Here is a 144,179-nt window from a genome sequence, read left to right as displayed (position 1 = left end):
TCATGGTTTGTGCAAGTCAAAATGATAAAAAAAAAAAGGACTAAGAGGGAGCAGGAGTTGTGGGGAGTAGACTCATTGGACTGTGGGGTCAGAGAACAGCTTTTTGAAAGGGAGACAGAGCCTGTCTTGACGGGGCTTGGAAAGGAACGGTTTGCTAAGGGGACACTTGCGGGCATGTCTGGAAATAGGAACAGAAGCCATGGGGGGGAAGGAGCAGGGAGAAGGGAGCGGATAAGATGGAGAGGGCCAGATCGGAGACTGGACTCCATTCCCAGTGTGTGGAGAAGCCATTCCAGTTCTCTTTAAGGAAATGAGAAATCAAGTCACTTGTGCCTCCTAAAGTTGCCTGGGAAGGCTTTCAGGAGAACAGTTTTAGAGTTGAAAAGTTGTGCGGGGAGACCTAAGATGACTGCTGCGGTAGTTCAGGAGAGAGGCCATTCTGGCTTGCTCCACGATAGCCACAGGGTAGGTGGAGAAATGGAGCAGCTCCCCCGTCTCAGGGGCCGTGGATGTGTGGATGCACTGGGCTTCTCAAACTGCCCACTACGCTTTGAGGCTAGTGGAAAAAAAGATGGGCTAAGGGCAACTCTGGAGCCACAGGTAGGGGGAAAGAGTACAGCTTGCATCTCTGGCTTACGTGGTTATACTTTTCTTCATCAAATATGTATTGAACGCTTATTTTTAGGATCAATCTGAGCAAACACATAGGGAGTTGTAACATAGTGTGATGGTGGCAAGGGAGCTTTAGGGGTCACAAAGGCAGTGACTTGAGGCAGGGTCAAGAATCAGCTTCTGACCTATCAAGGGTATTTAGAGGTAAAGAGGCTGCCGCAGGGGAGCAGGGATGGCTAATGCCAAGTGATGGAAAGAGCTTCTGTCTAAAGGAAGGGGGAGAGGTCAGAGGGGAAGAGCCTTCTAAGACTTCCCACGGGGACAGCGAGTTAGCAGCGGCCCCTTGCACTAGCAAAGAAGACCAAAATGGCAAAGCCAGCTGCCTTCTAGAATGGCTGGGCCTTCTCCGACTCAGAGAAGGGCTCCCCTTGGTGAGCTGGTCAGGGACAGAGCAGCTTAAAGGGAAGAAACCTAGGAGATTTCCATCAAGTGTGAGTATGGGCATGAATGATACCAGTGTTAGCCCTACTTCAGCAGGGGCTATGGATGGCAATGGAAAGAAAAGAAAGACCCTTTATGGGATCCATAGTTCTTTTATTTTTTTAAAAGATTTATATATTATTTGAAAGGCAGAGTTTCAGAGCAGCAGAAGGAGAGAGACAGAGGGGTATAGAGAGATAAGTCTTCCAACCGCTGGTTGGCTCCCAAATGGCTGCAATGGCCATAGCCCTGCTGATCTGAAGCCAAGAACCAGGAGTTTCTTCTGGGTCTCCCACGCTGGTGCAGGGGCCCAAGCACTTGAGCCATCTTCTACTGCTTTTCCAGGCTATAGTAGAGAGCTGGAACAGAAGTGGAGCAGCCAGGACTTGAACCGGCGCCCATATGGGATGCCGACACTGCAGGCAGTGGCTTTACCCAGTACGCCATAGCACCAGCCCCAGCCCCAGTCCCAGTCCTTTCATTCAACATTAATCAGTCATGCTCCAGTGTTCTGAATTTATCTCTCAGTTCTGGTGCCAGGGCCTTCCTTGCTTTGTTCAATGACCAAGAACACTCTGCCTTGTATTCTGGATCTAAGGAATGACATGTATATATACACACACACACATATATATATATATATACACATATATACATATATACACTTATACATATATATGAACACTTAATCTGAGATCTATTCTAGCAGCCAAACTAGGTGCATGAGCCAGGGTTGTCAACTCTAACCCTGTTATACCGCAGATCTCTAGGGCTTTGCTCATCTGGCATAGCAACTCAGAGAGTGAGCTCTTTGTCCCCCTCCTTGTTTCCTCACCTTGGTAATCTGCCCTGGGTCTGAAGAGGCTGAGTTCTGTTCTTGCTAATCCTCCCAGAAGCTGCCACCTCCATGCCGTCCAGGCTCCATGGGCTTCCAGGCCCCTTGAAGCCAGATCCTGTTTATCTTAATGTTGACACATTTGTACCTTTTTTGTTTTACCCCTTTTTAAATATTTATTTATTTGAAAGAGTTACACAGAGAGAGGAGAGACAGAGAGAGAGAGAGAAAGAGAGAGAGAGAGAGAGAGAGAGAGAGAGAGAGAGATGGTTCACTCCCTAATTGGCTGAGCCGATTGCAAGCCAGGAGCCTCCTCCAGGTCTCTCATGTGTGTGCTGGGGCCCAAGGACTTTGGTCGTCTTCTGCTTTCCCAAGCCATAGCAGAGAGCCAGATCGGAAGTGGAGCAGCCGGGTCTCGAACTGTCACCCATATGGGGTGCCAGCACTGCAGGCCAAGGTGTTTATCTGCTGTGCCACAGCCCCGGCCCCTTGTTTTACCTCTTTTAGGAAACTTGACTATCCTCCTCCAAGCCGTCCCCAATGCTGACCAACTGTTTCACATTTAAAATTTATTTTCATTGTACTTGAAAAGGAGAGAGTCAGAGAGCTCTTTCATCTGCTGCTGGCTCACTCCCCAAATGCCCACACAGCTGGGCTGGGCCATGTCTAAGCCAGGATCAGGAACTCCATGAGAGTCTCCCAGGTGGGTGGCAGGGACCCAGGTACTTGATTGATCACCTGTGGCCTCCTAGTAAGCACATTAGCAGGAAGCTGGGACGTGGCCAGGCCCTCTGCTGTGGGATATGGGCACTTCGGTGCAGCATCTCGAGTGCTATATCAAATGGCCCCCTGACCAACTGCTGTCTCGTCTGCCTGGTCGTCCTTGGTCTCCTGACCTCAGCTAACCTTCCCCCCACAGTCATAGTAGCTGCATTTCCTCTGCTATCCGGGACTGCACACATCCAAGCCCCTACTCCGTTCACGGGTGTGGATAGTCTCTCGGTCTTGGCACCATTCAGTCTGGCCTTTCCTGCAACCCGCTGAAGATACCAACAACATAAATTCAGTATTTGTTTTAGGTAAAAATTGTCACTCATTCCCACAGGTACAATTAAACTTGATGAGTGATTTAGGAGGACTACCATGCAGAGACAGAAGTAAAACCCTAATAATTACACTCAACTTTTGCCAAGGGACCGAATACTCTCAAATGTGTTCTTCCCCCAGTCACTACTACCATTAATTGATTGTCCTGAATCATTGTTCTGTTTGGCTCTTCATTTACCTGGGTAAATATTTGAAAGGCTAATTCATAAACTAAAATCTGACTTTTTGCTTTTCGCATGAAGTTTTACATAGTTATTTAATTTTGCTTGCCAAATTTATTTTTTTTCCCCACTGGATCAAGCCATGGATGGCTCAAACTATTAGAAGTTTCATTATCATGAGAAATTCACATTACTCTTATGGAGAAGGATCTTCTAAGCAAACCACTAAGCTGGGGTTCAAGGCACAGGATCACTTTCCTATCTGACTTCTATTCACTTTGCACTTACAATGTATTTTAAGCTTTCTTTTCCATAGATACAGCAGAGAAAATACTGGTCAGCCTAGATGCTGTGAAGATAATTTGCTCGTGTCTAAAAAATTATATTATTTGCCACATAAAGTTAATATCAGTACTATAAGCACTTTTTATGAAAATAAATGGATATTTTTGAATGTGTATTTTTCACTTGAGCTGTCAAAAACTGCCAGATGTAGTGCCCACAAATAACTTTATTTTAAAAAGTACCATTTGAATTGCAGTGAATTTGCTGAGAAGTTGTGTGACAAAATTGTGTGCAAGGTATGAACATGTTTTCAATTTGAAGCTGGCCTGGAAAATGACATCAGTGACATTTCCAGTGCCCTAAAATATTTTGTCAGTGTTAGTTAGAACTAAATTTTGCAAAGTATTCTGTGCCTGCCAACAAATACAAGGGAAGAACAATTAACAGAACTGCAAATCCAAGTTAATTTATTGATTCCAGTGTCTAAGTAAATTTCTCAACTTCCTTCATGTGAAAAATTATTTTTAAAAAATCAAAATAAGTCTACATGGCTCTTAAGAAGTATATAGAAGAGTAGCTTATAAGACAGGATTACCCAGGAAGCTATGTGCTTTGGGGTGTTATGGAGGAAGTTTGTTAGTATGAAGTCTAAACCATATAAGAAATTGAAAAAACTTTTTAAAAACTGTATTCCTTATTTTAATACAAATCTCAGTAAAGGAAGCCATATCCAAGCTTACTAACAATGGTTCCATGTATCATATGTCTGATGAGTTAGGGAGCGCTGACATGTTAAGATTTTATCGGGAGTGAGCTTCCTGGTCTACTGTTCCCAGAATGATATCATATGAAGAAGCTGCTTTGTCACCATATAGGACCAAGGCCTCAGAAACCGCATTTTACTCGTTATCTAATTTATTAGTCTCTGAGGGAATGATTCACTCTACACCAATAGAAAAAAAATGATAGCTAGACATTTTACTCTTCTCTCATCCTGTTTTTCTTACAAAGAATTACACAGTAATACTAAGGGAAAACCTTTTAGATTTTATACTCAGCAGAGGTTCAGTGCCATGGTTTCATGCCTGTGATGTCTCCTTCCCCACTCCTAAGTTCGAGCAGTGGGTCATCCACTGTCAATAACATTTCATTAAAGTGAAATTAATAATTTGCTCTTTTTATCAATTCATAGTGAAAAAAATTTCAATTGCTTTTTCTAAATGTTACTTTCTTGTAGAAATATGAAATTCATTGTTCCTGTTCATTGAATTTGTTATTTTTTCAAGAGCTATATGAATTTATATCATGCCATTTTTATCCTGTATTTTATGCATCTTATGACTTAATGTATAATCACATTACAGACTCTCCATATGGCTCGGGTGTGCGCTCTCTCTCTCTCTCTCTCTCTATATATATATATATATTCATTCTGTTCTTCCAACACAGGTCACAACTCCTAATTTAGCTATTAGGAGGTTTCATGACTTGTATATCCATTTAAAAGAAGTGTGGGACAAATGTTTTATGTAAAATAGTAGATTTACTATACTTCTTGAAAGGGATACATAGAATTTAAATAATTTTATATTCACAAAAAATTTGCAGAGCAAGTTCCTAGAGTTTCTGTATCCCTATCACCTAGTTTTCCTTGTTAACATTTGGAAAACAGGAAAATAGCAACTATACATTCTATTAACTAAACTCCTGGCTTTGTTCAAATTTCTCCAGTTTTCCCACAAATGTCCATTTCCTACATTGCATTTAGACAAAGTTTTTATTGAGATAAAATCTCAATCTCAGGAAAAAATGTCACCCTCCCATGAAGAATACTGTTTTGTATGCGATGCCAGGACAATTGCACAAATCTAACAATTCAAGCAGGGAAAGAATATTTGCTCTGGCGAGAGGATGCCTTGGAAGAAACCATTTCTGTTCCTGTCGGTTAGATAATTTTAAACCCTTTCTCTGGCTTTCCTCATTTCATTCAGTTAAGTGAGAGTGAAGAAGAAACTGCACACTTGACTGATTCTGTCCCAAATCCTATCCCACGTCTCCCATTTCTGATCACCCAGCAAATGTTCTAACGTTTTAAATTCTTTTTCAATCACCCATCCTCTAATCTGTATTCTTCAAGAAAGTTCTTGCTGGGGTAGCGAAGGACTACTCCAACAGAGCACTGAACCTTCCTCTGTGAAACAGAGTACAAAATACACATGCCAGGTCTCTTGATTGGAGTACTTTTACTGGGGGAAGCCAAGTTTGGTAAGGGCTCCTGGAAATTTCTATTTAGAGACCCATTCTGGAAAAGGTCTACATCATTTGCTGTTATTGCTACCATATATAGTGTAGTTATTTTTCTCTAAAATATGTTTGGGAAAACATACAAGTCCCTGGTGTTCTGGAAAGGCTGACGGCTGTCTAAGAGACCTCTTTGCATGGGCTTTGAGAGAGGACTTACTGGCAAAGCTTTATACTGAAGTGACAGTAGAAGACAGATTTTCAAAAAGAATTACTTTGTATTGTGCAAGCTACTAGATAGCATCTTTAAAAGCTGTTATTTCACTTTCAAGCTTGATTTTATGATAAATAAGCCTGCAGATTTACATCTAAACATTTATCCCACATCTTTTAGCATATCAAAATAAAGACACACTCAAAAGTTTATATTTTATCTGAGTCAGCAGTTTTGCAATGGGAAAGCATTAAAATTGTAATTGTTAGGATCACATCAGAAGCCCTATTTAAATGTGAGTAGCTGCTACTTCTGAAATGTTTAACATCTTTCTTCTGTATCTTGATTTATTTGTCTTTCTAATTGACAAAAATTACATATATTGTGCACAACATGTTTGAAATACGTACACATTGTGGAATGGCTAAATTGAATGAATTAACAAATATATTATCGCACTGTATTAGTCTTCATTACTTTAACTAAAACACCCGAGAGGCGCTTCTTGGGATGACAGGGTTTATTTCAGCTTACAGTCTGGAGGTTACAGTTCAGGATCCAGTAGTCCCATAATCTGGTGTCTGGTAAAAGCTCACCACAGCAGGTGTGGAGGAATGATCACACGGTTAGCCAGGAAGGGAACAGCTAGACAGAACTTGAACTCAAATAACTGACCTTCTCATGAGAACCATCCTCTGATAGCACACCCCCAGTAACCCAAAACCTCCCATTAAAAAATCAAGTCTTTCCCCTTAATGTCAACCTTGAAGTCATCAGAGTTAACCATCTGCTTGAGTTTTGGAAGACAAGTCCTACTATACCTATAACACTCATTTTTATGGAGAGAGCAGTTAAAGCCATCTGTAGATCTTGAATGCAGTTGTTTTGGAATGATACTATTATTTGGACATATATGAATATGCACTGACAAAATTGGGGAGATTTTATAAAAACATACCCATGTTGTATTTATATAAAAGCTTCAATCTCGGGCATTTTGGGTAGATATATTAGTGTGTAATCTTGTTTTTATTGAATTCCTGTTGAGCTACACAGAAGTTGTTTGAAAACTGTTTTGTTCTTTTTCCCTCTGCTAACCATACTGGCAACTTATTTTGATTTGTTGCCAACTTGGATCTTGGGTCAACCGATATTACTCTGAGACTAGCCTCCATGGTTGGTCTGAAGTCTATTAGGGAGCCCTGGTTAAGAGTTATTGCATTGTATCCAGCTCTGATTTCCTGGTATTCTGTCCCTGTACAATATTTTTTTTATCCAGTATCCTGTCTGGGTCTTGGTCACTTGGTTTCCTTTGTTCATTACCTGAGTAATAACAGCTTCCTCTTGCTTAAAATCTATATTTATGAGCCATTTGCTGGGTTCTGACCCAAGAGATCAGTTTATTCCTCTATACCACACTGACCTAATTAAGTTATATCCTTTATCTTTCTGCATGTTTGCTAAGCCCCCTGTCCTTGGGACTATAACCTCTAGATTAATATATCTGAGAAAACTAGTTGTGTCTCTTATCTCACTTTTCTGAGCTCTCTTGCATCTCTTTTGTTCACCTATTGAGCCCTTACTGTGAATCAGGAGTCAGGTCCATGCTGTGGGGAATATAGAAAAAGCCCCATTATTGCATTCTTTCAGCTCTTACTAGTGGAAAATGGATAATGAGAGCATAGGGAATTTTCCTAGGAAAATAATAATTGAGCTGAGTCTTAAAGAATGAATAAAGATTGACCAGGTATTTGAGCAGACAACAGATAAAACTCTACTTGGGACATCTGCATTCCTCCTTGATGGAGTTCCTGGTTTCAGTCCTGGCTCCTCTACTTCCAATCTCTATTCCTGTTAATATTCACCCTAAGAGGAAGCAGGTTATGGTTTCCTGCCACCCATATTGAAGACCCAGATTGAGGTCTAAGCTCCTGACTTTGGCCTGCCCAATCCTAGCTTTTATAGGCATTTGGGAGATGAATCAGTAGATGGAAGTTCTTTATTCCTTTGAGTTCCTCTTTCTGTGTCCTTATGCCTTTCAAATAAAGTGAAAATAAGTAAATACAAATTTTTAAAACATTGACCAGTCCTTGGGACTCTCCTGGCTGTTGGATGACACAGCAAAGGCACAGAAGTGTGGTTCACCATAAGGTGTATGTGTATAAAAAGTGTTATTACTAAGCTTTGTTTGCAATTTTATATGCCATGATGTGACATAATGGTTGTACGGAAATCAATAGTACAGGGCTCCAATGAAGTTAATTCAATATTAGATCAGAGGAATTAGCAATTAGAAGTTACTAAACTCTATTTCAAGTCACAGTTTAATTAATTTGCTGTATTTTAGGTGAGAATTGTGGTGAAACAAGAATCGCCTCAGAGAGATAATTTGGTACTTCATTATAGTCCCAACTCACTGGCTTAATTAAGGTTCAGCTAATATTTATAGAGAACTGCTCTGAATCCAGATCTTACCATGACCAGTGAAATACATTTGCAGGAGGAAATATTTGGTCTTTCTAGTTATTGACCTTATAGCCTTACTTATAGCATAGTAGGCTAATCAATATTTCAGAATGAATTATCTTCATCTCATTGATAGAAATTTTTGATGACTGAGAAATAATGAGAGAAGTAAACAAGACATTGCCAATAAATTTAAAAATATCACATTGGAGCAGACATCTGGCCTAGTGTTTAAGAAGTGTGCATCTGGAGCCACGGTTGTAGCACCGTGGGTTAAGCTACTGCAATGCTGGCAGCCCATATTGACATGCCAGTTGGAGTCCCAGCTGTCCCACTTTGGATCTAACTTCCTGCTAGTATGCCTGGGAAGGCAGGTAATGATGGCTCAAGTTCTTGGACCACTGCCACCCACTTTGGAGAGCTGGATAGAGTTCCTAGGACCCGGCTTCAGACTGGCCCAGGACTGGCTGTTGCAGCTATTTGGGGAGTGAACAAAAGAGGGAAGATGTCTTTTTCCCTCTCTCCCTCCTCTTCTCCCTCTTCCTCAGCCCCTCTCTCTCCCTGTCCCCCTCCCCCTTCCTCCCTCTCTCTGTCACTGTGCCTTTCAAGCAAACAAATCTTTTAATAAAAGAATACCTGGGGTCAAGCCCCACTCCACTCCCAGTTCCAGCTTTCTGTTAATGTGGACTCTGGGAGACAGCAGTCGTGGCTCAAGTAATTGAATTCCTCCCATCTGCATGAGAGACTTGGACTACATTCCAGTTCCTGACTTCAGCCTGGCCCAGGCACCACTGTGGGCATTTAGTGAGTGAACCAATGGATGGGAGCGCTCTTGTTCTGTCTGTCTGTCTCTAAATAAAAAAGAAAAAAAAACCTAGATGAAATAACAAGGTATATAAGACAAAGTGATTTAATGCTAAACTGTATGGTTCAAGCATATAGTGGTAAATCTCCTAGCTGGAGTTAAGTGTCATCTGTCATTTTGGTGGGTTCCAGCTGCTGAAATGTGAGGGTTTGGTTGATGTCAGGTCTTTTCCAGCTTTGAAATGTGATCATGTTTGAAAGTCTACTGAATTCTGGACTTGGATCCAGCTAACCCAGTGTGTAAGGAGCCTTGTGTTTCTGCGAGGGGAACCACTAGGACAAGAGCATTGGTCCCAGCACCTCCATTTTAATTCTGTAATGTGTATAAGACTTTATGGCGTATCTGTTGATATGGAGGGGAATAGGAGAGAATGTGAAAACCTCAACATGAGTCAAACCATACAGACAGAATGTTGTCCACAGCCAGATATAAATGGCTGCATTAAAGATAGTTTCGGCTTCAGGGGAACTTATGATTCTCTGCAAGGATCCTCCCATCTCCTTTGTTTTCCTCATTTCCTACTTTCATGCTCTCCCCTCTTCCTGTAGGCAGGTTTCTAGACTATTTAAAGTGGATCTTTTTGTTCATGTCATTTGTTTCTAAATGTGTATTTTGGTTTTATGTATTTATGTTTTTAGGATGTACATATGCTGTTGCATTGTTGATTTTGTTCTGTTTTTATTTTTCCCTAAATTATTAGATATATGAAATCATTTATGTTGTGATGTGTGCTTCTGATCTGTTACTTAAACCAAGGAGTGCATCTACCATGTTCTCCCTATTCACTCTCCCAGTGATGGATACTCAAACTGCCATCAGTTTCTGCCTTCTCAATTTAGATGGAGAGTAACATCCTTCTGTGGGTCCTTTTAAGTACCAATGTGAGAGCTCCTCCGGGATATATGTGTGTGTGTGTGTGTGTGTGTGTGTGTGTAAGTGTGTGTTTAACCAAGAAGGATGCCTGCCTCTGGCCCTAATTTCCATGTGGTCCTCATTTTCACTGTTTTGTGGCCATTAGCGAGGGCTGTGGTGGGAGGCAGATCTCCTCCCCTGTTTCCTATTCTTCCAAAAGCTTACTTCATGTTATGATTTGGCGACACAGCCAGACTGCCCAAGACCCTGTGTGCCCAAGTAATCTTAGGCCACTCTTGGCAACCTGTGTCACCACAGTAAGTCAACCTCCATGGCTGGTCAGCTCTTTTCTGGGGACGTCAGTGGTAGTCAGAGTCAGGGATTTGAGGAAGCTTGGTCCTTTGGCTCACATCTCTCTTGGGCAGGTGCACTGCCTCCAGCACAGAACATTCTCAGGGGGAGAGCACTCACTGTGTGACGCATGAGTACCACTTACTGCATTCTGGATGTCTTCCGTCTGTATTTTTTAAAGATTTATTTATTTATTTGAAAGGCAGAGTCACAGAGAGGTAGAGATAGAGAGAGAGAGAGAGAGAGACATTTCCATCTACTGTTTCATTCCCCAAATGTCCTCAATGGCCAGAGCTGTGCCGATCTGAAATCAGGAGCTAGGAGTTTCTTCCAGGTCTCCCGTGCGTGTGCATGGACCCACATACTTGGGCCATCTTCTGCTCCTTTCCCAGGCCACAGCAGAGAGCTGGATCAGAAGTTGAGCAGCCGGGACTTGAACCAGCACCCTAATGGGATGCCAGCACTGCAGGCGGTGGCTTTACTCACTATGCCTTAGTGCTGGTCCCTGTCTTCCCTTTGATATAGGGGCTTATAACAGGTTTCCTTCTACTTTATTATGAAAAAACATTTAGAGGAAGGGCAAATAGAGTCACGGAAGGAGCAGTAGTTTGGGAAACAGGAGTGCTAGTCTGCAGTAATGTGATTTCATTGGAACTATGTTGGGGAACCACGTGTCACGAGCATAAATTTGGATCACCAGAAAATTGTGGAAGATACTTCTTCAGATTTTTATAGACAAATTAGAATTTTTCTCTTTTCCATTTGATGTTGGGTCTACTGTATGTTTATTATGCTTTTATGATCCACAGGGGCTTTCAAGGCTGACCTTTGCAAATATTTGAGAGTAAGGAATTGGTTCTCAACTACTGCCCAAATCAAAATATAGTGCTTTGTAGTCCTTCTCTATTATTGATGATGATAATTTCCACGTGGCTCGGATAAGCACAAGGAAATTTACATACAACTCATCCCCCAAAGTGGGATGCTCAAAGGGGAGTTGAGAATGATGGCCCTTCTCCGTTGGGTGCGTAAGTGGCTCTGGGTACTTGGGTTAATTCTAGCTGATATTTGGAACTCACTCTGAGTCACTTTTTCCTACCTGAAACAGAATAGAGTGTTTCCCTCACATCTTCTGGGCATGCTGAGGGTTAACTGCTTTGTAACCTCTTTTCCTGTTCTTTTGTGTTACTGCCCTGCTGTGTCCAGACAGGGAAAGGTTTTCTCTGAAAGATCTACCTTTTTCTGTTCATAAGTGAGCGACTGATGTTATGATTAAGAAAGGGCAAAATTGCTTTTTTAGACTAACTTAGCTTATGCTGCCAGATACAATTTTATGTATTTACATAGCTACTTCCCTTACCCTTTATCCTCCAAAGCTCTTTGCCCTTGCTTTCTCTATCAAATAAAAACAATAACATCTGTTTCATACTTTAGAGTTGATACAAATCATTTCATGTGCAATATCTCACTTAATTTCAACCAGTCTTGACATGTCCATGAACATATCTAAACAATTAAAATGTTTCAGGATTAACTATGAAGAGTTCGGTCACCCCAAGCTTTATTAACTAGATGACAAACATCTGGCACCAGGACTAACCTTAGACAAATGATAAAGCGGATGAGTTTGTCGGCGTCTTCTCCACTTTGCTCTGTGTTTCTTTTCCCAACAGAGCTAAATCTCCCTTCTGGAATATTTGGTGCTTTTATTTGGCCTCTGAGAACCAGGAGTCCCTCTGCGGAAAGTCTCTCCAAGGCAGCCTGCTTTGTATTTAATTTCCTTCCTTGCTAGTCATCACGTTTTTCACGTCCTACACTTTCTCTACATAATATCTTCTCTTCTTACGACTTATTGCAGTGAAGTCTCTAAGAGACACTTATATACGTTAGGTGAGAAATTCCAGAGAATATGTCTTAAGTTGAAGAAATAAACCTGTAATGTTAGAACTTTGGATACAGTGACACATAGAAACAGAGAGTCATCAGATTGTGGCAAGCAGGTGACTGTCAACGCCACCCAACAGGAGACAAGCCACTTCTGGAAGGCAAGGGATTGATAAAATACCACAATAGTCAATTGCATCTTTTCCCCCCAAATTTTCCTATTTATTTAATTTGTTTTAAAGGGAGACATATATAGAGTAATCTCTCTCATTCCCTTGTTCATTTCCGAAATGCCCTCAATAGTAGGGACTGGGCCAGGCTAAAGACAGGAAATGGGACCATAATCTGGATCTCCCAAATGGGTGGCAGGGATCCAAGCACTTGAGCCGTCACCTGTTACCTCCCAGGGTGTGCATTAGCAGGGAGCTGGAGTCTGGAGCAAAGACAGCAAGCAAGCCCAGGAACTCTGATATGGGATGTGGGCGTCTCAGGTGGTGGTTTAGCCACTGGGCCAGCTGCTCACCTCTGCAGCTTATTTTTCCCAGTCATCTTTCACTATGAGACAGACTGAGATTATACGTCCATTATTTACCATTTTTATCTTAAGAATAAGCTTGTAATATATACTCTGTCCATATGTGACTCATTCGGCATTGACAAAAAGGTGTTTTAAGTTGCTTTAGAGACGATGGCTATACTTACAAATTACTAAATCTTTTTGTTAAGAGAAGTTAAATTGCTGGCATTGGAGGTAAAACATGTATTTACATTTAGAACTCTTGCTTAGAATATAAGGGGTGGGTGTTTGGTGCAGTGGTTAAGACACGACTTGGGATGCCTGCATCCCATGTCAGGGTGCCTGGTTCAAGTGTGGCTCCTCTGCTTCTGATCCAGCTTCTTGCTAATGTAGAAGGCTAAAGTGGTTGGGTCCCTGCCATCCACATGGAAGACTTGGAGTGGTTCCAAGCTCCAGGCTTTGACCTGGCCAGCCCTTGCTATAGTGGGCATTTAGAAACTGAACCGGCAGATGGAAGCTTTGTCTGTCTCTCTTTAAAATAAAATGAAAATAAATAGAATAAAATAAATCAAACAGAAAAACTTCCTGTTTCTTAATTAAAGGAAACTTATAGACCACATAATCCAAATTCTTGCACTTTACAGCTGAGAAGACAGAGACACAAAGGGGAGAGGTTACTCATACCAGCTGCCACAGAGCTTTAGCGGAAGCACTGAACTGAAGCTGGTTTTGTTACTCCACCTTGAGACATTTTCTATAATGCAACTGTGCTGCTTGCTCATCATCCACCACGCTGGAAGTTGGGGTGAAGAGTGGAGTGACTCCCACTGGCCTGCCCGCCTGTACTTGCTGTGGATGGTCTACACTGTGCTCGACTCTGAAGTCGGTACCACCGCCATCCTCTCTCCTGCCTTCCTCCCATCTGCGTTAGTACATAGACTCTGAAGCAGGCACTGTGTGTCCAACCCCTTCTATACCCACAGGTAAAACTTTACACATAGGACAAACTTGATGCACCCTTTTTATACACATCTAAATAATGAAAATTAGATGCCTCTAGGTCATTTTGCTTCATAGACTTCATGCCTATTTGTTTACTGCTTTTCCTTAGAGGCTAGTGTAATGAGAACATTCAATAACTACTGGTAGGATGAATTAAGAAATAAATAGATGAATAAAGTGAGGTTTTTAAACCATCTCTTGTTTTCCTAACAATTTGGAAGGTTTAAGTGAGGTTTAAAAATATATTTTCATCATTCATCTAGTGGTGCTTAGTATTCGTGGGTTTTGCATTGGTTAAAATTGCATAGTTTTAGGCTGGCGCTGCGGCTCACTAGGCTAACCCTCCACCTGCGGCGCTGGTACTCCCTGGTTCTAGTGCTGGTTGGGGCGCTGGTTCTGTCCCAGTTGCCCCTCTTCCAGTCCAGCTCTCTGCTGTGGCCCTGGAAGGCAGTGGAGGATGGCCCAAGTGCTTGGGCCCTGCACCCGCATGGGAGACCAGGGGGAAGCACCTGGCCCCTGGCTTCAGATCAGTGTAGCTCCAGCCATAGCAGCCATTTGGGGGGTGAACCAACGGAAGGAAGACCTTTCTCTCTGTCTCTCTCTCTCTCACTGTGTAACTCTGCCTGTCCAAAAAAAAAAAATGCATAGTTTTATATGGAAAACAAAGATTTCACTGCCTGCAGTAAAGATCATGTCATGTTTTACTTTCTTTCCAGTGCTATGTATCTTTATTGAGCTCTCGATTCTGTTCTCACTATTGAACAGCGAAGGTCACTCACGTTCACTAAGGTTAGATGTAATTTACTGCAATAGGGTTAAAGGTTAGTCTTCACAATGCATTTAGATGTTCTTTTTCGGTTTTCATGTCAACATACCATTTTGCACTTTTGGTATTTTTCTTTCTCAAGTTTTTGTTGAAAGCCAGGTAACTTCTTGGGAGGCATGTTAACAGGGTTAAAAGATTGATGACAATATCAATCACTCATTCTCAGTGGAAAGAGTGTTCCATCATACTTTATTTTGTTCGGGTCTCAGCTGACTGCTGCTGCCAACTTTAGGGGCCTGTCAGGTGGCTGATTGTTGGATGAGTTAGAATTTTAGCTCTGCCAGTTATGTGCTGAGCTGGGGAGATCCTGCATGCAACAAGACTGGACAAGACACTTCACATCTATCAGTTGCTTATTTCACCTGCACAGCTGAGAGAATAATGCCATTCCTGCAGTTCTGCTACAAGTAAGATGTGAAATGTATTCGATGCCTAAACAGCACTTACGGTAAGAGGTGCACATTAGGTGTTCACTATATAGTCATTCTTATCATCACCACTTTTTCTAGTCAAAGGAAAAAAAGGCTCAAAATTCATTTACTAGTAATTTCTGGGATCTGATGATGTGGTTTGTTTTCCTAACTCAAACTGCCACTGTGGCATGTGCCGTAGTGTAGTGGCCTGTCTCGGAGACAATTCTCTGTGACAGCATTTCATTTCCACAGTGTTTACAGGCGGGCAGGCAGCCAGAAAGCCAGATCAGGGCAGATCCCAGGCGCAGGCCATATAGGAAACGTGCAGAAAATTATTACCACAAACTGCCTTCAAAGAATTGTTCTGATTGACTAAAAATATACAAGTAGAACTTGCTCTAATGATTTCATTCTGAGGATTTCCTCCCTATTTCTGTCAATAGTTTAAAAACCTCTGACAAGTGCAAACTGTTGCCAAAACCCTTTAAATGTATGTGTTTAGCTGGTGGAAGATTACATGTAGGATTTTGAGAATCAGCCCATCAATTACATGGATACTGTTAGACTTGCCACAGTTTACATATAATAAAACCCTCTGTTTTTCAATCTTTGATCAAGATACAGAGATTTTCAAATATAGTAGACTTCACGAATGTTTTAGAAAACGGCATCCTTTTCCAGGTGTAGGCTCCCATGAAACTCATTTTCCTTCCCAGGGTCTACCGGCGAGCCCTTTAGTGATTTCCGTTGTGTTTCCTTGGATGTTATTACCTTGGAGTTATCTATTACCTGTGAGATCAATTGTTTCTCACATGCTATCGAAATAGATCATCTCATGACGGAGGTGGACCTGACACAATGTTATACTGGAGGTGGTCGGTCCATGGCTCATATCCTGTGGCTTGTCCTCTCTGACTACCAACTTCATTAAATATCTTTGTGGTAGGTAGTTCAGTGAAATCAATAGGGTCTCCGTCTAGACTTCTCACTGAGTGGGTGAGGTAAATTATGTGCAATGCTCATTTTCCACTCTCCTCAAAGAGTTGTGTAGCAATAGTAGATGAGACAGGTGGCCCCAAGAACTATCTTATCTTAAAATTCATCTCACTGCCCTAAAAAAAGAGCTGTTTTCTGAAATACTCACAGATTGTCCTCCATTCAGCTTCAGCTTTAAAGAAAATAACTAGGGGTGAAAGTTAAGAAGGTAGAAGGACTTCTCGCTCCTTTTCATGTTGAACGTTGCCTAATGTTCAACAATCAGATAAAGAGATGAAAAATGCAGAGCAAAGAACAAGCTAACGTTTCCCAGCTTTTGTCATCAAGCCAAAAACTGCAAAGAGCTTTATTGTTTTTTCCTAGTCTGTTTGTAGAAGTTTATCTATCTTGTGTGGCATAAGGAAAAGAATTCTTAGAATCAGGAGAGTAACTCTGATTGGTAGTACGGAATTGAAGTGGTACTTTAAATCACTCTGCTCTGAATATCAGTTTTCACAAAATATAAATTGGTTTGTATACCATATTTTAAAGAATCAACTTTAAGAGTGCAGGCTGACATGATTGGGATTAAAGAGCATAGGATAGGGGCCGGAGCTGTGGTGTAGTAGGTAAGACTGCCTCCTGTGTTGCAGGCATCTTATATGGATGCTGGCCAGGCTGCTCTGTTTCCTAACCAACTCCCTGCTAGTGCCCCTGGGAAGGCAGTGGAGCATGGTACTTGAGCCCCTGCACCCACTTGGGAGACCCAGAGAGAACTCCTGGCTTCAGACCACCCCACTCTGGCCATTGCAGCCATTTGGGTAGTAGAGCAGAGTATGGACGCTTTCTATCTTTGTCTTTCCCTCTCTCTGTAACTTTGTCTTTCAAATAAGCAAATAAATCTTTTTATAAAGTACAGTATTATTACGTGGCAAACTGATTTGCATACTGATTTTCCTATTTGGAGTACAGTTTATAATTTCCATGAAAATATTTCTATTACAGTTTTACTCTTCTTACTACCATTGATTACCTAATGGTTACCATCATTGGGTTTTTGGAATTTACAATAATGAATTTGTTGCTTTCTGAATTTGTAGGATATTTTCACTTTGAGGTCCCAAAATGAAAATATAAATTGAACAGTATAGGAAACGTAATTCTGAATATGTTATCTAAAGAATAATACATAGGGACTGGTGCTGTGGCACAGAGGGTTAAAGCCCAGCCTGCAGTACCAGCATTCCATTTGGGTGCTGGTTCGAGTCTCAGCTGCTCCACTTCTGATCCAGCTCCCTGCTAATGTGCCTGGGAAAGCAGTGGAGGATGACACAAATCCTTGGGCTCCTGCACCCATGTGGGAGACCTAGAAGAAGCTCCTGGCTCTTGGCTTTAGATTGGCACATTGCAGAAACCTCTCTCTGTGTCTCTCTATCTCTGTCCCTCTCTGTTCCCCCCTCCCCCTTTCCTTCTCCCCCTCCCTCCCTCCCTCTCTGAAACTCTTTCAAATAAATAAAATAAATCTTGAAAAATGAATAATATATAGGGGCCAGCACCATGGCTCACTTGGTTAATCCTCTGCCTGTGGTGCCGACATCCCATATGGGCACCAGGTTCTAGTTCTGCTTGCACCTCTTCCAGTCCAGCTCTGTGCTGTGGCCCTGGAAGGCAGTGGAGGATGGCCCAAGTGCTTGGGCCCCTGCAGCTGCATGGGAGACCAGGAGAAAACACCTGGCTCCTGGCTTCAGATCTGCGTAGCTCTGGCCATAGCAGCCATTGGGGGGTGAACCAATGGAAGGAGGACCTTTCTCTCTTTCTTTCTCTATCACTGTGTAACTCTATCTGTCAAATAAAATAAAAAAGAATAATATATAGATAGCTTAGAAACTCAAAAATTTAGAATGAAATTATTTGATTGATTCACTCAATCTGGAGGGTTACATTTGTAATTTAATTGTATAATTTGTGAATGTAATTTTCTGATTTATTCCATTGATATTAATTAGAAACACTATTTGAAAGTTTTTAAGGAACATATATATTTAATTCTGTTTATTTTCATATTTTTCTATGTAAAAACAATCATAGAATGACATCTGTGCATATGTATGACCACTTTGGATCCATAAAATCACAGTTTTACCTGGTTAAAATCTATCTATACATCTGTGTAGCTATCTATCTGTATTGTATACATGAGGGATCTTTAAAAAGTTCATGGAAAATGTGCATTATGAAAAAACTATGCATGTATTTCAATTTTTATGTCCCCGAAATAAGCTCAATTCCATTTCCATAACTTTTTGAAGTACTCTCATTTCTTTCTTTATTTTTGCCTGCATCTATCATCTATTTACTTATCAACCTATCCATCAATCATTTACCTCTATCTGCAATTCACATCTATTACATAGTGGATTATCAGAGAACACAGAAAGAGGGCAAATAAAGATCTTTCTCAATCATAGACATCCTCAGCAATAGTTAAGGATTTAAATATTACGACTAGTTAACATACACACATGAATGTTGAATATATCTGAAGTGATAGGAGACACACTGAATCTCCTGTAAATACATCACTCTTATTTCTTCTGATACATTCAGTTTTCCCGTCTCCAAAGGTGTTTTTTTTTTTTTTTTAATAAGCAGTGATCAAGTAGCAAAATAGCCTACCTTTCCTCTTTCCCTTTTCAGGGTAATATCTCCTGACATATTAAAACAGCAAGGGAAGAGGAAGAGGAAGGGGCAGGAATCAACCACCATCTGAAACTTAGCCTGCGAATAATTCAGTATAAATACAGCAATTTCTTCTGAAAGGGGAGTGTATTCCTATTTATCTTTCCCTGTCCTCTTGTAATTACAAAGTGCTCCAGGGAAAGCTAATGCTGTTTATTTCTTTTCAATGTGAAAAGTAATGCTATTAAGTAAATCCAGAAGTTCTACACCTAACATTACCTTAACAAAGGGTGATATATTTTCCACGTACAATGTTAGTCACAGAAATTGCTTCATTGCCCTGTTATTACATTAACAGCATGTAGAATTAAATATTGAGCTCTTTGATTATTAGCAGCCTGCTTAACAAAAGATTACTCCTGAAGCAGAAAAGGGAGGTTATTTCAAGAGTTATGAAAGGCTTCTGTTACTTAGGAATGAAAATTTACCTTTTAGAATAGCATGTGAATATTAAGTGATTTAACACATTTTGAATATATGCTTTTCTGCAAAATACAAGCTAATTTGCTTGCTACTATTGCGTATAGTAGGCAGCAATATTCAGAAAAAAATAACGTTGTAGGAAGATCTTTAATTTTTTTATTTAGAAAACGATCGACTGCTGACTTCTTGAAGGAACTATGCCAATATACACAATATGCTCCTGAATTCTTCACAGTGTACATTGCTACTCCCCTGTAGAAAGCCCTCTCCTACTATCCACAGAGGATAGTCTCACCCTGAAATCTATCCCACCCCACCATCAGGCAATCTGCAGACACAGTGAGCTCCTCTAGTGTGTTTCTCAAAGTCTAGTTTAAAGAGATCTGAGCAATGCCAGTGGGAGGGTGGCATCTCTTTTGTTCTCTGCTCTCTCTCCAGGTCTTAGAATGGTTCCCGACACATACAGCTGTTGTGTGAATGAATGATTTGTGTGTAGGGAGAATTTTGGTAGAATAGTATGGGTGGACTTATTATTATTATTTAAAGATTTATTTATTTATTTGAAAATCAGAGAGGAGAGGCAGAGAGAGAGAGAGAGAGGTCTTCCATCCAATGGTTCACTCCCCAGTTGGCCTCAATGGGCCGGAGCTGTGCCAATCTGAAGCCAGGAGCCAGGAGCTTCTTCTGGGTCTCCTGCACAGGTACAGGGGCCCAAGGACTTGGGCCATGTTCTACTGCTTTCCCAGGCTATAGCAGGGAGCTGGATTGGAAGTGGAGCAGCTGGGTCTCGAACCCGTGCCCATATGGGATGCCAGTGCTTCAGGCCAGGGCTTTAACCCACTGTGCCGGCCTGTATTATTTTCTTGCCTAGTCTCTGTCATGCTTGTCAGAGAGAGATATAAAAATATACCTACTCATTTTTCCAATGATCATGCATGCATATGTACTCGTGCATTCCCCTCTCAAAGACAACATGGAGCCGTCCAAGCTAAGATGGTATGGATGTAAAAGCTGGAACCCTGCTGGATGCACTTCCCAGTGTTTGCTGAGCTGAGTTATCTGTGTTTCTTGCATATCCAGTTGGAACACTGAGAGTGTTGCTTTCATATATGAATTATATGTGCTCAATGTCAAAGTTCTTCAAGGGTGCTCAATATCAATAACACAGTAAGAAAGAAACCCTAATTAGAGCACAAAGAATATATGTTTGCAGAATATTAGAGCACAAAGAATGTATGTCTGTTTCAGTTTGTTCTTAGCATTTACACAGGAGGAATGTATTTCCCAGTATCCTTTGCAGTTAGGCTTGAGACATGTAATGTGCTCTGCCAATGGGCCAGAGGTAGCAGCCATCTGTGTGACTTTTGGGTTACAGCATGGTGAAAGGTATGCCACCTGTTCTACTCTCCAGTTCACCATGGCAACTGAGAAGGCCACCTGTTCCACGGGCAGCAGCTGAGTCCTTGAGCACTGGATTTACCTGGGTCATGCAGTGTGGGCAAAAAATTAGCACTGGTTGTTAAATTGCTGAGATTGTGGGGTTAGTTGTTACTTCAGCACAATCTAGCCTATTTTGATCAATGTGTTTTGTAATCTACAAATAATTCCCCTGAACCTTTTGACCCCAAATTTCTAAGTATACCAATAGCAAAAGAGTTGTGTTATTATCCCATCTTTTTAATTAACCATGAAGTGATTGTTTTTTCTGACATATTTCTTTTTGGAAGACTGGATCTAAAGGACTCTGAGTAAGTCTACCTGACATCACTGACTGGTCGTTAGTGTCAGAGTCTCAGAGCCTAAGCAGGACATCTACAGACTGTGCAATGCATCACTCAGAGGAAGGACATTTGAAAGGTCTTTTCTTGTCCCCTCCCTCATCATTTCTTTCTGAAAATAGTCTTTTCATAAAGGAGATAAACAATGATTTTTAGAATATTTTAAAACTCTTCAGTATTTTTGAACTTGTACAAAAATAAGTACAACAGTGAGACAGACAGTCCCTGTTACCTATCATTACATTTCAATAATTATCACCATCTTTCCAGGATGGCTTCATTCATCCTGATTCCCTGCTCTCTTGGATTTTTTCAAATATTTTTGTTAAAGCAAGCTGAGAATCACATTATTTCATGCATCTCTAACCATGAGGACACTGTATTTTATGTATGTACCATTCCGTTGCTTCACTTAACATTACTAACAATTCCTAAATTTTATCAAGTAGTCTTCAATGAACGACTGAAAATTTGGAGTAATATTGTTTATATTACAGTTACAATAAGGATGGCACATTGGATTTGGCTATTCTGTCTTAAAATTATTTTATTCTAAGATAGTCCCTACTACTATCCCCTTTGTTTATGACTATGATTTTTCAGGAGAAAAACGGTACTTTTCTCTTTTATGAAATCTCTGGTTCTGAATTATGCAGATTTGTTTCCTTGTTCTATCTTTTATCTTCGTCTTCCATTCCCTTTGTTTCCTGTCAACTGAAATGCAGTAGTTAAATTTGGAGTCTTAACATGTTCATTTCATTTTGTATTTCTTGATTGGGGGTGGGGAGCAAAATACAGCTAATGCATTTTGAACATAACATGGCTATTCACTTTTAATGCAGCTAAGATTGATCATTGGTTTCAAGTGCTGTCAACCTGATCCTTGCATTTTAGAATTCCCAATAATTTAATTCTACTAGCAATTGTTGCCTCAATCCATTTGCTTAATTTGGATTGAAAAATAGTTATCTTCTAATTCCACAGGCATACACCCATAAACATGCTCCATCTTTTTCATGAAAGGTTACTTGTTAGGTAAGAGGAAAGCCAGCTGCCATGCTGTGAGCAGCCCCATGGCAAGAGGTCCATGTATCACGGAAGTGATGTTCACAGCCAACAAGACTTAAATAAATTTACCCTTGAATCCCAGCTAATGTGTTATTTGTTTTCATCGTCAATTCATAAATGAGCTTCATTTGATAAATTTGGGAAGGGTGAAAACAAGGGGAAGAGTGTATCCTTTTTCAGATTTTGGGTCAGTAATTTTTTGGATTGAAGATATTGGAACTTCCCTTCTTTAATGTTCTAAATGTATTTATAAACACTAAGATCTTGTCTTTAAAGGTTTGATAGAGTTCATCTGAGAAGCCATTTGATCTGGTGCCTTTTGGAAAGGAAGCAAATCAAAAACTTTCTGTACTTATTTTATAGAAATTGATCTATCTTTTCTGGGATAATTTTTGATATAATTTGTAAGAAATTAACCAATCTATATTTTCAACCTTGAATGCATAGACGTTGTACAATGCTCTATTTTTCTTTTTTTTTTAAGATTTGTTTTATTTATTTGAAAGATAGAGTACAGAGAGAGGTAGAGACAGAGCGAGAAGTCTTCCATCCGCTGGTTCACTCCCCAGATGGCTGCAATGGACGGAGCTGCGTGGATCCAAAGCCAGGAGCCAGGAGCTTCTTCCTGGTCTCCCACGTGGGTGCAGGGGCCCAAGGACTTGGGCCATCTACTGCTTTCCCAGGCCATAGCAGAGAGCTGGATCGAAAGAGGAGCAGCTGGGACTAGAACCGGTGCCCAAATGGGATGCTGGCGCATCAGGCCAGGGCTTTACCCACTGCACCACAGTGCCAGCCCCTAGTTTTCTTTTTTAATTTCCTGTCTTGATTATGTCACTTCTCATTTTGTGTATACATTCTATATTCTCTTTAATGAATAATTTATTTGGTGGTTTATGGCTTCTTTTACTTTTATGTTTTCTGTTTTACTAATCTGTATTTTTAATTGTGCCTTTCACTTGCTTATAGTTTATTTTTACTGTTTTGTCAGTCCCTTTGCAATTTTTTGAAATGCATTTTTTATAAGTGATTTTGATCACTATTGAAAGAAATGTTTCATTCTTTTCTCTGAATACTACTTTATAGTACTCTACAGGTGCAGAAGTGTTTCTGTCATTAATTTGAAGAAATTAACTAATTTCATTTTGTATCTTCACCATTTATCCAATGATATTTTAATATTTTAAAACATTGTAGGTAGAAGAGTTTTAAATTTTTTTGTTATTAGTTTTTAGTTTTTATTATACTATGTTCAAAGTATACTGGATATACTTTAATATTTGAATTATTTCTATATTTTTAGATTATTGATTTTTTGAGTGAGATTATATGTAGTCAGTTTTTATAAATATTCCATATTCATTTAAAAAGAACATATATTTCTACTGTCAATGTACTACATTGATTACAATATTTACCTTTAGTATCTACTTCATTGATTATTATTTTTACATCTACTCTGCCTGTAAAAATTTTGGTCCACTTAATCTACATTCTGGATTGAGAGAGAGATTTAAAATCTCTTATAATTAGTGTTTTATTCTATTTCTTTTATCTCTTATATTTGCTTCTTTATGTCACAGTTGTTGCTGTGTTTGGGATGTTATAGATACTGACTGTTACTTATTCTTTGTGTATCACAGCCTTCAATGTTAGAATGTGTCCTTCATCATTCAGCACCTTGGTCAGTATACTTTCTGTCTGAAAGCAATGTGACATTCCCTGCTTTTTCTTTTTTAAAGGCACATCTGCTTGTTATATCTTTGCCCTACTGAGATGGCTGATTCCTTAGACCTAAGGGAACTCAGCCAGTTTTGGAACAAGGGATCCTCTGGTTCAGGAGCCAGACGTGAGCCATCTGGGATGTAGGTGTCGGGGGCTCCATCTGAGGTGGCATTCTTTCCAGTTTGGCCAGTAGAGTCATAGGTTGTACTGTTTTTTCTCTCCTAATTGTTCCAGCCAGACTATACACTTTCTCTTAGCAGAACACGGTAAAAGTGAAAGAGAGAGGAAAATAGTGACTGAAAGTGGTAACTAAGAGTTTCTAGTTAGCACTGTCTTTTGATGATTTTATTTGTTTGCTCTGTATTTGAAAGGGATAAAGCCAGCATTTTATCACCAACCAGCAAGAGCAGCTGCATTGTTGCCTTTGGAGTTTGACATAAGATTGTGTCAAGCGAGCATTTTCATTGAATTTTTTCTTCACCAATTATATATGGTTGTTGAGATTAAACAGATCAAAAGTAGATAGAATAGTATGGTGGCTGATATGCTAATATTCAAAAGGAATTTTTCCTTTTAAAAGTAGAAATGAAATCAAATACAGTAGCAAAAGTATCACAAATTAAGGCAGTGATAGAGCATATGAAAGGGATTTTTTTTCTTTTTTCACTTATGGAAAGTTTTTTGAGGACCAGCTTAGGTCAAAAGAACAAAAAGACTATACTTTATTGACTTGCTCTTCTGTAGAAGGTATCTATACTTTCTTGTGTTCCGTAGGAAATACAGTGCAATTAACAATTCTAAGCTGTCTATTAGGGCAAACTTAAGTGTTTCCAAGAGCAACACATTAGTTTATTGGAGAAGAGGAGAGTTATTAAAAGCCTCTAAGGCTCCATGAATAGTTCATTTACCTACTTTGCCTAAATGCTAGCTTAGAATTAGTTCTTGACTAGAGAGTGCTTATTTGGCAATTAACAAAGAAGTGGGATTTCTCTGATAATTTTGCTTGTATGTTCAAGCATTTCTCAATGTGGCTAGACTGCTTCAATGTGGCACCTTTCTTTTACCCACAGTCATGACTGACAAGCAGTCCAAGACCCAGAAGCTTCACGTAACTGGTGTGACCCTCCTGAGTAGTTCCCGTCTGTGCTGCAATATAGACATGATGCTATGATCATTAAGTTCGACAGACAACTCTACAGGGGTTAAGTCACATGCTTGCGGTAACAGCACCAATTATGGAAGGATGTATGAATTTAGCATTATGCTGTGTGCTTCACATATGTTAACAAAAGTGCATCAGTTCTTGCCATAACACTGCTAATTGGATATTCTTGTAGCTTTTAATTACATTAGATCAGTAAGGCTCGGACAGGTCAATTATCTGATTCAAGGTAGCTCAGTAAGTAGCTCAGTAACAAGGTGATGGGATTCAGATTCATTATATATTTTGTACTCTGTGAAAAAATCAGATATGAAGTCAGTAGAGTTAATATATAAATACTCATATACTCACAAACTAAGGTAAGAAACACAAAACATTATAAACATAGTTGAAGCCCTCTGTGTCTTGCTGCAGCGCAGTCACATTGTTCTCTTTCTGCAGAAATAACCAGTCTCTGAATTGTCTTCTTCATATTTATTGAGTGAATGCTAATTTGTTCCTAAGCAATATATACTGTTGCTTTTAATTAAATATTTAAAATAGACAAATTATACATTTATATCAATACTTTTATATTATTCTGGAGTTTTTTTCCCATAATTTATGTGATTAATCTGTTTACACAAAAATTACTTTCTGGTTTATGTTAAATATTGAATTCCATTGGGAGAATATGGCATGGGTTATTTAATCATCCTCTCTAAGGATAATATTTTTTTGTTAACTCCATTTCTTGGATGCTGCTGGTAACATTTGTGTGCCATTTTTCTTCACCTGCATTATCGTTTCCTCAGAGTGAAATGGCCAGTTTAGTGGAGCTGCATCTTCAAGTTAGGAGATGGCTCCATTTAAATTTCAAAAGCACATCAACATTGTTCTTGTTCTCTAACATCCCCTGATGTTGTCAAACCTCCTTTGAAATTTGCTCTTACAAACCTTGCTGTGTGAAGGGATTCCTCAGTGAGGGTTTTATTCAACTTTCCCTGGTCATGGATTGAGCATCTTTCTAAACTGATGGCCCCTTTGCTGTCTTCTGTGAGCTGCCTCCTGATACAGTGTTCATTTTATCATTGAGAGAACATACGCAGTTATTTGTCTTATTACTGTATAGGAGTTCTTTTTCTAGCTTATATTCTAGTTATTCTCCTGTTATGTGTATTCAAAATACAGTGCTCAAGACTGTGGCTCATTTGTTCAATTTGCATTGAAAGTTTTTTGATGAAAAGACATTTAAAAATTTGAATATTCAAATCTTTTTTTAAGGGTCATAATTTTTGTGTTTAATTCTGTTTACTTTAGGATTATAAAGACATTTTCCTAACTTTTTGCATTAAAATTATTTAAACATTTTTATATAAAACATTCTAATAGATGTAAAATTGCATATATTTATGAGGTACTATTGATGTTTTGGTATTTACATACATTATGTAATGTTTAATTAGAGTGAATTAATCTCCTCAAACATTTAATATTTGTTTATAGTGAAATGAACACTATGAGAAACGGTGACTTGATCAGCCCTCGCCCTGACTGTTGATGTGCAACTTAATATGTTATCCCTCTTAGTATTTTTTTTGTTTGTTCTACTTAATACTTTTGGTTGAATACTGTAATCAATTCACAATTATTCTTAAGTGCTGAAACTTAACTGAAAAGTGATCGCTGTTAAATATAAGAGTGGGAATAAGAGAGGGAAGAGATGTGCAATTCAGGACATGCTCAAGCTGACTTACCTCAAACGGTAGAGTTAGAAACATACCAGGGGATTCGAATTCAATCCCATCAAGGTGGCATGTACCAATGCCATCTCACTAGTCCCAGTGATCAATTTCTGTTCACAATTGATCGTAATGATAGGACTAAGAACCAAAGGGATCACATAAACAAGAATAGTGTCTGCAAATACAAGCTGATAGAATAAAAAAAGGGAGAGAACGATCCAACATGGGAAGTGAGATCCACAGCAGACCCATAGAATGGCAGATGTCCTAAACAGCACTCTGGCCTCAGAATCAGCCCTTAAGGTATGCGGATCCAGCTGAAAAGCCCATGAGAGTATTTCAGGCATGGAAAGCCAAGACACTCTGGGGGGAAAAAAATGACCTAAATGAAAGATCTCTGCGAGTGAGATCCCAGTGGAAAGAATGGGTCATCAAAGAAGGAGGTACCTTTCTCTGAAGGGAGGAGAGAACTTCCACTTTGACTATGGCCTTATCTAAATATGATCAGAGTTGGTGAGCTCAGGGGCTTCCATAGCCTTGGCAGCTCATGACAAGAGCCTAGGGTGATTACTGAGGCCATAAACAAGAGTGTCAATTTGTTAAGTCAACAACAGGAGTCACTGTGCACTTACTCCTCATGTAGGATCTCTGTCCTTAGTGTGCTGTACATGGAGATTTAATGCTATAATTAGTACTCAAACAGTATTTTTCACTTTATGTTTCTGTGTGGGAGCAAACTGTTGAAATCTTTACTTAATGTATGCTAAACTGATCTTCTGTATATAAAGAGAATTGAAAATGAATCTTGATGTGAATGGAAGGGGAGAGGGAGTGGGAAAGGGGAGGGTTGCGGGTGGGAGGGATGTTATGGGGGGGAAGCTATTGTAATCCATAAGCTGTACTTTGGAAATTTATATTCATTAAATAAAAGTTAAAAAAAATTCAAAATACTATTTTCTAGATTTTTAGGATGAAGAACTGTAGAGTACATAACAACATCTACAGTCACCCTCCTCTGCAGTAGAACTTCAGAACTTCTCACTCCTATCTCGCTATAGCGTGCACCCATTCATCAGCCTTGCTCCCCCCAGCCTCTGGTAGCCACTATTATCTGCTACAGGATCAACATTTCTTTAGTCTCCACATGTGAATGATCATGGGATATTTGTCTTTCTGTGCTTGTTTGTTCCACTTCACATGATGATTTCCAGTTCCACCCGTGATGCTGTGAATGACAAGATCTCATCCTTTTTATGGCCGAGTAGTAGTCCATCGTGGACGTATACTATACATTTTTTAATCATTCAGCAGTGGATGGGCACTTAGCTTGTTTCCAATTCTTGGGTGCAGTAAATACTGCTGCAATAAATGTGGGAGTGTAGATATCTCTTTGACAGAGTGGTTTCATTCCCCTTGGAAGTATATACCCACGATTGGCATTGCTAGATTTTATGGTGGATTTTTTAGTATTTTGGGGGACCTCCATACATGTTTCATAATGGCTGTACTAATTCACATTACTACCAACATTGTCCAAGTTCCTTCTTCTCCACATCCTCAATAACACTGTTGTCTCTTTGTTTTCTGACAATAGATGAGATGATAGCTCAGTGTGATTGCAGTTCCCTGTTGGTTCATGGTGTGGAACATTTTTTCATATTCTTATTGGCTGTATGTCTTCCTATAGGAAATGTCTTGAGATCTAAGAACCATTACCCTATGTTTTTAAGTAAAATATTTGCTTTTCACATTTAGTTCTTAAACAACTGTATAAGGAGGGCATTGAGAGCTAATTTTTAAAGAAGAATAAATGTACTGGTACCGTTTATTAACTATCTAGTTTTTTTCCACAAAAATAAATGGCATAGAATGTAGAATCCTAGTGTGATTTTCTCTACTGATTTAGAGTGCCAGAGCTACTGTATTTCTGGGCTACCCCACCCCCACCCACCCAATTCTATTGGTTTATTTCATTATCTACATACCATCACTACTGTGTCTTAATTAATATAGTTTTATAATAAACTTTCATATCTGGAAAGGGTACTGCCCTAATATTTTCTTCTTCAGAAATGTCACAACTATAGACACTGGCTCTTATATTTATTTATATTGTAAAACTAACTTGCAGAATCTCACAAAATCTTATATAATTATAGACTTATATAATTATAGACATATAATTATAAACTGATTTTGAGAGAGGTGGTGTTTAAATATATTTCAGTTCATATCTGTGAACCTGATATACCATTAATTCCATTCACATGTAGTTTTATATTTATTCTTTAAGTTATTATATTTTTCTTACATTTCATGTATTTTTACATTGCATTAATATTGCTTTTATTTGAATTATAAATAGTGTGTGGATAGCTTAAAATATTGAATATTCCAATCCATGAATATGATAAATCTCTCCATTTAGGCCTATTAGAAAGATAGTTTGGTCCTCGTATAGGAGTAAAACTAGTTTTTGTATACTTATTTTTCAAAAAATATTTATTTACTTATTTATCTATTTACACGCAGAGAGACAGACATGGGCATACAGAGAGATCTCCCATTGGCTAGTTCATTCCCCTAAATGCCTACAGTGGTGTGGACTGGGCCAGGCTGAAACCAGGTATTAGAATTTAATCCAAGTCTCCGATGTGGGTGGCAAAGAACCAAGTATTTGAACTGTCTGTTGCCTCCTGGAGTGTGCTTTAGCAAGGAAACTAAAACTGGATGCAGAGCTGGGGCTCAAATTTAGTCACTCTAATAAGGGATGTGGGCATCTCAGGAAGCATATAAACCACTATGCCCAACACCTGCCCTTGTATTCGAATTTTTAAAATTTTAATTTTATTTCAGTGTAACTTACATATGGTTAAAGATTCTGTAACTATTTGCATGCAGACTTTTGTGTGAACCAAAGCTTTTAAGTCAGTTGGATAAATACCTTGGAATTTGATTTCTGTGTAAGACCATAATTAGCTTTGTAGTTAAAGGTACAGGTTTCACTCATCTGACAAATTTAGGAAGTAGTATTTTCATCTACCTCAAAATGTTTTCCATTGAAAAAATTTTAAAAAGCAAAAAAAGTGTTTTTCATTGACATGATGTTTCAAAGTATCTTGCTTAATTTTCAAGTATGTGGGTATTTTCTAGTATCTTTCTGTTATTGATTTGTAGGTTAATTCCACTGTGCTCTGAGAACTTATTTTGTATTGTTTTCTTTTAAATTTTGTGTGCCTTATGGCCAAGAATGTGGTCAGTCTTGGCATTGTTCCATGTAAGCTTGAAGACAGTGTGTGTTTGTGTATTCCATTGCTCTTGAATGAAGTATTCTATGATTGGCATTTTCTTTACATTGATTGATAGAGGTATTCAGGTGTCTCTATCCCTACTGATTTTCCCTTTGCTTTATCTGTTAAAAATAACAGAGGGGTGAAGTTTCCAACTGTATCAGTGAATTTGTCTATCCTTTCTGTTGGTTAAATATATATTTAGGATGCTGTGTCTTCTTGGAGAATTGACTGCTTTAACATTATATAGTATCTCTCTTTGTTCATAATTTTACCAGTCCAGAGTTTGATTTGTCTTAAATTGGTATAGGTATTCTAGACTTCTTTGATTATTATTCACATGGTATATCTTCCTGTATTTCGGTATTAACAAATTTGGTTTATATTTTCTGTGGTTTTGATAATAGTTTGGTTATGTTCCAGAGATACATGTGTTAAGGACTTGGCTACCCAGGGTACTAGTGTTGGAATATTGTGAAGATTTACTACAATTATGTTTGGGAGGTAGGCCTGGTGGGTGGTCCTTAGGGCATTGGGGGTGTGCTTGTAGAAGGTCATTCCCAAGAAAAACTGGTTGTAGAAGTCTGAGTCAGGGCCTGATGCCTCCTCTTTGCTTCCTGACTTGCACTCTGATTGTTGTATTGCACATGCTTTACTGTCGCCACCCCCTGGCCTCAGTAGAGGTCATCTTGGATTGTGAGCCTCCAAAACCAGAAGTTGAAATAGACCTCCTTGCTTCATAAATAGCTTCTCTCAGGTATTTGTTTTGGTGATGCAAAGCTTACTAATACAATATTGAAATGGGATTTCTTTTATTTATTTTTATTTAAGTTATACAAGTTTAATGTATTACATATATACAGATTTAGTGTCTTAGTGACATTCCTCCCCTTCTTTCCCTCCCATTCATCTCCAGACTTTCCTCTTCCTCCCTCTTACATTCCCACTCTTAATTTTTACAAGGGTCTGTTTTCTGCTTACTTAATGATCATATAGTTAACCCCACACTAAGTAAAAGATTTCAACAAATAGTATAAAGAAAAACAAAAAAGAAAAAACAAAAACAAAACCACTGTTCCTCAACAGAAGAGACAAGGGCTGTGAACAATCATCAAATCTCAAAGTTTATTTCACTTGAATACACTATAGTCCAGGTTCTCTATTGGATCAGGGAAAGCATATGATATTTTTGGAGACTGACTTATTAAATATAATCATTTCCACTTGCATCCATTTTGTTGCATAAGATAGGATTCAATTTTTTATATAGTTGAGTATATACCATATTTTCTTTATCCAGTAAACACTTGATGGACATTTGGGTTGATTACATATCTTTGCTACTATGAACTGTGCTGCAATGAACATGGGGGTACAAATAACTCTATAATTCTTTCATATGCTGGTTTCCTTTGCTTTGGGTAAACTCCCAGGACTGGGATGGTTAGATTATATGTTGGTCTATATTCAGATTTCTGAGTATCTCCATACTGTCTTCTTCCACAGAGGTTGCACTAGTTTACATTCCTACCAACAGGACCAGGGTAACATTTCCACACTTTCTCACTAGCATTTGTCGTTGGTTGATTTCTGTATGAGAGCCATTCTAACTGGAGTAGGGTGAAACCTCATTGTAGTTTTGATTTGCATTTCCCTCATGGCTAGGGATCCTGACCATTTTCTCAATTGTCTGTTGCCCATTTGAATTTCATCTCTTGAAAATTGTCTGAGTCCTTTTCCCATTTCTTAACTGGATTGTTTGTGTTGTTGTTGAATTTCCTGAACTCTTTATAGATTCTGGATGTTGACCATAAGTTGTGTAGTTTGCAAAATTTTTCTCCCATTCTGTTGGTTGTCTCTTCACTTTGCTGAGTGTATCTTAGTGTATCTTTTGCAATGCAAATGTTTCTCAGCTTCATGTAATCTCATTCGTCAGTTTTGGATTTGGTTTTCTGTGTTTCTTTGGTCTTTTCCAAGAAGTCTTTGCCTGTGCCAATGTCTTGCAGAGTTTCCCCTATGTTCTCAAATAATTTGATGGAATCAGGTTGTAGATTAAGGTCTTTGATCCATTTTGAGTAGATTTTGGTGTAAGGGGTTTAGGTATGGGCTTAGTTTCAAGCTTTTGGACATGGAGATCCAGTTTCCCTAGCACCATTTGTTAATGAGACTGTTCTTGCTCCAGGGATTGATTTTAGCTCCTTTGTGAGAGATAAGTGTATTGTAAATGCATGGATTGATTATTGGAGTTTCTGTTTTGTTCCATTGGTCTAAAAGCCTCTGCTTTTGGTCTAGTACCAGGCTATTTCTTATTATAACTGCCCTGTAGTATGTCTTGAAATCTGGTATTCTGATATCTATGGCTTTGTTTTTGTTATATAAGATTGCTTTAGCTATTCAGGGTCTCTTGTGTTTCCATATGAATTTTAGCATCTTTTTTTTAGATCTGCAGAGGAGGTCATTTGTTTTTTGATTGGGATTGCATTGAATCTCTAAATTGCCTTTGGTAGTATAAACATTTTGATGATGTTGATTCTTCCAATCCATGAACATGGAAGATTTCTTCATTTTTTAATATCCTCTTCTATTTTTTCTTTCGTGTTTCATAATTTCATTGTAGAGATTTTTGACATCCTTGGTTAAATTTATTCCAAGGTATTTAATTCTTTTTGGAGCTATTGTGAATGGGACTGATCTTAAATGTTTTTTTCTCAGCCATGACATTGTCTGTATACAAAGGCTATTGATTTTCTCTGTTGATTTTATATCCTGCCATTTTCCTAAACTCTTTTATGAGTTCAAGTAGTCTCTCAGTGGGATCTTTTGGATCCCTTATATATTGCATCATGTCATCTGCAAATAGGGATAGTTTGATTTCCTCTTTTCCATTAGTATCCCTTTGATTTATTTTTCTTGCTTAATTGCTCTAGCTAAGACATCCAGGACTATAATGAATAGCAATGATGAGAGTGGGCATCATTGTCTGGTTCTGAATCTTAGGGGGAATGCTTTCAGCTTTTCCCCATTCAATAGGATGCTGGCTGTGGGTTTGTCATAAATTGCCATGATTGTCTTGAGGATTGTTCCTTCTTTTTTTTTTTAAGATTTATTTTATTTATTTGAAAGAGTTACAGAGAGAGGTAGAGACAGAGAAAGAGGTCTTCCATCTGTTGGTTCACTCCCCAATTTGCGGCAATGGCCGGAGCTGTGCTGATCTGAAGCCAGGTGCCAGGTGTCCCACATGGGTAGAGGGGCCCAAGGACTTGGGCCATCTACTGCTTTCCCAGGCCATAGCAGAGAGCTGGATGGGAAGAGGAGCAGCCGGGACTAGAACCGGGGCCCATGTGGGATGCTGGCGCTTTAGGCCAGGGCTTTAACCTGCTGCGCCACAGCGCCGGCCCTGCAGATTGTTCCTTCTATACCCAATTTACTTAAGGTTTTCATTGTGAAAGGCTGTTATATTTTATCAAACACTTTCTCTGAATCTATTGATATAACCACATAGTTTTTGTTCTTCAGTTTATTAATGTGATGCATCACATTTATTGATTTGCAAATGTTGAAACATCCCTGCATCCCAGGGATAAATCCCACTTGATCCGGGTGAATGATCTTTCTGATGTGTTGTTGGATTCTATTAGCTAATATTTTGTTGAGGATTTTTGCATCTATGTTCATCAGGGATATTAGTCTATAGTTCTTTCTCTGTTGTATCTTTTTCTGGCTTAGGAATTAAGGTGATACAACTTCCTAGAATGAGTATGGGAGGATTCCCTCCCTTTAAATTGTTTTGAATAGCTTGAGAAGAATTGGAATTAGTTCTTTTTAAATATCTTATAGAAAATGACAGTGAGAGGCCTCCGCTGTGGCACAGCAGGTAAAGCCACAACCTACGGTGCTGGTATCTCATATGGGTGCTGTTTTGAGTCCCAGCTGCTCCACTTCTGATCCAGCTCCCTGCCAATGTGCCTGGGAAATCAATGGCCCAAGTTCTTGGGCTGCTGCATCCATGTGGGAGACTCAGAAGTTCCAAGCTCTGGCTATTTTGGCCATTTGGGGAGTGAACCAGTTGATGGATGACTTCTCTCTCTCTCCTCTCTCTCCCTCTCCCTCTGCCTCTGCCTCTGCCTTTGTCTCTTTTTAACTCTGTCTTTCAAACAAATAAATAAATCTTCAAAAAAGAAAAGCAGAACCCAGCAGTGAAGGCTTCTGGTCCTGAGATTTCTTTTGTTGAGAGCGTCTTCATTACCAATTCATTTTCCATCTTGGTTATTATTCTATTTAAATCTTCTATGTATTCATGACCCAATTTTGGTAGATTTTGTGTGTCTAGGAATCTATTAATTTCTTCTGAGTTTACCAATTTGTTGCCATACAGCTCTTTGTAGTAATTTCTGATAATCCTTTTTATTTCTGTGGTGTCTGTTACATTTCCTTTTTCATCTCTGATTTAATTGATTTGGGTCTCCCCCCCCCCCTTTTTTTTGGTTAGTTGGGCCAATGGTGTGTCAATTTTGTTTATTTTTTTAATAAAGCAGTTCATCATTTTACTGATCTTTTGTGAAGTTTTTTTGGTTTCAATTTTCTTTATTTTCTAATTTTAATTATTTCTTTCCTCTTACTAATTTTGGTTTGGTTTGTTGTTGTTTTTCTAGGTCCATGAGATACATTGATAGCTCATTTATTTGGTACCTTTTCAATTGCTTGATGTAGGCACCAATTGCTATAAACTTCCCTTTTAACACTGATTTTGCTGTATCCCATAAATTTTGATATGATATACTGTGGTCTTCATGTGTTTCCAGAAATTTTTTTTTCTCTTTTGATTTCTTCTATGACCCACTGTTCATTCAGGGACTTGTTATTCAGTCTCTAGGTATTTGCATGTAATCCTGAGATTCTTGAGTTGTTAATTTCCAGCTTTATTACATGGTGTTCAGAGAAGGTGCATGGTAAGTGTGGGGAGCAACTCGGACTAGACTAAGTTACTGGAATTAAGACTTGTTTTATGCATCTGCTCTCCCACAATATGGCGCTGGGAGAGGAGGAAATAGCTTCTACACAGCTGCCTCCAGTTCAACCAATAAACAGCAGGACCTGCTCCTGATTGGAGGAGAGCAGCGTACTCTGCGTGTGGGTAGCAGAGTTGGGATTGGTGGAAGAGGACTATAAAGGAGGAGAGAGACAACATGCACCAGGAACATCTATCTGAAGGAACACCTGTGCAGCCCCCGAGAGAGCCGGCCGGCGGTGTGCCGCTCCCCCGTGGAAGTGGGGAAAGTGGCCAGGGGGAACCGCCCTTCCACGGAGGTGGAAGGGACGGTAGCCAACCCAGGAAGAACCAGCAGCAAACCCGGGGAGGGCCGAGCAGACAAAAGAACAGCGCAGGGTCCTGTGTCGTTCCTCCACGAAGATGGGGAGCGACATAATGGTGCCGTGACTCGGATAGGAAACCTAGGCAGGGTTTAGTGTCGTTCCTCCACGAAGAGGGGGAGCGACAGTAAGATTTTGAATTTTTCTGAGACTTGCTTTCTAGAGAAAGTTTCATGCACTGATGAGAAAAATGTGTATTCTGCAACTGGGAGGTGAAAAGTTCTGTATATTTCAGTTAGGTCCATTTGATGCATAGTGTCAATTAGTTTTATTGTTTCTTTGTTGATTTTCTGTCTAGAACGGTCTGTCTGAAGCAAATAATTTTCCCTATGATTCTCATGAACAGTATTTTATTTAAACTCTTGAACTTTGATGAACTCTCATTGTTTTGCATGAATTTTGGTTCCAAAGCTTAATTCTACCTTCTTTTATTTGCTATCATTATTGTTGTTTTATAGAGTCAGCATTTTTGTCTTTTCTACTTTTATTCATTTCTTTTTTTTCATTTCTTCTTCCTTATACATTCCCACTTTAATAATTCTTAATTTTCTTGAAGTATTTCTTTGCAACTTAGTTTAGGGGGTCCAGGAATCCTTAGTGATGCTCATTAAGGGTAAACCATGTTTTTCTTTTGTCCTTGTACTGAAGTTATAATTTAGCTTGCTATGCAGTTCCAGTATACTGCATTTCTTTTTTTTTTTTTTAACTTTTTTAAATTTTTTTTTATTTTTTGACAGGCAGAGTGGACAGTGAGAGAGAGAGACAGAGAGAAAGGTCTTCCTTTGCCGTTGGTTCACCCTACAATGGCCACCGCGTCCGGCGCACCGCGCTGATCCGATGGCAGGAGCCAGGTGCCTTTCCTGGTCTCCCATGGGGTGCAGGGCCCAAGCACTTGGGCCATCCTCCACTGCACTCCCTGGCCACAGCAGAGAGCTGGCCTGGAAGAGGGGCAACCGGGACAGAATCCGGCGCCCCGACCGGGACTAGAACCCGGTGTGCCGGCGCCGCAAGGTGGAGGATTAGCCTAGTGAGCCGCGGCGCCGGCCTAGTATACTGCATTTCTATCATTTTCTGGCTTCTAGTGTTCCTGTAAAAATTACTCCATTGGGGTGTGTGCTTAGCATAGCAGTGAATATGTCACTTGGGTTGCTGTACCCCATAGTGCTTAGGTTTGGGGTCTGAGCTCTGCTCCTGATTCCAGCTTCCTGCTAATGCACATCCTGGGAAGCGTTAGGTGATGGCTCAAGTACTTGGGTCTCTGCCACCATGTGGATTGAGTTCCTGGTTCCTGGCTTTTGGCTAACTCAGCCCTAGCTGTTACAAGCAGTTAGGGGAATGAAGCTGAGGATGGAAGATCTTTATGTCTCTCTCTTTCCCTCTTTATTTCTTCTCTGTCAAATAAATAAATCATTTATACAAAAATTGTCAATATTTATGCTTTTGTATGTAGTAATATGTCTTCTCTCTTTCTGGTTGCTTTAAACAGCTCTCTTTTAGCTTTTCCTTGCAATGTTGGGGTTTCATTCTTTGTTTAGGGGTAGGTTTTTCTTTATCCTGCTTGAGGCTTACCTGTGGGCTTTTAATCTAGTTACAATTGCTGTGAAATATCTGAGATTTCATGGTGCTTAATCCATGATAAACTCTATGAATGTGAAATATTTCATATTTAGAATTAAGCATAGGATTAAGGAATACACTCTATTGGATAGTTTCCACCATGGAAAACACTACAGATTAAACTTTTGAGCTAACTGTGTAATGAGAGACAGACTCTGGAATTGAGGAGTGAAATGTATTGATGAAAAAAATATCTACTCTAAGGAACTGGTAGAAGGGAAGACAAAAAAGAGAAATATAACAAGTTGTGAGCTTTTGGTACAGATCAACATTTTTAGTATGCAATAAGCCATCTTGGTGGTTTTCCTTAGGCTATTCCTTGGGCCACATTATATTTAGATCATTTGTCTACAGTAGGTTTTCAGGAAAATTGATGTTGATTACTGGATTTCTTCTTCTTTGCTAAACAAACAATAATAAATCATGAAAGATGGAAATCTAAAAATAAGAAGTAAACACAATTTTTCTCATTCTTGTCCCTATGCATATACAATTTCACATAATTGTACTTAAAGTGCTTTCTGATTTTTCTGTCTTTATTTCTGTATATCTGCATTTCTCTTGTTATTCAATGTTGCCATCATTTTTGCATGGCTTCAACATATTTTGCCTTTGTGATATGGAATCTTTTACTTAACTTTGTCTCTGTTAGTGGTAGGCAATTATGATTTTAAGTTTTTGGTTTGTAAGAAAACTTACTAGCTGTCCATACACCATCCATGTTCTTCTTTTTCCCTTCTAACAAATGCCCAGGTTGTCCAGGCATCCCCCATTCTGTGTATCTTGGGGAAAGATGTGTCAATTCCAGTCTCAGTGGAGGCTGTTTGGATACAGCCATTCAGAACCCGCCATTCCTCTGGTGATTGATAGTCATAGAGGATGGCCTAGGGTGATGCAATCATACAGAAGAGGTTTGATCCCAGTGTATCGATTACTAACTATACAGATTTGGGAATGATATTTAATTATTCTGTATCATTTTCCTTATCTATAAATTAAGAATAAAATAGCACTTGTATCAAGTGTCATTTGAAATGGAGGTGAGTGAATAGATCTAAAGCTCTAAATACATTTGTAAATGCTTAGCCCAATGATGGCACATAACAAATACTCAGTATTATCACATATACTTAGAATTTTGTCAATTGTATGGTGTAATGTCATCAGGAAACAGCTTAAGAAAAGATTCCACCTATAGTAAGCTCACTATGCTAGGTGAGTATGCGTCTTTAGGTAGAAGAAGTTAGCACACGGAGCCACTAAACTTAAGACCTAGGACCATTATTTAGGCCATGTGGCAAACAGGACCCCAAGAGGTAATGTGAATTCATTTATCAGCAACCAGTTTTCACTAGTATTCACAATTCAGTACTCTCTTTTGAAAAATATAAGATGATGCCTTAGTATTCTTTGTCTATTCTTTATTCATTATTTATTAAGAAATTCCTTATTAAGTCTATTATGTGCCAGGGATTATATAGACTTCCAGGAAATTAGAGAACAAAAGAGAACAACCTTTTTTTCTAAATATTATGGGTGCTGGATGTGATTGGGGGGACAGGCATAATGTGAGGGATAGTTAAGATGAATTACTCTGGGGCTGGCACTGTGGCGCAGCAGGTTAATGCCCTGGCCTGCAGTGCCAGCATCCAATATGGGCACCGGTTCGAGACCTGGCTGCTTCACTTCTGATTCAGCCCTCTGCTATGGCCTGGGAAAGCTGTAGAAGATGGCCCAAGTCCTTGGGCCCCTGTACCTGTGTGGGAGACCCAGAAGAAGCTCCTGGCTCATGGCTTTAGATCGGCGCAGCTCCGGCCCATTGAGGCCAACTGGGGAGTGAATCATAGGATGGAAGACCTCTCTCTCTCTCTCTCTTTGCCTCTCCTCTCTCTGTGTAACAATGACTTTCAAATAAATAAATACATCTTTAAAAAAATTAATCACTCTGATTTTTTATTCTAGAGAGACTGCTCTGCAGGGAGACTAGAGGACAGCAGGGAAAGCAGGTAGGAGTGTGGTGAGGAGTTAAGAGCGGCTTGTAAAGGAATGGTAGAATTGTAGAACTCAGAATGCAGTATCTTTGTTGAAATCTTAAATAAGGCACATGTGTGTAGTGAGTAAGGAATGGAAACATGCTCCCCTACTCCTGGTTCTTGTGCCTCCGTGCCAATCTTCTTTTATACATTAATGTGTGTGTACCATCAACCCCTTTCCCATGGCATATTTTTTTACTTTAACCTTTTATTTAAGGTATACAAACTTCATGCATTTCATAAAGACAAATTTAGGAACATAGTGATTCTTCCCACCTGCACTCCCACCCTTCTTCCTCCTCCCTCTCCTATTCCCATTCTTATTTTTTACTAAGATCTATTTTCAATTAACTTTATACACATAAGATCAACCCTATACTAAGTCAAGAGTTCAGCAACCAATATTAAAAAAATTTTTCCTTAACAGTCAAGACAAGTGCTGTTCAAAGTCATTGTATCTCAAAGTACCAATTATATTTTTATATATTACCTTTATAGTTGACTGCATTTATATAAAATAAATGAATATTTTTTGCAATTTATTTGCAAATTTTTATCCTTATTGTATGTTGTTACCTCCTTTCCTGGTGCCAAATAAGACAGTGATTTGGAGCTCTTCAGAAACAAGCCATCTCATCAATACTTTCTGGAGTAAATAGTTTAGTCAATCAACAAGGAAGCAAGCAAGTATATGATATCAACATAGACAAACTTCCTAACTAATTAACTTCCTTTCTCTCTCTCTCTCTCTCTCTCTCTCTCTACCTACCTACCTACCTACCTAATCAAGAGGGTACAATTTCCCAGAATTGGATAAGATGACTCTCATCCTCTTTTCCTCTTTTTTGACTTAAGGCAGCAAACCAGTAGAGGGCACTGATAACCCTGTTCATACAAGAAGTCTGAAGGAAGGAAACTGACAAAGCAGAAGTTGGAGAGGGTTTACGCCAGGGATCACAGCACAGTATAACTACAGAAATGCAGGGCTTGCTGATTTTGTGTTCTTTTTGAAAGCTAAAGCTATTTATATTACTCATGTGTGGAACCAGTTCTATCTCTCCATTAGTGCATTTGGGTATAGACTTCCAAATACCATCCTAATATACACAAAAAATACTTTTGGTAGAATGAAAATAGTTATTTAATGTTTTCCTAACTAACTGTCCATTATTTTATTTGATTCAAAATGTGTCACTGAAATCTTGAGGGTGGATGGAAGTTGGATAGAAAATTGAAGTAGAGTTAGTCAACAAAGAGATTGTATTTTCACTTGATTTATCTTTCAGTGTGTGTGTATGTCTGTGTATGTATATATATATGCAAAATTTTCAAAAGTATTCAAAATAGTTACACTTATACCTGTCATGAATATGTACAATGTCTGAATAACAAATGAACTTAGACATTATTATTTGTTCTTGTTGAAAACTTAAATTGATGAAGGTTAGGAATTTAGATTCTAAAAATATAATTAAGAAATTAAGGAAAAACTGCAGAACTAATGTATTTATTTGTTGCTGGGGGAGATTTGGCCTTTGGGACAGCCTAGAGACACCAGTACTTATGCAGTCCAACAGTGGCATCACATGAGGGACTCCCAAAACAACACTTTATATTGCATCCTGTATGACGGTATCTTCAAAAAGTTCACAGAAAGTAGAATTATGGAAAACTATGCACAGATATTATTTTTTTGCACCAAAGTAAGTATATTTTAGTTCCATTTTCCATGGACTTTTTAAAGTTCTCTCATATAGTAAGGAATGCACTTGGTAGAATCTTAGTGTACTTTTCAGGTGTGCAAACTATCACGATTTTAAGTATTTTTGCTACTGTATGCTTGTTGGAAGCCTACTTTCAAATGCTGAGCACTGTCTGACATGTTGGATATCCTTCCACAGCCAGGAAATACTATATTTTACCTATGAAGGGCTACCTTCATCAGCCAATAGAGACCATTAACTTCAGCGTCTCCATCAAGGTGTCACAACCGTTCAAAACAAAACAAAGTTATTTTCAAAGAAATACAGAAGAGTTCATTTGCAAGCTGTTTTACACTTTTGGACGTGGAGGAGTCTATGGAAACAGTTAGCTTCAGATCACAGAAAGCTGCAAGCTCCTTCAGTACCACTAGCTTTGAAGAATGCGATGTAGATGCCGTCATTCATGACGGCAGAACAACCACAGGCCCAGTGACGCTCAAGCGGTGGTATTAGTTTTCCATTCTTTGATGATTTAATGAGCAAAACTGCAACAACCTACACATTTTTCTTGGCTTACTTCCTTTATAGTAAAACTGTAATGGGATATGGCAGTTCATGGCTTTCTGCCTCTGGATGGCAGTAACTCCTGCTTAAATGTTCCTAACCCTTAACTGTAATATCCTAAAGTAAGGATTTCCCGTCCTTTGTTAGTTTTCTGTCCAAAGAAAACACTAATTTTACTTAGTCTGAAATATATACATATGTAAATATAAATTTAAACATATCCATGGATGTGTGTATGTATATATTTGAAAACTAACTACAAGCAAGGAGTCTGTTTAATGTTAAAAGTTGATAGCATAAATCCGAGACCAAAAGGAAAATGAGGACGCAAAGAGGTAACCTAAAAAAAAATTGGCATTTGGGTATTTCCATATGTTTATATGTGATTCATTTTCCTTCTTACATAAATTAACAAATGCCGCTGAGCCAACCATATTTCTTACCTCGAGACAAGGCATTGCAAAGGATCTAGGAAAATATCCAGGCTTTGGGAATAGGCATGTCTACCACTAAAATTATGTGCTCTGATTAATACAGTCCATCTGGATTTTCTGACTGTGACATTTCATAGACACAAAGAATTAAAGAGCTTAAACATTAAATAAAATACAATGCACACATGTTAAATGTAGTTCACTAACCTCTCTCTGCAGTGGCTACTGCAATACCATAAACTGACATCTGGATCTGGCTGAGGGCTGTAACTTACTGACTCTAATATTTTCTGATCCTCCTCTTACTTGTCCTTTTAAACCTGTTATTCCTCTCCTTTAAGTCCCTGGTTCCCTACCTCCAACCCAGACATGATTGTAATGCCTACTCTTGAAGACCGGGGGCTTGGAAGCTCTACTGAGACATCCTTTCCCAGACCTTGGCCTTCACCGTGAGGAAGCACAGCTGTCTCAGGTTCTTCTGCCACCTATTTGGTTTCATGGGTTGTATAGCCTCCTAACAAACATACCCAGCTTCCTTGTTGGGGAAGGAGCATGGATCCATAAGTAAGAATTTATTAGAAAAGCATTCTACATTGTGAAATTCTTTAAAAAAAACCTAACCTACCTCTGAGAATTTAAGGATTTTTGAAACTGATACATAAAGACCAAACTCTACTGCATAAGCTGCATTCCTGGGCATGTCAACTTCTGGTGTCTAATTGAAGTGACACCAGCTTCTGATGGTTTCATAATAACTACCTTCAAATTACTGTTGATTTTGCAGACTTTTCCAAGTACTCATGCATGTCTTTTTATTACTCTGAAAAATGGATGCAATTCTCATGGCTTCTGGATGATAAATTTTTCAAATAAATGTTATTACAATGATGATATTTTTAGCACCAAATAATGTGGCTTCTATAATTATGAGGATGAAAGTTGGGTTTCCTGTGGGCAAGAGTAGACTGTCTTCACTCAAGGTGAAGATGGACAGAGAAATCATTGGAACACAAAAGGGTTACAACCATAGTGATATCATACCTTGAGAGAAAAGTCAAGTAGAGAAGTCATGAGTCAGTAACTCCACCAGCGTTAGATACAAATATGGAATCTGGAATATAAAACTTGGACTCTTGGGCCACAATGATAGGAAAGAGTGTGAGTCCAGAACATTTGAAGGCCAAACCAGAGGTCTTGAGGGTGACTCCCTAGAGTACCTTCCTTTTACGCTCTTTTCAGCTGGCAGATGTAAGATCTCTGTGCATCTGAGCTAATGCCACCCCCTGTTCCTACACAGAATGATTCCTCGCAGTGACCAAAATAAAGGAGTAGTTATTGTGTTTGGTATCATCTGGCTCGGGTGACTTCTCCATGTGTGGTGGTAGCCTTATCCCCAACTCATCAATAAGTGACAAAGTTGACAGTGAAGGGAATGCCATGGCCAGACTCTAACGATCTGAAGATCTGTGTCTGAGTTAGGTCAATGTTCTTAGTGATCTTCCCCCTGCTCATTTCTGAGACTACAGGGTGCCTTATAAAAGTGCTTGAAAAGTGTTTTTTTCAGTTAGTAGGATTCATCTAAATTCCACTTCCGTCCTTGCTCTCTGGGTTCCCTCTTGATCGGTTTCTATGGTTTTCATTCTTTTGCTTCATATCTTGTTCTTCATTCAACAAGTATTTATGGAGTCTTCAAAAAATACCAAGTATTGTGAAGCACTGGTATAAAGAAGAAGTACATATCCTTCCATCCTGGCATTTATGGTTTAGAGGAGATTGGACAAAAAGAAATTACACAGCAGAGGGATGAGGGCAAGATGGGAGTGCAAAAGGTGGCAAGGAAATTGCTCCTTGAACATTCAACATAGATTTTAGGGTATATCAGGGAGGCTTTATTGAAGAAGGTGATGTCTAAGCTGGTGTCTGTTGTCTGTGAGCAAAGTGTCAACGTGGAAACCAGCCAAGGGAAGGGAGAATAGATAACATTGGTGGAGAAAACAGCATATCCAAAACCCAGAATTGAGAGACAGGTATAGTCGATTATACTTTTTGAAACAGATGCCAAGATAGAATTAGAAGTACAAGGGATCTATGGGGGTGGTGCTTGTGGAGGGTACAGGGGAGAGGAGAGAGTCTCAGGGTTTCACACAAGCTGAGTCTTGTTATGGGAGATGGAAACAAAGAAACATGGAGTATGAAGAGCCTCAAACAGTGTAGTTCTGGGAAGCTCCAGAGTGAAATTACATGTTGGAAGAGTCCCACAGGAGGGACAAAATGATCGGGCTTCAGTAATCCCACCACATCCCATTGGATCATTCATTGTCTGGCAGCAGTACACGAAGATGGTGCCCTAGAGTGGAGCCTAGGTTACAGTGGTAGGTTTGTGAACTGCAGACTTGAGTAATAAACCTATGGCTGCCTCAATACCCCTCTCCACTAGATAGTTCCGTGACTATCTCTATGTTCAGGGAGAAGCTCCTCTTGTTAGAGGCCTCTTCTCTTGAGGGGAAACCTAGGCAAAGGAGGGTAGCATGAAAAAGGAAACACAGGCCCTATTGCTGTAGTTGGTATTCGGCTAAGACTAAGGTTCATCATCTTCCTTGTTTACCATCCATTCAAACTTCTCCCCACCTTCAGCCATCAGATCATGGTGGTTTAACTGATAGTGAATCCAAGCCCTCATTACTAAGTGGTCTGACCTCCAGGGAGTAGTATCTTTCTGACACCAGGGCTGTTACACATTCACAGTTCTAACTGGTTAAAGCAGTGGATCATCCTAAGTGAATTGTCCAGGTTCCAACTGTGTTCCTCACCTTAACTAGTGAGTGATTATATGATTAGCTGGTGATAATCAAAATCAAATGCCCTGCCGTCTTGGTAATTCCTCTTCTTGCCCATTGGTCCTGGCTACAATAAGTCCAAAGCACCCAGGGGGCAGCCACCTTTTGTAGTTCTGTGGAATCTATAATGGATTCAATGGCAAGAGTATGCTCCTTTGAATACTGGGACCTCTAGCCTGCAGTTATGAGTATGAGAATCCCAAAATTCATCAGTGGGTCCTTAAGAGTGAAGTTAAATTCACTCCTTGATTTCCTGACTCATGTATTCTTGCAGTTGGAAACACCACCATATTGATGCTCTTTAATCAAGTGCATATACTGTATCCTGGTTATGTAATTTCTACAAAGCATTGCTTCTAAGCTGGTACTTTGGTCACTCTTCAACAAAACATTCCAGTGCTATATAAGGCAGACAACTTTCAGTTGGTGGAGCACATAGTTAGACCAGTGGACCCTATGTTCCTGAGTCTACTTATATATTTCCTTCACAGTGCAGTGAGTTCTTCACCAGAGACTGTGATTTGTGGGATTCCATGGCAGAGAGTCAGAGACTCTGTAAACACCCGCACCATGGTGCTACTGAAACTTTGTGAGCAGTAAAGGACGTACTGGGCTTTGGTCAGAGTTGTCCTCTGTGTCTGCGTGTCTTCCACCTTCTGGGAATGCTTCCTCTGCCTCTCTGCGTGCCCCATGCCCTGGGCTCTGCTGTCGCAGGCCTCAGCATCTCGGCTCCAGCTCCGGAAGCTGCTGCAGTTCATGCTCCAGCCTTTTGCCTGGCCCTTTAGGCTGCTCAGCACGTGTGTGGGGTCGGTGTGGTGGCCGGACTCCTGTGGCCTCACGGGCAGGGGATCACGGCTGCAGGTACAGCGTGCTCCATGCCTAAGGAGACAAAGCCTTTGTGGACCTCTTACCAATGAGATCAAGAACAAAATCCAGAAGCGCAAATGCCACCCCAAGATGTCTAGAGGCCGGGAGCTGGAAGCGAGCTCATCTCGTGAAGAAAGCGTCTGGGAGAAAGATGACTCTCACTCTCAGCATTAATGTTCTGCTAACTTTGATGGTGAGGAGGCGCCCTCACAAGGACAGAAGGCTGAGGAACAGAAGCCTGAATTAACATCAACTCCAAAGTTCCAAAGAATGATGGCAAGAAGGCCTCTGTGCTGGACTGCCACAACCTGGAGGATGAGATTGGACAAGAGGAGGTTGAGAGGGACATTTCCTGTCAGGGAAGTTAGCTTTCAGGTTGCTGGCGGGTCCGAGTGGAAGGACACCCATTGTACACTCAACACAGATTCCTTGGACTGGGCCTTAGGTCATTTTTTTTTAGCTTTGTCCACAATGTCGTAACTGTAACACTATTCCTATTCCATGCCTGCTGCACACACCAAAGGTTATTCTCCAGTGATGCTTCTTTTCCCTAATGATTCTGACCTGTGAACCAGATGTGTGTGTGTGTGTGTGTGTGTGCATTTAATTAGGTAGTTGAAATGTCTAGCTTACATATATCCAGAAAAGTGAAGCTATTTTGTGTGTGTGTGTGTGTGTGTGTATCTCACTTCACGTACAGGGAAATAGTACAAGGTAAATACAATATTCCGTCTCTATTCTAATTTTAAATGAGCACTATCTACCATCCCACTTTGCTATTGTATATGCACACCATATACACATACACACAATATATAAAATTTATGTGGTGCTATTTGGATGATATATGAACATACTCCATTTTCCTCATTTCCCTAACATCCTATAATTCTCTGATTTGATTAGTCCTATGTGCTATTATAGATGTTTTTATCAGGTTGGAAAAACTTCCTTCTGGTCCTACTTTGCTGAAAGTTTTTTTTTTTTTTTATTTGAAAGGCAGATTTACAGAGAGAGAGAGATCTTCCCATCCATCCACTGGCTCACTCTCCAAATGGCTGCAATGGCTGGAGCCAAGCCAATTTGAAGCCAGGAGCCAGGAACTCCATCCTAGTCTCCCATGTGGGTGGCTGGGTCCCATGTACTTGGGCCATCTTCTGTTGCTTTTCCTAGGTCATTAACAGGGAGCTGGATTACAAGTGGAGCAGCCAGGACTCAAATTGGTGCCCATATAGGATGACAGCATTGCAGGTAGTGGCTTTATCTGTTAATCTACAGCATTGGCCCCAAGTTTTTCATTTTCTAAATCAAGAATTCTATGTTGGGTCTTGCCAAATACTGCTGTTATGCTATGTCATTTGTTGATTTTCATACATTAAACTAACCTTGAATTCCTTGAGTAAATCTTACTTGATCATTACTGATTTTACTTTTTACATGTTAGTGGATTCAATTTCCTAAATTTAGTCAAGGATTTTTTCATGCATTTTCATTAGGGAAATTGGTTTTATGTCTCATTTTTAATAATCATTTTGCTGGCTTTGAAACTAGCATAAGGCTGTGTTCTTGGAATGAATTCAGAAATATTCCTTACTTTCAGTTTTTTGGAAGAGTTTAGTAGAATTGGTATTGTTTCTTTTTTGAAGTTGTCATAGATTTCATTAATGAGGCTATTCAGGTCTGGGGTTTTCCTTATCAGAAAGTTTTTAAACTTCAAATTGAATTACTTTACCAGATGTGGTGCTTTTCAGGCTAACTAGTTCTCCCTGAACTTTGGTAGTTTGTGTCTTTCAAGGCCTTTGTCCATTTTATGTTGGTTGCCAAATTTATTGTCATAAAGTTGTTCCTAATTTCCGTTAACATTTTAATGTCTGTAGAATATGTGTTTCTTTTCATTCTGGTGCTGGGCACCAGATGCAGGTTTCTCCAGGAGACTGGGAGCTCAGACAAGGTCACTCTGTGATGGCTCTCTCAAGAAGCAGCAGCATTCACAGTCCAGACTTCAGAACAGGCACAGCCGGGCTGGGGACTACAAATGTTTCTATGTTGCACGGCAGGCAGAGGCTGGCGATAAGGCAGCAGAGTTAGGGCATGCAGAGCTCCATGTCAAGGAGGGCCCATGCGTGCAAAGCTAAAGAGTTTAAAATAATTATGATCAGTTTTTCATTGAATGATTTCACCTTTTTTTTTTTGTTTTACTTCCATATTCTCATTTATCTTTGAGATTGTCAAGAATTAGTACTGAAAGTTTATACATTAGGAACTGGGCTCAAAGAGTGTAAGTAAAACTCCCAAGATCACCTATTGAATACATGAAAGATCCAGGACTTGAACTTGTTTTTGCTTTTAAATACCATTTTACATCTATAAGACATTAGCTGGCTAAGAGCATGAAGGTTCCATGGTCAGATTTTCATTTTAAACAGGTCATTCTATGGGGGGAAATATGGGAATAAATCCATATTAGAGATAGGAAGACTGGACAAGAGACTGTTAAAAAGTTTAGGCAAGAGATGATAAACATCCCGCCAATGGCATGGAAAATGGGAACAGAGTTGAGCAAATTTATGAAGAAAAATATTGAGACACTGGGAGTGAGTCAAAGCAGAAGTTTCATAAAACAGAAAACCATGAATAACTCAGATTTCTGTTTTTGGGAGCATTGTGAATGGTATTACCACCAACGGCAGCTATATTTTTGGGTCTAATAATTTGTGTGTTTATATGTATTACCTCCATTAGAATGTAGTCAGAGACTTTATTATTGCTGTATTCCAGCAGTTAACCCAGGGCCTGGTTTGATTTGTATGTGAATCAGGATGGATTTTTACCAGTCATCTAATCAGCACTATTGTGCCGTGAGATTATTAGTTGAGTCACTGTAAGAATATTCCAGCATGTTCACCACGAGAATGAGAGTAGCATGAGAAGTATCACTGTGTTTCTAAATCTGTATACATGAAATGCATGAAATTTGTATACCTTACATAGAATTAACAAAAATCCAAAATTAATAGATAATTTTGGTGCAAAAAATTTTTGAGATACATGCATAGATTTTTCATAGTATGTCTTTTCCATGAACTTTCTAAAGATTCTTCATCTTTTCAAGGATAATGAGCTTATCAAAGAATATAAAAACTTATTTTCATTTTGCAGAAGAATAATTTATCTTTATTGTAGATTTATATATTTATCTTTTTTCCTTATATGACCACTTTAAACTCATTGAAATAGTCCATTTCTAGAAAGAAATTTGACTTACAAAATAAAAAAAAATGAATGAAATTTGTCTGATGAGAGACTTTTCACTTAGAAACTATCCAGGCAGTGGGTAAAATTTATTTAGGAGCAAAATTATCACACGTTTTTACATGCCAGGGTCTTGAATAGTGGACCTTTCAGGATCTCTTCCTGTCAGTTGCCTTCTAAATAAACAACCTTTAAAATAAGTTCTTTAAAATTTCAGTAACTAAGCCCTCAAGCTCCATCTCTCGTATCATAAATTCTGTTGTTTACAGAGGTGTCAGTATATTTTTATTAGTCAGACACCTAACATTATAAAGTAACTTAACTAGTAGAGATAGTTCCTGACATGATTTTTTTTTTTTTTTTGAAGAGTGTGAAAGTGATATGCACTCAGAGGGAGTCGTATTTTTAAGTCCAGATCTCTTCCTGGGCTTGTGATAAGCATGACGATGATCTCTCAGCATGCTCTCAGCACAGCTCGCTGTGAGCCACGTGATCACCAGGTCGAACAACGGATGCTCTGTAGTGCGCTGTGTTGCTAAGCTGTGATATTCAGGATGGTAGCTGATTAGATGCATTTTACATCGGATGCGTATAATTCAATTATAAGCTGAAGTACATCTATACAGGCAACAGATACCTGCCATTGTAAACAGAAGAATTAAAAGACGATCAGGAAACACTGTCCACTCTTTTTATCCAAATAGCCTCATGAAAAGAGCCTGAGTTTGAGTCAGATCCAGTTTCAATGCAACTTTAGTGGTATGGCCTAAACGTTTGTGTCCCTATGAATTCCTATGTTGAAATCTAATCACCAATGTGAAGGTATTAGGAGGAGTGATTTGGGGGAGGTGATTACATCATGTGGGCAAATCCCTCATGAACGAGAGTAGGACCTTAACATAGACTGAATTTACCAAAACTTCATTTTCAACATTCTAGCCTCCAGAACTGTGAGAAATGAGTTTCTGTTGCTTAGAATCCACCCAGTCTTTTTGTGTTTTATTATAGCAGCCTGAAAAAGTAAGATATTTGGCCATTTGCTATTTGGGTAACATAGTCAGTCTCCTAACTTCTCTGAGTCTCAGTTCCTTGTTTATAAAATACAGATACTAACACCTTGCAAAATTTTTCACCAGGATTATGGACAATGTGATAATGTACCTGGCCTCTAACAGTTACTCAGTAATGGGGATTGTTACTTTCATTGTTGTCATTATTAATTACTACTCAAAATGCAAGTTCAGGTTATAGGCTTTACGACCTGATGACATCAGCTCCTTCCATTTATTTCTTAGCCAGGGCCTGCTGAGGGATATGAATTACAGTTGAACTCCAGTGTAGGGAAAGTTGCAAGGGTAGGTCCAGAGGGTAGTGGGAACATACCTATGCCACCCTTCAGACCATCTAAAGGGCAACCTTTGACTGAATCAGGAGTTTTCTTGAAGAACTGTGAGATAAACCCACAAGTAAAAATGCCTTTTGTGTCTTCTCTTGCTGCACTTTGATGGGAGATTTGCCGTTGGGAGATTGCCTGCATTGATGCTTTCTTCCATTAGCACCGATAGGTGAGAGTTGATGGCAATTAGCTGTAATTAGTCACTGATCTTTTTGGACAAGCAGAAAATCTGGTTTTTCCTCCAGACATTAAAAGAACAATCAGAAAGGGTAGACCTTTTGCAGTGAGTAATCTTGGAGCCCAGTATGGTGAATCCTTCAAAAGCAGTACTTTCACCATGGCTAGTTCTGTATATATTTTTTTAGAATACTTATTAAGATGTGTCATTGCCTGTTGGGGGAAACAGAAAGAACACAGCACGAAGGAGTTTTTTACCAATGCTGTATAGCACAGTATGCAAAACACTGAGGCTAATTGAATTGAATGGCTTTGAACCCTTAGAAGTCACAAAGTGACAAGGTTTGCTTGACAGCTAGTGAGCGATTATTTCCCGTCCCGCTGATTAATTTGGTCAATTAGTGGCAAATAGGAATGTCAGAAGTGGAAAGGGTAATGAGAGTCATTATAAATATAAGAGTAAAATTGAGGGCAGCCTTGTCACAATAGGGTCTGCCCTGCCTGGTTCAAGCACTGATGGGACCAGGAGTTTATTCCCCTTTCTGTTCCCCCTCCTCGGAGACTTAATCTCTCAGTTCATCCAGAACATCTCCGTAATCAAAAATGGGCCTCTGGTGGCATTTTCTAATAGACTTATAGAAAACAAGTGTTTTGAGTGGCACTTGAAATATTCACTTGCTCTTTGGCTCTTTAAGTGTGTTCTCAAATTAAAGTCTGCAGGTGCACTGTAGAGCGGGTGAGTAGCCCCAGGTCTGAGTACCCCACATGCACAGCACCGCTGTGCCTCCTCAGTTGGGTGAGTGATAGCTTCAAGCATCCACGCTAGCTGATGTGTTAGTTTCCCTAGGCTGCTGTAGAAAATGACCCTACAGTTGGTGGCTTCAGACCGCCCAGGCTTAGTCTCTGACAGTTCTGGAGGACAGAACTCTAAATCAAAGTGCTAGTACAGAGGGTTCTTCCGGAGGTCCTGGGAAATCACTGGTTCCAGGCTCCGAGTGTCTGGTGGTTGCCTGCAGTCCTCAGCTCACAGATGCATCACCTCACTCTCTGGCTCCATGTCCACACGGTGTTCTCCCTCTGTGTTGTCTCCCTTTCTCTTCTTCTATAAAGACGACTGTCATTGGATTTAATGCACATCTTAATCCAATATGATCTTGATATCCTTAACTTAATTACAGCTGTAAAAAGAATGAAATTCTACTATTTGCATCAAAATGAAGGACATCAGGTTGAGTGAAATAAGCCATAGGAGATAAATACTGCATGATCTCCCTTAATGTGGGAGCTAAAACTAAAAATATATATATATATATATAAACAAACATAAAAAAGAAATGCCTATGTGTATCAGTATTGTTGCAAATATAGTTTGTCAAATGTTTTATACCTTGTGAAACCATTATCCAAGAATGTTATACTACTATAGTTTTAATTGTCTGTGATTACTTTAAAATTTACTGTGTTTGGGTAAAATCTCATCTTTCCTTTTGAGTATTGTTTATAGTCTTTGACTATGTTCTCACTAAACTAGGATTTTTAAAATAATATTTGAAAGAGTTAGAGGGAGAGAAGGAGAGAGGGAGAGAGATCTTCCAATCAGCTGTTTCACTCTCCAAATGGCTGAAATGGCCAAAGCTCGGCTGATCTGAAGCCAGGAGCCAGGAGCTTTTCTGGGTCTCCCACTTGGGGGCAGGGTCCCAATGATTTGGGCCATCTTCCTCTGTTTTCCCAGGCTTTTAGCAGGGAGCTGGGTCAGAAGAGGAGTAGCAGGGACACAAACCGGTGCCCATATGGGATGCTGGTGCTGCAGGTGGCGATTTTACCTGCAATGTCATAGTGCCAGCCCCCAAGGATCTTTTTGTTTTTTATCTGTTGGGTTCTTTATTTGGTGGAGAATTAAGCCATTGATTATAATGTAAGTTAAAAATGTGTTGTCTCAAATACTAAAAGGAAGGAAGGAAGAAGAAAGGAATATTCTTAGAATTGTATCCATGAACTATATTGAATCTGTCAAAAACTGAAAAGCAAAAATATGTTGGGGCTGGAATTGTGGTGTAGCGAGTAAAGCCACCATCTGTTATGTCAGAATCCCTTATGGATTCTGGTTCAAGTCCTAGATGCTCCACTTCAGATCCGGTCCCCTACTAATATGTCTGGGAAAGCAGTGGAGGATGTCTCAAATGCTTGGGCCCCTGCATTCATGTGGGATACCTGGATGAAGCTCCTAGTTCCTGGCTTTGGTTTGCTCAGCCCTGGCCATTGTGACCATTTAGGGAGTGAACCAGTGGATGGACACACACTTTCTCTCTTGTCTCTCTCTCTTCTCTCTTACTGTGCCTTTCAAATACATAAAATAAATCTCAAAAAGAAAAACTATTTTAATAATTTATTGGTGTCCAGATATTCCAAGAGATGTTTCAAAGTTAGTATATTCCAGGAGTTCCTGTACTCTTCTGAATACATTTACTGCTGTCACTGGTAATGGAGCCCCGTGGTGAGCCATGATGGAGTCTGTATCCGTAATGCCTCACACAGTGACTCAGAAATCTAAACGGCTAGATGAATAGATAAATGAGAAATGAAGAAAAAGACTGAAGGTTGCTAAAGAAAAGTTTTATCAAGTCCAATACATTCTTTGGCTATAGATTTCCAGGTCAACTTTCTTATGATTCTTTTTACTCATATAAATTACTGAAACACTGAAAGATAGAATTAAGCTGATATGCTGTAACAAACTACATATTAGAAACATAACTAAAGGAGAATCAAAGAACCAAGGATTGGCTTCTCTTCAGAAGTGATGCCAACTATTTTACCTTCAGACCATCAAAGAATCAATCTCTGTCTGAACAGACGTTCCTTCCAAAAAAGCATTGCTGTAATAAAAAGTATCGGCTGGGTCCTTCAGTGATTCCTGGGGTGACTTGTCAATGTGACACACGACATACATTACATCAGGGCACCGTATTGTCAGCCTCTGATGTGTCTGCCCTGTCCTTGTGTGATGTGCCAGGCAAGAATGTTTCCCAGCCCCTAGAAGGGTGTACTGAGGTGGTGTGTGCTGGACTTGGTGATAAATGCAAGGGCACTGAAGACACATACCTCAGGTTGACACATAATACCTAATTCAGAGCTGCATTATCATTAAAATAAAAGGGAAAGAGACGCTGAATAGCAAAGGGAGAGATAATTCACAGCATAGGTGGTGTATTGGGCTTTCATATGTCCTTCTGTGTGTGGCAAGGCCAGCTTTGAATGCAACATCCTTCACTGTAAAATCCATCGACTTTGACATTGCACCTTGATGAATGCATGGCCAGTGCTCGTCACTGCACTGTTTCTCCCCCATTTATTTGGTTGAAACAAATAGCAAGTTTTCAATTTTTATGTTCTACATTTTATTAAGTGTACCTCTGCTGATGCCCATTTGCAGGGCAAATTAACCAAAATGAACAGGAAAGGAATAACTCTGCCTGTCTCTCATTGCCCTCATCATGTTGGCTAATAGGGTATCCAAGTATGATTTGGCTCATGCATCACTCTGAGTCCTTCTGCTACCTAAAGTATGGGACATGATCAAAGGAGCCAAAGTTGGTTCTCATGTTAGGTACGGTGTGCTTATTAAAAACACACATTCTTAGTGAATAAAAATTATTTTGCATGCTTGTCACTCCCCCTCTTCGTGGAGGAACGACACAGGACCCTGCCTAGGCTTCATATCCGAGTCACGGCACCATTATGTCGCTCCCCGTCTTCGTGGAGGAGCGACACTGGACCCTGCGCTGTTCTTTTGTCTGCTCGGCCCTCCCCGGGTTTGCTGCTGGTTCTTCCCGGGTTGGCTACTGTCCCTTCCACCTCCGTGGAAGGGCGGTTCCCCCTGGCCACTTTCCCCACTTCCGCAGGGGAGCGGCACATCGCCAGCCGGCTCTCTCGGGGGCTGCACAGGTGTTCCTTCAGATGTTCCCCTTAGATGTTCCTCGTGCGTGTTGTCTCTCTCCTCCTTTATAGTTCTCTTCCGCCAATCCCAACTCTGCTACCCACACGCCAAGTACGCTGCTCTCCTCCAATCAGGAGCAGGTCCTGCTGTTTATTGGTTGAACTGGAGGCAGCTGTGTAGAAGCTGTTTCCCTTCTCAGCGCCATATTGTGGGAAAGCAGAGGCATAGAATAAGTCTTAATTCGAGTAACTTAGTCTAGTCCGAGTTGCTCCCAGTTGCTCCCCACACATGCTAAAATATAGTGTCTAAAAGCAAGATGAATTATGTAAAAGCATGTATACTATCAAGAGATTAATGCCCTTCGGCAGATTACTTATCCCGACGTTACCTCCATTTCCTCATCTATAAAATGACAAATTGGATAACATCATAAGAGCAAATCCCTATAAACCATTTTGTTCTTCTCCTGCCTCCATTATAAGTGATTGTCATGTAATTCATTAAGTACAGCAATCTATACTTAACAGAGTAGAATCTGTTATCAATTCTCTTTTAATGATTAAGAAAGGCAGTTGGAAGAGACAAGGAACTTACCCAGTGGATGACAGAACTGACGTTCGTACTGGGGCAATTTGGCCTTAGGATCCACATTCTTAATAACTATCCTCCACTTCTTTCAGCACGTTAGTGTTAGTGACTAGGCACTGGAAGTGTTATCTAGAAACTAGCATATAATTTTGTATAAAATTTGCTTTCTTGCCCAGAATCAGTGGGAGGTGTTCATTCATGCAACAAGCCACTATAAAAACCTTTCATGAAACACTTTCTTGAAGCTATGATGAATCATTGAAGCTGAGAGGACAAAAATAGGACAGTGGGACTGAACATTCCCATCTTTAGTTCACCTTTGAAAGAATTCCCACGTCTTAATGATTTCACACTGATTCAATCACAGCAGGTTAAATAGTTTCCAGAGATACTGATCTTAGAGATTGGGAGGAAAGCATAGAAAACCCATACGTGTCCAGCACAGTGCTACCTCCCATAGAGTGAATGTAGAAGGAGCTGAAAGCATCCATTTGACCAGGTCATAAAGAACTTGCCCAGTTCTGGCATACCGAAGGCTCTATCCTCACCTACTCAAGATACAAACTGGGTGATGGATGAGAATGTGGCCACTATGAATACTTTAGAGCACACTGACCCATGTTCATGATATTTGGATTCAAAGGGCAGAACTTGAACTCAGAACCCATCATTTTATTACTTTTGACCCTGGAACAAGGAAAACTTTATGTATCATTTGGAAACAGTGGTTAATAATTTACCTTAAGGGATGGGTGATAATTAATATGAATACATATTTTGTACTATTTAAGTGTCACTCACAGACCAGTTATGATTATCACAAAGGAGTTTTTTAGGCATGCACTACCAATAAATGTGTAGCACTCCCTTCTCTACTTTGCAGCTTCACGTTCTTGTTGCATCTAAAGGTTTTTCAGATTTTAACATCCCAATTAGATAAATGGCTTTAAAAACAACATATGCCCTCCTGGAAGAGGGAACAAAATGGAATTAGGAAGAGGACAAGAGAAAAGGGAAAACTCAGATGGAAAAATAGTGTCACAGCCATTTTTTATATTGCCAGCCTATTAGATTCTGTGATACCATGTGCTTTCCATGGTGACCCACACTTGGTCAATGGTTTTCCCCCTTGAGTAACTGAGTGAGAAGCTTCTCTTGAATTTGACTTACTGAATCTTAAAGAGAAGAGCTCTCTCTTCGCTTTGGGATCAGTGAGTGGGACAGCACAAATACAGCACTCCCCGTGGCTTCATCCCCATCTCAACCTCCACTACGCTGCAGAAGAACGTTACCTACGGTAGGAGAAAATGAGGCTAAACGGGAGGCAAAGCAGAGACGATGGATGCAGCAAGTCTGGACAGACACCACGATGCTGTTTCTGAAATAGATTGCTCTTAAGGTCCATTCACTTTATTCTCCCATTCATTCAGTAGCTGCCCCATGATTGCTGACCAAGTCAACTGCCAGGCACCGTGAAAGCTTTTTGGGGTTTGAAACAGTTAAAAATGCTTGCTTCACGGAACTCACATTCTAGTAGGGAGAAGCAGACAATAAACAAGATAATTAAGTAAATTACATAGTATTCTTGAGGATGATAATTCCCATGGGGTAGGGAAATATCATAGGGTAAGAAAATAAATAGGCAGGACTGGGAGATGGGAGGTAGGCAGTTTTCAGTTGAAATAAGAGTCAAGGTAGGCATTTGAGCAAATATTTGAGGAAGGTAAGGGAGGGAACCATACAGGTATCTGGAAGGATGATTGTGATCCAGGGAGATGGAACAGGACCTTCAGCAAGAGCGTGGCAGGTGCATATTAGCAGTAAAATGTTCAGTGTAGCTGGAAGTGTATGAATGCGGAGTCGAGGGCAACAAAGTTCAGATTATGTGGGCTCATGGAGCCAAGGTGACAGATTTTGCTTATATATTTGTGAAAGGTGAAGCCAGCATTTTTTGATTGGCAGAATATGATGATCTGACATGTGCATTTACAGGATTAGCTGAAAAATGAATATGGGGGTGGATAAAAATCATAGTAGGAAAACCAGGAAGGAGGTTATTTCAATAATTCAGAGGAGGGATAATTACTGGTGACTTGGGAGACAATGTGAGGAAAGGTTGGCTTATGGATTGGATGCAGGGCCCACAGGGTTTTCCGAGGGATTGAATAGAATTATGTGTGACAGAGAAGGATAAACAATGTCATAAAGCTTTTTTATCATGAGAAACTGATGAATGGCATTGCTATCAGCTGAGGTAGGGAAGACAGCAGATGGAGTGGGAGTTCAGTTTTGGGCATGTTGAGTTTGATACCTCTAAAACATCTGATGCATATAATGTTGAGGAATTGGATAAAGGAGTGTGGAGCTAGGAAAATGGATCTGGGAGAGAGGTAAATTTGGATTTCATACATAGAAGATACTTAATAATGTGAAAATGGATGACTTTGCAAGGTAATACGTGGTGGCAGAAAAGCTCCATGAATAGAGTTCTGAGGCCACCTATATAGTAAGAGGCCAGCAAGTTGCATAGGAACTGGACTGAGAGGGAGGACACTTTGAAGTCCAAGGGAAACCAGCAGAGGGCGTTGTTTTGGTGGTCAAGGAGACCGTGAAGAAGCAATGATCAACTGTGTTAAATGGGTAAGCGTGGGAACTCCTGATGACCTTGAAAGCAGTAGTCTCAGTGAATTGGGGAAGAGATTTGTTTGGAGTGCACTCAAGAGAGCATGTGAGGAGAAGGATGAGTGGACAGTAGTGTAGACGGCTTCATCAAGGAATTTTGCTGCAGAGAGGAACAAATATGTAAAAATGCATTTCACGTGGACTAAACTTTCTGAAGGATTAAAAAATTTTTAAGATAGAAATAATGAAGATATTGGGAAGTCAGTGGGAAAGATCTAGAAGAAAGAGAAATATTGGTGATGGATGATGAGGGGTAGGGGAGAGGATGATGGAATCCAGGGCGCTAGTGGAAGACATCTTTACAGGAAAATGGATAGTTCATCTAGAATAGCAGGACGGAAGGCAGAGTCTGTAGGAGTAGATGCTGTTATGAATTAGATGTGGGAGGTTGGAGTCTGGAGAAGTTCCCTTTTCAGTTGAGACAATAGATTTGACTTCAGTCACTCCAAGATAGTTTCTGATAGAACTCAAAGTCTCTTGGGAGAATGAACAAAGACAATAAAATAGTTTCCCCAGGGTAAAATAATAGAGCTAATAATATAGCCCAGGCTTACTGGAGTAGTATCAGAGTCAACTGGACCTTAAATCTTGGTTTGATCCCAAAGCTACTGACTCAGGCCTGCAAAGAGGTTCTTTTTTTAAAAAAATTTTTTTTATTTATTTATTTGGAAGTCATAGAGAGAGAGGAGAGACAGAGAGCTTTCATCTGCTGGTTCACGCCCCAAATGGCCATAATATCTAGGATTGGGCCAGGCCAAAGCCAGGAGCCAGGAGCTTCTTCTGGGGCTCCCGTGTGGATGCAGGGGTCCAAGTATTTAGGTAATCTTCTACTGCTTTCCCAGACACATTAGCAAGGAGCTGGATAAGAAGTGGAGCACGGGCCGGCCCCGCGGCTCACTAGGCTAATCCTCCGCCTAGCGGCGCCGGTACACCGGGTTCTAGTCCCTGTCGGGGCGCCGGATTCTGTCCCAGTTGCCCCTCTTCCAGGCCAGCTCTCTGCTGTGGCCAGGGAGTGCAGTGGAGGATGGCCCAGGTGCTTGGGCCCTGCACCCCATGGGAGACCAGGAAAAGCACCTGGCTCCTGGCTCCTGCCATCGGATCAGCGCGGTACGCCGGCCGCAGCGTGCCGGCCACGGCGGCCATTGGAGGGTGAACCAACGCAAAGGAAGATCTTTCTCTCTGTCTCTCTCTCTCACTGTCCGCTCTGCCTGTCAAAAAAAAAAAAAAAAAAAAAAGTGGAGCAGCCAGGATTCGTACCAGGGCCCAAATGGGACACTGCACATGGTGCCACAGCACCAGACCCATGTAAAGAAGATTCTTAGTCATAATTTTTGCAGCTGTTTTTTGAGTAACTAACAGGCATCTCATGGTGAAAAAATAAACCTTTGACCATGTCAGTGAAGACGAGTTACTTGGTGCATTACTAAATTTTTTGTAGAGGTGATTTCGTGAGGTCAGAGATACCCAGGAAAAGTTCTTTGAAGAGGGACACTTAAGCTGAGAGTGGAGCAATGAGGAGGGGAGAAGAAAGAGCAGTTGAGGTGCTGGAAACAGTGTTGGCCATCCCTTGTGGTGAGAGAGGGCCCGGAAGTGTGAAGGAGTCTTGAAAATCACAGGCTGGAATAGACTCCAAGTGGACCTCTCGGTGGGCAATGAGCATGGATGGGTCTGATCAGGGGGCTGGTAATAGGGCATCTCAACGCACTCAGTGCCACAAAGCACTGAGCACTGAATACATGGTAGTAGGAGTATATAGCTAGAACGCTGGGGATAGTATTTATGCCACTTCAAATGCTGTCACATACACAATGTCCTATACTTCTCACAGACTCAATAATTTTGTTTCATTCCTTACAAAAGGATTTGCTGGCCAAGAACATACACTCAGTCAGTGGGAATGCAGCAACTTAATTCCCAGCTCACTCCATCCTAAAGCAGCCTCTCTTCTTTCTACTAAGCCTCAATGGTACAAAAACATAGTGATGACCATTGACCTGGGAACTTGATCTTTCACAGGCAATCATAAAAAAATCTTCATGAAATAATTTGAAGATGATTAATGATCAGTGGAAAGAGAAAATAATTGTGAGTTAAGAGTCTGGCTTGTTCTATCAAAAATATTATTTTATCCCTTGATTCTGTTTCTGTGATTTCCTTGATCTATAGGATCTTATAGGTAATCATAGTCCAAAACATATAGGTCTTGTTGAAGGTCAGCAGAAAAAAAAATCTATGGTTTTTAGAAGAGAACTGAAATAACATTTACATTATTAAATGACTTACCCAATTTTGAAACTTATCTTTCCTAAGTTACAATTATTTTAAAAAGTTGTCTTAGTCTGGTTTCTATTGCTACAAGAGAATATCTTATAAACGGTATGTATAAAAAAGTAGATGCTGTTATGAATTTATTTAGCTCATGGTTCTGGAAGTCCACAAGCAGGGTGACAGCATCTGCTTGGCATTTGGTGGGGACCTTGCTGGCAGTGCTGACATGGCAGACAGTACTGCATGGCGAGACAGAGTACGGAAGCCAGAGAGACAGAGCAGGCAAGCTCACTGTTATAACAAAGCCATTATGTGATCCACTAATTTACTTCCCGTTAGTCCATGCATGCGTTAATCCTTTCATCAGGCAGAGCTCACATGACCAAGCCACCTTCTGATGGTCCTACCTGCACTTACCTCTTAATATCTTACAATGGAGATTAATTCCAACAGGAGTTTTGATGGAGCTATTGAACCCAGAGAACATGGAGCCAGCTTGCTTTGAAAAGTGCTTTCCACTTAATTCAAGTTTGCTTTTGGAAAGATTTCTAAGCCCAGCATTCTCAGTCACCTTCTGAAGGTGACCGGAAGACAAGCCGACAGTGTGTGTGGCTGCACCTATAATCCTGTGTCAGCCTAAATAAAAACAAGCAACAGTCAGGGGGAGAGACTCGTAAGAGTGAGGAAATTTATTGGAGGAATATCAGCACAGGAGTCGCGTGCCGATAAAGTATGGGCATGTTCAAAGAGGCAGAGTCGAGCGAAAGTTGGCAAAGGAGAGGATTACTTCAGATATTCTCAAACAATAATCTTTAGCCGCAATGATTAATAACCACGGCTATGTTAGTCCAAGGTTGAACAGACAGCTGTTAGGCAGATGTCCTTGGGGATGTGACGTTGTTTAAGGTTGCAGTGGCCTCTGTGTAATCTTGTGGTTCTTGTAGACTCTTTCATGATAGTTAGGATCAGGCAGTTCTGGTAAGAGCCCTTCCTTGGCTTTAGTTATTTATTCTTGTTAGAGTTGACACATGCAACTCCATTTTGTTAAAAAGATTTACTTATTTATTTGAAAGGCAGAGTTACATATGGAGAGGCAGACACAGAGATGTTAAATTTGCGGGTTCACCACTAAATGGCCACAACCACCTGGAGCTGGGCCAGGCTGAAGCCAGGAGGCAGGAGCTTCACCCAAGTCTCCCTCATGGGTGCAGGGGCCTGAGCACTTGGGCCACCTTCTGCTGCTTTCTCAGGTGCATAAGCAGGGAGCTGGATCAGAAGTAGAGCAGCCAGGATTGACGCCCACATGGGATGCTGGTATCGCAGGTGGCGGCTTAACCCAGTGTGCCACAACATCAGCCCCACACATCTGGCTTCTGACGACATTCCCATTCCTTGTATGTGAGGTGCCTCTGTATTGTGCTATGAGGCTGTGGATATTGATCACGTTACACTGAGAGTATTTATTGTGGTACATTTTGTGAATTTAATTGAAAAACTTCCTCATAATAAAACTTCATACTTGGTGATGAGGAACAAAGAGCATTTTTGCCCTCATTGGGCTTACAATTCGTTAATACAGACATCAAAAATCAAATGACAATAATGTTAATACAGAATATGAATAGCAGTGAGGACAGCTACTGTTCATGGAAAAACTATAATATTGTGGACTCTCTCCGTTATGATCTCTAATCCTGTCAGCATGCTGCTCAGTATGACTAGTGTGCTCCAAAAATGGGAGACAGAAGCTACAAGTCTTTAGAAAACTAGTCAGTAGATGGATGACACAAAAAATGGACAAAAATCAGACCTAAAGCCTCATTCCATTAGTGGCTTTATATTTACTAGGGTTTTTTATTTTTTGGCTCTTTGATGTAGTTTGTGATTGTGAATGCCTTTTTCTTATTTATAAAAGTAAAATGGACTCTATGGAAAACTAGAGAATACATAAAAATGTAAGAGAATCAAAAATTTTCTGTGGGATTTGCTAGATATAGTTGATATTTTAGAATACTTTATTACTGTTTTTCCTACTTTTATTTTGAATAATTATATATATTTATTTGCCTGTTTATTTTTGTGATATAAAATTGTGGTCATATGTATACAATTGACTTTGTATTTGCATGTAGTATACAAGTGTTTTTTCACTTGATGGTTTTCTTTTCTTTTCTTTTCTTTTCTTTCTTTTTTCTTTTTTTTTTTTTTTTTTTTGACAGGCAGAGTGGATAGTGAGAGAGAGAGAGAGAGAAAGGTCTTCCTTTTGCCATTGGTTCACCCTCCAGTGGCCGCCACGGCTGGCGCGCTGTGGCCGGCGCACTGCGCTGATCCGAAGGCAGGAGCCAGGTGCTTCTCCTGGTCTCCCATGGGGTGCAGGGCCCAGGGACTTGGGCCATCCTCCACTGCCTTCCCGGCCCACAGCAGAGAGCTGGCCTGGAAGAGGGGCAACCGGGAAAGAATCCGGCGCCCCGACTGGGACTAGAACCCAGTGTGCCGGCGCCGCTAGGTGGAGGATTAGCCTATTGAGCCGCGGCGCTGGCCCACTTGATGGTTTTCATAAGTATTTTTTAGTTAAGTACACTTTGAAAACATATTATTAATATTCCTATAATATTTCATATTAAGGTTTTTATGTAATTCTTTTCCTTTTGCTAGGTTTTACATTTTTAATTTTGTATCATTATACATAATTCTGAATTAAATAACCTAATATGTCAAATTTGTTCAAAACTGATTTTCTCCTGCGAGGATACTCTGAGAAGAGAGATTACTCTATTAAAGTACAAGGATACCTTTAGAAGTCTCAGTGGAGATCACAAAATTGTACAGTGTGGAAGCATGCTTAGTACTCTGGGGAGAGTCAGAGAAGATCCCATCAGGTTAGGGGAGTTTGAGCGGGATACATGGTTTGACACGCATTATTTGAACACATGGTACATACCAAAAGCTTCCTTAGGCACTGGGGATCACAAAAAGGCGTCCTCTGATCAGGCGTGGTGGAGGAATCACTGTGACTCTTCTCTATTCCCGGTGACCCTTACTCTCAGGATCTGCTCCCGCACCCTCCCCAAGGGTAAAGTCATTTCTTACTTGTGGAGGCTTTGCTACATTTTGTTTATGTGTGCATAACTTCTTGAATCAAATACTTTCAGTTGGACCTTAATTCTTTGCTGCATACTCATGGAGAAATTATGTGAAATCTTTGCATTTCTGTATCTGCAAAATGGGGGAAATTGTAAAACACATTACTGAGTTTTTGGATGTATTAAATAGCACAATGCATGTAAAGCAGTAGTGTATCTTGCAGGAACGGTCAACTTCTGTCATGCTTCTGTGTTGTTGGGGGCATCCGTGCCTTGAGTATTTCCAGAGCTTACTTCTGAAGATCAAATCACTGGTGCTTTGGAATGAAGAAACATGAGACTGGGAGGTTTGGGAAGAAGCAATGTGAACATTACTGCCTCTTGTTTTTAATTCTCTTGCCAGCCATTCAGTACTTTAAATATGCTAATTTTACTACAAAGCAGTTACCAGTATCCTTATTGTACAGATAGAAAATTGAGCAGAAAATTAGCTATTTGCTCAATAATTTACAAAAAGAAGTTAAATATGGTGCTTCTCTGCTAGGCATTTACGAGTAGTCTCCATCAATTCTTTCAGTAACTCTTTGGAATATTCCGTTATTATTAGCATTATTATAATATTATTATCATCTTCACTTCACAGATGAGGAAACTAGGACTTAAATAGTAGCAAGATGGTGCCCGTGGTTCCACGGCCGAGAAGAGGCTGCATCTGAATGCTCACGGGCATGCTACCAACTGGGTGTCTCCATCACCCCACACCGCCTCTCAAAGGAATAAACAGTAAGTTGTCTTAACACTTATAAAATTAACGTAAGTTATCATCCAGTTGTTGTAAGTGTATGTTTTCCTTTGTTTTCTATCATTCACCTAGTAGATCTCAATCTAAATCAATACAAGGTTACTGTAAAGTCAAGGAAATCTTTCTCAATGAACTTTACTTGAAGGGATAAAGAATGCAACTTGAAGACAGTATTATTCCAGTTTTGAATTTCCTTTAGAATAAAGGCAAGCAAAGAAGCAAATATTTAACTTTGGTGTATCATAGACAGTCATATAGAAGATAAATCTAGTTTTTCAAATGCTCCACCCTTTTTGAAGCCAACATTTAAATGAAGATAACAAAATTTAATGGGAGAGTCTTAATTTGGTCATTCCCCAAAGAGTCTTAATTGTAGCAACTGCTGTACCTGCCACCTGGAAGAGTTTTCCTGTTGGACTTGTGTGTTTATCCTACAATAAGGAATGTGATTTGAAAAGGAAGTCCAAGTCCAAGTCCTTGCCTTGCTATGTGACATGGGGAAACCGGATAGGGACTCGGGAGCAAGTGAACAGCAGGTGCCCCATCTGTGGCTGCCTCACAAAGGAGTCTAAATAAGTGAAGTCTCATTTCTCAGTTCCACTGTCCCCATCAGCTGGAAAATTAAGACGCAATCTGGAGAGCAGGCGATGCAGTGGCTGGAAAAGGCTCTGAAACGTTTCCTGTAAGACGCAGGTATTAGCTACGAGGTTCATTAGCTTGTGGTGTATTTTGAGGCTTTCGATGTTAAACCATGTTTTCTCTCTTTGAAGTAGTTCTAATCAGTTTAGCAAGCCAAATGTATAAGTTTGTCTGTGGAAAGTCAAGCAGTCACTAAAGGATTGACTCCCCAGGCCAGTAGTCCTTAACAACAAAATTCCTCTGTGCTTCCTTGGTAAGCAAGATTTGTAAAATAGAATAAAATAATATAAAATAAAAAATAAATTTAAATGCATTAAACAAGTCCACAGTTCTGTAGCTGAAATTCCGAATTCAAAAACAATTCTTCAAACAAATTTCCTTAAAAAATAAAACAAAGCAAAATAAACCCTAAGGTAGAATTTATGAAAATATCAGATCCTAAGTATTCACTCATATGCGTTTTGATGATTGTACACATCTATGTGATTTCTTACCCCAGACAAGATATTAAACCATTTCTACCACCCTATAAAGTTTCTTTATATTACAAGCTTTTCCTCTTTCCTGATCATCTTCCCAGCAACCATTTTTTGGTTTCTACCACCATGGATTAATTTTGCCTGTTCTTGGATTTCACATAAACAGTCATGTAACATGTTTCCTTTTGTGTCTGAATTCTTCACTTAAGTAAGCTTTGAGGTTCATCCATATTGTATCAGCAGTCTGTTCCTTTCTTTTTCTGAGTTGCATTTCGTTATATAAATATAATTTGTGTATCCGTCTGTTGATGACATTTAGGTTTTTTCAGTTTGGGGCTATTATGAATAAGTCTTTTAACACCGTACTCATCCACACCTTTCTGTGGGCATGTATTTTAATTTTTCCTGGGTAAATATCTAGCAAGGGAATTTCTGGGTTGCAGAATATATATTTAGGTTCACATGGAAGTACAAAATAATTCCCTAACTTGGTAATGCCACTTGTGCTTCCATGAGCAGAACTGTGAAAGTAACAGTTGCTCATCCTCACTGGCAATTGGCATAGCTGGCTTGTTCTTTGGCACTTTGGGTCTTCTTCTCAATGTGAACTAGAATCACATTGTGGCTTTAATTTGTGTGTCCTGATGATTAATGATGTTAAGCACTTTTATATGTGCTTGCCAGCCATTTGTATATCCTGTTTTGCGAAGTGGCTTACACTTACACATTTTTATCAGTCTTGTATAGAATTTTAAAAAGTATCAATTCGTTAAACTTCTTCATATATTTATATGGAGTTTTTTATATATTTTGAAAATTAGTGTTTGTGTGATAAATGTTTTGCAAATATTTTCCCACATTCTGTGGCTAGCCTGTGAATTGAAAACTGGACATTTTAAAACATATTTGAAGAAATTAATGTAACAGTGCATGCTGATGTGAAATGAGGTGTAATTATTTAGTTTTTATGCCAGGTGTTATACTGCAAAAATATCAATTAATGCTTTAATTATAAGATAGAGCACCACAGCTTACCAGAGCTTTTATATAATATATAGGATAAACCCTATTCTGCCTTTCTAGAAACAAGAGCAGTGGAAATTTCAAAAGCATTTGGCCCTGAGAGTTCTGAAAGGGGAACTGGGGCCTCACAGTTCTGAGCATGTCCTTGCATGTTGAATGATGCTACCGGACTAGTGAGTAGAACACGCGCAGCGAACGTACTGGCGCCTCGTACTGAAGTCATTCATTTAATTACCATTCCTGTAAAACTTACTCAAGGACAATGTATTTTAAATGATAAAATTCTAGGAGTCATAAACCGTGTTGTTTTCTATATTTTTCAATGCATACCAAGCTAAGAGAATTAGATTAAATTAAATTTTAGACATAAGTGACATTTCTCTATTATTGTGATAAATATTCTGATAAATCAAATTCATGTTTCCTTATGAATTATTCAGAGTTGACTAAAAAGGTCTTTAATTTTGATTTTATAATCCTTTACAAATTACCTTCCTTTGGTAATTCCTGTGGTTTTCCCTTGTTTCAAGCTCACTTTCTAGCATTTAAAATACCTGTTTTCAACTTGGACCCAAGCTATTAAATGGGAAGTTTCAGAAAAAGCAACTCATAACTTTTAAGTTACACCCCATTCTGAGTAGTGTGACAAAATCTCTCACCACCCTGCTCTGTCCTACTTGGGATGTGGATCATCCATTGGTCAGATTACCCATGCTAGACTTCTAAATCACTCAGTAGCCATCTCATTATCAAACTGACTATCAAGATAGCACAGTACTTGTAGTCAAGTAACCCTTATCTAGTAGCTGCTACATCACAATGCCTATGTGAATCACTTCATTTATGTAGTAGGTGTTGTATCATCTCACATCAGCACAAGAAGGATGTAGAATACAGTAAGTTATTTAAATAGAGACTACATCCAAATATTTCCTTTTTTATTTCAATTTTTAAATTTTATTTAAATTATACAAGTTTCATATGTTTTAGGCATACAGATTAGGAACATAGTGGTACTCTCCCCCCCACTCCTTCCTATAGACACTCCAACCCTTCCTCATCCTCCCTCTAACTTTCCCACTGTTAATTTTTACAAAGATATATTTTAAGTTTTCTTAATGTTCATATAATTAACATTACACTAAGTAAAAGAGTTCAACAAAAAGTATGAAGAGGAAAAAAAAAATCATTGTTCCTCAATGGAAGAAACAGGGCTGTAAACAATCATCGAATCTCAAAATGTCTATTTCACTATATACATTACATTTCAGCTAGCCTATTAGTTACTTCAGATCAAGGAAAACTCAATATCTATCTTTCTGGGATGGGCTTATTTCACTAAGTATAATAGTTTCCAGTTGCGTTCATCCTGTTGCAAAATACAGGATTTCATTTTTTTACAGCTGTGTAGTATGCCGTAATGTATATAACCATCATTTCTGATCTTATTTAGACAAGGCCATAGTCAAAGTGGAAGTTCTCTCCTCCCTTCAGAGAAAGGTACATCCTTCTTTGATGACCCATTCTTTCCATTGGGATCTCACTCGCAGAGATCTTTCATTTAGGTTTTTTTTTTTCCCCCAGAGTGTCTTGGCTTTTCATGCCTGAGATACTCTCATGGGCTTTTTAGCCAGATCCGTATGCCTTAAGGGCTGATTCTGAGGCCAGAGTGCTTTTAGGAGATCTGCCATTCTATGAGTCTGCTGTGTATCCTGTTTCCCATGTTGGATTGTTCTCTCCTTTTTAATTCTATCAGTTAGTATTATCAGACACTAGTCTTGTTTATGTGATCCCTTTGACTCATTTGTTTTTTTTTTAACTTTTATTTAAAACTATAAATTTCCAAAGTATAGCTTTTGGATTACAGTGGCTTCCTCCCCTCCACCCCCATAACTACCCTCCCACCCGCAACCCATATCCCATCTCCATTCACATCAAGATTCACTTTCAATTATTTTTATATACAGAAGATCAATTTAGTATATATTAAGTGAAGATTTCAGCAGTTTGCACCCACACAGAACACAAAGTGTAAAGTAGTTTGAGTATTAGTTATAGCATTAATTTACATTGTACAACACATTAAGGACAGAGATTCTACATGGGAAGTAAGTGCACACTGACTCCTGTTGTTGACTTAACAATTGACACCCTTGTTTATGGCGTCAGTAATCACCCTAGGCTCTTATCATGGGTTGCCAAGGCAATGGGTCGTGTTTATGTGATCTCTTTGACTCTTAATCCTTTCATTGAGCATGTGCCAAACCGTACATCTCCTCCCTCTCTTATTCCGACTCTTATATTTAACAGGGATCACTTTTCAGTTAAATTTAAACACCTAAGAATAATTGTGTGTTAATTAAAGAGTGCAACCAATAGTATTAAGTAGAACACAAAAATACTAAAAGGGATAAAGTATTAAGTTGTTCATCAACAGTCAGGACAAGGGCTGATCAAGTCACTGTTTCTCATAGTGTCCATTTCACTTCAACAGTTTTTCTTTTTGGTGTTCAGTTAGTTGTCACCAATCAGGGAGAACATATGATATTTGACCCTTTGGGACTGGCTTATTTCACTCAGCATGATGTTTTCCACATCCTCCATTTTGTTGCAAATGACCAAATTTCATTTTTTTTTACTGCTGTATAGTATTCTATCGAGTACATATCCCATAATTTCTTTATCCAGTCTACTGTTGATGGGCACTTAGGTCGATTCCAGGTCTTAGCTATTGTGAATTGAGCTGCAATAAACATTAAGGTGCAGACAGCTTTTTTATTTGCCTATTTAATTTCCTTTGGGTGAATTCCAAGGAGTGGGATGGCTGGGTCATGTGGTAACTTTATATTCAGGTTTCTGAGGAATCTCCAGACTGACTTCCATAGTGGCTTAACCAGTTTGCATTCCCACCAACAGTGGGTTAGTGTCCCTTTTTCCCCACATCCTCTCCAGCATCTGTTGTTGGCAGATTTCTGTATGTGAGCCATTCTAACTGGAATGAGGTAAAACCTCGTTGTGCTTTTGATTTGCATTTCCCTGATTGCTAGTGATCTTGAACATTTTTTCATGTGTCTGTTGGCCATCTGGATTTCCTCTTTTAAAAATGTCTATTGAGGCCGGCGCCGCGGCTCACTAGGCTAATCCTCTGCCTTGCGGCGCCGGCACACCGGGTTCTAGTCCCGGTCGGGGCGCCGGATTCTGTCCCGGTTGCCCCTCTTCCAGGCCAGCCCTCTGCTGTGGCCAGGGAGTGCAGTGGAGGATGGCCCAGGTGCTTGGGCCCTGCACCCCATGGGAGACCAGGAAAAGCACCTGGCTCCTGGCTCCTGCCATCGGATCAGCGCGGTGCGCCGGCTGCAGCGCGCCGGCCGCAGTGCGCCGGCAGCGGCGGCCATTGGAGGGTGAACCAACGGCAAAGGAAGACCTTTCTCTCTGTCTCTCTCTCTCTCACTGTCCACTCTGCCTGTCAAAAAAAAAATGTCTATTGAGGTCCTTGGCCCATCTCTTAAGTGGGTTGTTTGTTAGTTGCTGTGGAGTTTCTTGACCTCTTTGTAGATTCTGGTTATTAATCCTTTATCTGTTGCATAGTTTGCAAATATATTTTTCCCATTCTTTTGGTTGCCTCTTCACTTTCCTGACTGTTTCTTTTGCAGTACAAAAACTTCTGAATTTGATACAATCCTAATTGTTAATTTTGGCTTTATTGCCTGTGCCTCTGGGGACTTTTCCAAGAAGTCTTTGCCTGTGCCTATATCTTGCAGGGTTTCTCCAATGTTCTCTAATAATTTGATGGTGTCGGGTCATTGCTTAGATCTTTAATCCATGTTGAGTGAATTTTTGTGTAAGGTGAAAGGTAGGGGCCTTGCTTCAGGCTTCTACACATGGAAATCCAGTTTTCCCAGCACCATTTGTTGAATAGACTGTCCTTGCTCCAGGAATTGGTTTTAGCTCCTTGATCAAATATAAGTTAGCTGTAGATGTTTGGGTTGATTTCTGGTGTTTCTATTCTGTTCTATTGGTCTATCCATCTATATCTGTACCAGTACCATGCTGTTTTGATTACAACTGCCCTGTTGTATGTCCTGGAATCTGGTATTGTGATGCCTCCAGCTTTGTTTTTGTTGTTCAAGATTGCTTTAGCTATTCGAGGTCTCCTGTGCCTCCATATGAATTTCAGCATCATTTTTTCCAGATCTGAGAAGAATGTCTTTGGTATTTTGATTGGTATCGCATTGATTCTACAAATTGCTTTTGTGAGAATGGACATTTTGATGATGTTGATTCTTCCAATCAATGAAAATGGAAGATTTTTCCATTTTTTGGTATCCTCTTCTATTTCTTTCGTTGAGATTTTGTAATTCTCATTATAGAGATCTTTAATGTCCTTCGTTAAGTTTATTCCCAGGTATTGGCCCAACTAACTAAAAAAAAGAAAAGACCCAAATCAATAAAATCAAAGATAAAAAAGGGAATGTAATATTAGACACCACAGAAATAAAAGAATCATCAGAAATTACTACAAAGAGTTGTATGCCAGCAAACAGGGAAATTTATCGGAAATACACAGATTCCTGGACACATGCAACCTACCTAAATTGAACCATGAAGACATAGAAAAACCTAAACAGACCCATAACTGAGACAGAAATTGAATCAGTAATAAAGTCCCTCCCAACCAAGGAAAGCCCAGGACCAGATGGATTCACTGCTGAATTCTACCAGACATTTAAAGAAGAACTAACTCCAATTCTTCTCAAACTATTCAGAACAATCGAAAAAGAGGGAACCCTCTCAAATTCTTTCTATGAAGCCAACATCATCTTAACCCGTAAGCTGGAAAAAGATGCAGCATAGAAAGAAAATTACAGACCAATATCCCTGATGCACACAGAAGCAAAAATCCTCAATAGAGTTCTGTCTAATATAATCAACAACACATCAGAAAGATCATCCACCCAGACCAAGTGGGATTTACCCCTGGTATGCAGGGATGGTTCACTGTTTGTGAATCAATCAACATGATACACCACATTAAGAAATTGCAGAAGGAAAACCATATGATTACCTCAATAGATGCAGAGAAAGCATTCAATAAAATACAACACCCTTTCATGATGAAAACTCTAAGCAAATTGGGTATAGAAGGAACATTCCTCAATACAATCAAAGGAATTTATGAAAAACCCATGGCCAGCATCCTATTGAATAGGGAAAAGTTGGAAGCATTTCCACTGAGATCTGGTACCAGACAAAGATGCCCACTGTCACCACTGCTATTCAATATAGTTCTGGAAGTTTTAGCCAGAGCCATTAAACAAGAAAAAGAAATTAAAGGGATACAAATTGGGAAGGAAAAAGTCAAACTATCCCTCTTTGCAGATGACATGAATTTTTATTTAGGCCATCCAAAGAACTCTACTAAGAGACCATTGGAACTCATTGAAGAGTTTGTCAAAGTAGCAGGATATAAAATCAATGCACATAAATCAACAGCCTTTGTATACACATGCAATGCCATGCCTGAGAAAGAACTTCTAAGATCAATAGCTACAAAAGTGTAGACATTTTGATGATGTTGATTCTTTGAATCCATGAACATGGAAGATTCTTTCATTTTTAATATGTTCTTCTGTTTCTTTAGTGTTTCAGTATTCTTACTGTAGAGATATTTGACATCCTTGGTTAAATTTAATCTAAGTTATTTAATTCTTTTTGGAGTTATGGTGATTGGGACTGATCTTAAAAGTTCTTTCTCAGCCATGAAATTGTCTGTGTATATAAAGGCTATTGATTTTTCCATGTTGTTTTTATATCCTGCCACTTTCTCAAACTCTTTTTTGAGTTTCAATAGTCTCTCAGTGGTGTCTTTTGGATCCCCTATATAATCATGCCATCTGTAATAGGGATAGTTTGATTTCCTCCTTTCTTGTTGTATCTCTGATTTCTTTTCCTTGCTTAATGGTTCTGGCTAAAGCTTTCAGGACTATAATAAATAGCTATAGTGAGAGTGGGCATCCTTGTATGGTTCTGGATCTTAGCAGGAATGATTCCAGCTTTTACCTATTCAATAGCATGCTGGCCATGGGTTTGTCAAAAATTGCCTTGATTGTCTTGAGGAATGTTCCTTCTATATTCAGTTTTCTTAAGGTTTCGATCATGAAAGCATGTTGTATGTTACTGAATGCTTTCTCTGCATCTACTTAGATGATCATATGGTTTTTGTCCTTCAGTTTGTTAATGTGATGTATCACATTTATTGATTTTTGAATGTTGAACCATCCCTGAATCCCAGGGATAAATCCCACTTAGTCCAGGTGAATGATCTTTCTGATGTTGTTGGATTCTATTAGCTAATATTTTGTTGAGGATTTGTGCAACTATGTTCATAAGTTGGCATGCACATGCACAATGTCTTCTGCAGCTCCAGTCCATACCCAAAAAGGTGCCGGCCTATTCTCAGCCAGGTAGTGGGTCCTGTTGTGGGGATGTTGGGATGAGGTAAATGAACCCCGTGTAGTTCCATTGGGTCTGCAGGCAACAAATAGTAACCACTAGCCTCCAGGGTGCCAGTGGACTCATGCCACATTCTCCCTTTGGCTATATCACCATGGAGTACTTTGATCCTGTCTCACTTCAGTCTCCACGCTGCCACCCCTTCTGGCTCTTGGCTGCTGTGGCTGTGCATTGTGTTCATGTTTGTGCTGCATGTCTGCACTCTCTCTACAGGCCCATGGAATTACTTTTACTCTTGCTGGATTTCCACCGCAGTTTCTTTCCAATTCTCCCGAGAGTGCCCACATTCATATTTTTACAGCACATTGTTGTATCTGTTTCCTTTTATTATTAGTTGTTTTTAATTTCTTACTGTGCCTAATTTATAAATTAAACTTTATCAAGAGTGTGCATGATTCAAACAAAACAATCTTTATATCAGTGCATCTGAGGTTTCAGGCATCCATTGGTGTTCTTGGAATATATTACCCAGAGATAAGGGACTACCATTGTATTTTGTTTTAGAAATGTATTCCTCAAAAGATGTATAACCAAAAATCTTAAATTGTAATAATATCAAGGATGTATTTGACTAAAATGTCACTTTTGATTAACACTATTGAATTCTGATGAGATTGCAGCATATATAAAGCCAAGAGCAATAACTGCAAAATGTATTCTTGAGTTCATAAGTAGATGGTCATTTACAATATGAATGTGGGGAAAGTTGGGATCTTTCAATGCTTTTAAGTTATGTCAACATAAGCAAAATTAGGTTGGTGACAAAACTACGCTTCATTAGAGAAGTTATTTAAAAAATTACTTTTTTTTTCAATTCTAACCTAAATTATTAGTCAAAAAGACTTCCATCATGTTTGTACAGGAAAACATGTATTGAATAACATTTGGTTGAGTTTTAATCATTTCTTTTTTGTTTTTGAAAATTAATTTAAATATATTAACTGTGTCATGAGATCTATTTGACAAAGTGTAAAATAGTAATTCTCTGTTAGAAATTTTTTCACCCTTTCTTGTGTTTCATGACCATTGTTTAACAATGTCAATGAATCTTTAAAAACACTTGCATGGAGAATTGACTAGATGGTTAAAAAACAGTTTACATCTGTAAGGATATTCATACCTAATATACACCTAAACTATTGAAACATCATACGTGTACAGTAGATTTTGTTCCGTCCCTTAAGAACTTTTAAGAATATGAAAAGTAGATAGATTTTTAAAATATGCCCCTCTCCATTAGTTCTCTTTAAATAGCTATAACAAGAATGTAATAGATACATAGTGATTTCTGAATTCTATATTAATGAGTTAGAAAAATTGGAGAATGTCTTTTTTGTGTACCACAATTTTTTAGAGTATGTGCCCACTTGTAAATCAGAAGGATAATGGTTAAAGAGACACAGTTCTTCACTGTTAATTGAAGCATCAAATTTGTAATCCAAGAAGTACATAACTCTTAAAAACATCCAATATTCTTTATTATCACTGTTATGGACTCAATTGTGTTACCACAAAATTCATATTTTGAAACTGTAACTTCAGTTCCCTTCCAATACAACTATAATTGGAAACAGGCCCTTCACAGAAATAATTAAATTAAAATGAGGGCATTAGGGTGGGCCTTATCCAATCTGACTGGTGTCATGGGAGAAGACAACAGACTAGAGAGTGAGAGACAGTAGGAATACAGGGGTACTTAGAAAAAAACACATGAAAAAGTAGCATAAGGGCAGCTGTCTACAAACCAAGCACAGGGACCTCAGAGGAAACCAACTATTGCACTTTGATCCTAACTTCCAGTATTAGAACCATGAGAAAATACACTTTTGCTTCAAGAGACTCAGGCTACATTATTTTGTTATGGCATTTCTGAGCAGACTAGAAACCAGAAAGAATAAAATTATCCTGGAAAAAAGAATAAACATGGGAGTGAGAGATCATTGCTTTATTATGGACATTGGTTATATGCTTTTTCATACCATTCATTAATGCCCTTGGTCTTTTAGAAGGTAAGGGGATTGTGGGAATGGTTAATAGGGTCTTTCCCCCAGGTAGGCAGATCTTATGTCAAATTTCTCTAATTTTCATGATTTAATGGGTCAGATTAGAAGTGACATGAGTAAGAGTAACAGGGTCAGAGTTTCCTAACATTGATTGGGTTCATTTTTATTACCTCAGGGAATCACCATAGACAGATGAAAGCACAAATCCAGTGCCTCCTCTTGTCTAGTAAACATTGTGCACTTTCACTGAATTCATGGTTTTGTGACAAAACACAATCAGTGAGTAGTAGACCACATTGTAGTTTCTAATATTCTTCTTTTTTCCCAGAAACATTTTATTTAAGAAATACAACTTTCTTTTTTAAATAGATTTATTTATTTACTTGAAAGTCAGAGTTACACAGAGAGAGTAGGAGGAGGAGGAGAAGGAAGGAGGAGAAGGAGAAGGAGAAGGAGAAGGAGAAGGAGAAGGAGAAGGAGAAGGAGAGAGAGAGAGAGAGAGAGAGAGAGAGAGAGAAAGAGAGGCCTTCCATCTGCTGGTTCACTCCCTAGTTTTGCCGCAATGGCCAGAGCTGTGCCAATCCAAAGCCAGGAGCCTCCTCTGAGTCTCCCACATGGATGCAGGGGCCCAAGGACTTGGGCCATCTTCTACTGCTTTCCCAGGCCATAGCAGATAGCTGGATTGATATTAGAGCATCCGGAAATTGAACCAGTGCCTCTTTGGGATGCCAGCACTGAAGGTCGTGCCTTTACCCACTATGCCACCTTGCTGGCCCCAAGAAATACAAATTTCATAATTACAATGTTAGGAACATGGTGATTCTTCCCACATTACCCACCCTCCCACCCACTTTCCTACCCCTCTTTTTCCTCCCTCTCCTATTCCCGTTCTTATTTTTTACTAACATCTATTTTAAATTACTTTTATACACATATGATTAACTCAGCGTTAAGTAAAGAGTTCAACAAATAGTAGATAAAAAACTGTTTCTTAACAGTCGAGACAAGGGTTGTTCAAAGTCATTGCTTTTCAAAGTGTCAATTTTACTTCTATAGATTACCTTTTAGGTGCTCTATTAGTTATCACAGGTCAGGAAGAACATATGGTATTTGTTATTTGAGATTGGATTATTTTACTAAGTATGATGATTTTCAGTTTCACCCATTTTATTGCAAATGACTGGATTTTCTTTTTTTTTAACTGCTGTGTAGTATTCCATGGTATACATATTCCATAATTTCTTCACCAAGTCTACAGTTGGTAGGCATTTGGGTTGATTACATATCTTAGCTATTGTGAATTGAGCTGCAATAAATATGTGGGTACAGATAATACTTTCATATGCTAATTTCATTTCCCTTGGGTCAATTCCCAGGAGTGGAAAGGCTGGGTTGTATGGTAGGGCTATATTCAGATTTCTGAGGGATCTCCATACTATATACTTCCATAGTGGCTTTACCAGTTTACACTCCTCCCAACAGTGGATTAGGGTAGCTTTTTCCCCTCATCCTCACCAGCATTTATTGTTTGTTGATTTCTGTATGAAAGCCATTCCAACTGGGGTGAGGTGAAACCTCATTGTGGTTTTGATTTGCGTTTCCCTGATGTCTAGTGATCCTGAGCAGTTTTTCATGTCTGTTGTTGGCCATTTGGATTTCCTCTTTTGAAAAATACCTGTATAACTCCTTTCCCCATTTCTTAACTGAGTTGTTTGTTGTTGTTAAGTTTCTTAAGCTATTTTTATATTCTAGTTATTAATCCTTTATCAGTTACATGGTTTGCAAATAATTTCTCCCATTCTGTCAATTGCTTCTTCACTTTGCTGATCAATTTGATATAATCCCAATGTTGATTGCCTGTGCCTCCAGCATCTTTTCCAAGAACTCTTTGCCTGTGCCAATGTCTTGCAGTGTTTCCCCATTGTTCTGTAATAGTTTTATGGTATTGGGTCATAGATTTAGATCTTAATCCATCTGAGTACATTTTTTTTATTTATTTTTATTTTTTTTAACTTTTATTTAATGAATATACGTTTCCAAAGTACGAATAATGGATTACTATGGCTTCCCCCCCATACCATCCCTCCCACCCACAACCCTCCCCTTTCCCACTCCCTCTCCCCTTCCATTCACATCAAGATTCATTTTCGATTATCTTAATATACAGAAGATCAGCTTAGTATACATTAAGTAAGGATTTCAACAGTTTGCTCCCACACAGAAACATAAAGTGAAAAATAATAGATGATTTTTTTTAATGATGATGAAATCAGATCAGACCTATTGACATGTTTAATCCCAGTGAGAGTCAAGTTGGGAGTTGATAGTTTCTTTTCTTTTCTTTTCTTTTCTTTTCTTTTCTTTTCTTTTCTTTTCTTTTCTTTTCTTTTCTTTTCTTTTTTTCTTTCTTTTTTTTTTTTTACAGAGGATCAGTTTAGTATGCATTAAGTAAAGATTTCAACAGTTTGCACCCCCATAGAAACACAAAGTGAAATATATTGTTTGAGTACTCGTTATAGCATTAAATCTCAATGCACAGCACATTAAGGACAGAGATCCTACATGAGGAGTAAGTGCACAGTGACTCCTGTTGTTGACTTTACCAATTGACACTCCTGTCTATGGCATCAGTAATCTCCCTATGCTCCAGTCATGAGTTTCCAAGGCTATGGAAGCCCTCTGAGTTCTCCGATTCTTATCTTGTTTAGACAAGGCCATGGTCAAAGTGGAGGTTCTCTCCTCCCTTCAGAGAAAGGTACCTCCTTCTTTGAAGACCTGTTCTTTCCACTGAGATCTCACTCGCAGAGATCTTTTGCCAGAGTGTCTTGGCTTTCCATGCCTGAAATACTCTCATGGGCTTTTCAGCCAGATCTGAATGCCTTTAGGGCTGATTCTGAGGCCAGAGTGCTATTTAGGACATCTGCCATTCTATGAGTCTGCTGAGTATCTCACTTCCCATGTTGGATCACTCTCCCCTTTATTTATTCTATCGGTTAGTGTTAGCAGGTACTAGACTTGCTTATGTGCTCCCTTTGACTCTTAGTCCTTTCATTATGATCAATTGTGAACTGAAATTGATCACTTGGACTAGTGAGATGGCATTGGTACATGCCACCTTGATGGGATTAAATTGGAGTCCCCTGGTATGTTTCTAAATCTACCATTTGGGGCAAGTCAGCTTGAGCATGTCCCAAATTATATATCTCTTCCCTCTCTTATTCCTACTCTTATGTTTAACAGGGATCACATTTCAGTTAAATTTCAACACTTAATAACTCTGTATTAATTACAGAATTAAACCAGTCATATTAATTAGAACAGACAAAAAAACTACTAAGAGGGATAATGTATTAAGTTGTTCATTAACAGTCAGGGCTATGCTGATCAAGTCACCATTTCTCATAGTGTCCACTTCACTTCAGGAGGTTTCCTTTTTGGTGTTCAGTCAGTTGTCACCGATCAGGGAGAACATATGGTATTTGTCCCTTTGGGACTGGCTTACTTCACTCAGCATGATGTGTTCCAGATTCCTCCATTTTGTTGCAAATGACTGGATTTCGTTGTTTCTTACTGTGGTATAGTATTCTAAAGAATACATATCCCATAATTTCTTTATCCAGTCTACCGTTGATGGGAATTTAGGTTGGTTCCAGGTCTTGGCTATTGTGAATTGTGCTGCAATAAACATTAGGGTGCAGACCGCTTTTTTGTTTGTCAATTTAAACTCCTTTGGGTAAATTCCAAGGAGTGGAATGCTGGGTCAAACGGTAGGGTTATCTTCAGGTTTCTGAGGGATCTCCAGACTGACTTCCATAGTGGCTTGACCAGTTTGCATTCCCACCAACAGTGGGTTAGTGTCCCTTTTTCCCCACATCCTCGCCAGCATCTGTTGTTGGTAGATTTCTGAATGTGAGCCATTCTAACCGGGGTGAGGTGGAACCTCATTGTGGTTTTGATTTGCATTTCCCTGATTGCTAATGACCTTGAACATTTTTTCATGTGCCTGTTGGCCATTTGGATTTCCTCTTTTGAAAAATGTCTATTGAGGTCCTTGGCCCATCTCTTAATTGGGTTGTTGGTTTTGTTTTTGTGGAGTTTCTTGATCTCTTTGTAGATTCTGGTTATTAACCCTTTATCTGTTGCATAGTTTGCAAATATTTTTTCCCATTCTGACGGTTGTCTCTTCACTCTCCTGACTGTTTCTTTTGCAGTACAGAAACTTCTCAATTTGATGCAATCCCAATAGTTAATTTTGGCTTTGACTGCCTGTGCCTCCCGGGTCTTTTCCAGAAACTCTTTGCCTGTGCCAATATCTTGAAGGGTTTCTCCAATGTTCTCTAGTAACTTGATGGTGTCAGGTCGTAGATTTAGGTCTTTAATCCATGTTGAGTGGATTTTTGTGTAAGGTGTAAGGTAGGGGTCTTGCTTCATGATTCTGCACGTGGAAATCCAATTTTCCCAGCACCATTTATTGAATAGACTGTCCTTGCTCCAGGAATTAGTTTTAGATCCTTGATCAAATATAAGTTGGCTGTAGACGTTTGGGTTGATTTCTGGTATTTCAATTCTGTTCCATTGGTCTATCCATCTGTTTCTGTACCAGTACCATGCTGTTTTGATTACAACTGCCCTGTAGTATGTCCTGAAATCTGGTATTGTGATGCCTCCGGCTTTGTTTTTGTTGTACAAGATTGCTTTAGCTATTCGAGGTCTCTTGTGCCTCCATATCAATTTCAGCACCAATTTTTCCAGATCTGAGAAGAAGGTCTTCGGTATCTTGATTGGTATTGCATTGAATTTATAAATTGCTTTTGGGAGAATGGACATTTTGATGATATTGATTCTTCCAATCCATGAGCATGGAAGATTTTTCCATTTTTTGGTATCCTCTTCTATTTATTTCTTTAAGGTTTTGTAATTTTCATCGTAGAGATCTTTAACATCCTTGGTTAAGTTTATTCCAAGGTATTTGATTGTTTTTGTAGCTATTGTGAATGGGATTGATCTTAGAAGTTCTTCCTCAGCCATGGCATTGTCTGTGTATACAAAGGCTGTTGATTTTTGTGCATTGATTTTATACCCTGCTACTTTGCCAAACTCTTCTATGAGTTCCAATAGTCTCTTAGTAGAGTTCTTTGGGTCCCCTAAATAAAGAATCATGTCATCTGCAAAGAGGGACAGTTTGAGTTCTTCCTTCCCAATTTGTATCCCTTTAATTTCTTTTTCTTGCCTAATAGCTCTGGCTAGAACCTCCAGAACTATATTGAATAGCAGTGGTGAGAGTGGACATCCCTGTCTGGTCCCAGATCTCAGTGGAAATGCTTCCAACTTTTCCCCATTCAATAGGATGTTGGCTGTGGGTTTTTCATAGATTGCTTTGATTGTATTGAGGAATGTTCCTTCCAAACCCAGTTTGCTTAGAGTTTTCATCATGAAGGGGTGTTGTATTTTATCAAATGCTTTCTCGGCATCTATTGAGATAATCATATGGTTTTTCTTCTGCAGTCTGTTAATGTGGTGTATCACATTGATTGTCTTGCGCACATTAAACCATCCCTGCATACCAGGGATAAATCCCACTTGGTCTGGGTGGATGATCTTTCTGATGTGTTGTTGCATTCTATTGGCGAGAATTTTATTGAGGATTTTTGCATCTATGTTCATCAGGGATATTGGTCTGTAATTCTCTTTCAGTGCTGCATCTTTTTCCGGCTTAGGAATTAAGGTGATGCTGGCTTCATAGAACGAATTTGGGAGGATTCCCTCTTCTTCGATTGTTCTGAATAGTTTGAGAAGAATTGGAGTTAGTTCTTCTTTAAATGTCTGGTAGAATTCAGCAGTGAATCCATCTGGTCCTGGGCTTTTCTTTGTTGGGAGGGCCTTTATTACTGTTTCAATTTCTGTCTCAGTTATGGGTCTGTTTAGGTTTTCGATGTCTTCCTGGTTCAATTTAGGTAGGTTGCATGTGTCCAGGAATCTATCCATTTCTGATAGGTTTCCCTGTTTGCTGGCATACAAGTCCTTGTAGTAATTTCTGATGATTCTTTTTATTTCTGTGGTGTCTGTTGTTACATTTCCTTTTTCATCTCTGATTTTATTGATTTGGGTCTTTTCTCTTCTTTTTTTAGTTAGTTGGCCAATGGGGTGTCAATTTTGTTTATTTTTTCAAAAAACCAGCTCCTCGTTTGGCTGATTTTTTGGAATGTTTTTCTTGATTCAATCCTGTTGATTTCTTCTCTGATTTTAATTATTTCTCTTCTCCTACTAGATTTGGGTCTGGTTTGCTGTAGGTTTTCTAGATCCTTGAGGTGAATAGAAAGCTCATCTATTTGGTGCCTTTCCAATTTCTTGATGTAGGCACCTATTGATATAAACTTTCCTCTTAACACTGCTTTTGCTGCGTCCCATAAGTTTTGGTATGTTGTGCTGTTATCCTCATTTACTTCCAGAAAGTTTTTGATTTCTCTTTTAATTTCTTCTAAGACCCATTGTTCATTCAGGAGCATGTTGTTCAATCTCCATGTGTTTGCGTATGCTCTAGGCATTCCTGAGTTGTTCATTTCCAACTTCATTCCTTTATGTTCTGGGAAGCTGCATGGTATGATTCTAATTCTTTTGAATTTGCTGAGACTTGCTTTATGGCCTAGCATGTGGTCAATCCTAGAGAAGGTTCCATGTACTGCTGAGAAGAATGTAAAATCTTTAGCTGTAGGATTGAAAGTTCTGTATATATCTGTTAGATCCATTTGGGCTATAGTGTCGTTTAAATCTACTGTATCCTTGTTGATCTTCTGTCCTATTGATCTGTCTATTTCTGAGAGTGGAGTATTGAAGTCCCCCAGTACTATTGTATTGGGGTCTAAGTCTCCCTTTAAGTCCGTTAACAAATCTTTTAGATAAACCAGGGCCCTGTAGTTAGGTGCATATACATTGATAATTGTTATATCTTCCTGTTGAATTGATCCCTTAATCATTATGTAGTGTCCCTCTTTGTCTCTCTTAATGGTTTTTGTGGTAAAGTTTATGGTGTCTGATATTAAGATGGCTACGCCTGCTCTTTTTTTCATTTCTGTTGGCATGGTATATCTTTTTCCAGCCTTTCACTTTCAGTCTTTATGGATCTTTGTTGGAAAGATGTGTTTCTTGTAAGCAGCAAATAGATGGGGTTTGTTCCTTAACCCAATCAGCCAAATGGTGTCTTTTAACTGGACAGTTCAGGCCATTCACGTTCAATGTGACTAATGATAAGTGGTAACTTTGCCCTGCCATTTGCCAAAGATAAGTTCTAATATATGCTTTGAATTCCCTGTGATCTTTTGCTGTGAGCTTTCCTTCCTTGGTTTCCTTCCTTTACCTTCTTTCATATTGATGATCATGTTTCTTTGTTTCTGTGTGTAACACATCTTTAAGCATCTTTTGCAGGGCTGGACGAGTGGCAACAAATTCTTTCAATTTCTGTTTGCTATGAAAAGTCTTTATTTCACCTTCATTCACAAATGATAGCTTTGCAGGATATAATATTCTGGGCTGGCAGTTGTTCTCTCTTAGTACCTGAGCTATATCTCGCCATTCCCTCCTAGCTTGTAAGAGTTTCTGATGAGAAGTCAGCTGTGAGTCTGATTGGAGATCCTCTGAGAGTAATCTGACGTTTCTCTCTTGCACATTTTAGGATCTTTTCTTTATGTTTCACTGTGGAGAGTTTAATTACAACGTGTCGTGGTGAGGATCTCTTTTGGTCGTGTTTATTAGGGGTTCTGTGAGCTTCCTGTACTAGGATTTCTCTGTCCTTCTCCAAACCTGGGAAATTTTCTGCTAATATCTCACTAAAAAGGCCTTCTAATCCTTTCTCCCTCTCCATGCCTTCAGGAACTCCTAGAACCCGAATGTTGGTTTTTTTAATAGTATCCTGAAGATTCCCGACAATATGTTTTAGATTTCTAATTTCCTCTTCTTTTCTTTGGTCTGACTGTATCCTTTCCTGTTCTCTGTCTTCTAAGTCTGATATTCTCTCTTCTGCTTCTCCCATTCTGTTTGTAAGGCTCTCTATTGTGTTTTTCATTTGATCTATTGAATTCTTCACTTCAGTCACTATCCCAGTTTCCTGTTGTACTAGTTGTTTCGTTTCATTTTGATTCCTCCTTAATATTTCATTTTCACGAGAGAGATTTTCTATCTTGTCCATTAAGGATTTCTGTAGTTCAAGAATTTGTTTTTGATAACTTCTTAATGTTCTTATCAATTTTTTGAGATCTGCTTCTTGCATTTCTTCTATGTCATCATCCTCATAATCTTGAATTGGGGTGTCTTTTTCATTTGAGGGCTTCATGGTGACTTCCTTGTTTTTTTACCTTGGTTTTTGCGTTTGTTATTTGTCATATTGGAGATATTTGGTTTCTTCACTGTGGTGCTTTTTCTTGTTATACTATGACTCTAGATTAAGTGGACTATCTGTTTTTGATGGAGCCTTAGGGCTTGAGATGGGTGTGGCCTGAGAGCTCTGTTTGGTGTGCCAAAGGTGACACTCCCAGGTTAGGCGTGGTAAACCTCTCTCTCTCTCTTTTTTTTTTTTTTTTGATTCAAAAGGGAAGTTATTCTGCACAGCTGAACGAAGTTGGAGGTAGTTAGCAGGCAAATGATATACCCACAGGAGCCAGAGATCGGAAGCTCTTTCCCAAGGACCACACAGGGAATCTGTTCGGCCCTCGGAGTGGGCTCAAATTCTCCTTCAGTCTCCCACTGGGTTGCCAAAGTTATGGAATTGTAGCGTCTCTGGAGAGTGCTCACGTGAATTCCGTGAGTTCTCTCCCCCACCGTCTCTTTTTTCACAGTCTCAGTTCAGTAGCACCACAAATTTACTAGGTCCTAATCTCCTGTTAATTCGCCCCGCCCAGAGTCAGGTTTTTCTGCTAGGCTCAGGGCCGGTGCAGACCTGAGGTCGCTCTGCTTATGACGTATGTCCAAGATGGCGCCTGCTCTTTGTCTTGCTCGCCCTTAAGAGGTGAGCGGAGAGAGAGAAACCCGTGTCCGTACCAGTCACCTTTTTTTTTTCCCTCTCTCTCTCTTCCAGTTAGCTTGGTGAAGTCCCCCCCCCCCCCGGGGGTCGTTCCCTCTAGTCTCCTCTCTCCGCTTGCCTGCCGGTGTCTCGGGTTATTGAGGTTCGGCTCACCTCTCATTCCAGCACTGGTGTGTTGAGTCTGCCGCTGGTGTCCCAAACTGTGGGCTCCAACGCTCTCCACGCAGGTCTGCTCCCCTTCCAGCGCCGATGTGTGGACTCAGAGCCCTGGACGTCCCAAGTCTCCCCGCTGTTGCACTCCCCTTCGAGCACTTGCGCGCAGACCCTGCAGCTTGCGCAGCTCAGTCCCACGGCTCGGCTACCACGGCTCGGTCCCGCGGCTCGGTCCTGCGGCTTGGCTTTCGCGCGCGGTGGGCGACCTTGTTCTCCCAGTAGGTCCTCTGATTCACATCCACTGGATCCAGAAGAGTTTTGTCTGCAATATTTTCCTGGTTCTTTTTTCTTTTTTTTTTTTTCTTTTTCTTTTTTTTTTTTTTGACAGGCAGAGTGGACAGTGAGAGAGAGAGACAGAGAGAGAAAGGTCTTCCTTTTGCCGTTGGTTCACCCTCCAATGGCCGCCGCTGCAGCCGGCGCACCGCGCTGATCCTGGCAGGAGCCAGGAGCCAGGTGCTTTTCCTGGTCTCCCATGGGGTGCAGGGCCCAAGCACCTGGGCCATCCTCCACTGCACTCCCTGGCCATAGCAGAGAGCTGGCCTGGAAGAGGGGCAACCGGGACAGAATCTGGCGCCCCAACCGGGACTAGAACCCGGTGTGCCGGCGCCGCAAGGTGGAGGATTAGCCTATTGAGCCACGGCGCCGGCCTTCCTGGTTCTTTTTTCTGAGGCTACCATAACTCCCCTTTTATTAAACTAAATTTTCCCGGACTATCGGTGCGCGCCCTCACTATTCCGCCATCTGGGCTCCGCCCCCTGAGTACATTTTTGTGTAAGGTGTAAGGTAGGGGTCTTGCTTCATACTTTTGCATGTGGAGATCCAGTTTTCCAAGCATGATTTGTTAAAGAGACTGTCCTTGTTCCAGTACTTGATTTTAGCTCCTTTGTCAAAGGTAAGTTGGTTGTAGATGCATGAATTGATTTCTGGAGTTTCTATTCTGTTCCATTGGTCTATCCATCAGTTTTTGTACCAGTACCAGGCTGTTTGATTATAGCTGACCTGTAGTATGTCTTGAAATCTGGTATTGAGAAGCCTCTAGCTTTGCTTTGGTTGTATAAGATTAATTTAGCTATTTAGGGTCTCCTGTTTTTCCATATGAATTTCATCATTTTTCTATGTCTGAGAGAATGCCTTTGGTATTTTGATTAGTATCACATTGTATTTGTAATTTGCTTTTAGTAGTATTGGCATTTTGATGATATTGACTCTTCCAATCCATGAACATGGGATTTTTTTTTCCATTTTGTTTGTATCATATTTCTTTGTTTAATGTTTTGTAATTCTCATCATAGAGATCTTTGACATTCTTGGTTAAATTTACCCAAAGGTATTTGATTTTTTTTATAGCTATTGTGAATGTGATTGATCTTAGATGTTCTTTCACAGCTGTAGCATTGATTTTTTTTTTTGGACAGGCAGAGTGGACAGTGAGAGAGAGAGAGACAGAGAGAAAGGGTTTCCTTTTTGCCGTTGGTTCACCCTCCAATGGCCACTGCGGCTGGCGCACTGCTGCCAGTGCACCACGCTGATCTGAAGCCAGGAGCCAGGTGCTTCTCCTGGTCTCCCATGCGGGTGCAGGGCCCAAGAACTTGGGCCATCCTCCACTGCACTCCCTGGGCCACAGCAGAGAGCTGGACTGGAAGAGGGGCAACTGGGACAGAATCCGGTGCCCCAAACGGGACTAGAACCTGGTGTGCTGGCGCCACAGGCGGAGGATTAGCCTATTGAGCTGCAGCACCAGCCAGCATCAATTTTTGTGTGTTGATTTTATATCCTGTGACTTTACCAAACTCTTCTACGAATTCCAATAGTCTCTTAGTGGAGTCTTTTGGATCCCCTTTATGTAGAATCTGGTAATCTGCATATAGAGATAGTTTGACTTCCTCCATCCCAATTTGTATTGCATTGGTTTCTTTTTCTTGCTTAATAGCTCTGGCTAAAATTTTCAGGACTATGTTGAATAGCAATGGTGAGAGTGGGCATCCTTGTTTGGTTCCAGATCTTAGTGGGAATGCTTCCAACTTTTCCCCATTCCATACACCACAGCTGTGGGTTTGTCATAAATTGCCTGTGTTCAGGAATGTTCATACTATACACAATTTGCATTGAGTCTTTATCATCAAGGGTGTTGTATTTTGTCAGATGCTTTTTCTGTGTCTATTGAGATACCCATATGGTTTTTGTTCTTCAATTTGTTCATGGGATGTATCACATTAATTTGTGAATGTTGAACCATCCCTGTATACCAGAGATAAATCCTACTTGATCCAGATGAATTTTTTTCTGATGTGTTGCTGGCTTTGATTGGCTACTATTTTGCTGAGGATTTTTGCATCTATGTTCATCAGGGAACTTGGTCTGTAGTTCTTTCTTTGTTGTGTCTTTTTCAAGTTTAAGAATTAAGGTGATGTTGGCTTCATAGAAGGAATTTGGAATGATTCCCTCCATTTCAATTATTTTCAACAGCTTGAGAAGAATTTTGGAGTTCTTTAAATGTCAGGTAGAATTCAGCAGTGAAGCCATTGGTCCTCAGCTTTTCTTTGTTGGGAGGGTCTTTATTACTGATTCAATTTCTTTCTTGTGTATTGGTCTGTTTAGGTTTTATATGTCTTCATGGCTCAATTTAGTTAGGTCATTTTTGCTCAGGAATCTTTCCATTTCTTCTAAGTTTCCTGGATCGTTGGCATAGAGCTGTTTGTAGTGGTTTCTCATGAATTCTTTTTATGTCTGTGGTATCTCTTGTTACATTTCCTTTTTCATCTCTATTGTTTTGGGTCTTATCTCTTCTTTTTTGGTTAGTTGGCCAAATGGTGTGTAATTTTTTTTTTTTCAAAAAACCAGCTCTTCTTTTGCTGAACTTTTGTAAAGTTTTTTTTTTAATTTCAGTTTTGTTTATTTCTTCTCTAATTTTAATTATTTATTTTGTCCTAGATTTGGGTTTGATTTGCTGTTGTTTTTCTAGGTCTTTGAGATGCACTTATTTGCTCACTTATTTGGTGTCTTACAATTTCTTTCTTTCTTTCTTTCTTTCTTTCTTTCTTTCTTTCTTTCTTTCTTTCTTTCTTTCACAGGCAGAGTTAGACAGTGAGAGAGATATAGGGAGAAAGGTCTTCCTTCTGTTGGTTCACCCCCCAAAATGGCTGCTACGGCCAGCACATTGCACCGATCCAAAGCCAGGAGCCAGGTGCTTCCTCCTGGTCTCCCATGTGGGTGCAGGGCCCAAGCACTTGGGCCATCCTCCACTGCCTTCCCGAGCCACAGCAGAGAGCTGGACTGGAGTAGGAGCAACTGGGACAGAATCCAGCACCCCGACCAAGACTAGAACCTGGAGTGTTGGTGCCGCAGGTGGAGGATTAGACTAGTGAGCTGCAGTGCCAGCCACAATTACTTGATGTGTGCACCAACTGCTATAAACTTTCCCCTTAACACTGCTTTTGCTGTATCCCACATGTTTTGATACATTGTATTGTTGACTTTCGTTGTTTGCAGAAATTTTTTGATTCTCATTTGATTTCCTCAATGACCCACTCTTCATTATGGAGCATGTTGTTCAGTCTCCATGTGTTTGCATGTGTTCTAGAGATTTCTGAGTTATTTATTTACAGCTTCCTTCCATTGTGGTTCAAGAATATATATGGTATGATTTCAAATTTTTTGAATTTGCTGAGACTTGCTTTATTGTCTGTCATGTGGTCAATCCTAGAAAAAGTTCCATGCACTGGTGAGAAGCATGTGTATCCTGTGATTATAAGATTGAAAGTTCTGGCTGGCACCGTGGCTCAATAGGCTAATCCTCCACCTTGCGGCGCCGGCACACCGGGTTCTAGTCCCCGTCGGGGCGCCGGATTCTGTCCCGGTTGCCCCTCTTCGAGGCCAGCTCTCTGCTGTGGCCAGGGAGTGCAGTGGAGGATGGCCCAAGTACTTGGGCCCTGCACCCCATGGGAGACCAGGAGAAGCACCTGGCTCCTGCCTTTGGATAGGCGCGGTGCGCCGGCCGCGGCGGCCATTGGAGGGTGAACCAACGGCAAAGGAAGACCTTTCTCTCTGTCTCTCTCTCTCTCTCACTGTCCACTCTGCCTGTCAAAAAAAAAGATTGAAAGTTCTGTAGATATCTTTAAAATTCGTTTGGTCTATAGTGTTGATTAACTCTTGTTTTCTTGCTGATTTTTCTGTCTTGTTGATCTATCCATTGCTGAAAGTGGGGTACTGAAACTCTCCCATTACTATTGGAATCTATGTCTCCTTTTACATCCATTAATGTTTCTTTTAAATGTTCAGGTGCCCTGTAATTAGGTTCATATACATTTATAACAGTTACATCTTCCTTTTGAAGTTAATTCCTTAATAATTACATAGTGCTCTTCTTTGTCTTTTTTAACAGTTTTTGTGTTAAAGTCTATTTTGTCTGATATTAGGATGGTTTCACCAGAAGTTTTTGCTATCATGGAATGTCTTTTTTCATCCTTTGACTTTCAGTGTGTTGGTATTTTTGTTTTTGAGATGTGTTTTTTGTAGGCAGCAAATAGATGGGTTTTGTTTTTCATTCAACCAGTCTATGTCTTTTAACTGGAGAGTTGAGGCCATTTACATTCAAGGTGACTATTGGTAAGTAATGAGTTGGCCCTTCCACTTTTTCCATAAATATTCCTATTTTTTACTTTGGATTTCCTTTGTACTTTTACTAGGAGATTTTCTGCCTTCACCTTCTTTCATAGTATTGATGATGTGTCTGTGTGTAGCACATCCTTAAGCTTCTTTTGTAAGGCTGGGCAAGTGGTGACAAACTCTCTGAATTTCTGTTTGTTATGGAAGAGCTTTACAGGGTACACTATTCTGGGTTGACAGCTTTTTCTCTTAAAACTTGAAATATTTTTGCCATTCTCTCCCAGCATGTAGGGCTTCTGGTGAGAAGTCAGCTGTGAGTCTAATTGGAGATCCTCTCAAAATAAGTGGGCATTTCTCTCATGCACATTGTATAAGCTTTTCTTTATGTTTTACTGTGGAGAGTTTGACTACAATGTGTTGTGGTAAAGACTTTCTGGTCATTTTTATTAGGAGTTCTATGAGCTTCCTGTACTTGGGTGTCTATTTCTTTCCCAAAATTAGACAAGTTTTCTATAATTATTTCACTAAAAAGGCCTTCTAATCCCTTCTTTCAATACCTTAAAGAATTCCTGAGTCTCCTATGTTGGGTTGTTTGATAGTATCCTGTAGATCTCCAACAGCACTTTTAGTTTTCTAATTTCTTCTTGTTTTTCGTCTGACTGTAAAATTTCTAGTGATTTTTCTTCTAACTCAGATATTCTTTCTTCTGCTTCCCTGAGTCTGTTGCCAATGCTTTCCACCACATTTTTTATTTGTTCTATTGAATTCTTCACTTCTAAGATTTCATTTTGATTTCCCTTTAAGATCTCAGTTTCATGGGAGAAATTTTCTTTCATGTCATGTATGGATTTCATTAGTTCATGGATTTTCTTCTGATTATTTCTGCATAATCCTATGATCAGTTTTTTGAATTACATTTCTGGCATTTTTTCTTTCTTTTCATCTTCACATTCTAGTATTCAAGTGTTGTATTCTTTTTGGGAGTCATGTTGTCTTTCTTATTCTTGTTTCTTGAATTGCTACAGTTATTATTCAGCATTTGCAGAGATGCTTGGTTTCTTTTTTGTTTCATTTTTTTCTTACCCTGTGATGACTTGTATCTTTGGACTAAGCCTCTGTGGTTTCAACTTTTCAGTGAATACCTAGAGGCATGTGGTAGGTGTGGGCAGTGTGCTCTATTCAGTGCTCCAGGGTGAAGGGAGTGTCCAAGGTGACACCCAGGTTGGTCGGGTTAATTCCTCTTTTTTTTTTTTTATTAGAGGTGACATTTGTTCTGTTATTTTGGCACAGTCTCATGATTACCTCTTCTCCTTATAGGAGATCAGTGCCTGGGCGCTATCCCCAGTGGGTTCAATATTCATCTGCACTGCCCTAAAAGCCATACAAAGGATCTGCGCAGTCCTTGATGTGAACACAGATCCCAATAGCAATGATCCTCACCAGAAAATCAGGGATCCCTGATCATATGGAGCTGCCAGTGACTGCCGAAAGTCCGAGACACACCCTGCGCCCTCCCACACAGCCACAGTGTTTTCAGAGTCCCAACACATAAGCCTCTTACAGACAGGAGCACCCAGCCCCCTGTCAGTTCTCTCTGCCAGACTCAGGAGCCTCTTCTTGGCTGGTTGTTGGGTATGTGGACAGCAGCTGGTGCAGGTGTTAGTATGTCCAAAATGGCACCCACCCTCTCTCAGCTTGTTACAAGATACTGGTGCAGTGTGGTTGGGGAGAGAAACATGCCCCTTTTTTTCTCCTCTAGTTTGGCAGATATGCTGTCCCCCACAGGGCTCCAAGACAGGCCCACACCATGTTCTGCCCATAGCTTTATCACCAATGGCTTGAGCTGCTGCAGATTGGTCTCACATCACTTGCCAAAGCTGGTGCTGAGGCTCTGGGCTGCTGGGGTCCTGAGTTGTGGGCGTCCATACCCTCCATGTAGGTCCACAGTGTCCCTCTAATTTGCATGAAGTTTCCTCTGCCATTTTCTCCCTAACTCTTCCCTGAGACTGCACTCTCTCCACTATTTAAAAAAAAAAACTGTCTTTAGACTAGAGAAGTAGACTCCCTCTCTATTCCGCCATCTTATCTAATATTCTAATATACTCATATCACCTGTTAAGTTTTCACACTTCAGAACTGTACTATCTGATGGGGTATCCAATAGCCAAATGTGACTATTTACATGTAAGCAAATTCAAATCTCAATTAGCCAAATTAAATTGAATTTCAATTCAGTGTAATTGAATAGAAATTTTTCCTCCATGGTCACACTCTGTTTCAGGTGACTTACAGCCACACACTGTTGTTTAGCAAAGCTATGGAACATTTCCACCATCCCAGGAAGATTCATAGCCTGCAGTGCTTTAGAATATAAAATTCATCCAACTTTATAGATACAGCAAGCCATATTCACTTTAATATTTTCATCTTCTCCACAACTTATATTTATTCTCTAGATTTTCCTCTCTGTTTCGGTGAACACATAATTCTCTTTGGGTTTAAAACAGAATCACAGTTTTAATCTACAGAAAAAGTGATACCTCAGCAACTTCTGAGAGAAAGCAAAGGTAGTCATCAAAAGGGGTTTCTCCACCTTTTTTTCCCCCAGAAGTCTCAGCTTTCACATAGCGTTAACAATGGTTTCAGTTGGCTGCACCCTGACTATTCTCCGGCGCACATCTGCTGCTCTTGTGGGGCCATCAGATAAACTCAGGTGATGAGTGTTTCGGGAGGTCACAGGTCATCCTCCAGCGTGTGGATGTTGTATGTGTAGCACAGCAAAGCCTAGGCAGCCCTGCAGCCTGCCCCTGACAGTGGCACCTAGCCAAGCATCAAAGGAAAGCACACATGCCTCACAACACATTTAATTGTGCAATCCTACACCTGGGGAATGTTTGGGGAGACCCAGACTGCTAATCAGCATATGCCCTAAAGCATGAGAAAAGGGTCATTAACTAACAGTGAACCATGTTTTATAAGGAGCACTAGGGTATGGAAAACAGAATGCAAAGTGCCTTTGGCTTCCCTTCCATAAAAGTGGAACCTGGGAGGTTTGAAAAAGACGGAAATAGTGACCCTTCAGTAAGGGTGTTCCTGTAGAGGAGTCAGGGTTAGATGGAGGTGTAACAGAATGAAGTGGGAGGGATATATGTGCCTTGCTAGGGGCTGCTATTCTCTTCCTTCTCTGGAAACCACACAATGGACAGATGGTGTTAGGGTATCCAGAACTTTTTTACTGTTTAGTTTTAAAGCTCTAAGAATGGCTCTTGAATATTTAACCCCTTTTCCCCAAGAAAACTGTGATCCTTCCACGTGAGTGTGGGGGAGAGGGAGGAATGGAAAGATACCTTCCTTTCACTTACCACCAACTACTCCAAAGCTGAATGAGTGGCCACCACAGTGGTGGGCATTTCCCCTTTGCTACCCACGCTTGCAATCAGTGCCTTTACTGGGAGTTCATTTACAAGAGGAGAAAGACAAGAAAGGCAGTTTTTACACAGCCCCACAGCACACCACAAACCAAACTGTGGGGCCCGCTTTCTATTCTTGTGTGTAGCATGGTGGAGGCGGGAAGGCTTGGGGCCAGACGCTTTTTAAATGTGGGAAGTTTTATTAGAAGTCATTAGCAGCTGGAGGGGAAAGTCCCCTTGTCGCTGGTTCTGGCTGTCTCCAGGAATATAATTGGGCTGAGAGGGTCCTTTTGGATGCCCACTTTTCCCTTTGCAGGTAGGGGGTACTCCGCAACCTTGGGGTCAGGGTTGCCCTCAGTTTATGAGATCCTGCTGCTACTCCTTTGGGGGTGATTCAGAATGGTAGGGAAACTATAAAGATGGTTTCAAAGTCCTAAATGGTGACATAGAAACCCCTAAAATGGGTTGGAGGAACCCCCAAGACTGGTAAGCTAGTGACCGACCGTGAGGGCACTGAAAGTAAACAGATACACATTGCAAATGCAGAGCAAGGAGCTGGGTAACTGCCACTTAATTCCTGAGCTCCTCGGGGTGTTAGAGATGAAGTTCTTACAGGCTCAAGTTGGGGCTGGAAAGGGGGCACGCTCAGTGTGTGTCAAGGTCCCTGACTGGCCAGTGGTACTTGTGGCCTGCCTTTGATTGGCCAGAGAGACTGCGTTCTTTAGGGAATTCTGCTGATTGCAGAGTGAGTGCTCCAGTCAGTCTCAGGGCTACAGGAGGGTGGTGGTTACTTTTTGCTCCGGGTCTGGAGTTCCCCGGAAAGAAAAGCCTCTGGACAGGAAAGAATATCAAGATGTTATCTGTAGGGGGAAAAATGTGACCACTTGAGTCTGGTGATTAGGGACCCTCTAGGGCCAGTGGGGTGCCCACTTCCAGCTCAGTGGATTAGTTTTCTGGAACACCACCAGGGTAAGGGAAACTTTAAGCTAAGGGAGAAAGGCTGGGAGACCTGGAGGAGTAGGACTTGATGGTATCTGGCATCTGCATACAAAGCACTGGCTGGGGCATTAAGTCCTGTAGAAGGCTTAAATGCTGACAAATCTGTGGTAAGCTCCTCCTCCCTCATGCAATTCAGGATGAAACACTTCTAAAGGGCAAAAGGAGACTAAAGTTGTGCAACAGAATTTTCCGTTTGTTTGTTTTTAATCACTAACTACTTTGATCCTTTTAATCGAAGTATGAAATATATTCCTTCAAAAATAGTCTTGGAGCCTCTGGAGATTTTTTTTTTTTGGCACCCTTACTATGTGTTTAGGCTAGGCACTACATAATTAAATATGTGGGAGCTGATATATGATTTGAGATAGTTTATAAAAGATGAAACCAGCTTCAACAAAACCAGGTACCACCGCTGATGTGAAGGTATCATGGGGGGGCCCTGACTCCAGCAGTCACAACTACTCAAAATCTATCGGAATCTAGCCTATTTGTTATTTTTGCCTCTCTGGTGGTACAAAGGGATTTTTATTTGTTGCAAGCTCCAAGCCCATTTCCCCTCATAAGTCTTTATGGAAGTGTCTACCATAGAATTACACAAAATATTTGAAAACCAATTATACTTTTCAATTTCCTCCAAGTTAAGCTGTATGAGTCCAGAAAAAATTGATAAAATAATCCTTATCAAGGTAAGGATAGCATTACTGAAGATACTAGTAACAGTATCAAAAATAACTAAGACTTGGGTCGGTGCTGTGGCACAGCAGGTTAACGCCCTGCCTGAAGCGCCAGCATCCCATATGGGCGCCGGTTCAAGACCCAGCTGCTCTACTTTCAATCCAACTCTCTGCTACAGCCTGGGAAAACAGTAGAAGATGGCCCAAGTCCTTGGGCCTCTGCACTGGCATGGGAGACCCGGAAGAGGCTCCTGGCTCCTGGCTTCCGATCGGCTCAGCTCTGGCCAATGCAGCCAATTGGGGAGTGGACCATTGGATGGAAGACCGCTCTCTCTGCCTCTCCTCTCTCTCTGTAAATCGTTTTTTCACTTGAACCTCATACCAGTCATGGGATATAGCAGAAAGTCCTAGAAAAGAGTTAATGAGCCAACCTCCTTCACATTTTCCCAGGGACTCCGGAGATAGAACTTCTTGATATCAAAGAGGAAAGAAGTTGCTAGTTTATAATCATGCTTTTATTTTATTTCATTTTGCAGTGGGCTAGGGAAGTCCTCAGTGGCACTATGAATATCACATTATAAAAATATACCAATATTCCTTTCTGTAAAATCCTTACCCTTTGTGACTGACATTCTTTATTCTTCCCCTGGCTTCCAGACAAACTCATCAAAGCATTTAAGTTTGTATCTTCCCTAGATTTGTCGCTCCCCCTCTTCGTGGGGGAACGACACTAAGCCCTGCCTAGGCTTCATATCCGAGTCACGGCACCATTATGTCGCTCCCCCTCTTCGTGGAGGAACGACACAGGACCCTGCGCTGTTCTTTCGTCTGCTCGGCCCTCCCCGGGTTTGCTGCTGGTTCTTCCCGGGTTGGCTACCGTCCCTTCCACCTCCGTGGAAGGGCGGTTCCCCCTGCCACATTCCCCACTTCCGCAGGGGAGCGGCACACCGCCGGCCGGCTCTCTCGGGGGCTGCACAGGTGTTCCCTTAGATGTTCCCCTTAGATGTTCCTGGTGCATGCCGTCTCTCTCCTCCTTTATAGTCCTCCTCCGCCAATCCCAACTCGGCTGCCCACATGCCGAGTACGCTGCTCTCCTCCAATCAGGAGCAAGTCCTACAGTTTATTGGCTGAACTGGAGGCAGCTGTGTAGAAGCTGTTTTCTTCTCTCCCAGCGCCATATTGTGGGAGAGCAGATGCATAGAATAAGTCTTAATTCCAGTAACTTAGTCTAGTCCGAGTTGCTCCCCACAAGATTGTGGTTCCTTCATGGTATTTTACCATATTTTATATGACCAACATATAAGACAGTAATTAGAGCATGTAGAAGAGGTTAATATCTGTTGACTGATCCAAAAAGGAAATGAATGAATTAATTAATAAATGAATGACTGGGACCAATTATAGGGGTTAAAGACAGTTCACTAAATCAAGATGTCTAAATTTCATAAGGATATTATAAGCAGGGAGGATCAGGAGGAATTCTTAGACTTTTAACTTGGAATACCCTTGTCAACATCAAGCGTAACTTCAAATCAGTCTCCTGAAAGTTGCAGCTTTCTCAAGGCTTCAAAACATGAGCAACAGTCTTAAGACACAGACTTCAGATATGCAGAAGATGATGAGCATGAGATGGGTGGAACAGTCCCTGCGAGGGCACCTTACAACCCTGTCTCTAAGGCATTCAGCAGACATGGAATGCGTTCTGCTTACTCTCTGAAGGGCTTGTGAAAATCCTCAAAGGCAGCAGCTGGCCGGCATGGCTCCTGGCAACCTTCTACTGATTTCTTGAGTGTTCAGTTCTGCAAAAAAGAACGCCGATGTGAGCTGTGTCTTCTCGCTGGTGCTGTGCCATCCGCACTGATCAGCTGCCTGTCAGCACTCTGACTCCACTCCTGGGGAGGCTGCAGACTTGACTTAATCGCACAAGAGCTGGGAAAGGCTTCAATAGCAACACTTTACATGGATCTCTGTGGCTTCAAACACGTAATCAACAGAGTTCTTCAGAGGTTCGCACTTCACACCTTGGTAGGTTAATAACATGAATTTCGCTCAGCCTTTATAATCAGAGAGTCCCACCCACAGACGTTTATGTGGAGATGTCTCGGGGCCCACACAAGGAGGTAGGTAATAATACTGCTTCCAAAGAAGACTGCTCCATGGAGAAGGTGCAGATTAAAGAAGAGTAATAATTATACCTGAAATGTTAATAACTGGATATCTTTGCTGAATCCTTACAAGTATTTACATTTAAAAAGATAAAATTGCTTAAAAAATTAGAAGAAGAATAAGAGCGGTTTCAGGGAAAAATGGGCAATTTTCTTTTTTGTTGTTGATGCTAGTGCCTAGTTCCTTTACTGATTCTTCTTTGTGAGCCTGGAAAACTGAAGGAGCCATTATCATGCAAAACACCCTGGCACAAACGACACCACATATCTCAGATGATAGGGGATTTCTTATAAAAAAAAAAAAAAGCAGAGGAAGAAAGAAAAGAAAGAAAAATGAAGCATTCAGAGTTTGGGGTTTTGAGTAAAAATTCATTTGCTGTGCTTGCCAATATTATCCCGCAGCTGGGGGAGTGCCCTGCCACACTCTGAGAGAAATCAGAATGCAAGTGGTTTCATATTAAGTTCTTAACTTCAAGTTAGGCGTAAGAGAATATAACTTTGAAATAGATTTTCGGATTTCTCTCCTCAAAAGGGCACATAATAATAAACATTATTCAGGTATTGGAGGTATTGTCAGAAGACATCAAATTAATGTCTTTTAAATTATTACAAGTGTTCATTAGAAAATAAAGCACTGTGGGTTTTGAAATTCAATATTAAGAGAAATGATGCTACCCCATTAACAAAGCAATGAACTCAGCTGTTGAAAAGTTCAAATCTACAATATTTATAATGTCCATCTATAGCTTTCCTCTTGGCTTAAATTTGGGCTTTCTCATCGTGAAAAGGAAATCCATCATGTCTGTTTCAGATTTAGATTCAAGGCCATCCACTCTTCAAAGCCGGATTCCTGAGGAGCTGTGGGTTATGACAGCTGTCATCTCTCTGGCTCTTTGTCAATACCAATTCCTGCCTCTGTTTTCACCTTTTTCATAATATCCACTCTGGGAATATAGGTAAGGGGACACTGAACTGCTTACCATGGGTTTAAATCTCCAGCTCCTCAAACATTATATTTTAAAGTGCTCAAAGAACTCAAAGTGCTCAGTGATGTTTTCCAGTGACACTTGTAGTGTTCCACAGGCTGGCCATCAGCATCTAGAGAAAGGTGAACTCTTTCTTTTAGAGAAACCTTTGATGATTGAGAGCCTCAAATGTATACAAAACAGAATATAATGAAATTTTTAACCTGTTACACAACTTCTCTAACTATCAACTCTTGCTGAATTATATATCCCATTGCCTACATACTTCCACTTTCTTCTAGTCTGCAGAATTTTGAGGCAAATCCTGGCCGTCCAGTGATTTCATCTGACCATTTTTCAGCATATATCAATACATGAATTCACGTATTAACATAGCAAAAACCTTTTATCTAAAATTTGAACAATAATTTTTACTATTATCAGAGTATCCGTGTGAGAGTGTGTGTGTTGAGCATGTGTAGTAAGTTGTGTGTGTTGAACGTGAGCAGATGTGAGTGTATGTGTTGAGAATGGATGACTGCGTGTACTAGCTGGTGAGGGCTTGTGCAAGTGTGTTGAGTATGAGTGGTTGTGTAACCCCACATACTTTCAAAGACGAATGGTGGCTGTTAGACCCACTGCTCTCACCACCACTTAAGTTAAGGCTTGCTGTCCCTCCTCAAAATGATCCCCTAGGGAAGGGGCACCCTCTGCCCTGTCCCCATCCAAAATAAAAACTGGAAATAATGATAGCATGGGACATAACTAAACCTCAAGGGTTCTCTCTGGTTATCAAGAATCAGGGACGCATGGTCCTGAAAGCAGAGGGTCTCTTGGACATGGCTAAAGTTTCTTTAAATCTTCCGTTTCCCTGTCCATATCTGTTTTTCTCCCTTTTGTTGCTTGCTTCTTGTTATTGTTGAAGAAAAACAGTCTGTTTCTAAACACTTGAACTGATTTCTCTTTTATATATCCTGGACATCAGCAATTGCATCTAGAGTTTTGATCAGATTTGAGTTAGATTTTTACAGATGTCGGTGTGTTCTGTCAGAAGGTACAAGATGTCTGAGTGCCCCAACCGGGACTAGAACCCGGTGTGCCGGCACCGCAAGGCGGAGGATTAGCCTAGTGAGCCGCGGCGCCGGCAAATTGGTTGTTGTTTTCAGGTTGCTGTCTCCTTTTCAGTAGGCAAAGGTAGACATCAGTTCTTGCTTTTAAAAGATAAACTATATTATGACTTACACTGATGCTTTCTACTTAAATTCAGGTTTCACATTCATATCTCCTTTCTCCCATGTTAAGAATCTGAGTTCTGAAGAAGATAGCAATCTTGGGGCCAGCGCCATGGCTCACTTGGTTAATCCTCCACTTGCGGTGCCGGCATCCCATATGGGTGCCAGGTTCTAGTTCCAGTTGCTCGTCTTCCAGTCCAGCTCTCTGCTGTGGCCCAGGAGGGCAGTGAAGGATGGCCCAAGTGCTTGGGCCCCTGCACCTACATGGGAGACCAGGAAGAAGCACCTGGCTCCTGGCTTCAGATCGGCACAGCACCGGCCGTGGCAGCCATTTGGGGAGTGAACCAACGGAGGGAAGACCTTTCTGTTTCTCTCTCTCTGAGCTCACTGTCTATAACTGTATGTGTCAAATAAAATTAAAAAAAAAATGGCAATCTTAATGTTTGTGTATATTTAGATAATTTTGTTCTCTGAATCTCATTTTTATAGAATTTTTTTTTTCAGGAAAGATCTAAGGGTATTTCCCAGGAACTATCACAGTAACAACTTGTTGATAACCGGATATAAAATCTTTAGTTCACACTGTTTTCTTTGAGTGTCTTCTGGCATTGCTGGCATTCAATAGTATTGTCACTGAAAAGTCCAATTGTAATATTATTTTTTCTTTGCTTTCTTGCCAAAGAAATTTTTTTCTTTAAAGAGATTTTGTTAAATATTTTTGGTGTGTTAATTTTCATATTACCAATGTAACAAAATGCTACAGAGTTAATGGCTAAAAAATAACACAAATGTATCCTTATTGTTCCCCAGGACGGATGTACACAGTGAGCCTTACTGGACTCATAGCAGCGTACAGTAAAGATGCATCCGAGTCTGGAGGCTTTCGGGGAGAATCCATGTCTCTGTTTTTTCCAGGCTGGAGAGGGGCCCCAGCCCCCACCATCCTTTTTTTTTTTTTTTTTTTTTTTTTTGACAGGCAGAGTGGACAGTGAGAGAGAGAGAGAGACAGAAAGGTCTTCCTTTTTCTGTTGGTTCACCCCCCAATGGCCGTTGCAGCCGGTGCACCGCGCTGATCCAAAGCCAGGAGCCAGGTGCTTATCCTGGTCTCCCATGCGGTTGCAGGGCCCAGTGACCTGGGCCATCCTCCACTGCCTTCCCAGGCCACAGCAGAGAGCTGGACTGGAAGAGGGGCAACCGGGACAGAATCCGGCACCCCGACTGGGACTAGAACCCACTGTGCCAGTGCCGCAGGTGGAAGATTAGCCTATTGAGCTGTGGCGCCGGCCCAGCCCCCACCATCCTTGACTCATGGACCCCTGCCTCCGTTTTCCAAGCCAGCACCATCATGTCTCCCTCTGAGCCTTCTTAACTGGTGACATTGCACTCTGATGACAGCCAGAGAGCTTAGTGTGCTTACATTTGCTCATCCAGATAATACAGGAAAATCTCTTCAACTCGAGGTGTTTACTCACAAAAGGTGCCATCATCAGGATTCTGGGAATCGGCGCAGATGGCTGGAGGAGGCAGCGTTAGTGCCGCACACTGGTATGGACTGTTCGGGGTGAGTTTTCTAGGAATGTGGTAGATCATTCTCCTATGTTTTCTTGACTTGCAGGTGCTATTGTTCTAATTCATTGCATTGCTTGAATTTTCCAGGGATTTTCTTTTTCTTTCTTTCTTTCTTTTTTTTTTTTTTTTTGACAGGCAGAGTGGACAGTGAGAGAGAGAGAGAGAAAGCTCTTCCTTTGCCGTTGGTTCACCCTCCAATGGCCGCCGTGGCCGGCGCGCTGTGGCCGGCGCACCGCGCTGATCCAATGGCAGGAGCCAGGAGCCAGGTGCTTTTCCTGGTCTCCCATGGGGTGCAGGGCCCAAGCACCTGGGCCATCCTCCACTGCACTCCCTGGCCACAGCAGAGGGCTGGCCTGGAAGAGGGGCAACCGGGACAGAACCCGGCGCCCCGACCGGGACTAGAACCTGGTGTGCCGGCGCCGCTAGGCGGAGGATTAGCCTAGTGAGCCGCGGCACCGGCCTCCAGGGATTTTAATTATATATCTTGGAGATTGTTTTCTACCTTATAATTTGCCAAGTTCCTTCTAAAATTTTTATTCATTTCTTAATCTCTCTTTTACTTGGTCATTTCTCTTTTTCACCTTTAGTCTGTTAGATTATTGTATACTGTGTTATTTGTTTTTGCGTGTGTGTGTGTGTGTGTGTGTACCTTTTCTATGGCCTATTTTGGAGTGGGTTTTATTTCAAATTCTCTTCTGCACTGTATCACATTCATTTATTTATTTATAATAGACTTTATTTATTTATTTATTTATTTTTTGACAGAGTTAGACAATGAGAGAGACAGAGACAGAGAGAAAGGTCTTCCTTCCGTTGGTTCACTCCCCAAATGGCTGCTATGGCCGGCATGCTGCGCATATCCAAAGCCAGGAGCCAGGTGCTTCTTCCTGGTTTCCCATGTGGGTGCAGGGCCCCAAGCACCTGGGCCATCCTTCACTGCCTTCCTGGGCCACAGCAGAGAGCTACACTGGAAGAGGAGCAAGCGGGACACAACTGGTGCCCCAACTGGGACTAGAACCCGGGGTGCCATCGCCACAGGCGGAGGATTAGCCTAGTGAGCCGTGGCGCCCGCCTTAATAGACTTTATTTTTTAGAACAGTTTAAAATGGACAGAAAAACTGATGACATAGTATAGAATTCCCATATACTCCTTCAACACAATTTCTCATTTCATTAACATGTACATTACTACAATATTCCTAGTAAAATTATGAAACAAAATGAATATGTTATGATTAACATTTAAAATTTATTTTAGTTCAGCTTCTCATGTTGCATAGTTGTTTTATAAATGACTCCTCCATCACAGCATCACACAGAATAATTTCACTGACCTAAACATTCTCAGTGCGTCACCTCCTTGTTCTTCATCTCCTTGCCCAAGCCTCTGGAGACCATGGATTTTTTTTTTTTTTTAAAGATTTACTTATTTATTTGAAAGTCAGAGTTACACAGAGGAGAGGCAGAGAGAGAGAGGTCTTCCATCCAAGGACTGGAGCTGCGCTGATCTGAAGCCAGGAGCCAGGAGCTTCCTCCAAGTTTCCCACATGGGTGCAGAGGCCCAAAGACTTGGGTCATCTTCTACTGCTTCCCCAGGCCACAGCAGAGAGCTGGATCAGAAGTGGAGCAGCTGGGATTCAAACCGGCGCCCATATAGGATGCCAGCCTCGCAGGCAGCAGCTTCACCCGCTACGCCACGGCGCAGGCCCCCATGGATCTTTTTACTTTCTCTATAGTTTTGTTTTTTCTCTGAATGTCATCTGGAGTTATGTGGCCTTTTCAGATAACTCTGTTCACACAATAATGTGCAGTGAATGTTCTTCAGTGAGTTTTTCGGCTTGATAGATCATTTAATTTTTTTTTTTTTAAAGAGAGAGAGAGCAACCATCCTCTGATTTACTCCTCAAATGTCTCCAACAGCCAGTGCTGGGCCAGGCCAGGCCAGGAACTGGGAACTCAATGCAGGTTGAAATTGGAAACAAAGTCAGGGCTCATATCCAGGTGGTCCAACAGGGGATGAGGGTGTCCCAATCCATGTACTAACTGCTATACCAAATGCTCACCTGTAGCTCATTTCTCTAATTGCATTTTTGGATTTCAGCCATTCTACTAGGTGCATAGTTGTGTCTCAGTGTTGTCTGAATTTTCAGTTTTCTGGTAGCATCTTTTCTCAGCCAGTTATCCCAGCTGTATGTCTTCGGTGAGGAGTCTGTGTAGTTATTTTCTGCTTTCCTCAACTGAGTGGCTTGTTTTTTCACTATTGACTTTGATGAGTTTTTTTTTGTATAATTTTTATACATGTCCTTAATTATATGTGTGTTTTGCAAATATGTTTACCTATTCTATGACCTGTCTTTTCATTCTCTTAAAAAATGCCTTTATAGAGCATAAGTTTTTAACTTTAATAAAGTACAAATTATCAATTTTTCTTTCATGGATCATATTTTTGGTGTTGTATCTAAAATCAAGATTACATAGATTTTTCTCTTTTGTTACTTCCTTAGAAGTTTTATAGTTTTGTACTTCTACATGTAGGCCTATGTGAAAAGTATAGGATTTGTATATAGATTCATTTTTTTTTCTGTGTGTGGGCGTTTGACTGTTCCAGCACCGTGTTAAAAAGACTACCCTTTCTCATGGGAATCATTGCACCTTTGTCAGGGGTCAGTCGACTAGATTGTGTCTATGTTTGACCTTACTACCCTGTTTTATTGATCCATTATCTGTTCTTTTGCCAATACCATGTTGTCTTTATCACTTTAGCTTCATGGTCAGTTTGAAGTCCATCAATAGCAGCCCTCCAATGCTGTTTTTCTTTGGCAATGTTTTGGTTTTTCAGGATATTTTTTCCTTTTCAGATAAACTTTGGAATCAGTTTGTCAATATCTACAAAATTGTATTTTGATTACAAGTACATTGGCTCTGTAGATAAAGTTGACAAAAATCAACATCAACATCTTAACAATATTGAGTCTTTTTAATTCCCAAATTTGAGAACATGCAGTATTTATTTCTTTTTGTGCCTGGCTTATTTTAATCAACAGCTTATCAGCCAGGCTCGTTCATGTTTCCACAGATGACAGAATATCATTCTATCTTATGGTTCAATAATAGGCCATTGTTTACATACACCATATTTTCTTTAATCATTAGTCCATCAGTGAATACCTGTTTCTTCAGAATGCTAATTCCCTTTTCTTTGCATTTGTAACCTGTAGTTAGATAGCTACATCATATAATGGTTCTGTTTTCAGTTTTTAAGGAATCTTCATATTATTTCCTATAGTATGCATGTACTAATTTAAATTCCCACTAACAGTATATGAGTTCCCATTTCCCCACATTATTCTCAGCATTTGTTATTTTTTGTCTTTTTCTTAATATTCTAGCTTGCATGTGTTGATATCTGCATATCCCTGATAATTAGTGATGTTGATTATTTTTTCACACACTTGTTGGCCCATTTCTATGTCTTTTGAGAAATGTCTTTTCAGAATGCTGCTTGTTTTTAAAAATCAGATTATTTGTTTTTGTTACTGAATTGTTTGAGTTCCTCATATATTCTGGATATTAACCCCTTGTTGAATGGATAGTTTGCAAATATTTTCTTCCATTCTACAGATAGTTTTTTTCATTCTATGAATTTTTTTTTTAAAAAAAGATTTATTTATTTGTTTGAAAGGTAGAATCACAGAGGGGCAGAGAGAGAGAGAGAGAGAGAGAGAGAGAGAGAGGTCTTCTATCCACTGGTTCACTCCCCAGGTGGCTGCAATGGCTGGAGCTGCACTGATCGGACGCCAGCAGCCAGGAGCTTCCTACAGGTCTCCCATGTGGGTGCACAGGCCCAAGCACTTGGGCCATCTTCCACTGCTTTACCAGGCCATAGCAGAGAACTGGATTGGAAATGGAGCAACCAGGACTAGAACCCGTGCCCATATGGGATGCCGACACTGCAGGCAGGGGCCTTACCTGCTACACCACAGCGCAGGCCCCTGGATTATTTCTTTCGCTGTGCAAAATCTTAGTTTTATACAGTCCCATTTATCTATTTTTGCCTTTGTTGGCTATGCCTTTGTGTTCTTAGTCAAAAAAATCTTCGATCAAACTCATGTCTAGTTTTCAAGCACTTTTGATCGAGGAAACGGTCCTGTATCCAAGTCTGTCTTTTATAGCTGTGTCAGAAATCAGCTGGCTAAGGGCGAGCATTCGATGTGTTGGTTAAGATGCCCCTAAGATGCCTGTATCCTATGTCAGAAGGAGTAGATTCCAGTCCCAGCTCTTCTCCCAATTGCAGCTTCCTGTTAGTCTGCACCCTGAGAGCAGGGGTGATGGTTCATGTAATTGGGTTCCTAATTTCTCTGTGTGTGTGTGTGCATGTGTGTGTACACACACATGTGCTCATGTGGTGAACAGCTGTTCAGGGCTGTGTTGAAAACATTCCAGTTACAGCGATGAATGTAGCAGCAGAATAGTTTAGGCTCTATTCAGGGGACAGCATGTAGTATGTAACACAGCTGGATGGGTCTACTAAGGGACTGTCAGAAAAGTGGTAAATAAGGCTAACCAGCGACATGAAAGACAAGTTGTGAAAGGTCAAGAATCTTCTCCCAATTATTACAGATGGCTCCTTACAATAAAGACGTTCCCACAGCTCTCTAGGGAAATACTCAGTTTTGAAGGCTGGGAGTTAGCTTCATGCATCTGGGATTTAGAATCACAGCTCTATCTGCAATGCAGATGACAAGTTCAATTGGGGAGAGACCAGACTGGAGACGGTGTTAGCCGAGCATAAGGATAATGGAAAACTGAATGAGCTAGGCTGCCATGGAGCAGAATGGACATGACTCACACACAGGAGCCAGACTGCCTGTAGTCTTGTTCTCATGCTAGATTTGATGGAGCATCACCCAGCTACTCCCTGCTTTCAGTTTAATGATGGGTTTTCTCCCCAATACGGTTGTTAGCAGGCCAAATTAGGTAGTATTTTTAAAGGTTTAGGACAATGCCTGGCACTCACTAAGAAATATGTATTTGTTAAATAAAAAATAAACCAATAAAACTAATGAGGCAGTAGGTGTAAAGGGCAGAAGGCAAACATGGGGTAATTTCAGGACTGTTGGCAGTGTTGGCTGACTTTATAGATAGAGCTGTGACTTTAAATTGTGTATCGTCAGGTGTAGATTATGATGCATTGACACAAGAAAGAAAACATTGGGTTTTGTTTCATTTTGTTTTAAATCAGTCCTACAAGACCAGGATTGAAGAAACTTGGTGTGAAAATAATTTACATAACAAAAACCACAGGGGTTGGGTAGCCACAAGCTCAATTTGAGCAGCAGTGAGGCTTGGCTTGGTCTGAGCTAATAGAGAAGTGATGTTTACACTGTGCTCAGCATGAGCTGGACTGCGTTCTAAGGTACAGTGTTAAGTTCTGGGCCCCACATGAAGTCTGGTATTTATGCTCTGGAAGATAGCCAGAGAAAAGTGACACAGACAGAAAGGAAGTGAGTCGCAGTGCATATGTTGAACATTAATGGTCTGTGGACTATTTCACGTATGTCCTCCCATTGCACTCTCAACTTCCCACTTTTTCTTTTTTAAAAAGATTTGCTTTTTTATTTGAAAGTCAGAGTTACAGGGAGAGAGGGAGAGACACACACACAGAGAGGTCTCCTAATCAAATGGTTCACGCCCCACATGGCTGCAAGGGCCAGACTGAAGCCAGGAGCTTCATCTGGATCTCCCATGTGGGTGGCAGGGGTCCCAGTTCTTGGGTCATCTTCCGATGCTTTCCACAGGCCATTAGCAGGGAGCTGGATTGGAAGTGGAGCAAACGGGACACGAACTGGTGCCCGTATGGGATGCTGGCATTGCAGGCGGCAGCTTTACCAGTTATGCCACAAAGTTGGCACATCCTAGTTTTCTAACATAACAAACAATTGTGGTTTAGTTGATTAGATTTTTTTTAACTTTTATTTAATGAATATAAATTTCCAAAGTACGATTTATGGGTTACAATGGCTTCACCCCATACCGTCCCTCCCACCCACAGCCCTCCCCTTTCCCACTCCCTCTCCCCTTCCATTCACATCAAGATTCATTTTCGATTATCTTAATATACAGAAGATCAGCTTAGTATACATTAAGTAAGGATTTCAACAGTTTGCTCCCACACAGAAACATGAAGTGAGGAATAATAGATGATTTTTTTAAAATGATGATGAAATCAGATCAGACCTATTGTCATGTTTAATCCCAGTGAGAGTCAAGTTGGGAGTTGATAATTTTTTTTTTTTTTTTACAGAGGATCAGTTTAGTATGCATTAAGTAAAGATTTCAACAGTTTGCACCCCCATAGAAACACAAAGTGAAATATATTGTTTGAGTACTCGTTATAGCATTAAATCTCAATGCACAGCACATTAAGGACAGAGATCCTACATGAGGAGTAAGTGCACAGTGACTCCTGTTGTTGACTTTACCAGTTGACACTCCTGTCTATGGCATCAGTAATCTCCCTATGCTCCAGTCATGAGTTCCCAAGGCTATGGAAGCCCTCTGAGTTCTCCGATTCTTATCTTGTTTAGACAAGGTCATAGTCAAAGTGGAGGTTCTCTCCTCCCTTCAGAGAAAGGTACCTCCTTCTTTGAAGACCTGTTCTTTCCACTGAGATCTCACTCACAGAGATCTTTTGCCAGAGTGTCTTGGCTTTCCATGCCTGAAATACTCTCATGGGCTTTTCAGCCAGATCCGAGTGCCTTTAGGGCTGATTCTGAGGCCAGAGTGCTATTTAGGACATCTGCCATTCTATGAGTCTGCTGGGTATCTCACTTCCCATGTTGGATCACTCTCCCCTTTATTTATTCTATCGGTTAGTGTTAGCAGGTACTAGACTTGTTTATGTGCTCCCTTTGACTCTTAGCTAAGACCTGGAACCGACCTAAATGCCCATCAACGGTAGACTGGATAAAGAAATTATGGGATATGTACTCTTTAGAATACTATATCGCAGTAAGAAACAACGAAATCCAGTCATTTGCAACAAAATGGAGGAATCTGGAACACATCATGCTGAGTGAAATAAGCCAGTCCCAAAGGGACAAATACCATATGTTCTCCCTGATCGGTGACAACTGACTGAACACCAAAAAGGAAACCTGTTGAAGTGGAATGGACACTATGGGAAACGGTGACTTGATCAGCATAGCCCTGACTGTTAATGAACAACTTAATACATTATCCCTCTTAGTAGTTTTTTTGTCTGTTCTAATTAATATGACTGGTTTAATTCTGTAATTAATACACAGTTATTCTTAAGTGTTGAAATTTAACTGAAATGTGATCCCTGTTAAACATAAGAGTAGGAATAAGAGAGGGAAGAGATACATAATTTGGGACATGCTCAAGCTGACTTGCCCCAAATGGTAGAATTAGAAACATACCAGTGGACTCCAATTTAATCCCATCAAGGTGGCATGTACCAATGCCATCTCACTATTCCAAGTGATCAATTTCAGTTCACAATTGATCATAATGAAAGGACTAAGAGTCAAAGGGAGCACATAAACAAGTCTAGTACCTGATTAGATTTTTATCTGCCACTTCCAGTGCACTGCACTGTTTTGCATTTTCAGGACCTACTATGTGCATGGCATTGTAATAGGTACTTTTCACAAATTATTGTACTATTCAACAACTACAGCAAATGCATATGGAAAGTATCATAAAGAAATAATTATGGAAACTATTTTCATTTGACTATGCAAAATATAAGTTCAATAATTAATAACAGAACTGAGATGGGCAAAAGCATCTGAAAGGGTAAAGGTTATGGAGGGATGTTTGGTGCTGCTTTTAAGACATTGCTTGGGATGCCTCCTTCCATACTGGAGTGCCTGGGCGGAGTCCATGTCCCGCTCCTGACTCCAGCTTCCTGCTGATGCACATCCTGGAAGGCAGCAGTGATGGCTGGAGTACTTGGGACTCTGCCACCCATGCGGGGGCCTAGACTGAGTTCTGAGCACATGGTTTTGCCTGGCTCAGTCCTGGCTGTTGCAGGCATTTGCAGTGTGACTCTGGATGAAAATATCTCTCTTTCTCTGTTTCTTGCTTTCAAGGAAAAAAAAAGAGTTAATAAATAGTTACATATGCTTTATAGCTTGCACACATACAGAGACAAAATTAAAAGAAAAACAACTTTGATCATTTGTAGAGGTAGAGAGAAAGGAATAACAGATATTAAGGTCTTGAATGTTCTGGTCTCAACTGCTAAGGCCATCTAAGGTACAGATCTTGTAGGCAGTTGTCAGCATTAAAAGTTTCCTGGTCCCACTTGGAAAGTGATCTTTACGGCATGATGAGTTCATCCGGATACTTCAGCCTAATGCCATTAAACATATCATTCTTCTCATTTCCTGTATTCTATTTCCATGTTTACCCAAAAGCCCTCGAATCCCTGTACATGTTTACCTACATGGGAAAACAGCACTAAGCATATAGTTATGATATTTGTTGTCTTGTGTGACAATACTTTTTTTCCTGAAAAATCAATAATGTGGTTTCTGCTTAGGTTTTGGCTTTCCCTACAGCTTGACTGCAGGAGAGCATGTGCTGAGCATATGGCCATGACATATTTCTGGTCTGTGTGACAGGAGTTTCTCACTGTAAATCAATAAGTTAGCTTCTGAGGGCTGAGTTTATCTTGTGTATGTCTCAGTACTCATGAATAAGGCTGTCAGGGTCTGATCACTCCTTGATATGACAGGAGTTAGCCCCTGGGTCTTCCAAACTGTAGGCACAAAACATGCTGGTTTCCTTTCAAACACATTGTTGGCACTCTCTTGCTCTGTCTCTGTCTGTATCTGAAACATATATATATATATATATATATATATATATATATATATATGTATATCCATATATGTATATATATATATATATGAAATCTGTCACAACTTCTCAACTCTGCAGTCATAGGATTAAAGCTGCCGTAGATGAATGTAAACATTAAGAGCATGTCTATGTTGTGATAAACTTAATCAACCATAGGCCACATTTGACCCACAGTAGGCAAACCCTTAGTTTAGGCTATTAGAACCTGGACTAAGGATGAGGAGAAACTGGATGTTAATGCTAACATTCATAAATACTAAATACGCGGACATAATATAGAAGGGATTCAAAAGTTTAAGAAGTTGCAGTTTGCTTATCATGTATGCCTTTAATATGCTTACTCTACTCCCCATCTCCCCAACTCCCCATACATTGCCTGAGAGGACCTAGAAGATTCATGATGTCATTGAGAAAGGGGTGGATGTGAGATCACTCACATCCTTGAAAGGCTCTCTGGTGGTTCTCCTCTAGTCTGGGGGTGCCAGAGGACAAAGCTGTTTTTGCAATAGGTTTACCAAGTTCAGTAGGGACCATAGGTCTCACAAGGCCCAAGACCAATGTGGCAGCCCTTAATTACCAGGACCAAAGTGGCACACTGACCTCAATAGAGTTCAAAATTTTCGCATTGGCTAGTTGATTATGGTTTCCCTTTAGACTTGTGATCTGCTTTGTGGATTTTAGTTAGCCTTTTCTCTTAGAATCCCCAGTATTGCCCAGTGTATTCATGTACGGTTATTCATTGTAGGAAGAATGAAGTTTATGTATGTGTTTAACAATAAGGTCATCCGCTTGTGAAGGCTGACATAAACACTGTCACTGCCAAGTGTTTAACCAGCCTGCAGTACAGAGCAGTGCTCATCCTTATAGACCACTCTCTGAGGACACAGGCAGCCAAGCGACAGGAATTCCTCACCTGGATGAGCATGCAATCTGAGTAAGACTATGGATGTTCCTTCCTGCTAGCAAGCTAACAGTGCTTTTGCCAATACAAGTGCCCATGGACCTGATGAAGTTCTGATGCACTGTGATGTTACTCTATACAACATTCCTTCTAACCAAGTAACTCATTTAACGAAAAGGTAGTAAGCAATAGATTAGTTCCTGAGACATCTACTGATGTTAATTTCTAACTAATCACTTAGCAATAGTCTAATAGAAGATTCAGCTAATACGTTAATTGGGAGAAACACTTCACAGGTTGGAGCATAATTCTACAGAATATGCTTTGAACAAGAAACTGATAAAAACTGGGTCTGAAAATCAAATCACAGAAGTTGGAGAAATGAGAAGTCATCAGGAAATGAGCCATTTGAATAAACTGGCTTCCCAAGACTGAAACTTTAGGTCTAATATTTTGGAGCTATTAGTCTCCTTGAAAGAAAAAAAACTATCAGGAGACTCAGAAATTTAATTCTGTTGAACAGGGAGTTGACGTTGGCATCTGACACTACTGGCATTCTCATACTACTGAAATCTCAGGCAAAGGATGGGATGTCTCTGCTGGCTTTGGTTACTGACCCTAATTTTTGAGGATAAACTGGATTTTTGCAGCAAAATTGGAGTACAGAGCACTATCTCGAGATCCCAGGAGAATGAAGAGGGGGCATTTTAATACTTCCATTTTCCTTTTTTCCACAGTAATACTGAACAGAAAATTTGAGCAGCACAATGCAAGTGGTTTTTCTGATAATACATATTCTTCCCAAATGCAGTTGTTTATCACTCTAAAAGATATTGAGCCCTGACCAGCCAAATCAAGGGGACAAGGGAGATGTGGAAAAACAAGGAAGATGTAAATGTGATCTGTGCTCTGAGGACCAGAGAGAAAACTGAAGGCTGTGGTAGCTAAGTATAATTTTTTCACATTACTTTGATTATAGTAACTAAATTTTCCTTCCATCTTTCCCCTATTTTACAGAGTAGTTACTTATGTCCAGTGGCGAATTTAGTTTTTGTGTTACAGATTATTCAAATGAAGGTTAGAAATGAGTTAGAAGAGAAATAACATTGTCCAGAGACACGTATGGTAACTCTGGGAACTTTGTGTCTTCTCTTTTGCAGGAGATGAGAAAGGTTTTGTTTCTATAAAGGATACTTAAGCCTTATCAGGAAGATGCATGGAGTTGTGTTTGCTAGTTATTTACCTGTTATATCTCAGTAACACACTTAATCTTAACTATTTTTACTCTGTGATGCTGGGATTGGGATTCTATAATTTATGTTTTCAAACCTATTTTGTAAACCTTTTCTAGCTGGCTCAGGCCAACAGGAATAACAAATGGCACATGAGGTGGGGTGGGGGCTAGAAGAGAAGACAGATTTACCTCTTGTTCTGTTAGTTTTCTTGAGGTGATCAAGGTCAACTATGCTTTGGTCTCCAGTTTCTTTTTTGCACTCTCATTACCAGTTGTGTCAATTCCTTCCACCCACCGAGTTCCAGATAGCTAGTCACTCACTCTTGCTGGTCTGAGGAATAGCAACACAGACTCTCTCTCTGCAGAGAAAGTTGCTCTCAGCCAACTCCACTTCTTCCTATTGATGCTCGTTGTAATGACTAACATCTGAGGTGTCTCACCCCTAGGTATCCATAGACAGCAATAACTAGTTACCTCAGCATTCCAACCCTTTAGCTCTCAACTCTTGGTAATGGGCTCCCTGCATTCAATTCCATTTGCCTGAAATTCTCATTCCACTTTCCTTCTCACTATTTTTTAAATGTTTTAGGGCTGAACCCTGAGTGGCATCCTACCTGAGGACAGGAATTAGATCCCATTAAGTCTTAATTCTCGAGACTTAGCCCAGCGCTGGGGTCTATGCAGCACTGCTGAGTTGTAAGTGTAAATGGTGAGGCATTACAATTTTTATGATGTGTTTGAAATATCACCAGGAAAGAGAGCAAGGAAGGTACATATCTAATCACAGTAGAAATTAAGAAGACAATTTTAATTCAGTATGAGAATAGGGCAAACGTTTTATTCCTATAAATGGAATAAATTACCTAAAAGAGTCCACCAAATTTCCCTTCACTGGAATGATTTAAGCTGAGGTTGAATGATCTTTGTTAGGGCTAGGGAAGAGGATGATTCCTTAAATGTGTTGAAGATTAAATACACAGTGTTTGAATTATCTCCCGGGACTAAGATCTGTGATCCTGTTCATTACACATTTCCTAACTAAGTCCTTTCTCTTGGTCATGATGCTGTAACTGTCACAATCACACGAAAATGGCAATAGCTTACATTTTTAAGATTCTTTGCCATTTGCAAAATGTCTTACATTTATTTTGGCAATTTTTGAAGTAGAAATAACAGTAACTTTATGTCCATTATAGACCTATCAGGGGTGTGTGCGTGGTCTGTGTGTGTGTGTGTCTGTTGGGGAGTGTGTGTGTGTGTGTTTGGTGTGTGTATGTGTGTGTCTGTGGGGGAATATGTCTGTGTGTGGTGTGTGGTGTGTGGTGTGGTGTGTGTGTGTGTGTGTGTGTGTCTGTTGGGGAGTATGTCTATGTGTGGTGTGTGGTGTGTGTGTATGTGTGTGTGTGTGTCTGTTGGCGAGTGGGGATAGAAAAATGGGAAGACACCAAGGAGGAAATATGGGACCTCTGAATCCCAGAGGCTTTGAGCTTGGAGTCCAAAAAAAATTTAATGTCACTGTTCCAACTATTATCCCTATTTTTTGTTGCAAAAAATACACTTTAAGATCTAGTCATTTGGGCCAGAAATCCAAAAATAGCTGAGTTGATTTTTAGAATGTTTTCTTTACTAAAATGCAAACAACATGCTGTGTGCTTGTAGAATATCCATTTTTGAAATATTGAGGTTAGGATCATTCCTGGTTTTTGACCTCTCTTCTTGCCTTTGGCTCGCCAGTGCTCTGAGTTTAGTTTTGTGTCTGAGTTAAATATTATAACCCCTCTGATGACTTTATGTGTGCAAAAACAAAAGAATAAGCAAATAGTTCTGTAAGATGAAGAGGTTATGGAAGCATTTTTTGGGCACCAGTATCCTCAAAAGTCATAATTTTCATATCCCAACAAGCAATGTGGCATTTAAACAGTAAATGCGTACAAGCCCTTAGTGTTCATTAAAATTAGTAACAGAAAACACACAACTTGGGGACTGAACTCCAGGGATTTAATATGCACTTGAACCAGGAAAGATACCAGAGAATGTTGGTTTAGGCCCAACAGACATCTCAGAGGTTAATAAATATTCCTTCTGGTTGAAAGATATCCTCCAACATTTAAATGTTGGACTACATAAAATTATATTTGTGTATTCCCCACTTGGCGTCAAACTCATATAAACATAGACTTCTGCTTTATAACTTATTCTTCCACATGCATTCGATTTTAAAAGCACTGATTTTAGGAAAGAAACAAGTAGGCACAAATTTATTTTCCAGTTGCTGGCTTACATTTGAAACCCTTGTTTCTCCTCCTTGTCACATTGGCTTAACAGATGCATGTGGCACGGCTCATTCCTCAGGGAGCCTTTCTTTGCCTCTCTGGAGGATGATGGGCTACTCATAGAGGAAAATAAGCCCTAAGGACACTATGTCAGTGACTTGACCAAAATCAGAGCTGTTAAAAGGTGAAGCAGGCATGAAAGCCAAAAGGTTGAGAAGTCCCTGGTAACTCTTGAGTTATTCTGCCATACTCAAGTTATTCCCTCTAGTCTTTCTGAGTCATTGGGCAAATATTTTTTTTTTTGTCTCTCCACATTGAAAATTAAGTAGCTTTGGCAAATTATGCTTGGTAACTCATGAGTTATATTTTTTTCCAATTCTTTCAATTTTGGGACTACCTTTTTTTGTTTCAACTCATATATTGAACCTACTCCTTTATACACTAAATATGTAATAATAAGTACGATAGACTAAATAGATGTGGTGATATAGTTGGGGAGGGGTGCCAGTTTTCATAGGTTTGGTTGGAGACATATCATGGATCATATTTTACTTTAGCAGATACCTAAATAAACTCAAGGACGGAGTAATGGCTTTTTCTGTAGAAAGTAGAGTCCAAGAGGAGAGAAAAACATTTGCCATGATCCCAAATTAAGAGTACAACTGACATCTGTGAGAAACAAAATGGAAGCCAATGTGGAGAGATTGAACAAGGGGAAGAGTGAAAGATACAGCAAAAAGATATACTCTTTACTATTTTTAATTTTATCTACACAATGAAGTCTGAGTATTTTTTTAAAGGATGAAGCTTCATCTCCTTAAACTAAAACACACTGATCTGCATTTTAATTGTCCTGATCCTTGTGCCACTTAAGCTGTGCTTAGTTCAGTATTTTCCTCAGTTCTATTATCAAAATCATGCTAGAAAAGTATATATTTACCAGAATACAAAACAAGGACAGTATAATCAAAATCACAGGCAACATTCTTTGCCATTTATACCGAAGCATTGCATAAATAATAGACCTACTTGCAACCCAATACATCAAGTAACAGGCCTTAAAGGATTTTCTTTAGGTCAAAGAGAAGTCAGCAAATGGCTTGATTTGGAGAAAGGGAGTATTGTAATACACAATACAAAGTGCTAATTTGTCCTGTATCCTGTTTTAACATCACCTGAGTTCCCAGTATGGACTAAATGAGAAAGCTAGAACGTTAAATATGAAATCTAATGAAACATGAGGTTTAGGATGAGCTGTCACATAGGTGATTTCCTTTCTCTGCTTTGAAACCTATATATGATCCCCAATCAATTCTGCATTCTTAAGAAAATGGAGCCAGAAAATACTAGATTTAAAGGAAACTGTCTAACTGGCAGAGAAAAAGGAAGACATTCGAGGGGGGATACCCCCTGAGGAAGTGTGAGAACAGCATCTCAGTGCAAGAGTTGTGGCTCAGAGGTGAGGCAGCAGAGATCAGGAGATGTGAGCCTATGGGGTGCCATCTGCCATTCTAGGTCGTGGTACTTAAGAAACACTGAGTAGCACAGAATCAAAGTCTAGTCGTTAAGTGAACAAATTCAGGATTCATTTGGGTTTGTAATGTAAAAGTCAAGCTTCTAATATGCATAGTGTTATAGTGATTGCTGACTTTATTATATTTTAGGGCCATTTTGAATTTAAATAATTTAATTTTATTCATGTGTAGAATTTGTTGAATTACATATTTAATGTCTGGAAAAGAAATGGATGGAATCCAGGCTTAGATTCTATGGAAGCAGAAAATATACATGATAAAGAAAGTCTACAAATGGAAGCATGTGGGGAGCAATCCGGACTGGACTAAGTTACTGGAATTAAGACTTATTCTATGCATCTGCTCCCCCACAATATGGCGCTGGGAGAGAAGAAAACAGCTTCTACACAGCTGCCTCCAGTTCAGCTAATAAACTGTAGGACGTGCTCCTGATTGGAGGAGAGCAGCGTACTCAGCGTGTGGGCAGCCGAGTTAGGATTGGCAGAGGAGGACTATAAAGGAGGAGAGAGACGGCATGCACCAGGAACATCTAAGGGGAACATCTAAGGGGAACGCCTGTGCAGCCCCCGAGAGAGCCGGCCGGCGGTGTGCCGCTCCCCTGCAGAAGTGGGGAATGTGGCCAGGGGGAACTGCCCTTCCACGGAGGTGGAAGGGACGGTAGCCAACCCGGGAAGAACCAGCAGCAAACCCGGGGAGGGCCGAGCAGACGAAAGAACAGCGCAGGGTCCTGTGTCGTTCCTCCATGAAGAGGGGGAGCGACAGAAGCATACTTTTATTTTATTTTTTAAAAGGCTGTATTATGTAGTGGAAAGGAAGAACAAGACAGAGACACATATACAGAGAAACAGGGAGAGACAGAGAGACCTTTCATCCACTGGTTTATTCTTTACATGCCCACAACAGCTGGGACTGAACCAGGCTGAAGCCAGGAGCCAGGAACTCTATCTGAGTCTCCCACAGGGTGGCAGGAATCTAAGAACTTGGGCCATACTGCTGTGTTCCAGATACATTAGCAGAAGCTGGATCAGAAGAGCATGGCAGCCAGATCTTGACTCAGGTACTTCAGTATGGGAAATCAGTGTCCCAGGCAGTGGCTTAACCTGTTGTGCCACAACACTTGTGCTTGAACACCGCTTTTATGTTTAAGATTAAATCACCGATGTCAATAATATCATTGACTTTCATGACAGTATTTACTTAGCCAGTTTTGGTTCTACCTATGAAAATCTATAAAAAGATCACCTTGGTAACATTCTGCTTCCTTGCCAGATATTTTTAACAGAGGCAAAAATTTCTGTGGTGAAAGGCTATATTTGTCCTTGAAATTCTTTTAACGTGTTTTCCCCCCTCTCTGGTTATACAAAAGAAACACTGGATATATATGGTAGAAGGAATAAAGGCTCTCAGAAAATGGCCATGTCCTAATGTGCAGAAGCTATGAATGTATTATGCTATATGACAAAGAGGTATTCAAGTAATAGATGGAATTAAGGTTGCTAAGCAGATGAATTCCAAACAGTGCATTAGCCCGGAGTATCCACATGGATCTGCTATAATTACAGTGTCTGTAAATATGGAGGAAGAAGACAGACAAGGTCAGAATGGTGGGATGTTAGAAAAACCTGATCCACTGTGGCTGATTTGGAGATGGAGGAAGGGGCTGTGGGCCAAGGATTATGGGTGTGGCCTCTGGAATGGAAAGCAGCCTTGCTAGCTAACGCCTTGACTTTAACTTCATGAAACCCATTTTGGACCCCTGACCTCCAGAACTGTAACATAACAGATGTGTGATTTTTGTTTAAAAGCCATTGATTTTGTGCTTATTTGTTATAGCAGCCATAGAAAATTAATTAGTGCATAGCATTTAAAATGACATCTAATATAACTTCAAATACAAATATGTGTTTAAGATTTTTTTTAATATACAGAGAACAGATTTCATGTATTTCATAGGTAAAGTTGAGAAGATAATCATACATCCCTTCCTCCTCCTTTTGATTCTCAAACCCCCTTCCTTCCCTCCTTTTTTTAAATTAATTTTTACAAAGATGTAATTTTAAACCATTCTATGATCAAAGGCTTAATTCACCACTAACCATAATATTCAACAAATAAAAAGTAGGAAGACTACAGTTCCACTGCAGTATAAACAAGGGCTAAAAACAACAAAAATATCACAAGATGTCCATTTCCTTCCTATACATTTTTGGAATTCAGTTTATGTTAACTGCCACATATCAGAGAAAACATATAAATATATGTTTATATATTTTTGAGATGGGCTTATATCACTAAGTGCAATGGTTTTGAGTTGCATCTATTTCATTGCAAAAGACAGGATTTAATTCATTTTTATGGTTGAGTAGTATCCCACAGTGTACATATACCACTGAAAAGTAGTAGTCATCTGTTGATGGACATCTGAGTTGATTTCATATCTTAGGTATTGTGAAAGGAGTTGCTATAAACATGAGGATACATTATATTGAATATGTTGATTTCATTTCATTTGGGCAAATTCCCAAGAGTGAAATGGCTGGGTCATATGGTACATCTACTTTCAGATTTCTGAGGAATGTGCATACTGTCTTCCATAATGGTTATGAAAGTTTACATTCCCATCAACAATGTGTCAGCATACCTTTTTCTCTACATCCTCATCAGCATTTATTATTTTTTGATTTTTGGACGATACTCATTTTAACTGGGTTGATTTGAGATCCCATTGTGGTTTTTATTTGCATTTTCCTGATGGCTGGTGATCCTGAGCATCTTCTCATGTGTCTTTGAAAAATATCTGTTCATGTCCTTTTACTGTTTCTTTTTTTAATATAGAAAATTTTTAATAAATAGAAATTTCAAAAGTGTAACTTTTGGATTATAGCGGTTCTTCCCCCATAACCACCCTCCCACCCACAAACCATCACATCTCCTACTCCCTCTCCCATCCCATTCTTCATTAAGATTCGTTTTTAATTAACTTTATATACAGAAGATCAGTTCTATACTAAGTAAAGATTTCAGCAGTTTGCACCCACACATTCACACAAAGTATAAAGCACTGTTTGAAGACTAATTTTACTATTGATTCTCATGGTACAAGACATTAACGACAGAGGTCCTGCATGGAGAACAAGTGCACAGTGACTCCTATTGTTGATTTAACAACTGACACTCTTATTTATGATGTCAGTAATCACCTGAGGCTCTTGTCATGAGATGTGAAGGCTATGGAAGCCTCTTGAGTTCACAAACTCTGACCTTATTTAGACAAGACCATAATCAAAGTGGAAGTTATCTCCTCCCTTCAGAGAAAGGTACCTCCTTCTTTGATGGCCAGTTCTTTACACTGGGATCTCACAGAGATCTTTCATTTAGGTCATTTTTTTCCAGAGTGTCTTGGCTTTCCATGCCTGAATACTCTCATGAGCTTTTTAGCCAGATCTGAATGCCTTAAGGGCTGATTCTGAGGCCATAGTGCTGTTTAGGACATCTGTCATTTTATGAGTCTGCTGTGTATCCTGCTTCCCATGTTGGATTATTCTCTCCTTTTTAATTATATCAATTATTATTAGTATACACTGTTCTTATTTATGTGATCCCTTGGATACTTAATCCTATCATTATGATAAGTTATGAACTTAAACTGATCACTTTAACTAGTGAGATGGCATTGGTACCAGCCAACATAGTGGGATTTGGAGTCCCATGGCAAGGTTTTAGCTTTACCTTTAGGGGTATGTTTGAGGGATCATGTGCTGAACTGTACATCTCTCCCTCTCTTATTCCCACTCTTATTTTTAACATGGATCAGTTTTCAGTTGTATTTAAACACCTAAGTATAATTCTGTCTTAATTAAAGAGTTCAACAAATGGTATTAGGTAGAAAAAGAAAATGCTAAAAAGAATAAAATAATAAGTTGCTTCTTGACAGGACAAGTGCTGATCAAGTCATTTTTTCCCATAATGTCAGTTTTCTGACACTACAGGTTTATAGGTTTACAGGTCTACAGGGTTCCTTTTAGGTGCTCAGTTAGTTGTCACAGATCAGGGAACACATATATTTGTCCCTTTGGGACTGGCTTTTTTCACTCTGCATCATGTTTTCCAGATTCCTCCATTTTGTTGCAAATGACCGGATTTCTCTTTCTCTCTATCTCTCTTTTTTTTTTTTTTTTACTGCTGTATAGTATTCTATAGAGTACATATCCCATAATTTCTTTATCCAGTCTTCTGTTGATGGGCATTTAGGTTGATTCCAGGTCTTAGCTATTGTGAATTGAGCTGCAATAAACATTGAGGTGCAGATAGCTCTTTTATTTGCTGATTTAATTTCCGTTGGGTAATTTCCAAGGAGTGAGATGGCTGGGTCATGTGGTTGGGTTATATTCAGATTTCTGAGGAATCTCTCAACTGACTTCCATAGTGGCTTTACCAGTTTGCATTCCCACCAACAGTGGATTAGTGTGACTTTTTGCAACTTCTTTGCCAGCATCTGTTGCTACTTGATTTCTGAATGTGAGCCATTCTAACCCGGGTGAGGTGAAAGCTCATTGTGGTTTTGATTTGCATTTCCCTGATAGCTAGTGATCCTTAGCATTTTTTCATATGTCTGTTGGCCATTTGGATTTCCTCTTTTGAAAAATGTCTGTTTAGGTTCTTGGCCCATCTCTTAAGTGGGTTGTTTGTTTTGTTGTAGAGTTTCTTGATCTCTTTGTAGTTTCTGATTATTAATCCTTTATTTTTCTATAATTTGCAAATATTTTCTCCCATGCTGTTGGTTGCCCCTTCACCTCCCTGTTTCTTTTGCAGTACAGAAACTTTTCAATTTGATGTAATCCCAGTTGTTAATTTTGGTTTTGACTGCCTGTGCCTCCAGAGTCTTTTCCAAGAAGTCGTTGCCTGTGCCTACATCTTGCAGGGTTTCTCCAATATTCTCTAATAATTTGATGGTGTCTTGTCACAGATTTAATCTTTAATGCATGTTGAGTTAGGAGCCTTGCTTCATACTTCTGCACGTGGAAATCCAGTTTTCCCAGCACCATTTGTTGAATAGACTGTCCTTGCTCTAGGAATTCGTTTTAGTGCCTTGATCAAATATAAATTGGTTGTAGATGTTTGGATTGATTTCTGGTGTTACTATTCTGTTCCATTCGTCTATCCATCTATATCTGTACCAGTACCATGCTGTTTCGATTATAATTGCCCTGTAGCATGTCCTGAAATCAGGTATTGTGATGCCTCCAGCTTTGTTTTTGTTGTTCAAGATTGCTTTAGCAAGACATTAAGGACAGAGGTCCTATATGGGGAGCAAGTGCACAGTGACTCCTGTTGTTGATTTAACAATTGACGCTCTTATTTATGACATTAATCATCACCCAAGGCTCTTGACATGAGCTGCCAAAGGTATGGAAGCCTTTGATATCCTTGGTTAAGTTTATTCTAAGGTGTTTGATTTTTTTTTTGTAGCTATTGTGAATGGGATTGATCTTAGAAGTTCTTTTGCAGTAGTGGCATTGTCTATGTATACAAAGGGTGTTGATTTTTGTGCATTGATTTTATATCCTGATACTTTACCGAACTCTTCTATGAGTTCCAATGGTCTCTTAGTAGAGTTCTTTGTATCCCCTAAATAAAGAATCTTATCATCTGCAACAAGGGATAGTTTCACTTCTTCCTTCTCAATTTGTATCCCTTTGATTTCTCTTTACTAATAGCTCTAGCTAAAACTTCGAGAACTATATTGAATAGCAGTGGTAAGAGTGGGCATCCCTGTCTGGTACCAGATCTCAGTGGAAATGCTTCCAACTTTTCCCCATTCAATGGGATGCTGGCCATGGATTTGTCATAAATTGCCTTGTGTTGAGAAATGTTCCTTCTATACCCAATTTGTTTAAAGTTTTCATCATGAAAGGGTGTTGTATTTTATAAAATGCTGTATGATTTGAGTCTTCTCCTTTTTTGGTTAGTTGGGCTAAAGGTGTGTCAATTTTTTTTTCAAAAAACCAGCTCTTTGATTTGATGATCTTTTGTAATTTTTTTTTGGATTCAATTTTGTTGATTTCTTCTCTAATTTTAATTTTAATAATTTCTCTTCTAATAGCTTTGGGTTTGGTTTGCTGTAGTTTTTCTAGATCCTTGAGATGCATTTAAAGTTCATTTATTGGGTACCTTTCCAATTTCTTGATGTGGGCTCCTATTGCTAGAAACCTTCCTCTTAACACTGCTTTTGCTGTATCCCTTAAGTTTTGGTTTCTTGTGTTGTTATCTTCATTTGATTCCTCCTTAAGATTTCAATTTCATGAGAGAGATTTTCTTTCACATCCTTCAAGGATTTCAGTAGTTTGTGCATTTACTTTTGATTCCTTCTAAGTAATCTTTTCATCCATTTTTTTGAGTTCCATTTCTTGCATTTCTTTTATCTCATCTTCATAATCTTGTATTGAAGTGTTGTGTTCTTTTCGGAACATCATGTTGTCTTCTTAATTCTTGTTTCTTGGATTGTTGCATTTGTTGTTTGGCATTGTGGAGATGCTCGTTAGTTTCTTCTTTTTTTTTTTTTTTCTGCTGTGGCGGCTTTTATCATTGTACTATGACTCTGTAGATAAGTGGACTATCTGCTACAGTGAGTCTCTAGAGGCTTGTAGTGGGTGTGGCCAGAGAGCTCTGTCTAGTTCTCCAGGGTTATGGGTGTGCCTAAGGTGACACATACAGGTCTTGCATGGTAAATCTTCTCTCCATTTTTTTTAATCAAAAGGGGAGTAATTCTGCTCAGCTGAGCTCTTCTCATTGATGGACACCAGTGCCTGAGCGCTAGCCTCTATGGATATAATATTCATCTGTCTGCACACAAAGGATATGTGCAGTCCTCAGTTAAGTTCTGATTCCCCAGCAATGCTTCTCACTATGTAACCAGCACTGCCTGCGCTTGTGGCGTCTCCCACCAAGACTGCTCAAAGTCTCAGCCATAGCATGAGTTTTCCCACACACCCTCAGTTTTTCTTCACAGTCCTGGTTCAGAAGCTTCACACAGTCATAAGCTCCTAGCCTGCTGTTATTTCTCCCCACCAGAGTCAGGAGTCTCTGCCCAGCTGATTGTCAGGTGCAGACACAAGCTGGCACAGCTGTTACATATGTCCAAAATGGTGCCTGCTCTATTGGCTTGTATGCCTTTGTAAGGCGATCAGAGAGAGAGAGAGAAATGTGTCCATACTGTCCTTTTTGTTTCTCTCCTCTAGTTAGGCTGGTGCACTTTCCCCCATGGGGCTTCAAGCCTCGTTCCCTCTAGGCTGTTACTGCCACTTTCACCAGTGTCTCAGGCAACTGTGGTTTCATCTCACCTTATTTTCCAGCGCTGGTGTGTAGGCTCTCACCTGGAGTCCTGAGCCTTGGGTGCTCACACCCTCCACGTAGGTCCACCATGTCCTTCTAATTTCAGTAGTTTCCTCTGCCGTTTTTTTCCTTTACTCTTCCCTGAGACTACGCTATCTCCCCTGTTTTTAAACTATCTTCTCCTGGACTAAGTCAGTAAGCTCCCTCCCTATTCTGCCATCTTGGAACTCATCCTCAACCATTTCTTAATGAGATTGTTTTGTTGTTGTTGAGTTTCTTGAGCTCTTTATAATCCTGGATATTAATCCTTTATCAGTTGCATAGTTTGCAAATATTTTCTCCTATTCTGTTGGTTGCCTCTTCACTTTGTTGAGTGTTCTCTTTGCATTGCAGCAGCTTCTCAGCTTGATGTAATCCCATTCGTTTATTTTTGCTTTTGTTGTCTGTGCTTTTGGGGTCTTTTCCAAGAAGTCTTTGTGCCAATGTCTTGCAGTTTCTCTGATGTTTTCCTTTAGTATTTTAATGGTATCAGGTAACTGATTTATACCCTTGATCCATTTTGATTTGATTTTTATCTAATGTTTAAGGTAGGGGTCTTCTGTCATACTTCTGCATGTGGAGATCCATTTTTCTAGCACCATTTGTTGAAGAGACTGCCCTTTCTCCAGGAATTGATTTTAGCTCCCTTGTGAAAGATTAGTTGGTTGTAGATGCATGCTTTGATTTCTGGGCTTTCTATTCTGTTCCATTGGCTTACATGTCTATATTTGTGCCAGTAACAGGCTGTTTTGATTATAATTTCTCTGTAGTAGAACTAAAAACATAATATTATATGTATAATATTATAGTATACATTATAGCATTTTGATTCCTCCAACTTTCTTCTTGTTTAGTACTGCTTTAGCTATTTGAGGTCTCTTGTGCTTCTACACAAATTTTAGATTTGCTTTTTTTCTAGATCTGAGATTGTGCTTGGTATTTTGATTGTGATGGCATCAAATCTGTAACCGCTTTGGGTAGTATGAATATTTTGGTGATAGTAATTCTTCCAATCCATGAACATGGAAGATTTTTCCATTTCTTTGTGTTTTATCCTATTTCTTTAATGTTTTGTAATTTTCATTGTAGAGCTCCTTCAGCTCCTTGATCAAATTTATTCCGTTATTTTTTTTGTGGCTATTGTGGATAGGATTCAGCCATGGCATTGTCTGTGTATACAAAAGCTATTGATTTTTATGTGCCTATTTTATATCCTGCAATTTTAGAAAACTCTTTTATGAATAACGATAGTTTCTTCATGGAGTCTTTTGGTTCCATTACATATAGAATCATGTCATTGGCAAATAGGGATAATTTGACTTCATTTTTTCCAATTTATATCCCTTTGATTTCTTTTTCTTCCTAATGTCTTTGGCTAAAACTTCCAGGACTATATTGAATAGTAATGGTCAAAGTGGGCATACTTGTCAGGTTCCATATCTTGGTAGAAAAGCTTCCAACTTTTCCCCATTCAATAAGATGTTGGCCATGGGTGTATCAAAAATTGCCTTGTATTTTATTGAGGAATGTTCTTTCTATACCGAATTTGCTTAAAGTTTCATTCATGAAAGGACGTTGTATTTTATCAAATGCTTTCTATATTTCATCTATTGAGATAATTTCATCTATTTCTCTTTTATCTATTGAGATAATCATATGGTTTTTATTCCTTAATGTGTTAATGTGATGTATAATTGATTTATTTGCATATGTTGAGCCATCCCTGCATGGATAAATCCCACTTGGTCTAGGTGAATGATCTTTCTGCTGTGTTGTTGGATTCAATTAGTGAGTGTTTTGTTTATGCATTTATGTTCATCAATTCATCAGTGTTACTGGTCTATAGTTCTCTTTGTTGTGTTTTTTTTTTCTGGTTTTGGAATTAAGGTGATGCTGGCCTCATATAAGGAGTTGGGGAGGATTCTTTCCTCTTCAATTCTTTTGAATAGTTGGAGAATCATTGGAAATAGTTCTTCTTTAAATGTTCGGTAGAATTCAGCAGTGAAGCCATCTGGTCCTGGCTTTTTTTTTTCATTGGGAGGGTCTCTATTACTGATTCAATCTCTGCCTTGGTTATTGGTGTGTTGAGGTTTCATATGTCTTCATGACTCAATTTTGATAGATTGTAAGTGCCCAGAAATTGACCCATTTCTTCTAGATTTTCTGGTTTGTTGACATATAGCTCTTTTCAGTAATTCCTGATTTTTTAAATTTCTGTGGTATCTGTTGCAAATATCCTTTTCATCTCTGATTTTATTAATTTGGGTCTTCTCCCTTTTCATTTTTGGTTAGTTGGGCCAACAATGTATCAGTTTTGTATATATATATATTTAAAATAAGCTCTTCATTACACTGATCTTTTGTATTCTTTTTTGTTTCAATTCTGTTTATTTCTTCTTTAATTTTAATTATTTATTTCCTCCAAATAATTTTGAATTTGTTTTGTTCTTTATTTTTCTAGGTCCTTGAGATGCATTCTTACATCACTTAATACCTTTCCAATTTCTTGATGCGGGCACAGATTGCTATAAACTTCCCTCAACACTGCTTTTGCTATATCTAATAAGTTTTGATATATATTGTTTTGCTATTTTCATTCATGCCTAGGAATTTTTTATTTCCTTTTGATTTCTTCTATGACAGCTGTTCATTCAGGAGCATGTTTTTCAGTCTCCATATATTTGCATATTTTCTAGAGTTTCTTAAATTATTAATTTCCAGCTTCATTCCACTGGGGTCAGAAAAGATAAATGGTATGATTTAAATGTTTTAAAATTTGTTTAGACTTGCTTCATGGCCTATCCTAAAGTAGGTTACCTGCACTGATGAAAAGAATGCTCATTCTGTATCCGTGGGATGCAATGTTCTGTAGATATCAATTAGTTATATTTGGTCCATAGTGTAGACTAGCTCTGTTTCTTTGTTGATTTTTTGTCTAGTTGATCTGTCCATTGATGAAAGTGAGGTGTTGAAGACCCATTATTGTTGTATTAGCTTCTGTGTCTTCCTTTAGATTCATTAACATCTGTTTTAAATAGCCAGCTGCCTGGGCATTGGGTGCATATACATTTAACTATAGTCACAGCTTCCTACTGAATTGATCCTGTAACCATTACATAATGTCCTTCTTTGTCTCTTTTAACAGTCTTTGTGTTAAAGTATATTTTGTCTGATATTAGGATGGCTACACCTGCTAGCTTTTGATTTCCATTTGCATGGAATATCTTTTTCCATGCTTTCACTTTCAGTCTGTGTGGGGTATGTTTCTTTATTAATAAATATGTATATTTTATAAGTAAGTATTCTTTATGCATCTAATTTTGTATGTTATGATTAAACAATCATGCAAGCCTATGACTTCTATGTTTTTAAATTTAAAAGTTTATGTATTCTGTAGTTCAATGCTTTTCTTTTCATAGAAGTAAAACTTCCAAATCTTACGTACTTTACTTAATGCTAGAGTTATTTTGTCAAAGAAAAATTTCTACACATAGAAGGTTGCATGACTCTCCTGATAATATTAATTTAGTTTGATTGTTTTGGGATTAATTTACCTAATATTGCATGTATAGGAAATGAATTAGGGGATACTTTGCAATGCTAGAATTATGATGTATTAAGATATTCTGTCTATGTGTGTGCTTTCATTCCATTTATAAATCAAGTAGGAAACTATAGATTTCTTTACTGATTTTTGTTTTTTAATCTCATGGTTTCAAAATGTTATCATTACCTGAAAAATATTGTTTTGAAACCAAAATATGGTTTAAGAAGAATCCCTTAGACATTGAGAAATGATTATAGGAATGCTGCATTCTCTAGCAAATTAATTAAAAATAAACTGAGAAACTATATTAATTTAAAAAGTCGCTTCTTTTGGCTTCAATTTTAAACCTGTTTCTTCTAAGACTAAGAAATTTGGTTCAGTCATCTCAGCTTTTTGGGTAAAATTCTACCAGTACCAGGAGCTATGTTGTAAGGAGAGCTGTGTCAGCAGTTCTACATGTATTCTCATTTGCAGAGATTCAAAAGTTTGCCATGAAAACATCTACTGAAGCTGAAACTTGGCACACCAATACCTCATTCTGGGTGCACTTCTATTTTTCTTCAATTTGGAGAAAAGCTGCTCAATGGATTGAATTTCCAGAAACATTAGATGTTAGGCATTTCAAAGAAGTCTTGTGTTTTCTTATAATAAGACGCCTTTCTTTTAATTATAGAAAGCAAGGATGATATTACCAGAGCAGGTTCCTCCCACCCAGAGAGGGTTGTATGTTGGCTCATTTATTGGGAGAACCAGTGGCTGTGAAAACACTCCCTTGCTGTCTGTTAGCTAAAATAATGATTAAGTGACACAGAGTTGCAATTTACAAAGAAAGTCTTTTACAGTAAACCCTCCCATAACAGGACCATTCAAAATCCAATCTGATAATCTGTGGGGCCACATGAAAATAGCATCTAAAATGAAACACTGCAATGTTACTAATTTGAACTAAATGACAAGGGGCAAAGGCCAAACCGAATTAGTCTGAACTTGCAACCTTTTTAAAGAAGTAAACATCGTTAAGAGGGAATCCAAACTCAAGGTGGATGAGGAGATTAAAAGAGACACAGTTGTTTCAAATGAATTTAATACTCCAAATCCATGCAGATTATACATCAGGATACTGTAAGAACCCAGAGTTTGAGTTGTAAAACCACTGTCTGCAGTGGAAGAACTGTGGAAAACGGGGACATTCCAGAAAGCTTAAAAAGGGCCAGATCAGCACATCATTCCAAAAATAAATAACTAAAACAGGTGAGTTTTAAAAAAGGAGGAGTCATGGATAAGATACTGATCTTCAGAAACATAGTAGGAAAAAATTGGCAAAGATTTGTGGGGCCTTAGAAAACGATAAAAGAAAAGCTTTGACCAGTAGAACTCAACATGAACCATCCATCTGCACCTCAACCACACCTTTCAGTTCCAAACCATTGGTTACCTTTGTATCTCCTCAACTTGTTTTCTCAAGGCTGACCCGGACTTGAGCTGAACCCTAATCCTCTGTTAGCCATGCTCAAAACCCACTCGTCCTTGATCTCTTCCTTCTCTAGATCTGTGTCAAACAGCTTGGAAGACACCTTCAGAGGTAGGAGGATACTTTAAATCATTTGTAGAAAATACAAAACAAAAAAAAAAATTAGAAAATCCATGCATATGGTTGGCCTTCAAGATGTTCACAAAAAGGTATATTTTAAAAAAACCGTGCAGATTTAAAAACTTTTTTGATACTTCTCAGCCTCCAGAACTATGAGAAATAAATTTCTTTTGTTTAAATTATCCAGTTTCTGGTACTTTGTAATAGCAGCAGGAATTTTAAAATTCATGCATATGAGCTAAGACACTAAGATGCTCTCCATGCCCATTTCTCTTCCTCTGTCTACCCTCTCATCCAATGACACAATATTACAGTCTGTAAAATTTAATTCATCATATATATATATATTATTTTATCCAGATTTTTCCATTTGCCTAATCTTGTTAATTTTTCACTGTGTTACTGCTACATGTTATACTGTTGTGATGAATCAAGTCTGCATATGAAGCCAATTCATCCTTAAACATTTATTAGCAAACAGGCACAAAAAAGCATAAAGCGTTTTCTAGGAAAAGTCCTTATTTTGTGCCCTTTGAGGCATTCCAAGAAGCACCTGGTGTAAAAGGTCACTCCAAGGTGGAAACAACATGATGCTCTTGGCAAAACTATTTGATGCTTTTGAATGAAATCATAAAACTGCACACTCTTCAGTGAAAGAAACCAAAACCAATTTTCTTAAGAGGATCTGGGTTGTTGAATTTGCCAGATTCCTGTACTCTGCTCATGTAAAGACGCACAGCCTTCCCAGACAACCATGTATCTTAAACATTACTGAGTTTATCATTTGTGTCTAATACCCTTTCTCTAACTAACAAGCCTCTATTACAGTCATATTTGAAACAATTACCCTAGTCTCCACTGTAGTGTGGATTCCTGCACCAGGTGCAAACCAAGCAGACTTGTAAGTATAGATTCTTGAATAGGGTGTAACTCAAAGATAATTTACACAAATATATTTGTAGACACTGTTTATACTGAATTATTTTAAAGAAAAACAAAGGACTATAATGTAAATTTTTTTAAAAAAAAACCTCTTAAATAGGATTACCAGAAATTTATTTATTAAAACTTGGATTTTTTTTTAAAAGATTTATTTATTTATTTGAAAGTCAAGTTACACAGAGAGAAGAGAGGCAGAGAGAGAGAGAGGTCTTCCATCTGATGGTTCACTCCCCAATTGGCTGCAATGGCTGGAACTGCGCCGATCTGAAGCCAGGAGTCTTCTTCTGGGTCTCCCACACTGGTGCAGGGGCCCAAGGACTTGGGCCATCTTCTACTGTTTTCCCAGCCATAGTGGAGAGCTGGATGGGAAGTGGAGCAGCCGGGTCTTGAACCAGTACCCATAGGGGATACTGGCGCTTCAGGCCAGGGGGTTAACCCGCTGAACCACAGCGCTGGCCACTGGATTTTTTTTTTTAAAGTAGCAATAGATTGTAACAGTTCTCTCAGGTAAATTGTGTCTGGTAATTCAATATACAAAAAATAGTTCATAGTTCTTTAAATAATGTTAATTTTGTTTATATTACAAATATAAGACATTATCATCATACATCCTATTTTTGTTTGGATGAGATTTTTTTCCTTGTAAACTACTATCCTATGTTGAGAATTATCCTCATTGACTGAGTCATAATCTATTGAGTAGCAAGACACTTAATGAAAAGAGATGCATTTTTTGTTTTTGTTATTTTGATTGTTCCTAGATTTTATCCTTAGTGCAAGGGTTAGAAGTTTTGTGCTATTATTGCTTTGAAAAATTCACCTGGATGTGTTTTTCCAAAGAGATAATGTTACAATCTGTTTTGCCATAACAAGTGTTATTATTTAATTAATAGAACTCATAAACAGGGAACAATGTCATTATGATGCAGAAAATCACATTAGTTAACAGGGGATTTTCACTAGCAATTATGTGTGGGTGTCACACAAAGGGACCTCAGCCTAATTGTACCTGTCAAAGAGCTTGTACTAGATTTACCTGCGTATTTTTCCTCTTGGTTTAGTGAGGCCAATGTTCTTAATTTTCCAGATTCAATCTTTCCTTATAGTTTTCCCTTTGTGTTCCTCCTTTAAAAGTAAAATTCTATTATTTAATGATTTTTTCCAGAGATTTACTGTTTTCATTTTTTTAACAGTACTCAAATACTTCTAAAATTTCTATTATGTTAGTGCTGTGAATAAAAAGTTCCAGAGATTTTGACTGATTTTCCTTAACCCTGTTTTCTCCTTTAACACTTTTTTAAAAAAGATTTATTTATTTATTTGAAAGTCAGAGTTACACAGAGAGAGAAGGAGGGGCAGAGAGAGAGAGAGAGAGAGAGAGAGAGAGAGGTCTTCTGTCTGCTGGTTCACTCCCCGGTTGGCTGCAATGGCAGGAGCTGCACTGATCTGAATCCAGGAGCCAGGAGATTCTTCCAGGTGTCCCATGTGTGTGCAGAGGCCCAAGGACTTGGGTCATCTTCTACTGCTTTCCCAGGCCATAGGAGAGAGCTAGATCAGAAGTGGGGCAGCTGGGACTCAAACTGGTGCGCAAATGGGATTTCCTTGTCTTAATGGTGTGTTTCTTTTGTTTTTTTCAATGATATTTTAATTTTCATTTATTTGGATAAAGGGGACAGGTTTCATGTATTTCATATTCAGTTTTAAGAACATGATACTTCCTGCCCTACCCTGTCTGCCTCCCTCACTCCCACCTTCCCTCTTCCTTTATGCTTGATATTTATTTTAATTTTTTCAATGATATATTTTCAGTTCACTTTATACTCACAAGCTTAATCTTCCACCAAATAAAGAATTCAACAACTATTAAGTAGAAAAATCACCATCAATATGCTATCTTGATTATTATAACTTTAAAATAAATCATAAAATCAGGTAATGAAAATTCTCCAAATTAATTTCTTTTTAAAAATTGTCTTAGCAATTCAAGATCTTTAGCACTGCTATACAGATTGTTGAACCAGCATTTACTCAAGTGGATTCTTCAAAACAGCCTGGAATTATACTGAATCTAGAGATGATTCTCGAGAAACAATACCTTACTAACATAATCTTCCCCTCTCTAGCCATGGTATAACCTGCCATTTGTTTAGGATTGCTCTAATTTCTCTAACCAATTTTGTTTTTCAGTGTCAAATTCTTAGACTCGTTTCTGCTGGTAACCTTAAGAATTTCCTATTTTAGGTTCTGGTATATATAAAATTATTATCAAAAGTTTTATTTTCCACTTGTTGAGAAAATCTATAGAAAAATTGGATTTTGGGGCTGGCATTGTGGCACAGCAGGTAAAGCCTCCACCTGTAATGTCAGCATCCATATGGGTGCTGATATAGTGTCCAAGCTGCTGCACTTCTGATCCAGCTCCCTGCTAATGGCCTGGGAAAAGCAGCAGAAGATGGCCCTAGTGATGGGGGCTCTGCACTTTAAAGACCTGGAAGAAGTTCCTGGCTCCTGCCTTTGGCTTGGCCCAGCCCTGACCGTTGTGACTATTTAGGGAGTGAACCAGCGATAGAAGACCTCTGTCTCTCCCTCTTGCTATGTAAATTTGCCTTTCAAATAAATGAGGCTTTAAACATTGACCCTTGTTTATTAACTGTATGTGCTACTACATTGCTAAATTCATTTACTGGCAATAATAATCCTTAGGATTTTCTACATACTCGATTAAGTTGTATGCAAATAAAGTTTTAATTCCATATTTCCAATCTGAATGTTTTTTCTTTCTTGCCTTAATGTTTCAAGGCATCTGGTACAATGCTGATTAGCAATGGTGAGCGCAAACATTATTATTTTTCCTAAAATCAGTGTTTTTGTTTCAAAATATGTGTTAGAAATAGGGTTTTGTAGATATACTTATGAGGTTAAGTGTTTCCACTCTTATTTGTCAGAAATTAATCTTTGAGTGGATACTAAGATTTTTTTCAAATGTCTCTTCATCTATTGAAAAGGTAAAATGGTTTCCTTCTGTTACATAAATGTGATTGATTATAGTGATTACTGATCACAGTGATTTATTAAACATTAATGGGACAAACCCATTTTATTATGATGAATTTATATATCTTAGCATTGCTATTATTTTGTTAAAGAGTTTGTGCATCTTTGTTTAGGAAAGATGTTGTCCTCTAACTGTCATTTCTTCCAATGCCTTTCTCTGGGTTTCTTGTAAGGATAAATGACTTGAGAATTATTTTCCTCTCCTGTAGCTTCTGAAAAAATTTCTGAAATACCTGTATAATTTATTACTTAGATTTAGTGAAATTTACCAGTGAATCCACCTAGACCAGAAGTTATCGTAAAGGAAAGTTTATGTATTACATCTGTTTCTTTCATTGCTAGTAAGCTATTCAGAATTTATATTTCCTGTCAGTTTTGATAATGTGTATCTTTCAAGAAATCTGTTTATTTCATCCAAGTTATTAAAATTATTAGCATAAATATGTTCATAAAATCCCTTGTCTTTTAAATGTGTGTAGGACCTGTTGTGATATCCTTTTCTTTAATTTTGATGTGGGGAAGTAACCCATGTTAGACCACCTGACGCTATTCTAGAGTTCATTAAAGCTCTGCCCAGTTTTTTCCACTTTGGTATTTATTCCCCTGCGGGGGACGGGGGGGCTCCAATTGAAAAGGAAACAAAGTTGCTAAGCCTTCACTCCACAAGGCTGCTAAGCCTTTGCTCTAGTTTGCTGCACTTCCGCATTTCAGTGGCTCAGTGTTTCCAACAATCCAAGATGGCCCCCGGGGGAGGTACCTAGCCTGACAGGAGACTTCCGTACTTGTGAACAGTATGAGTCCTCGGCTGTGATTGGCCCTTGAGGACGTGCCCGGCTCGTTTCCTGCCTTACCTTTCAGCTGGTTGGCTCGGTTCCCTTGTGCCCTGGACAGCCCCCTTTCTGTGTCTATAAAAGCTCTTCCCCTCCCAATAAAGTCGATAACCTGGCTGCGCCCTCGGCATTGACTGGTCTCCCGGCTCTGGTGAGGTTCCTTTGCTGCTGACACTCATCATCCCGCTCGGCCCCCGAGCTCCCCAGGCTGGCCCTGACGAGCTCTATCAGACCTGCTGCCCTGTAGTGAGCAGCATTCCTCTGCTCCTAATTTGGATAATACCTACTGTATGGATAATATTCCATTTTATGTTGTTCTATTTCTATTGTTCTATTTTTCTCCTGATTGAAATATGTCCCATTTACTTCACACAGAAAGCCTGGCCATTATGTATGTTTTATTTTTGAAGGTCTGGATGTTTATCTTCATTTATTTTATATGTATTTTGCTTACATATTTTAACAGATACATTAAATTATATATAATGTGTGGGGTACCATGTGATGTTTTGATACATGTATACAATTGTGTAATGATGAAATCAGGCTAAACACATCTATCTCCTCCAATATTTATCATTTTGTTATAGTGTAAACATTAAAAATCCCTTCTTCTAGCTTTTTTAAATAAACAAGTACACACTATGTTATCATTGTAGTCACCCCTACTGTAAAATAGAACACCAGTCGTTTTCCTTTAAAAAGTTAGATTTTTCTGCTTGTTTGGTAGGTAGTTAAGCTACCTGCAGGTCAACCTAAGTATTTTTTAAAATATTTAAGGTTTTTATTTAGTTATTTATTATTTTAAAGATTTATTTATTTACTTGAGAGGCAGAGTTAGAGAGAGAGGGAAAGACAGAGAGAGGTCTTTCATCCACTGGTTCATTCCCCAAATTGCTGCAATGGCTGGAGTGAGGCTAATCCGAAACCAGGATCCAGGGGCTTCCTCTGGGTCTCCCATGCAGGTGCAGGGGCCCAAATACCTGGGCCATCTTCTACTGCTTTCCCAGGCCATAAGCAGGGAGTTGGATTTGAAGAAAAGCAGCTGGAATTCAAACCAGTGCCCTTATGGGACTCTGGTGCCGCAAGCAGATGTTTAACCTACTAATCCACAGCGCTGGCCCCAACCTAAGTCTTTTTTAGAAAACTATTTATTTGAAAGGCAAAATGATACATATGGGGTGGGGGCGGGGAGAGAAGATGCAGGAGAAAGAAAGCACAGAGACAGACAGAGAGATCTTCTATCTGTTGGTTTACTCTCCAAATGGCCACAACAGCCAGGGTTGGGCTAGGCTGAAGCCAGGAGCCAGGAACTCCATCTGGGTCTCCCTTGTGGGTGGCAGGGACTCAGATAGTTGAGGCATCATCTGCAGGTTTCCCGATAATTGGGGAGCTGGATGAGAAGTGGTCTGAAACCAGCACCTATATGTGGTATGTGGGCATCACAAGAGGCAGCTTAACCTGCGGTGCCACACACCTATCCTGGGTCAACCCAATTGTTGAGGCTTATTTTTAAGATCTGTTAGGAAGGTTCTTTAGTAATCTGTAATTTACAGAGAGCTGAGCACTACTACGGTTTTGTTTTATTTTTTGAATCTCTACTGAAAGCAATGAAACTTAAGTAAATATTTTTCATTCTGGTAGGAATTTTTAAAAGTCCAGTTCTGCTTCAGCTCTGGGAGTCATTTCACTATAACTTCCAGCAGTTTCTTTCTTAGTAGTTCTTTGTCCAGCATCACCGGGTCTCTTCCTATGCATGCTCAGCTTAGTACTCACCCAAAGTCTGAAGGAGACCTCTAGGTACATTTTTTTTTTTAATTTTCTCGTGTGTGTGTGTGTGAATCTCTTTTCTTTCTGGTATTCTGCCTTTTAAATTCCAGTGATCTTGACCTCCCCAAACTCTGATTTCTATGGCTTCTGCATTGTGATACATTCTCCATTTGGGCTGTACTTCCTCGTCTTGTAGTATGAAAACCATCTCCAGCCAGAAAGTCTGGACAATAGCAGGGCTAATTTTCCAATCCCATCTACACCCCTTAGTGATGACAGACTTGTGCTCATTGTTCAATATCTGTAAATATTTTGCTCAATTTTTCAATCATTTCCTATGAGACACATCTGATAACAGTTATTCTGTCAGTAGGTGAAAGTAAAAATTCTCTTTTCAGAAATATATACTTTTAATGATATTGGAATGTTTCATATATAATATTGAGAATAAAGAACTTACAACATTATATATTCAATTGGATAACAATATATTTATATGTATTGATAGAAGAGAGGTAAGAGGTAATTGATGGTAAGATTTTTTGCCTTATTAGCTTTATTTCATGAATTTTCAACAACTGATATGTAGTTAGTTATTTTTGGAGGTGAAACATGGTTTGTATTTTATTTCTTTAAACTTTATTTAAGGTATAAAAATTTCAGACATTTCATATATACAGGTTTAGGAACTTAGTGATTCTTCCCACCATTCTCTCCCTCTCACCCATTCTCCCATACTACTTCCTCTTCTCTCCCCTATTCTCACTCTTAATTTTTACAACAATCTATTTTCAGTTTATTTTATACTCAGAAAGTTAACCCTACAGTAAGTAAAAAATTCAACAAATATTACGAGGGGAAAAAAACAGGAAGAGCTCTAAACAAACATTGCATTTCAAAATGTTAATTTCACTCCTCTACATTATATTTTAGATACTCTACTGGTTACCACAAATCAGGGAAAACATGTTATTTGTATTTTTGGGACTGGCTAATTTCACTAATTATAATGGTTTCCAGTAGCCTCCATTTTTTGCAAGAGACAGGATTTTGTTTTTTAAATGCTGAGTAGTATTCAGTAGTGTATATATGTCGTAATTTCTTTATCCAGTCACCAGTTGTTGGACATCTAAGTTGATTCCATATCTTAGCTATTGTGAATTGAGCTTCAGTGAACAAAGGGGTACAGATAACTCTTTCATGTACTGATTTTACTTCCCTTGCATGAATTTCCAAGAGGGGATGGCTGGGTCATATCATAGATCTACTTTCAGCTTTCTTGGGTATCTCCATACTGTCTTCCATAATGGCTGTGCCAGTTTACATTCCCAACAGTGGATTAAGGTTTCTTCCTCCGCACATCCTCTTCATCATTAAATGTTTGTTGGTTTTGGTATGAGAGCCATTCTAAGTGTGGTAGTTTTGATTTGCATTTCCCTGATGGCTAGTGATCCTGAGCATTTTTTCATGTGTTTGGTGGCCATTTGAGTTTCATCTTTTGAAAAATGCCTGTTCAAGTCCTTTGCCCATGTCTTAACTAGATTGTTTTGTTGTTGTTGAATTTCTTGAGCTCTTTATAGATTCTGTATGTTAACCCTTTATCAGTTGCACAGTTTGCAAATATTTTCTCCCATTCTGTTAGTTTGCAGTGTTTTTTTGTAGTCCAGAAGTGTCTAGGCTTGATGTAATCCCCTTTGTCTATCTTGGCTTTGATTACCTGTGCTTCTGGGCTCTTTCACATTGCATTTGCCAATATCTTGTAGGGTTTCCCCAATTTCCTCTAGGAATTTGATGGTATTGGGTCTTGAACGTAGGTCTTTGATCCATTTTGAGTGGACTTTAGTGTTTGTGTAAGGTGTAATGTAGATATCTTTTTTATACTTCTGCATGTGGAGATCCAGTTTTCCCAGCCCCATTTGTTGAATAGACTGTCCTTTCTCCAGGGATTGATTTTAGTGCCTTTGTCAAAAGTAAGTTGTTGTAGATGTGTGGATTAATTTCTGGAGTTTTTATTCTGTTTCATTTGTCTACATATCTGTTTTTGCCAGTACCAGTCTATTTTGGTGCTAACTGCCTGGTACTATGTCTTAAAATTTGGTATTGTGATGCCTCTTGCTTTGTTTGTGTTGTATAAGATGGCTTTAACTAACTCTTGTCTCTTGTGAGTCCATATAAATTTTAGAATCATTTTTTCTAGGTCTGTCAAGAATATCATTGGTATTTTGATTGTAATTGCAATGAATTTGTAAATTGCTTTCAGTAGTATGGACATTATGATATCAGTTCTTCCAATCCATTATATGGAAGATTTTTTTCAATTTTTTGTGTTTTTCTATTTCTTTCTTCAATGTTTTGTAATTTTCATTAGAGAGATCTTTGACAACCTTGGTTAAATTTATTCCAAGACATTTATTCTTTTTTTGTACTATTGTGAATGGGATTGATCTTCGAAGATCTTTCTCAGCCATGATGTTGTCTGTGTATACAAAGGCTATTGATTTTTATATGCTAATTTTATATCCTGCCACTTTCCGAAATACTTTTATGAGTTTCAATAGTCTCTCACTGGAGTCTTTTGGCTCCCCTTTATATAGAATCATGTCACCTGCAAATAGGGAGAGTTTGACTTCTTCCTTTCTAATTTGTATCCCTTTGGTTCTTCCCTCTGGCTCTGGCTAAAACTTCCAAGACTATATTGAATAGTAATGGCAAGAGTTGGCATCCTTGTCTGGCTCCGGATCTTAGTGGAAATGCTTCCAATTTTTCCACATTCAATATGATGCTGGATGTAGGTTTGTCATAGCTTGCTTTGTGTTGATGAATGTTCCTTCTATTCTCAATTTGCTTAAGGTTTTCATCATAAAAGGATGTTGTATTTTATGAAGTGCTTCCTCTGCCTCTAATGAAATGATCATATGGCTTTTATTTTTCCATTTGTTAATGTTATGTATCACATTTATTGATTTGCAAATGTTCAACCATCCCTGAATACCAGGGATAAATCCCACTTGGTCCAAGTTTTTTGAGGGTTTTTGCAACTAAGTTCATCAGGAATATTGGTTTATAGTTCTCTTTCTCTCTTGTATCTTTTTCTGGTTTAGGAATTAGGGTGATGCTGGCTTAATAGAATGAGTTTGGGAGGATTCCCTCCATTTCAGTTGTTTTGAATACCTTGTAAAGAATTGGAATTAGTTCTTGTATAATTGCGTGGTATAATTCAGCAGTGCGGCTATCTGGTTCTGGGCTTTTGTTTTTTTTGGGAGGGTCTTTATATTTGATTCAATCTCCGTGTTGGTTTTTGGTGTGTTTGGGTTTTCTATGTCTCCCTGACTAAATTTTGGTAGATTGTATGTGTCCAGGAATCTATCCATTTCTTTTGACTTTCTGGCTAATTGGCATATAGCTCTTTTTAATAATTCCTGATTATTCTTATTTTTGTGGTATTTGTTGTTACATTTCCTTTCTCTTCTCTGGTTCTATTGATTTGGGTCTTCTCCCTCTTTTTCTTTGGGTTAGTTGGGCCAATGTTGTATCAATTTTTTTTTTTCGAAAAACAAGCCCTTCATTTCACTGATCTTTTGTATTGTTGCTTTGGTTTCAATTTTGTTGATTTCCTGTCTAATTTTAATGATTTATTCCCTGCTAATTTTGGATTTTTTTTAGGCCTTTGAGATGCATTGATAGCTGATTTATATGGTGCCTTTCCAATCTGATGTAGGCACCAACTGTTATAAAATTCCCTCTTAACACTGTATCTCATAAGTTTTAATATGTTGTATTTTTGTCTGCATTCTTTTTCAGAAATTTTTTGGTATCTCTTAAGATCTGTTCATTCAGGAGCATGTTATTCAGTTTCTATGTGTTTGTAAATGTTCTAGAGATTCCTGAGTTGTTAATTTCCAGCTTAATTCCGTTGGGGTTAGAAAAGATTCAGGGTATGATTTTGATTCTTTTGAATTTTCTCAGACATGATTTATGGCCTAATATATGGTCTATCCTAGGGAAAGTTCCATGCAATTTTGAAAACAATGTGTATTCTACAACTGTGGAATGGAAATGTCTGTAGATATCAGTTAGGTTGCTTTAGTTCATAGTGTCAATTAGCTCTGTTGTTTCTTTGTTGATTTTCTGTTTGGTTGACTTGTCCATTAATGAAAATAGGGTGCTGATGTCCTCCATTACTATTGTATTGATATCTATGTCTCCCTTTCAATCCATTAATATTTGTTTTAAAAAGCCACACATTCAATTTGAGTCTCAGCTACTCCACTTTCAATCCAGCTCCCTGGTAATGTGCCTGGGAAAGCAGCAGACAATAGTCCAGGTGCTTGGGCTCCTGCACCCATTTGGGAGACCCAGAGAAAGCTCTTGGCTCCTGGCTTCAGTCTGGTCCAACCAGTCACTGCAGCCACTTGGGGAGTGAACCAATAGATGGAAGATATTTCTCTGTCTCTACCTCTCTCTGTACCTTTGTCTTTCAAATAAATAAAATAAATATTAAAATAAAAATTCCAGGTGCTCTGGTATTGGGTGCATATACTTTTCTTATAGTCACATCTTCTTGTTGAATTGATCCCTTAATCATTTCATAGTGCTCTTCTTTGTTCCTTTTAACAGTTTTTTGTTAATGTCTATTTTGTCTGATATTATGATGGCTACACCTGTTCTTTTTTGCTTTCTGTTAGCGTTGAATATCTTTTTCCATCCTTTCACTTTCAGTCTGAATACAACTTTGTTGGTGAGGTGTGTTTCTTGCAGGTAGCAACTAGATGGGTCTTGTTTTTTTATCCATTCAGCCAGTCCTTATCTTTTAGCTGGAGAGTTTAAGCCATTTACATTCAAGGTTACAACTGATAAGTAATGACTTGGCCCCTACCATTTCCCCCTGAATATTCCATTGTTTTGCTTTGGATTTCCTTGTACTTTCACTGGGAGATTTTCTGCCTTCACATTCTTTCATAAGGATGACTATCTTTCTGTGTTGCTGTGTATAGCAAGCACATCTTTAAGCATCTTTTATAAGGCTGGACAAGTAGTGACAAATTCTTTCAATTTCTGTTATGAAAGGTCTTTATTTTACCTATACTCATAAATGAGAGCTTTGCAGGGTACAGTATTCTGGGTTGACAGTTTTTTTTTTCTCTTAAGACTTGGATTGTCTTTCTATTTTCTCCTAGCCTGTAGGGTGTCTGATGAGAGATCAGCTGTGAGTCTAATTGGAGATCCTATGAGTCAATTGGCATTGCTCTCATGCACACTTTAAAATCTTTTCTTTATGTTACACTGTTGAAAGTTTGACTACAATTTGTTGTGGTGGAGATCTTTTCTGGTCATGTCTATTAGGACATGACCTCATGTGCCTCATGTGTTTGGGCATCTTTTTCTTTCTCCAACTTAGGGAAATTTTTTGTAATTATTTAAGTGAATAGGCCTACTAATCCATTCACCCATTCATACCTTCAGGAACTCATAAGATCTCTATGTCAGGTTGTTTGATAGTATCTAATATTTTTCCAACACTGTTTTTAATTTTTCTAACTTTTTTTTTGGTCTGACTTAAAAATGTCCATCTTTTGAATCTTTTGAATTCCTTTTTTGGCATTTCTTCATTTCTTCATCTTCACATTCTAATACTGAAGTATTATTGTATTTCTTTAGGGAAGTGCTAATGTTATCTTCCTTATTCTTGTTTCTTCAATTTCTGCATTTATTTTTAGGCATTTGTGGATACACCTGTTCATTTTTGCCTCTGACTGATTTTATCTTTGGACTATGTCTCTGTGGCTTAGAGGAGTGTCTGCTCTTGCAGTCAATTCCCAGAAGTGTGTGCTGGGTGTTGCCATGGAGTTCTGGTCACTGCTCCAGGGTGGGACAAGTGTCCTGGGTGACACCCTGGTTGGGTGTAGTAGATCTCCTCTGTTTTTCTTTTTGTTTAGCAGCAGGGAGGGTTTTATCACCTTTGTTGGCTTAATTACAACTTCACCTCCTCTCTTTCAAGGTGATCAATGCCTGGGTATTAGCCCACAGTGGGTGCAATACTCATCTCTGCTGCTATACGGTCCTTAGTATGAGTATGAATCCTATTGCAATGACCCACAGCAGGCAATCAGTGAGCTCTGAGTATGTGGTGCTACTCACAGTCATTGTCCAGAGACCATCTACATGCCACCCTCTCATGCAGTCTCAGAGTTCCCACAGTCTCAGCACAAAATGCTCCCACACAGTCATGAAGTGCAGAGGATCTGCTCTGCCCTACTAGTCAGTCCCATCCACAAAGAGAGATATTCCCAGAGCCAGCTGCCTTTGGATGCTCCACTTGGGTGGTTTGAGCCCCAAAGGCTTGATGTATGTTGAGAGGCTTAGCGTACCTCATCGTCATACATGGGTCCCAAGTCTCTGTCAATATTCCCAGCCAGACTCAAAGTCAATGGGGAATGTGGATTTTCCCTCTGGTAAAATCCTTGGATCACATGCATGCACAAGAGCTGCCTGTCATAACCCTTTCTCATTTCATAATGGTGCTCACTTTCCACTGGTTTCCAGGCACATGCCTCAGAGCTGCTACTGTGACTACTGACAAGATGGTGTCTCATCTCGTCTGGTTGTTGGGCATGTGCATAAGAACTGACACAGATGTTATGTATGTCCACAATGGTGCCTGCTTTCTCTCAGCTGGTTGCTGGGAGCTATTGTGTGGTGGACAGGGAGGGAGAAGTGCACTTCTTTATTCCTTGAGGTTAGCAGGTACCCTGTCCCCTAGAGGGTTCCATGCTGCACTCAAGCCAGCCTCTCCCCTCAGCTATATCATATATCGAGCTGGGACTCGAATGTGTGGCTTTTTAAAACAAATATTAATGGATTGAAATAGAGACATAGATATCAATGCAATAGTAATGGAGGACATCAGCACCCTATTTTCATTAATGGACAAGTCAACCAAACAGAAAATCAACAAAGAAACAACAGAGCTAATTGACACTATGACAGCTATATATATATGGCACAGGCTATTGCAGTCTGACCTTACCTCACTCTCAAAAGATGATGCGCTCTCAGGCTCTTGGCTGCTGGAGCCCAGTGTTGGTTCCATGCTTGTGCTGCAAGTCTACACGCTCCCACTTAAAGCCCAGTGTCCCTCTTCATTCTGCAGAATTTCCATTGCAGTTTTCTCCTTTACTCTCACTGAGAATGTACACTACTCTTTTTTTTTAAACTATCTTCCCTTAGCCTAAATCAGTTAGCATCCTCTCTATTCTGCCATCTTGGAATCAGAAATCATGTATTTAGTTTTCAATTACAAAGGTGTTATTCAAAAAGTTCAAATTAATGTACAATATGGTGTAATAATTACTTCCCAGTCTTTGTATACCATTTACTTTTTAATAAGTTCCATTAACATGACATTAAATAAGGCTTATTAATTTTAATTACTGAGTTAGAGAGGCTTTGTCTATATGCCACACATAAAAATTAGGGTAATTGCTAATTAAGGCTTAATAATGATCATAGAATTTAGAGTTGAAAGGAACCTCAAAAAATCATCTAGTCAAATCCATGTAAGTTGCTTATATTTAATGAGGTACAGTGATTTGATGGAGGTCTGATAGGCAATTAATGATAGAATCAAGACTGATTCTAATTGTAGTTTTTTTTTAATGCTATACCTATAAAGAAGTCTGTAAGTGACTTATATGTTAACAAGTCATTATAAAATTAAACATTTAGGTATTCAATAGAATGAAAATAATAAAGGTAGCAGGAATAGATACTATTAGTTGTTAAAGATTATATAACTGGGCACAAAATAAGTATTCTAAGGTTGTGACAAAATTAGAAAACTATTTGCTACTAGAATAGGCATGCTTTTATATATTATTTATAGAGGCACACATTTTTTGAATTTATCATAAACAGGATTTCACTGTGTGAAAATGTACTCATATCACATATTTAAACAAATTAAATGACTCATTTGTAATTAACTAGAATAATTTAACACATTCATGTGCAAATGTCATTGAAAGAATATTTCCAAGTAAGTTAAACATCTGCAATATTATTTGAACTAATGTGCTGAGCAAACCTGATCTTCAAATACCACAAGGCAGTAAGTGTTCAGCTCAGGCCAAAATAAGATGAATTCTGAATCATTTTATTGAGAATAAATGAGGTTTTGTTAAGAGTAGCAGTGATTTATATTCTCACACACACTTAATTTTGATTGTGAGTCTTTATATAAGTTCCACATTTACCTTGGTAAGGTTGGGCAAACAGACCATTTTGGCTGACCCCATTTTCACTTCATCAGCACTTCCACTTCATCACTCAGGATGCCAAAGAATTTAGTCCTCAGAAGGAAGCTATAATTAGATTTTATTTTCCTTCTCATCTCCAGATACAATTAGAATCCTATCATTCCCTTCATCCCAAATTATCTCAATCTTTACAAGAAGTCCAAGATTCTCAGATCATATCTTTGACCTCAATCTCCATCTCAAAAGCTATGTATTACTCTCTAAGTCTATCTCAGCCTTCGGCTTTCTTGAATCCTCATACCTTTCCACTGTGCCTATGAAGTATGAATTTTCATGAGCAAAACCTTTTCCCGCCCCTCTACTGTGAAAGCATCCTAACCTTCTTGCACTAAAGTTTGGCTGCTCCCCGAGGACACTGATTCTATAGAAAATGTTTTTTTTTTTTTTTTTTTCCATACATGCATACAGCTGAGACTGGGTGGGAAGATGTTAGTGTTCGTGTTCTAGGTTGCTGCTTCCACAAGATTATTTCTTTCTTCAACACAAAATATTCCAGACTCTAAAAATTTGAGTCATCTACAGCCACAGTTGCCACCAATGGGTATGCAGGGGCACAGGTTACCTGAACAACGGTTTCCAATCTAAACGGGTGAGATGTAAGGCACAGGTCGAAGAGTTGGACTCCAAGCTGAGCATGACATTGTTACCAGTAGAAAGACATGCTGCTTATGCTGTATATGTCTACCGATGGGACTATGCACGAGTTCTCATCAGATACTTCCTATTCCCTCAGCTACACAAGAAGCTGAGGATAGCAGGAAACTGGAATAATCTGACAAGATTTTACCCCTTTGCCTCTAAAAGGGCTGCAGAGCTCCAACTGCTCATCTATCTACAGGCATCAATTGTCTCCAACATGCTGAGTAATTCTCATATACAAAGGACTACATATTCAATGTTTTCTATCTTTACATTTTTCATGCTACCACGAGGCATGGTAAAGACTTCATGGGATCACTGTAATACGTGGCAGCATCTTGGGTGTCTACAACTATTTCAAGATTAAAAGTTAAAAATAATATTTCCTTTTACTCAAATCCATGTTTAATTGCATTTCACTTTCATACCCATTTTATAGTGTTGTGTACACTTACTGTTTCAACTATTTCTTCAATTTTCTCTTGAACAAATTCCAATCAGACATGAGTCCCCATTACCCTACTGACACTGATTATGTCAATGTCTTCATTGACCTACTGACTACCAAATTCAACCCATAGTTTTCAGTCCTAGTCCTGACCTGCCATTCGGCAGCATTTTACCCAGGCCACCATATAACCCTGTAGTTTTTTACTTTGCTTTATTTTCTCCAGACCACTGTTAGTAATCTGATATTCTATGATATCTATATACAGTATATATGTTTATTATCTTTATTCCATCTTAGAAATTAAGCTCAATAAGAGTTTCATATTTTTTGTCCAGAGTATTAAACCTAATACCAATTAGCACATAGTAAGCACTCCAAAGTCCTTTTTGGATGACTGTTGGAATGAACAAATCATTGAACTTAAAGCCAAGATCTATAGAGTAAAACTTACTCTTACCTATTTCCTCATCTCTCATTTAACATTTAGTGAACATCCAACTACCATGCTAGACATCAGTAATACAAAGACAAAAAGGATGTTTAGAAGCATAGACTATAGTATGGAAAAATAGACATCTAATCAAATAAATACAATGTGTGACTAATGCTAACAATGTGCCCAAGTATTTTGGAAGCTCAGGGAAAAAGGCAATTAATTTAGCCTGAGGGAAAGGATGAATAAAGGAACTAATACTGGAAGAGAAGTAGTGCTTGATGCATATGAGTACTTCACACAAAGAAAACAGGATGTAAAACGGAATCTAGAAGGCATTCTACCTGCTTGAAATGGTTGATAGGATTTCATATTATGTATAATAGTTGGGAACGGAGAGTAAGGCCAATAGTGAAATCCAAGCAGCCAGATATGATTTTGTTCCTGGCCACTTTACATCTTTTTATCTTCCTTCTCAGCTTCCCCATCCTTCTGCCTTCTGTGTACTGATTTTCAAGGGATCTGCTTTGGGAAAATTTATTTTCAGAGTCAGAACAGTTCAAGACCACTCACAGCAAAAATGGACATACATATTTAGGATTTCCTTTACCTGCATATATCTAAGGATCTAATATGTATTGCAAATAAGATATTCTGCAAAGTTTGGAGAGTTCCCTGAAAATGTGTTAACACTTAGCAATGACACATCATTGGCAAACAATAATATTTAGTGTAGTGTGGCAATATTTAGAAATAAAAATTTAGGTCTTACATATTTTTATGCTGATTAACCCTTCCTCAAACTGAGCACTCAGGTCATTAAACATTCACAGCTTTAGGAAAGGGATTGTATCATACAAGTGGAGGAAAAAGAGCCATTTTTGCCTTGCAACTGCCAAATAAAAAAGTGTCATAAGGTCTCTAAACCAGAGATTCCAAAAAGCAAAGCAAAACAAAACAAAACAAAACAAAAAAACCCTCAGAATTAGGCTTTCTGCCTATAGACAGATGTCGCTTTTCTGAGATTGGAGTGGAGACAACTCAGAAGGGAAACCAGGAGAGGTTATCCATGGCTGATTTGTGAGGAGTATTCTGTACGGCTTTCTACCTTGGGTCTGAGTCTTAGGGAGTAGGGAGAAACGCAGAGTTCCTGGGTCAAGAGCAACAGGAGCTTGTGTTACAAGATTCAGAACAAAGTTAGTTATAGCTATTATACCTATGCTCATAGGTGTCTTAGAGATTAACAGAGTTCTCTCTTTTTTTTTTTTTTTTTGACAGAGTTAGTGAGAGAGAGAGAGAG

General features: G+C 39.4%; 1 pseudogene; it reads left to right on the top strand.

Annotated features, from left to right (window-relative positions):
- The first annotated feature begins 45,212 nt into the window (after positions 1 to 45,212).
- On the top strand, positions 45,213 to 108,931 carry LOC127483491 (complement component 1 Q subcomponent-binding protein, mitochondrial-like; annotated as a pseudogene).
- Positions 108,932 to 144,179: the final 35,248 nt, after the last annotated feature.

The sequence above is a fragment of the Oryctolagus cuniculus genome, chromosome 13, assembly GCF_051225735.1.
Source record: "Oryctolagus cuniculus isolate XC-2025 breed Fujian yellow rabbit chromosome 13, ASM5122573v1, whole genome shotgun sequence".
In the NCBI taxonomy this organism is placed as follows: Eukaryota; Metazoa; Chordata; class Mammalia; order Lagomorpha; family Leporidae; genus Oryctolagus; species Oryctolagus cuniculus.
This window is presented reverse-complemented; position numbering and strand designations above follow the sequence as displayed.